This window comes from Salvelinus fontinalis, chromosome 40 (assembly GCF_029448725.1).
Source record: "Salvelinus fontinalis isolate EN_2023a chromosome 40, ASM2944872v1, whole genome shotgun sequence".
NCBI lineage: Eukaryota > Metazoa > Chordata > Actinopteri > Salmoniformes > Salmonidae > Salvelinus > Salvelinus fontinalis.
Window position 1 is genome coordinate 16675154 of NC_074704.1, and position 121120 is coordinate 16796273.

The following is a 121120-nucleotide window of genomic DNA, read 5'->3' on the forward strand; positions in this document are numbered from 1 at the left end:
GTCAGATCATTGTTACTTCCCTGAGGTTGTGTCGTGTGTCTGGGCTCTTTCTCTCGGCGCCCTTGTGTGGATTATCTTCTGGGCTCCTTCCTACCCATCCGGACACATTCCCCTGGATTTCTCAGCACGCTATCATCGGTATATGCGCCATAGTTCCTGGGTCGGATTCCGTCTGAGTACAGTCTGTCTGTCCTGTTGCTGCTGTAAACTGTATTTCATTAAACCATCGTTGCTTGCATCTTGCATCCGCCTCTGTGTTGTCACAGAATGATCTGACCTGATCATGGATGCAGCGAGTTCAACGAGTCTGACCGAATTCATTTCCCGCAGTATCACGAGAATGGATCAACAAGAGGAGAACATCTCCAGCACAGGTCGGGCAGTACAAGCCCTTGTGACGCAGGTATCCCAGCTGACCCAACAATTACAACATCTGAGGGGTCTCGCTGCGCCACCTACACCGGCAGTCCACCCCCCCCGCCAGAGCCGGATTCCCAGCTAGAGCCACGGCTACCGACACCAGAGGGTTATTCAGGTGATCCTGACTATTGCAGAGCTTTTCTTACGAGATGTTCCATGCATTTCTCATTGCAGCCACGGACCTTCAACAGTGAACAGTCTAAGGTAGCATTCGTACTCACACTGCTATCAGGCAAAGCGGCTCTTTGGGGAACGGCGGTGTGGGCGAACCAGGACCCATGCTGCACCTCTTTTCAGACACTCTCCGAGGAGATGAGAAGGGTCTTCGATCGTGCCGTGGCGGGTAGGGAGGCGGCCCGACTACTCGCTGACCTTCGCCAAGGAGACCGTTCAGTATCGGAATACTCCATCCAATTCCGCACTCTGGCCGCAGAGTGTCAGTGGAACGAGGAGGCGCAGTGGGACATGTTCCTGCATGGGCTGGGGGACCGGATCCAGAAGGAGATCTATGTTCTGGACCTTCCCGGGAGTTTAAATGAACTAGTGGAACTAGCCTTGAGGGTCGACGCTCGTCTGAGTCGTATTGGCCGCCGAGCATGCCCTAACAGACCGTATAACGACACGGAGGGCTGGCATGCCTGCGGCGGGAACACGGCCAGTTCAGCCTCCGCTCACGAACCCATGCAGCTGGGGAGAGCTCGCCTCTCCCGGGAAGAGAGGGAGAGGCGGAGATCCCAAGGACTCTGTCTCTACTGTGGTAGAGCGGGCCACTTTATCCACTCCTGCCCGGTAAAAGATCAGGCCCGGTAGTAAGTATGAGGCTACTATCGGGTGGTGTCACCACAGAGAAGACCTCATCATCTACTCTCCTTCCGGTAAGACTAAGATGGGCCACCCACACGCACGACACCCAAGCCTTACTGGACTCAGGAGCAGAGGGTAATTTTATGGACTTCAAGCTCGCTCACAAACTCCAGATTCCTATCACCTCACTCACGCACAAGATATCCGTCAACGCTCTCAATGGTCAAGAACTCCCCAACATTTCTCACACCACTGAACCTATCACACTCATCACTTCTGGCAATCACACTGAGACACTATCATTTCTACTCATGGACTCACCCCTTGCACCATTAGTTCTCGGCCACCCTTGGCTCACCCAACACAACCCCAGAGTTGACTGGGGTCATAACTCTATATCCATGTGGAGTAACAAGTGTCTTGAGTCCTGTTTAGTGTCTGCTTGTTCATCTGTGTCTGATTCTGTGTTTCTAGAGGAGGCAGTGGATTTGTCTAACGTGCCCGTTGAATACCTCGACCTGAAGGAGGTGTTCAGCAAGTCCCGTGCTGCTTCTCTTCCTCCGCATCTCCCCTATGACTGTGCAATAGAATTATTGCCAGGTGAGTCTCCGCCTAAAGGCAAGTTATATTCACTCTCTGTTCCTGAGAGGGAGGCTATGGAGAGATACATCTCTGATTCTCTGGCCTCTGGATTCATTCGTCCTTCCTCTTCTCCAGCGGGGGCGGGGTTTTTCTTTGTGGGGAAGAAGGACGGATCTCTGCGTCCTTGCATTGATTACCGTGGGTTGAATAACATCACAGTGAAGAATACCTATCCCTTACCGTTGATGTCCTCAGCCTTTGAAAGGTTACAGGGAGCATCCGTGTTCACTAAGTTGGATTTACGTAATGCATATCATTTGGTTCGCATAAGGAGGGGGGATGAATGGAAGACCGCGTTTAACACCCCCAGAGGGCACTTCGAATATTTGGTCATGCCTTTTGGGCTATCCAACTCCCCAGCGGTTTTCCAGGCACTCGTCAATGACGTGCTGAGAGATATGATTGATCAGTTCATATATGTTTACCTGGATGACATACTGATTTTTTCTTCTTCTCTCCAGGAACACGTTCAGCACGTCAGACGAGTGCTTCAGAGGTTGTTGGAGAATGGACTTTTTGTCAAGGCGGAGAAATGCATTTTTCATGCACAATCCGTTCCATTCCTAGGTTACATCGTCTCGACTGAAGGTATTCACATGGATCCTGACAAGGTTAAGGCTGTGGTGGATTGGCCAAGCCCAGATTCCCGTAAGGCTCTACAGAGGTTTCTGGGATTCGCCAATTTCTACCGGCGTTTCGTTCGCAACTTTAGCCAGATAGTCGCTTCTCTTACCGCCTTAACCTCCCCCAGAGTGACGTTCAGGTGGTCCGATACAGCCGAGGCTGCATTCGCCAAACTCAAGAGTCGCTTTGTTTCGGCCCCCATCCTCATAGCTCCCGATCCCTCGCGTCAGTTCGTGGTGGAGGTGGACGCTTCAGAGGTGGGGGTAGGTGCGGTACTTTCCCAACGTTCCTCTTCTGACGACAAGATGCACCCTTGCGCGTTTCTGTCCCATCGGTTATCACCTGCGGAACGCAACTACGACATTGGCAACAGAGAGTTGTTGGCAGTGAAGTTAGCACTGGAGGAGTGGCGCCATTGGTTAGAGGGTTCGGGGGTACCTTTTATAGTTTGGACCGATCACAAGAATTTGGAATATATCAGAACCGCCAAGCGACTCAACTCCAGGCAGGCGCGGTGGGCACTCTTTTTCGGACGTTTTGACTTCTCTCTCTCGTATCGCCCGGGTTCCAAGAATGTCAAACCCGATTCCCTTTCTCGCATTTTTGACCATTCCGAACGCCCATCCACTCCCGAGTGCATCCTACCCGGGACCCTAGTGGTCTCCACACTCACATGGGAGGTTGAATCGAGGGTCAAAACGGCCTTAGAAGGGGTAAAGCCTCCGCCCGGTTGCCCGCCTAATCGGTTGTTTGTGCCGGAGGGGTGTCGGTCCGATGTTATTCGGTGGGGGCATTGTTCCAACGTAGCGTGTCATCCAGGAGTCAGCCGCACTAGCTTTTTGGTTAAGCAACGCTTTTGGTGGCCACTGATGGCTCGTGACATTCACAGTTTTGTCTTGGCTTGCTCGGTTTGTGCCACTGGGAAGACTTCTAATCGACCTCCAGATGGGTTACTCCAACCGCTGTCGGTCCCTTCGAGACCCTGGTCCCACATCGCGCTAGATTTTGTTACCGCCCTCCCGCCCTCCCAGGGCAAGACGGTTGTTTTGACCGTGGTGGACCGGTTCTCGAAGGCGGCTCATTTTATTCCCTTGCCTAAATTACCATCTGCCAAGGAGACAGCGGTAACTGTCGTGGATCACGTCTTTCGCTTACATGGCCTGCCGATGGACGTAGTTTCTGACAGGGGGCCCCAATTTGTGTCCAAGTTTTGGCAAGAGTTTTGTAGGTTACTGGGAGCGAGTGTCAGTCTGTCTTCAGGGTTTCATCCCCAGAGCAACGGTCAAACGGAGAGGGCCAACCAAGATTTGGAGAGAGTGTTGCGATGTTTGGTTTCTAAGAATCCCTCTTCCTGGAGTCAACAACTCTCTATGGTTGAGTACGCTCACAATTCGTTGCCAGTGGCAGCCACGGGTCTCTCTCCGTTTGAGTGTAGTTTAGGTTACCAGCCACCTATCTTTCCCAGTACGGAGTTCGAGGTCACTGTGCCCTCCGCTCACGCTTTCATCCAGAGGTGCCGTCACGCATGGAGCAGAGCCCGTGAGACTCTTCTCCGGGTGGGGGCGTGCACCAAGGCTAAGGCCGATCGCCGCCGGTCGAAGCCTCCGGTATATGTCGTTGGCCAAGGAGTGTGGCTTTCTACTAAGAACATTCCACTCCGATCCGTTTCGAACAAGCTTGCCCCCAAATTTATCGGCCCGTTTAACCTGTCTAGGATCAGCGTGGCGCTAGCGGCACACCCCCCCCCCCCCACTGAAAAACCAGTGCCGCGAAATTCAAAAAAAATATTTTTTTAAAATATTTAACTTTCACACATTAAAGTCCAATACAGCTAATGAAAGACACAGATCTTGTGAATCCAGTCAACTTGTCCGATTTTTAAAATGTTTTACAGGGAAGACACAATATGTAAAGATGTACATCTATTACCTAAAAACACATTAGCATAATCCACCATCTTTTATTTGTCCACCAACACCAGTAGCCATCACCAATTCGACTAAACTAAGATATTTATAGCCCCTAACCAACAAAAAAACTCATCAGATGACAGTCTGATAACATATTTATGGTATGGGATAGGTTTTGTTAGAAAAAAGTGCATATTTCAGGTAGATTGCATAGGTTACAATTGCACCCACCGTCACAAATGGAATAGAAAAACTACTTAGAGCAACGTGTTTACCTACTTACTAATCATCAAACATTTCGTAAAAATACACAGCATACACGAATCGAAAGACACAGATCCTGTGAATACAGACAATATTTCAGATTTTCTAAGTGTCTTACAGCGAAAACACAATAAATCGTTATATTAGCTTAGCACATAGCAATTAGCAGCCCAGCATTGATTCTAGCCAAAGTGAGCGATAAAAGTCAACATCGCCAAAAGATATTAATTTTTTCACTAACCTTCTCAGAATTCTTCCGATGACACTCCTGTAACATCACATTACAACATGCATATACAGTTTGATCGAAAATGTTTATATTTAGCCACCAAAATCATGGTTAGACAATGTGAAATGTAGACAAGCTGGTAAAGAAAAAGTCCTTGCGCCACTTAGACAGTGATCTACTCTTATACATAAATACTCATAAACGTGACTAAAAAATATAGGGTGGACAGGGATTGATAGACAATTTAATTCTTAATACAATTGCGTTATTACATTTTTTTATTTATCCTTACTTTTCAATACAGTTTGCGCCAAGCGAAGCTACGTCAAAAAACATGGCGTCCTAAGCCACTAAAATGTTTCGACAAACACGATTTATCATAATAAAAATGTCCTACCTTGAGCTGTTCTTCCATCAGTATCTTGGGCAAAGGATCCTTTCTTGGGAGGAATCGTCTTTTGGTGGAAAGCTGTCCTCTTGCCATGTGAAAATGCCAACTGCGTTCGGGATGAACTGAAAGCGTGCCCACCTATTCACAGCGTTAAAGAAATAAATGTCCCAAAATCGCACTAAACGGATATAAATTGCTATAAAACGCTTTAAATTAACTACCTTATGATGTTTTTAACTCCTATAACGAGTGAAAAGATGACCGGAGAAATATAACAGGCTAAACTAACGCTTGGAACAGGAGCGGGTCGGTGTCCAGCACGCGCGTTACGCAGCAAGGAAAGACTTGCTAGCTACAGGGTTTTTTGATTTGTAGGGCCTGTGAACGCGCAATCGACCCCATTGGAATCGTCATCACGTAAAGGCATCCAGGGGAAGACGTAAGAAGTGTCCGTATAGTCATAGCAATATCAGTGCCGTTTTAACTGACTTCAGAAGAGTGGCCAACATTTCTGAAATCTGAATCCATGTCAGGGAAATTGCTGTAGAATGGGCTCTGTTCCACTTAGAGACAAAATTTCAACTCCTATAGAAACTATAGACTGTTTTCTATCCAATAATAATAATAATATGCATATTGTACGATCAAGGATTTTGTGGGAAGCCGTTTCAAAAATTAGCCAGATTAGCATAAATAGTCTAAACAGCGCCCCCATCCCCAACAGGTTAAAGTCACCAGGATCATTAGTCCGGTGGCGGTCCGGCTCAAGCTTCCTCCGGCGTATAGGAGAATTCATCCTACCTTTCATGTGTCTAAAATAAAACCTGTGTTTCAGGCACGCATTAACCCGCCGGTCCCGGTTCCCCCGCCGCCACGACTTGTTGATGGGGAACCCACCTTTTCTGTCAATCGTATTTTGGACTCTAGAAGGAGGGGACGCGGAATCCAGTACCTGGTGGACTGGGAGGGTTACGGTCCGGAGGAGAGAAGTTGGGTACCTGCTAGGGACATTCTGGATCACTCCCTTATCGATGATTTCAATCGACAGGTAAATTCGCCTGGGAACGCCAAGAGGCGTTCCTAGGGGGGGGGGGTATAGTCACGGTTCATGAATCCACTGCCTCCCTCTCTCTCTCTCTTTCTCTTTTTCTCTCTCTCTCTCTCTCTCTCTCTCTCTCTCTCTCTCCCGTGTTTGTGTGGGCGTGGTTCCCAATCTCGGCCTGATTGTCTGCGCCAGCTGGAATCACTTATCTTCTCTTTATATGTTCTGTAACCAGTGTTTCTTTTTGTCAGATCATTGTTACTTCCCTGAGTTTGTGTCGTGTGTCTGGGCTCTTTCTCTCGGCGCCCTTGTGTGGATTATCTTCTGGGCTCCTTCCTACCCATCCGGACACATTCCCCTGGATTTCTCAGCACGCTATCATCGGTATATGCGCCATAGTTCCTGGGTCGGATTCCGTCTGAGTACAGTCTGTCTGTCCTGTTGCTGCTGTAAACTGTATTTCATTAAACCATCGTTGCTTGCATCTTGCATCCGCCTCTGTGTTGTCACAGATATAGGACTCGTTTTACTGTGGATATAGATACTTTTGTACCTGTTTCCTCCAGCATCTTCACAAGGTCCTTTGCTGTTGTTCTGGGATTGATTTGCACTTTTCGCACCAAAGTACGTTCATCTCTAGGAAACAGAACGTGTATCCTTCCTGAGCGGTATGATGGCTGCGTGGTCCCATGGTGTTTATACTTGCATACTATTGTTTGTACAGATGAACATGGTACCTTCATGCGTTTGGAATTTGCTCCCAAGGATGAACCAGACTTGTGGAGGTCTGCAATTGTTTTTCGGAGGTCTTGGCTGATTTCTTTTGATTTTCCCATGATGTCAAGCAAAGAGGCACTGAGTTTGAAGGTAGGCCTTGAAATACATCCACAGGTACACCTCCAATTGACTCAAATGATGTCAATTAGCCTATCAGAAGCTTCTAAAGCCCTGACATCATTATCTGGAATTTTCCAAGCTGTTTAAAGGCACAGTCAACTTATTATATGTAAACTTCTGACCCACTGGAATTGTCATACAGTGAATTATTGTCACGCCCTGACCATAGAGAGCCCTCAGGGTTAGGTCAGAGCGTGACTAGGGGGTGTTCTAGTTTTGATATTTCTATGTTGGTGTGAGTATGGTTCCCAATTGGAGGCAGCTGATTATTGTTGCCTCTAATTGCGGATCATACTTGTGGTCCTTTTCCCACCTGAGTTTGTCGGATAATGTTATGTTTTCAGTTAGTGCCTTAGTGCGCTCTTTACTGGATGTTCGTAGATTCTTTGTTGTTTTTGTTAACCTGTCTAGGATCAGCGTGGCGCTAGCGGCACATCCCCCCCCCCCCACTGAAAAACCAGTGCCGCGAAATTCAAAAAAAATTTTTTTTTTAAATATTTAACTTTCACACATTAACCTGTTGGGGATGGGGGCGCTGTTTAGACTATTTATGCTAATTGGGTAATTTTTGAAACGGCTTCCCACAAAATCCTTGATCGTACAATATGCATATTATTATTATTATTGGATAGAAAACAGTCTATAGTTTCTATAGGAGTTGAAATTTTGTCTCTAAGTGGAACAGAGCCCATTCTACAGCAATTTCCCTGACATGGATTCAGATTTCAGAAATGTTGGCCACTGTTCTGAAGTCAGTTAAAACGGCACTGATATTGCTATGACTATACGGACACTTCTTACGTCTTCCCCTGGATGCCTTTACGTGATGACGATTCCAATGGGGTCGATTGCGCGTTCACAGGCCCTACAAATGAAAAAACCCTGAAGCTAGTCATTCTTTTGGAGCTGCGTCATGCGCCTAGAGGACACCGGCCCGCTCCTGTTCCAAGCATTAGTGAAGGGGGTAATATTACTCGGGTCATGTTTCTACTCGTTATGGGAGTTAAAAACATCATAAGGTAGTTAATTTAAAGCGTTTTATAGCAATTTATATCCGTTTAGTGCGATTTTGGGACATTTATTTTTGCAACGATGTGAATAGTTGGGCACGCTTTTCAGTTCATCCCGAACGCAGTTGACATTTCCACATGGCAAGAGGACAGCTTTCCACCAAAAGACGATTTCTCCCAAGAAAGGATCCTTTGCCCAAGATACTGATGGAAGAACAGCTCAAGGTAGGACATTTTTATTATGATAAATCGTGTTTCTGTCGAAACATTTTAGTGGCTTAGGACGCCGTGTTTTTTGACGTAGCTTCGCTTGGCGCAAACTGTATTGAAAAGTAAGGATAAATTAAAAAATGTTATTCCGCAATTGTATTAAGAATTAAATTGTCTATCAATCCCTGTCCACCCTATATTTTTTAGTCACGTTTATGAGTATTTATGTATAAGAGTAGATCACTGTCTAAGTGGCGCAAGGACTTTTTCTGACCAGCTTGTCTACATTTCACATTGTCTAACCATGATTTTGGTGGCAAAATATAAACATTTGCGATCAAACTCTATATGGATTGTGTAATATGATGTTACAGGAGTGTCATCGGAAGAATTCTGAGAAGGTTAGTGAAAAAATTAATATCTTTTGGCGATGTTGACTTTTATCGCTCACTTTGGCTAGAATCAATGCTGGGCTGCTATGTGCTATGTGCTACGCTAATATAACGATTTATTGTGTTTTCGCTGTAAGACACTTAGAAAATCTGAAATATTGTCTGTATTCACAGGATCTGTGTCTTTCGATTCGTGTATGCTGTGTATTTTTACGAAATGTTTGATGATTAGTAAGTAGGTAAACACGTTGCTCTAAGTAGTTTTTCTATTCCATTTGTGACGGTGGGTGCAATTGTAACCTATGCCATCTACCTGAAATATGCACTTTTTTCTAACAAAACCTATCCCATACCATAAATATGTTATCAGACTGTCATCTGATGAGTTTTTTTGTTGGTTAGGGGCTATAAATATCTTAGTTTAGTCGAATTGGTGATGGCTACTGGTGTTGGTGGACAAATAAAAGATGGTGGATTATGCTAATGTGTTTTTAGGTAATAGATGTACATCTTTACATATTGTGTCTTCCCTGTAAAACATTTTAAAAATCGGACAAGTTGACTGGATTCACAAGATCTGTGTCTTTCATTAGCTGTATTGGACTTTAAGTTTCACTTTGTATTAAAGTATGTGGAAATATTTGTATAATATTTTAACTCCGTAAAGGGTAGCTCTAGCAGGGCAGAAATTTGACGAACAGACTTGATGGAAAGGTGCCATCCTATGACGGTGCCACATTGAAAGTCACTGAGCTCTTTAATAAGGCCATTCAACTGCCAATGTTTGTCTATGGAGATCACATGGCTGTGTGTTCGATGTTATACACCTGTCGGGTGTGGCTGAAATAGCCAAATCCACTCATTTGGAAGGTTGTCCACATACTTTTGTATATATAGCGTATCTGAGCATACATTTGCACCATATTCAGTAATGGGCTGAAAAGCAAACATCGTCATATTTAATCCAAAGCATTTCTCTGTTATTTCTGTCAAAAAAATTGCAGCATAGCAAATCCAGAGCTCCAATCACACCTGTTTTCTGTAAAGATGCAAACATAAGCCAATCTTTGCTAAAAAAAAAAGAATAACTTTTACAGAAAATAAGTTACACACCCTCAAATCCCCCTGCCAGAAATGTTTATCATGGACGATGGATGCGATGGTTGCAGATTGGGTCGTCAGCGGCGCCGGTCCCCCGCAGTCCATGGTGGTAGTGTTGGTCTGTGGTCCACTCCAAACTGTAAATGCATGAATCAAAATTGTGTCGATATTGCATGAACATATTGTCATTTCACATAACCATACACGAGGTAATGGAGCTGCTCTACCTGCTCCATTCATGATGAGAAAACGAACTGAAAAAAGGTAACGTAAACTCACCCCATTCTGTACAAATGTGCGCAACCGCGACATTCAGACAAGGCTGCAAAGAAAACGAATGGGACTGTAACGACTGTGTTGACTTCAAAATCTGGGGTGTGTACTACTACGTTAATCGACATGGTAATGGCTCTATAGTATTGGAAAAAAGTTGAAAAAACGGACCCTCCGTTACATCGTGACGTGTCATGCCGTAACGTACAGCACGTATAAAGCAACTATTTCTGTCTTACAATCTCTCTCCACCAGGTGTAGAACTTTTCTCATCATTTAATTAAAAACAAGAAATGGACAGTGACGGGGTAAAGGGGGATACCTAGTCATTTTTTGCATCATCACTGCAAGCGATCATGACTCTCAAAAGCCACTGTTTACTTCTGAAGATCACTTTAGCACCGCCCTAAAAACCCGATTCGACACAAATAGGTATGTAATGACACATTATATAAACTCTTTATAGTGTTTTATTTACATTTTAGTGGCGATAAGGTGATAAAGTTGGACAGAGCGAGTGAAAAAAAGCTGTTTCCCCACACGACATCTCTCCTTCTCACTATCACGCATTAGTTTTGCTTCCCCACCCGCCATTTTTAAAAAGACCCGACGGAGCTCATTGCCTTCTTGAATCATGCAGATACGGGCAGCGTGGAGGTCTCATAATGGATTTTGTTGGAAAGGGGAAAAATTGTGCTTTACAATGGTATTGACATTACAGTTGATCTGGAAGTGTTACGTTTTTTGGGCGCTAAAATAATGTCAATTGTACGGACTAAGGCGATGTACAAAAGTCAGCGAGTTTATGTTAGCTATCTTAAATTAACCAGTAATACAAAATACGCCCAAACGTTTTAAAACGTTAGCTGTCAGCTTGAGGCTTGATAGGGGGTAAAAAAACTGAAGGGGAGTAACTTGTTATTCCTTAGTTAGATAGGTTATCAGTTAGCTTTTACCCCCTATAAAGCCTAGCTTTCTGGCCAGCCCTACTGACTGCTGGCCAAATTAGCTAACATTCTTGATTCTAGTTAACGTTACTAAGACAAATAAAACATCTCAAATTAGCTACTCACTTTAGCGTTGACTTCTTTGAAGTAACGTTATTTTCTACACAGCTTCTCACTTCTTTGTTTCTCCAGTTGTCAGTTCGACCACACACTATTTATAAACTCATTTGTGGCGCCCAAATTCAAAAATGACAGTTGGAACTCAGCAGAAAATAAGTGATTATTAGTGCTAGGCTACCAGATACAGGGCTTTTAGCTTGCAGTTTGCGAGTGCCCATGCAGATTGCATACAAAAAGTAAGCTAGTGTCTGAAACAATTATATGGATGTAATATTTGTCCAATTATTGAACATGTCCTGAAAACTCAAATAACTCAAACATTATTTAGCATATCTAAAAGCATATCAAGAACCTGATTATGGACCTCAGTCAGGAGCATATGCATTGTATTGAGAAAACATACTAAGTAGGCCTACTGTCAGTATTTGTCATCATATAGAGAAATTGAGATGTCCACATAGGCCTACATCAGGATATCTAATGAGTCAATATCCGGCCCTACCATGTATGATATCCTGGAAGGAATCTCAAAATGATTTGTGCATGAAAGAAATATATGGATTTCACATTTGACAAATGATTGAGCATGTGCTGAAATCTCAGAAATAGTCCTTATTTTCAGCATATCGAAAAACATATCAAGATCCGGATATTGAACTCAGCCAGGGGAAGCATATCTGGAATCAATGTAGCTTATTATCTTGAATGTGCTGAGAAACACACAGTTATGCGATGTATTCAGTCTGTACACGTCAACATGAAGAGAGAAAATAGGATGTCACATATCTCAGGATGTGAATATGTCCATATTCGGCCATAGGAAATGTCCATGTGTGATGTTCAGAGTAATCCCAATATGATATAAGTCTAAAAGACACATCTGGGTTCAGAATTTGTCAGGATATGGTGCAAATCCACAAAACTCCAAATATGCATTGGAAATGGCCTGTATTCTCTAGAATATGAAAAACGTGTCATGTAAAGATATTCCTTAATATGGACCCTTTTCGCCCAGTGTCTGTGTTGCTCCCTGTCTACCTCCTGTTTACTTCCCTGGTTTGAAGCTGTTACGGGAACAAGAGCAGTATGATTCAGCATTGCAAGACTTGCACAATCAATGACCAGACTGATTCCTGCTAGCACATAACATTCTGATAACCATATTTTACAACTTTTACAACCATATCTTACAACTTGGTTGTCCGATGGTTATTTTACATACAACCTTCACACAACTTTCTGGGAATGGTGCAGGATAGTTACTTGGCTTTGGAACATTTTCAGCACATTTAAGGAACTTCACACAAAAAAACATATTTTTTCTTGGTATTTCATTACTTTACCAGAATGTTTTCTGAACGTTCAAACAGGGTTACATGACGAAAGAGGGGTAAAAAAAATATTTTTTAACTTTGTGGATGGGTATAATTTTTATGTATAAAATGTATAATAGTAATATTTAAAATTAATAAATCAGGTAAGTTTGTATACGTTTATTTAAATTCGCATCGGCTGCTTCTGGGGGGATTCTGGTAAGATGCCGGCAAAGTCGTCTGAATTGCGGTAGATGGAAATGGCCCGATGTACTTGGGCCGATTCTGGGCAATCATTCATTTTGATTCTAGGCAGAGTCCGACACCCGATTCCGAACCAATTCAATCAGTTCCGGCCTCCCGGAAGATGGCCGCATCTGGGTCGATTCCTCATTGCTAGCTGGGATGTATGTGCTAGTTGTTAAAATACTTGTTTTTATGGAAAAGATGTTTGAAAATGGTATTTCGTTTTTAAATGACATTGTCACTTGGAATGTTAGAGTTGTGAATTTTTCAATTTTTTTATTTTAATTAAATTAAAATTAAAATTTATTTTTTATTTTATTAAGTAACATGCAAAACATAAACAGAACAGCCAGAGGGATTCCACAAAGAAATAAGTGAAGAAAAAAAGATATATACAAATCCACATTTTATCAATTCAAATACAGACATGTAGTGTCACTTGTGCTTCCTGTCCGGCCCCTTTCTGGCCTCCGGCCTCTGATGGCGCATACCTGTCACCATTGTTACGCGCATCTGCGCATCATCACTCACCTTGACTCCATCACTTCCCTAATTACCTTCGCTATATCTGTCACTCCCTTTGGTTCCTTCCCCAGGCGTTCTTGTTACTGTGTCATGTCTGTGCGTTGTCCGTGTTTCTTATTTTGTATTAGGTTGGGTTTATTTATTGAAACAATCACTCCCTGAACTTGCTTCCCGACTCTCAGCGCACATCATTACATCACATCATTACATTACATTACAAATCAGATAAAACAATTAAGGAAAGGGGCTTTTTCTTCTTACATTTTAATTTGTATATGAAAATTTTTCCTAAAAAACTAGAGATTTATGACATACTCACGTTCAATTGTGGAGTCAGTGTAGTAAAATAATATGTCAAACTTAGATATTTCAATGGTTGTATGCATTTTGTTGCCAAGATTTAGTTTTACATCAGTCCAGAACACTTCACTATATAAACAATGACAGAATAAGTGTTCAATAGATTCAGTTTCTAGTTCACAAAAACTGCATTCACTGGTAACATCAGGTATATAATTAGAAATCAAGCTATTACACGGATAGAATCTATGGATCATCTTAAAGGAGATCTCCTTTACTTTATTGGTCACCATAAATTTGTGTGGAGTGAGCCAAGCAGTTACATCAAACGATGAAGTCCAACAAAATATCGCAAAGGAAATAGACTTCCTGTAGAAGATATCCCTTAATAAACTATTGTTGAATTTATTATCTAGGTAACCGATGCCATTTACCTGGATATCGCTTACAATAGGAGATATTACAAAATATGCATTATTCTGAAGTAAAGATTTTATCCCACTAGGTATAGCTTTTATAACAGTGTCATATTCCTTGCTTGAAACCTCAAAGGTGTATCTTTCCATAAATTATCTCCACGTAAATAGATTCCCACTAATACTAACTAATTGGCTGACAAGGACAATGTTTTTCTAGAACCAGTTACGGTAAAATAACATCAAGTTTCTATGCACATTAAAGCCTGCTTGTGAAAAGCTGCCAATTTCACAGGAAGTTTACCCACAATATACGGACATTGTACTAAAATATTAAGCCCTCCGAGTTTCTGAAAAACAAAATGAGGTATAATATTCCAGAAACTGAGGATTTTTTATGTACCTTTTAACCCAGTTGACTTTTGATATCTGATTGAAGAGAGTGAAGTCTAAGACATTTACAGTGCCTTGCGAAAGTATTCACCCCCTTGGCATTTTTCCTATTTTGTTGCCTTACAACCTGGAATTCAAATCGATTTTTGGGGGCTTTTATCATTTGATTTACACAACATGCCTACCACTTTGAAGATGCAAAATAAAAAACTGAAAACTTGAGCGTGTATAACTATTCACCCCCCGGTGTCAATACTTTGTAGAGACACCTTTTGCAGCAAGTACAGCTGCAAGTCTCTTGGGATATGTCTCTATAAGCTTGGCACATCTAGCCACCGGGATTTTTGCCCATTCTTCAAGGCAAAACTGCTCCAGCTCCTTCAAGTTGGATGGGGTCCGCTGGTGTACAGCAATCTTTAAGTCATAGCACAGATTCTCAATTGGATTGAGGTCTGGGCTTTGACTTGGCCATTCTAATACATTTAAATGTTTCCCCTTAAACCACTCGAGTGTTGTTTTAGCAGTGTGCTTAGGGTCATTGTCCTGCTGGAAGGTGAACCTCCGTCCCAGTCTCAAATATCTGGAAGACTGAAACAGGTTTCCCTCAAGAATATCCCTGCATTTAGCGCCATCCATCATTCCTTCAATTCCGGCCAGTTTCCCAGTCCCTGCTGATGAAAAACGGATGGTGTTCTCGAGGTGATGAGAGGTGTTTGGTTTGTGCCAGACATAGCATTTTCCTTGGTGGCCAAAAAGCAGCGTTATTGCAGATACTCCAATCTCCGCTGTGGAGCTTTGCAGCTCCTTCAGAGTTATCTTTGGTCTCTTTGTTGCCTCTCTGATTAATGCCCTCCTTGCCAGGTCCGCGAGTTTTGGTGGGCAGCCCTCTCTTGGCAAGTTTGTTGTGGTGTCAAATTCTTTCCATTTTTTAATAATGGATTTAATGGTGCTCTCTGGGATGTTCAAAGTTTCTGATATTTTTTATAATCCAACCCTGATCTTTACTTCTCCTGTTTGGAGAGCTCCTTGGTCTTCATGGTGCCGCTTGCTTGGTGGTGCACCTTGCTTAGTGGTGTTGCAGACTCTGCGGCCTTTCAGAACAGGTGTATATATACTGAGATCATGTGACAGATCATGTGACACTTGGTGGACTTTATTTAATTCATTATGTGACTTCTGAAGGTAATTGGTTGCATCAGATTCTATTTAGGGGCTTCATAGCAAAGGGGTGAATACATATGCACTTACCACTTTTCCGTTTTACATTCTTTTACATTTTTTGAAACAAGTAATTTTTGTTCATTTCACTTCACCAATTTGGACTGTTTTGTGTATGTCTATTACATGAAATCCAAATAAAAAATCAATTTAAATTACAGATTGTAATGCAACAAAATATGAAACATGCCAAGGGGGGTGAATACTTTTGCAATACACTGTAGACCGCCATCACAAACCCTGTTGGTGATAACATCTATTTTTATCTTATGTGGCTTGTTTTTCCATATGAAGTTGTACAATAGCCTATCTAAGGTACAGCAAGTGGATTTGGAAATGTCAATAGATGAAACAAGCTAGGATGCATGAGATAGCCCCTCAGCCTTGGAAAATAGCACCCTTCCTCAAAGACTTGAATCCCTCCCTAACCTTGAGATTTTTTGTGGTCTTTACACCGAGGTAAGTTACAGTATCTTTTCAGAGATGTTACAATCTGCTGGATTGACAGCTCCTTTCAGAACAAACATCTCACATTTGGAAAGATTTAATAACAAACCTGAGATCTTGGAGAACTGCTTCACAAAATCCAAAACTAATCTAGCTTGTGACACTTTTTTTTTTTTAAGTGAGGTGTTGTAGTTGTGTATTTCATGGAGTTATCAGAATTGCTCAATGAAAGATTCAAGATTTCGTGCTTCTCAGCTAAAATTATTGTACAGAATTCTTGCCAACAAAATGATTGTACAGAATTCTTGCCACCAACAAAATGTTGAATATTTGAGGGCATACAATCATCGCAGCTTTGCAGATTTTGTTGTGAGGATACAGATTAAATTGACCATTTGTTTTGGTATTGCCCTCAGGTAGCCTGTTTCTGTTCTCAGGTTCAGGAATGGCTGAAAAAGCATAATGTTAATATAACATTTAACCTAGAAATAGCATTGTTGGGAGATCTGAAGAGACCTGGTCAGTCGATTACTAATATACTAATACTCTTAGTAAAAGTGTTTATCTTCAACTGGCAATCTGTGGATCCTATTTGATTAGATAGATTCAAATTGTATGTTAAACATCACAGCATAGTGATGGCCAGCAGAGATAGGTGGGATGGGCTGAGGGAAGCTGAGGGTTGGGACAGAATAACGGTCAAAGATAAAAGTCAAAAAATAAGGTCAAAATAAAACAAAAAGTATGTTTGAATGACACTGAGGGGCAACGTGGTTACAGCTAATGCCGGTTTTCCTGAGGCTGATGCCGCCCATGTGTTTGTACACATGCATATGCACACAATTTAATTGAAACGCACATACATGGACACACACAGACATACACACATGTAAATAGTGCCATACATACAGTCAAACATATTTGAATTTGATTTAATTTCATTAATTTCATTTGAGCCTTCGGGGAATTGGTGGGCTGGTGGCCTGTCAGTAGGGAGCTTGGGCCGTTGGCTTATAGGTTGCTGGTTCGGGTTTCTGTTTTGACCTTGTGGGAGATCTGTCGACGTGCCCTTGAGCAGGTCATTGACCCTGTTGCTTCTGTGTGTCGCTCTGAATGGGAGTCTGTTAGATGACTGAATGTAATGTAATGTACTGCAAGTAGATTGTATGTTTTAATATTCAATAAAAAATATATAAATATAATAAATAATTGTTCTAGGTACGTTCTCCAACTGGTTTGATGTTGGGAATGTTTTCAAATAGTAATTCAGCACAATGGTTTCTAAGGGTTTCCTCATTGTTTTATTTAAAGTAATGTTCTCAAATTGTTCCGAGAAACGTTAAGAAAACGTTCCATCAAAACCACATGAAAACTGTTCCTTCGAAACGGAAATATCACATTTACATAAGTATTCAGACCCTTTGTTCAGTACTTTGTTGAAGCACCTGTGGCAGCAATTACAGCCTCGAGTCTCCTTGGGTATGACACTGCAAGCTTGGCACACCTGTATTTGGGGAGTTTCTGCCATTCTTCTCTGCAGATCCTCTCAAGCTCTGTCAGGTTGGATTGGGAGCGTCACTGCACAGCGATTTGCAGGTCTTTCCAGAGATGTTCGTTCGGCTTCTAGTCTGGGCTCTGGCTGGTCCACTCAAGGACATTCAGAGACTTGTCCTGAAACCACTCCTGCATTGTCTTGGTTGTATGCTTAGGGTCGTTGTCCTGTTGGAAGGTGAACCTTCGTCCCAGTCTGAGGTCTTGAGCGCGCTGGAGTAGGTTTTCATCAAGGATCTCTCTGTACTTTGCTCCGTTCATCTTTCCCTCGATCCTGATTAGTCTCCCAGTCGCTGCCGCTGAAAAACATCACCGCATGATGCTGCCACCACCATATTTCACCGTAAGGATGGTGCCAGGTTTCCTCCAAATGTAACGCTTGGCATTCAGTCCAAAGAGTTCAATCTTGGTTTCATCAGACCAGATCATTTTGTTTCTCATGGTCTTTAAGGTGCCTTTTGGCAAACTCCAAGTGGGCTATCATGTAACTTTTACTGAGGAGTGGCTTTCGTCTGGCAACTCTACCACAAAGGCTTGATTGGTGGAGTGCTGCAGAGATGGTTGTCATTCTGGAAGGTTCTCCCATCTCCACAGAGGAATTCTAGAGCTCTGTCAGAGTGACCATCGGGTTCTTTGTCACCTCCCTGATCAAGGCCCTTCTCCTCCGATTGCTCCATTTGTCCGGGCAGCCAGCTCTAGGAAGAGTCTTGGTGGTTCCAAACGTTTTCAATTTAAGAATGACGGAGGCCACTGTGTTCTTGGGGACATTCAATGCTGCAGAAATGTTTTGGTACCCTTCCCCAGATCTGTGCCTCAACACAATCCTGTGTTCGGAGCTCTACAGACAATTCTTTCGACTTCATGGCTTGGTTTTTGCTCTGACATGCATTGTCAACGGTGGGACCTTAAATAGACAGGCATGTGCCTTTCCAAATCATGTCCAATCAATTGAATTTACCACAGGTGGACTCCAATGAAGTTGCCAAAACATCTCAAGGATAATCAATGGAAACAGGACGCACCTGAGCTCAATTTCAAGTCTCATATCAAAGGGTTTGAATAATTATGTAAATAAGGTATTTCTGTTTTTTATTTGTATTACATTTGCAAACATTTCTAAAAACCTGTTTTTGCTTTGTCATTATGGGGTATTGTGTGTTGATTGATGTGGAAAAACATTAATTTAATCAATTTTAGAATAAGGCTGTAACGTAACAAAATGTGGGGAAAAGTCAAGGGATCTGAATACTTTCCGAATGCACTGTAGTAATAATTCAATTGGAAACAGTGTTACAGTTCACCCTTCCACTGCGGCTCCCGAGTGGTGCAGCAGTCTAAACTCTGCATCTCAATGCTAGAGACATTGGTTCGATTCCAGGCTGTATCACAACCAGCTGTGATTGGGAGTCCCATAGGGAGGCCCACAATTGGCCCAGCGTCGTCCGTGTTAGGGTTTGGCCGGGGTAAACTGTCATTGTATATAAGAATTTGTGCTTAACTGGCTTGCCTAGTTACATAAAGGTTCAATTTTTTTTAAATGTAAAAATCAATTGACCTTTAATTGCAAATCGTTCAACACCCCCATTGTCACAGCTTACAACACTCCCTCACTGACTAACAGGGCTAATGGGCTCCTGGTAATCAAGACAGATTCATGAATTCAAAGACAGACTGTGACCTTAATCTAAATTCATCAAATCTCAGAGATCAATTGCAACATGCTGCCCTGAAGTCAAGGACCACAAGTGTTTTTATTAATCATATAATATGCTACCCTCTGGAATCAAAAGTTTTTTCAAACCAAAAAATGAATTAATAAACCAGTCTAGCAAAATACAGCAAATTCAGGTACATGACAGATGCTAAATGACAATGCTACTTCTTTTTGTTTATAGTAGCCTAGCTAGTTACATTAGATTTTCTGTTTATTTTTTCCAATCAATCCCCTTACAGCATAGGGTGACAGTGACACGTTGGTAACCCCTCTCTAAGCAAGGTTATACTTAACATGTGTACCAGCAATAGCATCCTAATGTGGTCCTATTTTAAAGGCCCTTTTCCTCATTACCAGGGCCAGATATAGACATGTGGATTAAGGCCAGGTCAGGAATAGTGACTCCTGATGGATACTAATAGGATAACAGGCTAGCTGTTGGTCACACGGGTAATAGCCAGACAGGATAACACAGTCTAAAGTGAAATGATCTAATAGCCCAGAGGGAGGGTGGTGCTCAGAGTTCCTCCTGAATTCCACTTGTAGTCTAGAGAAACAGTCACCGGTAAGAAGCCTAGTTCTATAAACCTGGTCCCTGTACTAGACAGTATGTACTGATGCCAGCCAAGTCATCATGCTGTGTACGTGATTTAACCGAGTCATGTTGAATCACTGGAACCAAGCTTCCTGCCATCCAGGACCTCATACCAGGCGGTGTCAGAGGAAGGCCCTACAAATGGTCAAAGACTCCAGCCACCCTAGTCATTGACTGTTCTCTCTGCTACCGCACGGCAAGCGGCACCGGAGCGCCAAGTCTAGGTCCAAGAGGCTCCTAAACAGCTTCTACCCCCAAGCCATAAGACTCCTGAACTTCTAGTCAAATGGCTACCCAGACTATTTGCATTGTCCCCCCCCCCCCCCCCCCCTTTTACACCGCTGCTACTCTGTTGTCATCTATGCATGGTCACTTTAATAACTCTACCTACATGTACATACTACCTCAACTAACCGGTGCCCCCCCATGTTCACTCTGTATCGGTACCCCCCCTGTATATAATCTCGCTATTGTTATTTTACTGCTGCTCTTTAATTACATGTTACTTTTATTTCTTATTCTTATCCATACTTTTTAAAACTGCATTGTTGGTTAGGGGCTCGTAAGTAAGCATTTCACTGTAAGGTGTTGTACACCTCCACCTGTTGTATTCGGCGCATGTTACTAATACGATTTGATTTGATTTGAAGGTCTTTTCTACAGTAATTGGGCACACACAGATCTGAGACCAGGCTAAAGTTAGGTTTCATAATAAACAGGCTCATACAGGACATAACACTTGTTTGACCTTATCATCACGATCTATTGAATAGTTAATCACCATTTAATGCATTATTTCTAACCAAGTTGGTGAACCTACAGAACTGAACTGAAGGCTCTATTGACTGTCACTGTGGTGCCATCTGTTGGTAACCAGGATAATAACACTGTCAATAGTGTAGAGCGTCTGTAGATACATGAGAGAGTTAGTCATATTTCATGGTCATTTCAATGCAGTCAAATCGGGAGATTAATTATGATTCCAGTACAAGATTAGAAAGGTTTTTTTTATTACCATTTTTGCATTGTAATTTTTATTCCCATGCTGAAGAGAAGTGAATTTCAGTTTTTCCAAGACGTGGTAGCCTAGTGACGGCAGGTAGCCTAGCGACGGCAGGTAGCCTTGCGGCGGCAGGTAGCCTAGTGACGGCAGGTAGTCTTGCAGCGGCAGGTAGCCTAGCGGTTAGAGAGTTGGGCCAGTAACCTGAAAGGTTGGTGGATCGAATCCCCGAGCTGACAAGGTAGAAATCTGTCGTTCTGCCCCTGAACAAAGCAGTTATCCACTGTTCCTAGGCTGTCATTGTAAATAAGAATGTGTTCTTAACTGACATGCCTGGATAAAAAAAAAAGTAAATAAAAAATTGGTTGTTAAATAACAAACATCATGAAAGCTCTTAGAGTTTATAAAACAAACCGCATTCACAGAAGTGCATTCTTACCTAGCATGTTCAAATTGCTTAGTGAGCTATACACCTTGTGTAATAAATAGTACGCTATACTAGGCACAGCACTGTAATAGTATTGAAGGGATTTGTCACTAGGTGGCAGTATTGTTAATCATTTCGCATTAACAGTTATTTCGGGCTAACCCATTCAGTTACCGCCCGTGATACAAGTCAGTATTCAACACCTATCCATCAGAAAGCATGACTTGATTCAAACACTGCATGTCTCAGAATCCTGCATATGGTATACAAATAAAATCCTTTTGACATCATTATGTGACATAACTGTGAAAAATCACTAACAGTAATCACTTAATAACAGGTAACACTAATCAGGTTACCTTTTTGAATGTATTATAAAAAACGATATAACCGGTTATAACACAAGCTTATGGAATCCTTGGCCATCTTATGTTGTATCACTTTTATAAAGACTGTATTTGTGCATATTTTATTCTAATAGCTGAATCTCTTACGTGTGTCCTGTTTTTTATTGCAATACTAAATACATGATGTATTCTATTGATACTGATACAATGTAAACCTCCATGGAATGTATAGAATTCACCTTTTCCACTTCTATGCTATATTTTCCCACCAGTACTTCACTGGTGACACTCTCCGTCTGTACTTCATGTGTAGTTCTTAATGCAGAACACCCTTCTATACACACACGCACACACACACACACTGAATCTCATTCACTCTCGTGTTCTCTCTCACACAAACACACACACACACACACACACACACACACACACTCTCCCCCTCTCCCTTCTTCCCTTCTAACTCTAAAGACCATAACCTAATTGATTCTCATTTTCATTATGTTCTCTCAGGGTCTCTCTCTCTCCATCTCCCAGTGAACAACAAAACCCGAGGAGACAGAACAGAACAGTCTGCCTCTCACACTGTGAGGATGACACGACCCTCCCCCTAAAGAGGAAGAAATAGAGGGTCTGCTTTGATGTCCCACCCCCGCAAAGCAAAGGTCAAAATAATAAATGTAGGTCCAATTGAAGGGTATGCAGGGGGGGGACAAAAGGCTCCAAAAGGGGGGCGAACGGTGTATTTTAGTCAGGCAGTCCCTCACAGTCCCTCACAGTGTACTAAAGGCATGATGAATTCATAGAATCAGGCATAACCAAAGACGGAGTAGCAGGGGTCCTCGCGGAGAGAATAGGGTTTTTTAACTGGGCAGACAGGCCTGGCTCCTGCATCCTACTCTTTTTGTAGGCCATCAGTCTTTCTTTCATCCCCTCTTTCTTTCTCTCGCTCTCTGTCTGTTTCTCCTTTGCTCGCTTAACCTCTCAGAGACACACTCTCTCTCTCTCTCACACACACACAAACACACATACACACACTCTCTGACACACACTCTCTGACACACACGAACAAATTATCTCACACGCATACAACAGACACCCTCTCTGTCACACACACAAACTCTCACACATAAAACACACACTCTTTCTGATACACACACTCATTCTCTCTCTCACACACACACTCTGATACACACATATTTTCGCTCACTCTCTCTTACAAACACACACACACACACACACAACAGATGCTCTCACACACACACACAACAGACACTCTTTCACACACACACACACACACACACACACAAACACATTCTCTCTCTGAAACGCACACATTCTCTCTCACTCGCTCTCTTACACACACGCACGCACACACACACACACACACACAGACACACAGAACGTGTTTTCCCTTTTTCATTTGTTTGGCTTCTGCATCACCTCGTCACCTCTATTGAAAGGCATAATTAGAGGCACTGATGAATCACAGAGCCATCCCATAGACAGGCCCCATCAGCTGCAGCAGCTGCTGCATGTCACATTGTGGCCATTGTGGTTCACAACAAGTCACTTTCGTTTATGTCAGTCTTTGAGGAACTAGGGACTATGTCATTTAAATATGAGCAAGTTTGGTGCAGGTAGTGTTTGATTGGATTAAAAAAGCATATTCATTTACATTTTCATTAAAACATTATTGTCAATGATTGAATGGTTGAATGATTTACTCAATCATACATATTAATGGTTTTATTTCATCTGTAGGCCTAGATATTGTTTTTCAACAAATATTGCATGACATATCTATATGAATATCACAAACTGATTTCGGGTATACCACACCAATTCGGTCTCAAAGTCAATATATACAATACTTTGTAGTTATTAAATGTGCATAGAACATTTTGTGGAATTCAATATAGTAGGCTAATACATTTTACTCATGTGAGAAGTAAATAAACTGCGTCAACATGTGTAAAACTGTTGATCTGACTGTGTGTGGCATACAGTAGGCATATGGACAGTGCTATGTTGGGACAATACAGCCTGACCTTTGATTTTTTTATTATAGGCCTACCCATCTAAAAACGTTCACCTTTACAGTAACATATCAGAGTTAATGTGTAAAATATTATTTCCCTTTGCTTTATTATTCCCAACATCTCCAGACACATTTAATATGAGGCGCATCATAGAGGCTCCAATTTCCTCTGGAGGATGCAACCAGCACCGAATTACATGCGCAATCCTGCTGTGAATCAGACATCACCACGGTAACCGAACGGTATTCACCATTCTCTGCTTTACCCGTAAACATCCGCGACGCAACCCTACCGATCGTCATCCTCGTACGCAGTAAGTCATTTTTCTCCCTTTGTTATAGCCTATGTGGAATTTATTGTCATCGTTTGTGTGGGCAATTTTATTGATACAGCTGCTTGCGCTTACGTGAATAAATCCGTAGCCTACGGTATCCTATAGTCTACATCGCAAATTACATGATTCGATTATCACAACAACAAAAACATTGCCTGATGTGAAAACGACATTGGTTGCTTATGTCTTTGTGTCTATTTGAGTATCAATAATGGCTGTATATTTCAAGCATATCGATACGGTTGAGAGCCCTCTCGATATTAATCGAATGCGTGAAAGGAGTAAGCTAAAATTCACAATGGTCTAAACAATGTCAAAGATGACATTGTCATTTGCGACAATGTATCGGTGTTCAAATTAGCCTTCATAACGAATTCTTGAATGTCAAGTTCTTCTTGAAATCCATTGCCCTTGCAGCCTATGCAAAGTGCATCTCGCGCAGTCTGTGCCATGACATGAGGTTATAGGTTATGTATGGTGCTTATCGAAACGTATGTTACCACATGACGTGTGATGTGAGATGAGTTTCACCAGTCATGTTTATGCCATTTCTCTGTCCTGTTTGTTTTCGGGATGTTTGCTACCTGGCCGTTGTGCTTATTAGTAGAATCTCTGCTGCAGCAAACGCAGCTTTTTCAATGCAGCAAGTTGAGATCAGATGCCTGATTAGTGAAACCTGAAGAAAAAAGTTAACAGGCCTAGATACTATTAGTTTATAGAATCATTATATTTTTTTTGATTTGTAAGACTATGTTTTATGTTGTGTTATGTGGTTTTAGCATTTATAAAGCATTAATTCACATCACCTCCTTATTGTACTTCCCAATCAAAATATTCAGAAAATATTGACCAAAAATATGATTAGAAAAGATTAAGGAAACTATACTGTTTGTCTGGTTATAATGCCATCCACATTCATCTAAACCTTGTTTCATTCCTTGCTGATGAGGGAACAGATTTGACAGCTCATTCTGATATAGCATCAATCAGTCATCGGAATCACCATGGCACCCACAACTCCCTCCTACAGCAGGCTGCAATCTACAGTCTGAAGATGGTGGGCTGTAGTTTTGTACAGACAACTACATTAGCCATTATAGCCACCCACTCACTCCACAGTGCAACAATAGCTAGGTTAATGGAACCTGGAGGAAGTGTGTGTGTGTGTGTGTGTGTGTGTGTGTGTGTGTGTGTGTGTGTGTGTGTGTGTGTGTGTGTGTGTGTGAGTGACAGAGAGAGAGAGAGTGTGTGTTTGTGTGTATGTTTTCGTGCTCGTCTGTGTTTCTGCCTGTACCTGTCTGTATGATTGAACCTGCGAGAAGCTGATCTTTGCCCCCTTGTTAGCATCATCATTATGAGTCATTCTCACAGCGGCACAGGATGGCGAGCTACAGAGAAGGGGGTGTTGCGTTTCACACGGCGTCAACGAGCTCAGTGGCTTTCTCACCTTGTGTTCCACATTCAGATGGTGCGCTGATCGAGGAGGAGGGGGAACAGCACAGTTAGACCAACACACACATAGGATATGAAGCAAACACACAGCGTGTGTTCCTGTGTGTAGCCCACGCAACGTCTTTACATGACTCACCTTGGAATTACAGCCAGTATGGACATAATAAACTCTATGCACATTGCCGACTGAAAGAGATACTGTAGGCCTACTTGTGGAAACGGACATAATGACGATGACACCTGGTTTGACACAAACCTCCCAGATAGTGCAGGACGAAGACAGTCGGGCATAAAATGGCAGCCATTTGAATGAAGCTCTCGCCATCATCATCATCATCATCATCATCATCATCATCATCATCATCATCATCATCATCATCATCACCACTATCGTTTTAACATCGTCTTCAACTTCAGCCACACAAGGAAACAGGGAGCAACGAAGTGGAATAAAACCAAGCTGCATTACCAAGTACCGTACCCGCTGCATAGTAAAGCCAAACCGAGTTGCGTTACCCAGCATCTAATCGTTCAGCACTGTTTGTATTGCGATCCAAATCGTCCAGACAGACAGTCATTGAGAAGTAGCTTGAACCCAACAGAGCTGTGTTACCCAGCATCTGATCCTCTTCTTTCCCCATTCAGATCGTTCAGGCAGGCAGACATGGTGAAGCTGGGCAGTAACCTGGCTGAGAAGCTGGATAAAGAACAGTCTATGGATGATGGCTTTGATAACATCCCCCTCATCACCCCTCTGGAGGTGAACCAGCTGAAACAGCCATACTTAGACAAGGTAACAATGTGTGTGTGTGTGTGTGTGTGTGTGTGCGTGCGTGCGTGCGGGGGGGGGGGGGGGGGGGGGGGGTGCACGCAGCAATTATTAAACATGTTCAGTACATCCTGTCTGTATATTACATTACACTACACGTCTGGACACACGTCAAGCCTACATCGTTTCTGAGCCTGCCATTGGTCCCTGTACTGTGCCTTGACCCAGCCTCCCTGTTATCCCAATGATTCAGAGTGCTGTGGCATCACCCCACACTATCTCAGAGCCTCTTAGATTACATAGTAGATCACACACACACACACACACACACACACACACACACACACACACACACACACACACACACACCCCTTACAGTTCTATTTAAGGCAGCAGCCCAGTTCCAACCCAGCGATCTGACTCGGAGAGCTCTGTGTGCCATGCCGCTGTTCATCCTCAGGTAATCGTGAAGACCACAACAGAGTATCAGCTGCAGCAGAAGAAAAAGAAGAAGTTCTACGTGCCGGGAATCAAGAAGCTGAATCTAAAACTGTACGACGAGGTATCAGAGAAGGTCAAGGTAAAGTCTTATCTAGGGGCCAGTAGTATGTTTACTGAAGTACTACTGGGAATGGTGATATTCATGGTCGTGTGTGTGTGTGTGTGTGTGTGTGTGTGTGTGTGTGTGTGTGTGTGTGTGTGTGTGTGTGTGTGTGTGTGTGTGTGTGTGTGTGTGTGTGTGTGTGTGTGTGTGTGTGTGTGTGTGTGTGTGTGTGTGTGTGTGTTCCAGCTCACAGGTTTGATCCTCATCACCTTTGGGTTCCTGGCTTGTCTTGTCCTGCTGGTCATGTACAAGGCTCTGTGGTACGATCAACTTACCTGCCCAGAGGGCTTCGTTCTCAAGGTAGGCATCGCTAACACACACACACACCTTCTATCCGAACGGCTTACATCCCGAGGGCAAGGTAGACTACTGAAAGCATCATCATCACACACACACATAAACACACACTGCCTCCTATCCCAGTCAGACAGTCCTAGAGGTTTTTATAGATTTTTTATTTAACCTTTTTTTAACTAGGCAAGTCAAGAACAAATTCTTATTTACAATGACAGCCTACACCGGCCAAATCTGGACGACGCTGGGCCAATTGTGCGCCGCCCTATTGGACTCCCGATCACAGCTGGTTGTGACACAGCCTGGAATCAAACCAGGGTGTCTGTAGTGACGCCTCTAGCACTGAGATGCAGTACCTTAGACCGCTGCGCCACTCGGGGTTACATTCATTAAAATCACAGACAAGAAGCAGAGGTTGTTTCACTAGCGTTCTCTCACAGAGACCAACAGAGGACTATTATTTAAGTTCTTATAATCGCCTTCACAAACATAATTATCATCCAGTCCCAATGACTTACTAATACACCCTCTCCTATAGTCCGTACTTACTGTACACCTCATCTAGTACTCATACAACATCTAGTACTTGACAACATATTTTCCCACCAGAGACTTCTAAGGGATTCTCTCCCACTCTTTCTGTCTCTTCACTCTGGGAACATAAACTCATTGTCTCCTTAGGACACCTCCCAGGCATCGTGTGCTCAGGCAACGCTCCCCGCCTGTTACTCTCTATAAAGGCCCCCTGTCTTGAAAGAGCGAGAGGGAGGCAAGGCTTTTTGGTCAGGCAGTAGATTAGGACGCCCGTGAATCAGAGAGGGGCCTTTCATTAAGGCTGAGCGTGACTAAACTGTGATTAAAGGCTGAAGACGAGATGAGGGAGATGGGCAACGGGGCCTTCCCGGCAAAGGCTTTTGATGTAGACGGGTACAGTGTAGCTCGCAGCGTTTTTCCACGGCTGATGTGTTGTTGGAGACATGAAAAGGGGCAGGAAATAGGAGAGTCAAACGGAGGGTGTCGTGGCGTTGTCTTCTGTTTAGCAGAGCGTAGGCAGCCAGGGTTCTTGTGAGAGGTCATTTCCCACAATACTGGTGGGAGGTCAGGTAGTCTGTCAAGAAGCCTTGGATTTCCCTCAGCTTCTCCTGTCAGAGCTTCGCAAATTGGAGTTGGAGTACCTTTCATTTATCTAAGGATGGCAACTCAGGTGTCATATCTAATGAGACGAAGCTAGCACATCTAAGTCTGAATATGAAAAATGATTTCCCTGAAAGAACCTTACTCATGCTCGCCCACGCTGTGGAATAAGACGCTGTATGACTCACTTGTAATAAGTAGTTTCAGTGAAGGGTAAGGCAGTAACATGTGACTTGCACTCATCATTTGCCGAGTCCTACCACAACCCATTATGATGACCAGAATCCCTGCTGTCCCTAACCATAAATAGAGGCAACAGTATCATACATCATCACTTTGCACACCCTCTTCACTGACGCTTCTGCCTTCTGGCTCCTGTCTCTTACAGGGTTGGGGATCACTTTCTATTCACTCAATTCAGGAAGTGATTTTAAAATGGAAAGTTCTTCACATCCTGAAGTAAATAATAAAATTGACAACAACCATCCTCTCTCCTCTTCCCCATGCAGCACAAGCACTGCACCCCAGCAGCAGTCCTGGAGCCCTGGTACTACACAGAGCAGCAGCAGCAGGAGGACCCAGGCGTGTCCCCCCGCTCCAGCAGTCTCTACACCGCCCTGGGTCACCTCAACCAGGACAAGAGGACCGCCGCCGGCGGCATCATCCCCGAGCTGCCCCCGTCACCATGGTTCCCCGTCATCAACGCCCTGAAGCAAGCCGAGAGGGCCAAAGAGGAGGAAAGTCGTTCGAAGGAGTGAGGGATGGAGGGATTTCCAGAGGGAAAGGGTTTAGGAAGGGGTGATAAAGGTAGAAGGGAATATGGGATTTCCAAAAGGAAGAGTTAGGAAGAGGGGATGGAGATGGAGATGGGGGGGGGGAAGTGTTGTTTACTTGGTGGAGTTGACTATGAGGTATTGTGGGTAACGCTCCAAATGTCTGTTTAGGTGGCAGCGAACGTGACTCATTTGCAGTAAAAATGTATCTCCCTATGACGTTATCAGTGAGGACCACCGCCTTGTGTTATGTGTGTGCCTGTGCGAGCGAGAAAGAGAGAGAGAGAGAGAGGTGAGAGATGTGCGTGTGAGAAGCGTTGGAGAACTGAACATAACAAGATTCCCTGAAATTCTCACTAGATTGTCCTTATCAGACTAACATGTTTTGAGAGTATAATTAGTAATGTGGTCTGACAAGGTTTAGTGTTTTTACATTTAGATGGAACTAGACATGTTTTTTGTAGATTTTTACATTCACAGTACTGAAATAAAACGTTTTGTTCTATTCAGGAAGCACACAGCCCACATTCATTTAGAAACCTGATTGTAAAAACCGTATTTATCATGCCTTTTTTTCTCAGTAGATTTCCCAGCAACTATGAACAATTTGTGTATGAGGACTTTGGTACAATTGGGTACGAGGAACTTGTATATTTTCGGGTGGAAGATAGTCAAATGGGTTGATGTCATTTCAATTCAGATGATTTTGAATGTAGTAGACTAGCAGCTGTACAGGTGGGATTCATGTTTCAGAATTCATATTTTAACAGAACAATAACTACCTAGATTATCTGTATCTTTGTGTTTTCTAGTATTTATTTAATTACCTATTTCTTAAGAGCTTCATTTTTTTTCTTAAGCAATTTATTTGACATTTGTTTGATTTGGGTGAAAAGCTAGAAGGATTTCTTTTGGGATTTTTTAAATAGTGAATAAAATGCAATTCAATTCACATCAAGTTTGCATTAATCCTAATTCATCATAACAACTGGCAGTATTTTCACCATGGATCAGATTGTAAATATGAATGTGATACTGTCATTATGTCACCACCAGCGGTAATAAACCTTGTTCTGTTCTGAGTGCCAAACATTTATGTCAGACCCATCTGCTCTGATGTCATCAATAAAGTGTTAAGCTTTCTCATTCATAATCTGGGACTTGTTGAGTTGGCTTTATTACTGCTTGTATGTACTTTCAATGCACAATAGCAATGCTCTATTTGTACAGTTTCAGTATCTATTTACCTGGAATTTCCAAATTCTTTCTGTTAACTTTAAAAAAGAACAAAAGCAAGTAAAAGTACACTTTATTTCAGTCCTAAAAATAAATAAAGGGAGAACCAAAAGGAGTCCGTTATTTCACTGTCCATTATTCAGAGATGACTGGTATGCACAGAATGCTAAACATGACTTGCTTCTTTTCTTCAAACCTCAGCTTAGCTATTCAGAGCTGAGCCATATCCTCTCTCTCTCTCTCTCTCTCTCTCTCTCTCTCTCTCTCTCTCTCTCTCTCTCTCTCTCTCTCTCTCTCTCTCTCTCTCTCTCTCTCTCTCTCTCTCTCTCTCTCTCTCTCTCTCTCTCTCTCTCTCTCTCTCTCTCTCTCTCTCTCTCTCTCTCTTGCTCTCTCTTGCTCTCTTGCTCTCTCGCTCTTGCTCTCTCGCTCTCTCGCTCTTGCTCTCTAGCTATCACTCTCTCACTCTCTATTTCTGTCAGGGACTCTGCTGTGAGGCTGTCTGCATCTCATTTACACTCACATATTTTCACACCATTGCACTAAGCCCGGAGATGTGTGTGGATTTATGTGTGTTTTATGTGTGCACGTCCTGTCTCCACTGTGTGTGTGTATGGGCAGGCTCATGTGTGTGTTTGAGGACGCCTATGTGCACATGCACCTACTGCATGTGTGTGTGTGTGTCCCCAGCCACGCTTGTTAATGAAATTGACATTACGCCCAGTTTAGACTGTGATGGGAGTTTTTTCTCTCCCCCTCCACATGCAGTTGCTGAGTGACAAACTTTGTCCGCTTGGCCTAGGGCATGGAACAACATAAAGTGTTAAAAAGTATTTAATAGGCCATTTCCAGACCCCATGCTTAGTCAAAGCATAGCATCTTATGCCAAGAAGGCTTGGATTTGGGGCTGGGGGAAAATCAAATAAAATCTGCTGGGTAGTCACGTAAAGGCCTCCAGTCCTGTTACCCTCGCTTTACAACATCAACAGATCTCCACAGTAAAATAGCAGGTTGGCTTTTAATTTGTTCTGACTGTTTGGAGGCTCCACATTCCCCAGTAGATTGCGAGGAGTCATTGCCAAAAGTTATTTATGCTCATTTAGTGTATAACGTTCGCCATAATCAAATTCCTCTGGGGTTTTTCTGATGTCACAAATAACGGAGGAGAATGTGAGAGAGAGGGGGACTTGGAGTGATGTAACTAATGTTTTCTCTCTCTCTTTTCATTGTTCTGTTTCATGTTTTATTTGGCTAGGTGATTACTCTCTCTCTTAGCTGCTGATAAGTAGGGAGGTGTGATTTTAAGTATGTAAAAAAAAAGTATGAAAAAAGTGAGAAAGTTGGAGAGGTAGGAGAGAAGGAAGACAGAGCCCAAAACAAGGATAAGAAAGGAGGGAGATAGAGAGAGATAAATAAAGAAGAGAGGAGAGAGATAAATAAAGAAGAGAGGAGAGAGATAAATAAGGAAGGGAGGAGAGAGACAGTGGACAGGAGAGGGGAGAGAGACAGTGGACAGGAGAGGGGAGAGAGACAGTGGACAGGAGAGGGGAGAGAGACAGTGGACAGGAGAGAGGAGAGAGACAGTGGACAGGAGAGGGGAGAGAGACAGTGGACAGGAGAGGGGAGAGAGACAGTAGAGAGGAGAGGAGAAAGATAAATAAAGAAGAGAGGAGAGAGATAAATAAAGAAGAGAGGAGAGAGATAAATAAAGAAGAGAGGAGAGAGATAAATAAGGAAGAGAGGAGAGAGACAGTGGACAGGAGAGGGGAGAGAGACAGTGGACAGGAGAGGGGAGAGAGACAGTGGACAGGAGAGGGGAGAGAGACAGTGGACAGGAGAGGGGAGAGAGACAGTGGACAGGAGAGGGGAGAGAGACAGTAGAGAGGAGAGGAGAAAGATAAATAAAGAAGAGAGGAGAGAGATAAATAAAGAAGAGAGGAGAGAGATAAATAAGGAAGAGAGGAGAGAGACAGTGGACAGGAGAGGGGAGAGAGACAGTAGAGAGGAGAGGAGAAAGATAAATAAAGAAGAGAGGAGAGAGATAAATAAAGAAGAGAGGAGAGAGATAAATAAAGAAGAGAGGAGAGAGATAAATAAGGAAGAGAGGAGAGAGACAGTGGACAGGAGAGAGACAGTAGAGAGGAGAGAGAGAGTGAACAGGAGAGGGGAGAGAGACAGTAGAGAGGAGAGAGACAGTGGACAGGAGAGGGGAGAGAGACAGTAGAGAGGAGAGAGACAGTGGACAGGAGAGGGGAGAGAGACAGTAGAGAGGAGAGACAGTGGACAGGAGAGGGGAGAGAGACGGTAGAGAGGAGAGGAGAGAGAGACGGTGGACAGGAGAGGAGAGAGAGACAGTGGAGAGGAGAGGAGAGAGAGACAGTGGAAAGGAGAGGGGAGAGAGAGACAGTGGAGAGGAGAGGGGAGAGAGACAGTGGAGAGGAGAGGAGAGAGAGACAGAGGAGAGGAGAGAGAGACAGTGGAGAGGAGAGGAGAGGAGAGAGAGACAGTGGAGAGGAGAGGAGAGAGAGACAGTGGAGAGGAGAGGAGAGAGAGACAGTGGAGAGGAGAGGAGAGAGAGACAGTGGAGAGGAGAGGAGAGAGAGACAGTGGACAGGAGATGAGAGAGAGACAGTGGAAAGGAGAGGGGAGAGAGAGACAGTGGACAGGAGAGGTTAGAGAGACAGTGGAGAGGAGAGGAGAGAGAGACAGTGGACAGGAGAGGAGAGAGAGAGACAGTGGACAGGAGAGGGGAGAGAGACAGTGGACAGGACAGGAGAGAGAGACAGTGGACAGGAGAGGAGAGAGAGAGACAGTGGACAGGAGAGAAGAGAGAGAGAGACAGTGGACAGGAGAGGAGAGAGAGAGACAGTGGACAGGAGAGAAGAGAGAGAGAGACAGTGGACAGGAGAGGAGAGAGAGAGAGACAGTGGACAGGAGAGGGGAGAGAGAGACAGTGGACAGGAGAGGAGAGAGAGAGAGAGAGACAGTGGACAGGAGAGGAGAGAGAGAGACAGTGGACAGGAGAGGAGAGAGAGACAGTGGACAGGAGAGAGGAGAGAGAGACTTTGGACAGGAGAGCAGACGAGAGGCAGCTCAGTCTCGGGGGGGGGGCGGGATCGGGGTTCGCCCTGTGTCTGTATGTGTTGTTGTGTGTCACAGTGGGTTCTCTCTACACTGGCGCCAGATGGGAATGTCTCCTTAACCAGAGTCAGTGCAACGACATATCCTCCACACACACACACACACACACACACACACACACACACACACACACACACACACACACACACACACACACACACACACACACTCACACACACACACACACACACCCTCCCCATACCGACCTGGCTTTGATGATAGAAACACTATACATGCAGAACGATCACTGTGTCTTGGTCTTCTATGGTGGTATCAAGGGGACTTTATCATAACTTATCACAACGGTTTATTTCCACAATATTGTTATCTAGTTGAAGAAAATAAAGAGGGTACAATGACATAATGAGGAGGAGTAAACTTCTGTAATTTGGGATCTGAAATGAGTTAGGGCCTATGGGCCCTGGTCCAAAGCAGTGCACTACATAGGATATCGGTTGCCATTTCATTCAGACATAGATGTAGTGTTACAGTGGGAGTTTAGGAGGTACGTTGCCCCCTAGGGGTTGTATCCAGGGGTTGCGGAGAGGAATTCACTCAGGCAGAGTTCTGGTTGTCACTAGTTGCCACAGCCACAAAGTCAACAATTGCTATATTATACAAAATCATGAAGTCAAAAATGAGCTTTTTGGACTTGATTTAAGGTTAGGGTTAGGGTTAGGGTTAGGCATGAGGTTAGCAATGTTGTTAGGATTAAGGTCAGGGTTAGGTTTAAAATAAGATTTTAAGAAGAGAAAGGGTTGAAATAGGCAGGGTTTAGCCATTTGTGGCTGTGGTAACTACAAACGACCCAGAGTTCTCTCGCTGCATTCTCTTCCTGATATATTCAATTTGACCTTTGACTTATAGTGACAGACAGTGTTCTCAGTACACCTGTATTTCATCACAGACAAGTTTTGATGGTGACATTTGATTTAACTCATTGTGATATACGATATATTTGAAAGTACCTTGAAGTCATTGGCCATGTCCCAATACCCGAAAATAGAACATTTTATAGTATGTGAAATTTGGAAAATTGAGTATGCTTTAAACACCAGGATGTCATACTAATTTCGCCTTTTATTATTTTACCAAGTCAGTTTAGAACAATTCCTATTGTTGACAGCCTAACCCGGACGACGCTTGGCCAATTGTGCGCCGCCCTATAGGACTCCCAATCACAGCCGGATGTGATACAGCCTGGAGTCAAACCAGAGACTGTAGTAACGCCTCTTGCACTGAGACGCAGTGCCTTAGACCACTGCACCACTTGTTTTCATCTAGTAGAATTGGCTGCATGCTATTGAGGAAGAGAATCGTCTTTTCAGATCCAGGCGTGTTTGACAGCAGCTGATAATCATCTGATAATGAGATAAGGCTGCTGTCTCAAAATTAACGAATGGCGGGAAACGACACAATTGAGCATCAGATGAGGCAATGTCAGTACAGCTGAGTCTAGTATGGTGATATTTGTTCCTCACTGAATACATTTTTACTAAACAGTACGTACTAAATAGTATGTAGCACAATACGTATGTCATTTTTGTAAGTAGTAGGACAGATTTCAGACCAGAGACTCCCTCCTTTTAACCTGGTTGTTTACAGTCAGGAGCTACAATGAGAGAGAATAGATTCATTTCAGTCGTCTAACTCGCAGTCGGATCAACAAGATGGCTGCCCTTTAAAATGACTCAACAGCCATGAAATGACTCATTAGTTTGATATCCTGCCGTGAGATACCCTAATGCCACGACGTCTGGCGTGTAAGCAATTATCTAGACCTACGGAGAGGTAGCTCGATAGGCCCAAAGCTGCGGCCCATACATGGCATCAAAGCATCAAAGACGACAACAAAAACCCACATTTTGCTTTTGTTCCGTTCATTTTGGAGTAGAAATATTATCATTAGTCATAGACCAAATCATTTTACGACATCCTGTGATTAAGCTTTGGACTAATAGGCTAATGAGACAAATGGAGGTAGAATGGAGAGGAGTTGGCTCCCATTACCAATGGCATCTCAGGGAGAAGCTGAGACACACACACACTCTTTCTTTCTCTCATACACACACACACAGGCTGGTTTGATTTAGGTCCTGCGGTCTCCACCAACTCGGTGAAGCCACAGACTCTCTCTCTCTCAGACGAGAAAGAGAGAGAGAGAAAGAAAGAGAGAGAGACAGAGAGAGAGAAGAGCAGAATGAACCCCCAGTTAGGTCAGCCCAACCATGGGCTGCCTGCCTGCGTCTGCAAAGCTTCAAGCCCCAACCATCCAAATTGGCTTTAATCTGTGTTTTGCTTTGCCCATTATCAGCCTGCGGAGCTGCATGGCAAACAGGAATGAATGGGGCTTCAGTCGGGTTTGGATAGTTTGGTTGAGGGGAAGGCCATGACATGATTAATGTTGATCTATTGATTCCACGACTTGGCGAGCTTTAGCGGTAATACGGGATAAATTATCGACTTACATCCCGGCAGACGTTTTACTCGTTGGTGAACAATAAAAGTGTGATGCAGCAGAAATTCGATAGGGCTGTTAGACTATTAGCAACCCTCCTCAGGTGAAGACAACCTCTACTGTAACAGATTATACATAAACATATCTAATATTATGGATGTAGCACAGAAGGCTATAGAGATCTATAAACACATGTATCAAACATATGTAATCAAATAGAAGCAAATAGAAGATAGCTTGATAGGCTGTCTAGAACTATGACATCAAATAAACCCGACATATTTAATGGAGCTCTATGGGACATCTAGAACTATACAATCAAAGGAACCACACAGGAACCATATTTAATATAGCAAGACAGCTCTATAAGTTATAGATAAACAGAACAAACTATTTCAATGTAGCCCTATAGACAGATAACATCAACCGCAGCAACCATATTTCATAGGCGAAGATCTATGTTATATATCTACCACATCAAACAGAGCATATTTAATGGAGCTCTCTAGGCTATCTAGATCTTTGACATCAAACCCCAGGTTTATGTTCAGGCTTTAAGAAGGCTTACTATCCACATTAAAACAAGCTGTCTGATCTGATCTGTATAAACAAACACGGTCTCCAGTCAGGTAATACAAGGGGACTCTATTTACCCATAATGAAAGTCATCTCTGAGGACCCCCGAGGACTTCGGAGGGGTCCTAAGGCTCTTTGATTCAGCAGAGCACCCCTCTGTGAGCGGCGGGCCCGGTAAGTCCCTGCTGGGACCGCCAGAAATACACCATGGTGTGGGACCCCAGGAGGGGCCACGGAGGGGCACTGCGTGTTTACCTGCCGAGCGGACCAGACCGTATCCTGCCACAGAACCCTACCAGGATTGGGTTAGAACTGACGAGAAGAAGCTACAGCGCTGCGGTAGCATTGAATAGCTCAGGACTCAGGAGTTCAAAGTCCGTGCCTTTTGCTTATTGGGGGAAAGTTGAATTTCACTGCTTGCCTCCCTCATCTATTCCATGGATGATGCTCACAGTAGATCATAAGTAATTCTCCCATCATTTAGTGAAGATGATGAGAGTGTCCCTATGGATTTGGTCTGGTATTCCCAGGTTTCTGGTTTTGGTTATAAGATAATGCGCTGGAATGCTGGAGTCGATTCTTAGAGTAACGACAGCCGTAAAATGTATAGTATCACATCAAATAAAAATACAATAGATATTTATGGGTGTATCTGACCTTGGAAGCTATGGCAATAGAGGGGTGGTCATTGGAATTGCGCAGACAGACAGACGTACTGCCAGGTTGCAGTTGTAAATGAGAACTTGTTCTCAACTAGCTTACCTGGTTAAATAAAGGGGAAATAAAACAAATTGAAAAATAAAACCCCACACACAAAATAAAAGGACTGATTGTCCAATAGTGGCCTATCATTCTTGGTGACAAGTTTTCACCCCTAAATTAATTTGATGGTGGTCACAACCCAAGGGGGGGAGGGAGAGAGAGAGAGAGAGAGAGAGAGAGAGAGAGAGAGAGACAGAGAGAGAGAGAGAGAGAGAGAGAGAGAGAGAGAGAGAGAGAGAGAGAGAGAGAGAGAGAGAGAGAGAGAGAGAGAGAGAGAGAGAGAGAGAGAGAGAGAGAGAGAGAGAGAGAGAGAGAGAGAGAGAGAGAGAAACTAAGTGAAGACAATTAAACATCTAAATGATGAACAACTGTCAACAAATAATGTCAGTCGCTCATAAAACTGCGCAGCGACCCCACTGGCCGTAAGTTCGGCTTTTCGGGGTTGAGGAAGGAAGCCAAGAATAAATTGTCTGTCTGTAGTCATTTAAATTGAACATTTAGCTGTGATTTATGTGTAGAAGAATAGTATTATGAGCAAACATTTTCCAAGTGCAACAGCTTGCAGCAATTTCCCATTATATGGGGAGAAAACCGCTGAAAGAAATATTTGACTGTGTTCCATAATGAAATGGATATATTTATACATTTATACAATTGACTCAAAGGCTTGTTACGAATGCTGGCTTTAGCTGAACCATGAACCTCAGTGTTCAGTAAACATTTTTATAAACGCTACAGGGCTCAGAATGAAAGTTATTACAGCCAGTATATTCCCTCAGGGCCAGGGGAATCATTTGATCCGTATAGATATTAAATATTAAGACAAGGAGGAGACTCTACAGTTTTCTTCTGTGTGTAAATGAACTGGAAAGAGTGAAATGGACTATTTAATGAACAAATCTGTTTTCATCATACATAATGCAAGACTAATTCTTTGGTTGTTAGCTCGTTTTTCCACAGGGAGGAGGCGACCGTTCTATAGTGTCTTGTTTTGTTTACTCTGTGTACTCACATACTAGCTCATCACAACTATGACATGCATCACGCAGTGATTGCAATGTAAAATGGATTCCTTGAAAATCTAAAATCCACATTGGGCCCACAATTATCAATTATTTTGTAAGGATAATCTCCTTGAGAGACCATCATGTCTATATTGTTTAATATTGTGTAAATATTATATTCGTATTGTGTAATACTTATAATGTGCTGAGAGGACCACCAGACAGTTAACACACTGAACTGAGAGGACCACCAGACAGTCAACACACTGAATTGAGAGGACCACCAGACAGTTAACACACTGAATTGAGAGGACCACCAGACAGTTAACACACTGAACTGAGAGGACCACCAGACAGTTAACACACTGAACTGAGAGGACCAACAGACAGTCAACACACTGAACTGAGAGGACCAACAGACAGTCAACACACTGAACTGAGAGGACCACCAGGCAGTTAACACACTGAACTGAGATGACCACCAGACAGTTAACACTCTGAACTGAGAGGACCACCAGACAGTTAACACTCTGAACTGAGAGGACCACCAGACAGTTAACACACTGAACTGAGAGGACCACCAGACAGTTAACACACTGAACTGAGAGGACCACCAGACAGTAAACACAATGAACTGAGAGGACCACCAGACAGTTAACACACTGAACTGAGAGGACCACCAGACAGTTAACACACTGAACTGAGAGGACCACCAGACAGTTAACACACTGAACTGAGAGGACCACCAGACAGTTAACACAATGAACTGAGAGGACCACCAGACAGTTAACACACTGAACTGAGAGGACCACCAGACAGTTAACACACTGAACTGAGAGGACCAACAGACAGTCAACACACTGAACTGAGAGGACCACCAGACAGTTAACACACTGAACTGAGATGACCACCAGACAGTTAACACTCTGAACTGAGAGGACCACCAGACAGTTAACACTCTGAACTGAGAGGACCACCAGACAGTTAACACACTGAACTGAGAGGACCACCAGACAGTTAACACACTGAACTGAGAGGACCACCAGACAGTTAACACACTGAACTGAGAGGACCACCAGACAGTTAACACACTGAACTGAGAGGACTCACCCAGACAGTTAACACACTGAACTGAGAGGACCACCAGACAGTTAACACACTGAACTGAGAGGACCACCAGACAGTTAACACACTGAACTGAGAGGACCACCAGACAGTTAACACACTGAACTGAGAGGACCACCAGACAGTTAGCACACGGTAACTGAGAGGGACCACCAGACAGTTAACACACTGAACTAAGAGGACCACCAGACAGTTAGCACACTGAACTGAGAGGTCCACCAGACAGTTAACACACTGAACTAAGAGGACCACCAGACAGTTAGCACACTGAACTGAGAGGACCACCAGACAGTTAACACACTGAACTGAGAGGACCACCAGACAGTTAACACACTGAACTGAGAGGACCACCAGACGGTTAGCACACTGAACTGGGAGGACCACCAGACAGTTAACACACTGAACTGAGAGGTCCACCAGACAGTTAACACACTGAACTGAGAGGACCACCAGACAGTTAACACACTGAACTGAGAGGACCACCAGACAGTTAACACACTGAACTGAGAGGACCACCAGACAGTTAACACACTGAACTGAGAGGACCACCAGACAGTTAACACACTGAACTGAGAGGACCACCAGACAGTTAACACACTGAACTGAGAGGACCACCAGACAGTTAACACACTGAACTGAGAGGACCACCAGACAGTTAACACACTGAACTGAGAGGACCACCAGACAGTTAGCACACTGAACTGAGAGGACCACCAGACAGTTAACACACTGAACTGAGAGGACCACCAGACAGTTAACACACTGAACTGAGAGGACCACCAGACAGTTAACACACTGAACTGAGAGGACCACCAGACAGTTAACACACTGAACTGAGAGGACCACCAGACAGTTAACACACTGAACTGAGAGGACCACCAGACAGTTAACACACTGAACTGAGAGGACCACCAGACAGTTAACACACTGAACTGAGAGGACCACCAGACAGTTAACACACTGAACTGAGAGGACCACCAGACAGTTAACACACTGAACTGAGAGGACCACCAGACAGTTAGCACACTGAACTGAGAGGTCCACCAGACAGTTAACACACTGAACTGAGAGGACCACCAGACAGTCAACACACTGAACTGAGAGGACCACCAGACAGTTAACACACTGAACTGAGAGGACCACCAGACAGTTAACACACTGAACTGAGAGGTCCACCAGACAGTTAACACACTGAACTGAGAGGACCACCAGACAGTTAACACACTGAACTGAGAGGACCACCAGACAGTTAACACACTGAACTGAGAGGACCACCAGACAGTTAACACACTGAACTGAGAGGTCCACCAGACAGTTAACACACTGAACTGAGAGGACCACCAGACAGTTAACACACTGAACTGAGAGGACCACCAGACAGTTAACACACTGAACTGAGAGGACCACCAGACAGTTAACACACTGAACTGAGAGGACCACCAGACAGTTAACACACTGAACTGAGAGGACCACCAGACAGTTAACACACTGAACTAAGAGGACCACCAGACAGTTAACACTCTGAACTGAGAGGACCACCAGACAGTTAGCACACTGAACTGAGAGGACCACCAGACAGTTAACACACTGAACTGAGAGGACCACCAGACAGTCAACACACTGAACTGAGAGGACCACCAGACAGTTAGCACACTGAACTGAGAGGACCACCAGACAGTTAACACACTGAACTGAGAGGTCCACCAGACAGTTAGCACACTGAACTGAGAGGACCACCAGACAGTTAACACACTGAACTGAGAGGACCACCAGACAGTTAACACACTGAACTGAGAGGACCACCAGACAGTTAACACACTGAACTGAGAGGACCACCAGACAGTTAACACACTGAACTGAGAGGACCACCAGACAGTTAACACACTGAACTGAGAGAGACAGTTAACACACTGAACTGAGAGAGATAGTTAACACACTGAACTGAGAGGACCACCAGACAGTTAGCACACTGAACTGAGAGGACCACCAGACAGTTAACACACTGAACTGAGAGGACCACCAGACAGTTAACACACTGAACTGAGAGGACCACCAGACAGTTAACACACTGAACTGAGAGGACCACCAGACAGTTAACACTCTGAACTGAGAGGACCACCAGACAGTTAACACTCTGAACTGAGAGGACCACCAGACAGTTAACACTCTGAACTGAGAGGACCACCAGACAGTTAACACTCTGAACTGAGAGGACCACCAGACAGTTAGCACACTGAAGTGAGAGGACCACCAGACAGTTAACACACTGAACTGAGAGGACCACCAGACAGTTAGCACACTGAACTGAGAGGACCACCAGACAGTTAACACACTGAACTGAGAGGACCACCAGACAGTTAACACACTGAACTGAGAGGACCACCAGACAGTTAACACACTGAACTGAGAGGACCACCAGACAGTTAACACACTGAACTGAGAGGACCACCAGACAGTTAACACACTGAACTGAGAGGACCACCAGACAGTTAACACACTGAACTGAGAGAGACAGTTAACACACTGAACTGAGAGAGACAGTTAACACACTGAACTGAGAGGACCACCAGACACTAAACCCCTTCATTATCCTCAACTTGTGTAGCCGGCGGACTGTGACTGCATACAAGCACTTTAATTAATGTCACCGAAAAAAAATTTTTAATGACTTACAAATGGGGACTGTGCCCATACATACACACATCAACACACACACACACATACTGTACATCCACAGGCACACATATACACACACAAGTACACACAAACACAATGTGCTATGCCATTCATTTACAGTCTGATTGAGACCTACTGGTATATGGGAACAAATACAGCAAATTCTTAGACCAAATTAGAGGGTGTTGAGAGTGTCGTGACTACAGATACATGTGTGTTACCCTGTGGTCTTCCTCCCCTCTTCCCCCCATCCTCCCCACCTCCCTAATTTAGCCTTTTTCTAATCGATGCCAAATGGCACTTTTTCCAGTGTTTTTCAGAGAGAGAGAGAGAGAGAGAGAGAGAGAGAGAGAGAGAGAGAGAGAGAGAGAGAGAGAGAGAGAGAGAGAGGGAGAGAGGAGAGAGAGAGAGAGAGAGAGAGAGAGAGAGAGAGAGAGAGAGAGAGAGAGAGAGAGAGAGAGAGAGAGAGAGAGAGAGAGAGAGAGAGAGAGAGAGAGAGAGAGAGAGAGAGAGAGAGGAAGGAAGTCGCTGTTTTTCATTTTCATTTTTTTACAACTCGCGTCACATTTTATCCCCCACAAACAAACTCATACAATTACTAGTGCTTTCATGTACCACAGACTGAGGGGATAGGGTGCAATTGCTTATAATTAAAAGGTATTTGTTTGGGGGAAGCAGAGGTGGGAGGTCCTCACAATAAGTTATGGATGTGTACGTACAGTATGACTTTGTGACAGATTATGAGTCACAATAGACGAGATAATAAATCACCATTTAAAAAATAAAAATAAATCATTTATGGAGGTTAAGAACCAATTCTTATTTACGATGACGGCCTACCCCGGCCAAACCCTCCCTTAACCCGGACTACGCTGGGCCAATTGTGCTCTACCTTATGAGACTCCTGATCACGGCCGGTTGTGTTACACCCCAGGATCAAACCAGGGTCTGTAGTGATGCCTTAGACCGCTGCGCCACTCGGGAGTACCACCAGACAAATGACAGGGACAGAAATTCAATTAGGCATTTTAAAGATTTAAAGGATTATGAGGACTTAAAATACCAAACAGTTTCATGCAATTCAAATTACTATCAATGTGTATTCACTCTATTAAAAAAAAGACTTTGGAAGGGAAATGCATTTTGACATTCTTAAGAGTATACCATTGTATTATAAGGACCTTTTTTGACATTATGAGGATTAAAAAAAGACAACGATGTTTCATCAATATACAGTATATATTCCAAGTTCATAATAATACTTAATCAAAAGTTTATTTGGCCCTAGAAACCCTGGTCGACTGTTAAGGTGTTTGTGTGAGCGTCTGAACTGAACACCCTTTGCTGTACCTTTAATCTCTCATTTACACCTAATAACACAGTAAAAGAATTCCACACTTAACCCAGCATATGCTAGTCATTATTAATTTGTGTATTTAGTTGCCGCCATTTAGGTAATAGCAGAGAAAGGAGAACAGTAAAACCGTTTACGTTCGATACCCAAGGCCTTACAATTAAAATTTACCATGTGTTTGTTTTTCAATAGTTCTTTCGTTTTGGCTGATGCAATCTGTTGGCACGATGAAACCAAGGCATGAAGCTGATTTAATTTGACTACAAGATAAACAAAGCTTCATGGACTTTAATTTGAAGAAGAAGAAAACATTCTCGATTTGATTGCTGGATTTTTCGGGATGATCGGATGATCAGTTTCTTGAGCACATCTGAGTCCACATATTTTTGCGAGGAAGTAAGTGACGTAGGCACTGTAATTGGGAATACAGTCCAACTGCCTTTTTTTGTCTGGAGAAAACGGATAAATTCGTGATTTTCCCTTGTTATAGTTTTCATTATAATCTACATGGACCCCATTGACTCTCATGAATTCAATGTGATCTGACCAGGTAAAAAACGTCTGGCCCTACTTTACTTCTCTACAGTGCATTTACACTCTATTCAATACAATTCAATACAGGGCAATTCAATGGCTGAACAAATATGAATGAATATATATATGAAATCTACTCCATCTCTCCTGCAGTCTCGGACTAGAACAGTGCTCCTATTGCTTCCATCTCTCTGCTCATCTGACATCAAAAAAGGGGTCAATTCTTCTCTCAACTCCCGGGCAGTGGAGTCGTTTAGTCTGATGGATGAGGCCAATTCTCCATAGAGATCCTCACTGCAGACGAACACAATCAAATAAATGGAAAGAGGGAAGAAAAGAAAAAAGAAAGGAAAGAAGAGTGGGCCAGGAGGATTAACTTAATATGACCACTAGCTCATGTCAAGGAAGGGCGCTCTTTTGTTTTGTTCCTCCCACTCTCTCTCTCTCTCTCTCTCTCTCTCTCTCTCTCTCTCTCTCTCTCTCTCTCTCTCTCTCTCGCTCTCTCGCTCTCTCTCTCGCTTGCTCCCTCTTCTCTCCCACCCTCTATCTCCCCTCTCTATCCTCCCTCCATCTCTCTCTCTCTCTCTCTCTCTCTCTCTCTCTCTCTCTCTCTCTCTCTCTCTCTCTCTCTCTCTCTCTCTCTCTCTCACTCGCTCTCCCTTCTCTCCCACCCTCTATCTCCCCTCTCTATCCTCCCTCCATCTCCCCCCCCCCCCCCCTTCTCTCCATCTCTCCCTCCATTGTGTGTGTGGGTATATCAGCCACAGCTCCTGTCATTTGGCCTGACTCGGCAGAAAGCCGTCTGGGTCACAAAGTCAGCTGGCACCAGAGCTAATGGGGAAGGTTTGTTACGGGGGGCCCTCTCCTCTCGGCCCGGGCCGGGGCACAGCAGCCGACAATGGCCAGCGTCTCTGAAACCCGGGCCGCGTGATGACAGGTCGATCGGCGGGGGACAATGTGCTGTAATTTGTGAGGGCCTTGCCGGAGAGGTGGATGATGGGTAATTAAGAGGAAGACAGTGAGAGACACCACAGAGGCTCGGAGCGGCTCGATGACAGACGGGTCAGGTGATTGGCTGTTTGTGAGTTAGTAGGGGGGCCCTGGCATCTCCGGCTTGGCTCTTCTCTCTCTCCTCTCCTCTCTCTGTCTGTCTCCCTCATCCCCGGTTAAAACAAGCCTGTTGGACAAGCAAAAACAAGGGCCTTTGAGTACAGCTCAATGGTAGCTGGATGTTGGGGAGGTTCAGTTAGAGTGGTGGGGGCTGCTGTTTATGGGGGGACAGGGACAAGTACTGTAGCTGTGTGTTCCATAGCATATGAGGTATAAAGGCTTACCTGTACTGTCATTAGATGGTTAGGGGAGAACGAGATTGGTTGTCACACTTTTTACTCTTGTGTGTATTTCTCAGCACCAGTATATAATACAACACTATTTTCAATATTAGGTGAAAGAACAAGGTCTTATGATCCTCATATCTCATTCCAACATGGAGTTATAAGCCATCACAACCAGCCCCATCGCAAGGTGGGATTTCATACATTATGGGGTTGGATGTGACAGTGTTTGTTATTAGCTTATTCATTTTGGAACAGGAAATGAAGCAATAAAGTATACCGTTTTAGAAATAGCCTTTCCTTGATTGAGCGATATTCCCCCCAAAATCTGCATTTAATACCATGAGAAGAACATATGACATTTTAAGTAAACGTGTGTGTGTATGCGGGTGTGTGACAGAAAGAAATATGTGTGGGAGAGAGGCAACGATGGTTATTTAGCATAACGTTTTCTACAGGTTTCCTCGTGGTTCTATTTAAAGTCAAGTTCTCAGAACGTTCAGAGAACATTAAGAAACAACGTTCTTCTGTGGGGATTTCAGTACTTCAGCATAACGTTTTCTGCAGCTTTCTTCATGGTTCAATTTCAAATAAGCTTATCAGAACATGAAGAAAACGTTCCATAAAAATCACAATACATTTTTTATGTGGGGGAGGCTTTAATATTGCTTTAATATCAGCTTTAAAATTGCAGATATATTGTGGCTTCCATCAATAGAATTGTCTGCATTATTTCCAATCCCCCAAATATTTTTGGGTATATACAGTTGAAGTCGGAAGTTCACATACACCTTAGCCAAATACATTTAAACTCAGTTTTTCACAATTCCTGACATTTAATCCTAGTAAAAATTCCCTTTCATAGGTCAGTTAGGATCACCACTTTATTTTAAGAATGTGAAATAGTGGAGAGAATGATTTATCCCAGCTTTTATTTCTTTCATCACAATCCCAGTGGGTCAGAAGTTTACACAGACTCAATTAGTACTTGGTAGCATTGCCTTTAAATTGTTTAACTTGGGTCAAACGTTTCAGGTAGCCTTCCACAAGCTTCCCACAATAAGTTGGGTGAATTTTGGCCCATTCCTCCTGACAGAGCTGGTGTAACTGAGTCAGGTTTGTAGGCCTCCTTGCTCGCACACGCTTTTTCAGTTCTGCCCACAAACTTTCTATAGGATTGAGGTAGGGCTTTGTGATGGCCACTCCAATACCTTGACTTTGTTGTCCTTAAGCCATTTTGTCACAACTTTGAAGTATGCTTGGGGTCATTGTCCATATGGAAGATCCATTTGCCACTAAGCTTTAACTTCCTGACTGATGTCTTGAGATGTTGCTTCAATATATCCACATCATTTTCCTTTCTCGTGATGCCATCTATTTTGTGAAGTGCACCATTCCCTCCTGCATTAAAGCACCCCCACAACATGATGCTGCGTACGTTCATCTCTAGAAGACAGAGCGCGTCTCCTTCCTGAGCGGTATGACGTCTGCGTGGTCCCATGGTGTTTATACTTGCATACTATTGTTTGTACAGATGAATGTGGTACCTTCAGGAGTTTGGAAATTGCCCCCAAGGATGAACCAGACCTGTGGAGGTACTACTACATACATACTACATACATTTTACGGACAGAGTATATTTTACAATAGTTATGATTTGTTCGTTTTTAGTTTCATCTTTCAGCTCTTTTCAACTCCTCCCATCTATCTCTGAACACTATCCAGTTTTTATTTTCAACTGTGTGATGTTTCACAAAAGTTCTGAACCTTTCTATTCTCATAGATTCTACGTATTGTAAATTAAATATAAAAACGTTTGCTAAGAGTATTATTATATTATTGATCGATTGACTATGACTTTTTAAATCCCCCAGCAGTGCTATTTGCAGTTAGCTCCAGGTAAATGTTGAAATTCTTCAGCCATTCCTGAACCTCCTACCAAAAACAAGCTCCAGTGCATTCAGAAATTATTCAGACCCCTTGACTTTTTCCACATTTTGTTACGTTCCAGCCGTATTCTAAAATTGATAAAATAGTTTTTTTCCTCATCAATCTACACACAATACCCAATAATGACAATCCAATAATGACCATTTTAAAAACTGAAATATCACATTTACATAAAATGATTCAGATCCTTTACTCATTACTTTGTTAAAGCACCTTTGGCAGCGATTACAGCCTCAAGTCTTATTGGGTATGACGCTACAAGCTTGGCACACCTGTATTTGGGGAGTTTCTCCCATTCTTCCCTGCAGATCCTCTCAAGCTCTGTCCAGTTGGATGGAGAGTCTTGCTGCACAGCTGTATTCAGGTCTCTCCAGAGATGTTCGATCGGCTTCAAGTCTGGGCTCTGGCTGGGCCACTCAATGACATTCAGAGCCTTGTCCCAAACCACTCCTGTGTTGTCTTTCCTGTGTGCTTAGGGTCATTGTCTTGTTGGAAGGTGAACCTTCATCCCAGTCGGAGGTCCTGAGCACTCTGGAGCAGGTTATCATCAAGGAGCTCTCTGTACTTTGGTCCGTTCATCTTGCCCTCGATCCTGACTAGTCTCCCAGTCCCTGCCACTGAAAAACATCCCCACAGCATGATGCTGCCACCACCATGCTTCATCATAGGGATGGTGCCAGGTTTCCTCCAGATGTGAGACTTGGCATTCAGGCCAAAGAGTTCACACTTGGTTTCATCAGACAAGATCATCTTGTTTCTCATGGTCAGAGTCCTTTAGGTGCATTTTGGCAAACTCCAAGCGGGCTGTCATGGGTTGTTTACTGTGGAGTGGCTTCCGTCTGGTCACCCTACCATAAAGGCCTCATTGGTGGAGTGCTGCAGAGATGGTTGTCCTTCTGGAAGGTTGTCCCATTTCCATAGAGGAACTCTAGTGCTCTGTCAGAGTGACCATCGGGTTCTTGGAACTTGAAGCTCTCAACCTGTTCCACCACAGCCCGTCGATGAGAATGGGTGCGTGCTCAGTCCTCCTTTTCCTGTAGTCCACATTGATCTCCATTGTCTTGATCACGCTGAGGGAGAGGTTGTTGTCCTGGCACCACACGGCCAGGTCTCTGACCTCCTCCCTATTGTCTGTCTCGTCGTTGTCAGTGATCAGGCCTTCCACTGTTGTGTTGTCGATAAACTTAATGATGGTGTTGGAGTCGTGCCTGGCCATGCAGTCATGTGTGAACAGGGAGTACAGGAGGGGACTGAGCACACACCCCTGAGGGGCCCCCGTGTTGAGGATCAGCGTGGCAGATGTGTTGTTACCTACCCTTACCACCTGGGGGCGGCCCGTCAGATAGTCTAGGATCCAGTTGCAGAGGGAGGTGTTCAGTCCCAGGGTCATAAGGTGCATATGGTGTATATTTAAAGAACTTCAATCTTTAAGGCCCAGTGCAGTCAAAAAAATTATGTTGCCCTTTGCTAAGAAGCTATTTTTGTTAAATTTTGACATTTTTAATTTAAAACAATCACAGAAAATAGATAAAATGTCTGCATTGGACTAGTAGCCAATGCACGTTGGTGGCTGTTCAGTAATACGCTGTAAATGACGTCAGAGCTCAGGCTCTGTATGGGTTTTGACTGCTTGCCGTTCTGAGCATAGAGATCATAAATGTTAACACTGTATATGACTTTATGATGTGGAAATGTGAAGTGCAAAAGCAGTAGTAATTATAATTGTTAACGTCTTATCTTTCAAAATACATCAAGTCCTCTTAATTTCCAGCATTTCCCTAACTCATACAACACCGCGCGCGACAAGAAGTTGCCCCCATCCCTCCCGCTAATTGGGCAACTTTTGCGCATTTGTTGTTGTCTGATTAAGGGAAATGGTGTAAATTAAAAGGACTTGATGTATTTTGAAAGATGAGACGTATACAGTATCTACATTTACGATCGCTATGTTTGATGTACAGTTACAAGGTGACATGGCGTCATATCCTGGGTTGTTCTGAGCAGAATGAGCCTGTTTGTTTATTGTGAAGAACATTTGCATCGGAACACGCACTTGAATGCAGACATGACTCCTTTTCTATGCTCACCAAAATTACGATCTGATTTTCTGAATTGCCCTGTGAAAGCCTAACACTGTAAGATCATATTCTATAACTTAGATAGTCATGTTGGCAATAGAACACGCTTTCAAATTATGCCCACCTGACCCAGATTGCGATTTATACCGTTTTTGGATTGCATAAACAACAACAGTAATTGTGTGACGGCGATGATGCAGTATTGTGTTCCAAACACAACAACTACAAGTGTGCTTGCTCTAGTTCCTCAATGTTACAGCTAAAGTAGGAGAGCAAAAAAAAAACGTATAGTTGACGAATCTTCTTTGAGTCATAAAAGTGCATAGAAATTACTTAGGAACTGTGCACACTTTAGAGAGGTGTGTGGCCACTTGGAGACGCCAGTTAGTCCTCTCACTCAAATCGTTTACATTTGTTTGTCTTATGTTGCACCTACACCACATTTTCCAGGAATATTCTTATCATGTTACTGAATGTGCCCAGAGTATTTGTTATCAACAAATGCAGAGAAAATCACAGTAAATGTAAAATGCACATAAAATTAACAGCGTAATGTTTGGATTCAGTCTTGTGTCAGGTGAAATGTTGTGTGCTCACCTTTGGTCTCATCATTTTCACATTATCTCCAAACTGTTCCCTTTCAATTGCTACCATGGTTATGCATGTGCTTTTCATATTTCCTCTGTAAGAAGCATTTCAATTTAGTCCTATCCATATAGGCCAATTCCCACAAGTGTAAAGGGTTAAAGTACTTGGGAAAAAATGCTCGCAAACCTTTGCGTTTAAATTTATCGGTCTCCTCATTAGTATATGGTACCAAACCACAGAACGTGGAATACACAAGGTTTGGCCTCCAGCTACAGTACATTCCTATGGAACATCAAACCCATAGCTTTATCAGACTGCCTGGAGCTAAGAGCAGGACATCTTTCCCTTACATCTCCCTGACAGTCTCTAAATCAAAACTCCCAGCTCCCGGGACCATTAAATAACCTCGCTGGAGTCGCTGACTAATTGATAACGTTACAATCTGAAACATTTTCAGAGGAGGGCCTTAATTGAAAACATTGGGGAGGAAGACAGGATTATGTCTGAGGAGACTGACGTGAGAGAGAGAGGGAAAGGAGGAGGGCGGAGGAGGTGGGGGGAGGTAGCCTTCGTCTTTGGAGTCTTTGATCTCAGTACTTGTCTGCCATGCTGTTTTCCTTCAAGGCTTCCTGGCTTGTTTCAGTAGACACCGGGCCCAGGCCCCACTCTGGGGGAATAGGATCGCTAATGGATCACTTTAGGGAGGCCTATTCTTTATGGCCAGCCTAAGTGTTATCATCTGGGGTTAAAGACACTGACCGCAAAGCAGAGGAGAAAGCTGCTGGCTGGGCTGGAGTTTTTCTGACGGAGTGGAGAGCGGAGAGAGGAGATAACCTTCTCTTGGGGATTACAGTAGAAGGGCCTTTGGGGTGTGTTGTGTGTTGTATGTGTGTATGTGTGTGTGTATGTGTGTGTGTGCGTATGCTTGTGTGTGAAAATGGTCTTGATCTTTCTGCGGGGCGTCCTACATGGGAAAAACACTCTGGAGTCTGACGTTCCCATCCAGAATCTGCCATTCCATTAGAATCCATTTATCAGTCAGTTGCACAAGAGAGAGTCAGGGAGTCAGGCGGCAATAGATTCCAGAGGTTAAGGGTGACCCTGGCCCTTTGCCTTAAAGAGTTAAAGGGGTTTATCTATCCACAGGACCTGTCATTGCCTGACTGGCTGAAATGAGTAGCAGTCCATCAGATAAGCTGCCGAGGAAGAAAGAAACATGTCTCTTAAAACGATCATTATCTGACTGTGTTTTTCTGTTTAACGAGTGCACAGAAGGTGTGATTGACAAGCAGGAGGCTCTTTAATTGGATGTGATATATTCCATCATTAGGTTAATTGCCAGGTGGTTTTGATTATTTAGAAGTGTAAATCTCACCTGAAAATCAAATTCAATCATTTAATTTGACAAATGTCTTCTTTTTCTCACATATGAATGGCAGTTAAAATCATAACTGTTAAGAGTGCAATGAATGAATACACACTCCCTCCACTTAGCCTATGACGAAAGAGACTCTACTACTGCTTCTATAGTTCAGCAATATGACATATTTAGATATTTGTTTCCTTGCCCTTAAACAAGTAGAAAGTGTGGATTTGTCACTCAATAAACTGCTTTCAAGGTAAGCAAAATATATAAATACATAATTTCACTGAACTGTTCCTTTAATACATAACAAGTAATCAATCAGAAAGTGAGTAATTTGGCACCGAGATGACTCCAATGCCTGTGGTACATACAGGAATATATCACTTAAAGGGGGAACCTGTCGTAAAATAGCCAATAACATGTGTTTCAAATTGCCCGTTGGTAATAGATTGGTTTACTAGAGGTGGCTAGTTATCGGCCCGGTGGCATTTCACACACATACACACACGCAGACACACACAGATGCCCCCAACACACACACACACACACACACACACACACACACACACACACACACACTTCCCTGTGTTGATAAAGCACCAGGGAATTCTAAGTCAATTAGTTTGCCACACCAAAATTCCTGCAGTCAGGCTGGCCAATTAAATCTCAGAATTCCCAGTCATGGTTTAGGGCTCTTCCTGTTGACTTCCTGGTTAGGGTTAGCTGTAGTTATTTCCAGATCACAGCACCTCTACACTGTGTGTGATGGTAAAACGGTATTTTATATTTAGAGACTGGCATGATGATGGTAATTGGATTAGAACAAATCTACACTGTTAGATGAATGTAGAATGTAGAAAATATGCAACGGGCAGGGAAACATTCATTAAAACTATTGCAATAAATGTTTGTGTAAGCATAACATCTTATTTCAGTTTGGTATCATTTTTCCGTCACTGTTCCGCATGCTTAAGCCACTGACCTATTATCATTCTGTTTGTTGGTTTCAGCTCTACAATTACGACCAAGAATTCCACTTTGCCGAAACAAAGTTGCTTGGTTTCTTTATATTCACTTTCACAAAAAATGTGTTCATTGTTTTAAGTCGCAAACTTTTATTATGAGCTCTTTTGTTCTCGGTCGGAGTTGCAAATTGTTGTTTTGCTGTGACGTTACGCAAACGGAGCATAACAGTAACCATCACTCCACAATGGAGATTCAACTTGAGAGGGAAAGAGCTGAGAGCTCTGGAGATCAGAACACACCTGAATCATATGGTGTGTGTGTGTGTGTGTGTGTGTGTGTGTGTGTGTGTGTGTGGGTGTGTGTGTGTGTGTGTGTGTGTGTGTGTGTGTGTGTGTGTGTGTGTGTGTGTGTGTGTGTGTGTGTGTGTGTGTGTGTGTGTGTGTGTGTGTGTGTGTGTGTGTGTGTGTGTGTGTGTGCGTGTGCGTGTGCGTGTGAATGTAATGTACAGATGTGTGTTTGATGACTACACTCTTAGAAAAAAAAGTGCTATCTGCCCTTTTGGTTCTAGGAACAACCCTTTTGAGTTCCATTTAGAACCCATTACAAAGAGGGTTCTACATGGAACCCAAAAGAGTTCTACCTGGAACCAAAATGGTTTTAGCTGGAATCAAAAAGTGTTATCCTTTGGGGACAGTCGAAAATCCCTTTTGGAACCCCTTTTTTAAGAGTGTACAGGTATCTCTAAATCTGCAATCTTTTAGACATTCAGAAACAAATTCAGATTCAAAAGTGGATGATTATGATGATCAAAGACCATAAGATCTGTGTTTTTTCTTTTACATGCCTTTTTAGAATATTCAGTATTCCACATTTTAAGGTACAGTACTATAGAAGGAAACTTTGTCCCATGACTAAACTGTTGCATGCAATACTTTTTAATTACATCTGACCTTCACCGAAATATGGTCTTGATCTAACATCACAAAGACTTTAAAAGGACATTACAGTATGTGGTTATTTTGATGTTTTACCTCTTATCATTATATATCCTCTTCTAAGCTTGTGTGATCCAGACATTGCTTGTGGTGCTTGTTAAACCATTGTGGATAACAAACAAAACGTCCCCGCCGTGATGAACACAAAGGGACAGGGGAGCACTACCACTCAGCCTACCACAGCACTCTCTTTGTCTCCTCGGGGGCGGGTTACTTACAAAGCTGAATTTCCCCATGACTGAAGTTTAAGTTAACTAAACATTTTTTTGATCCCGCTGAATTTGTGGCTGTGTGCAATCCCTTTAACGAGCTCCATCTTTGACCTTGGTTGTATGTTTCCCGAGATGTCATGTCTTGTAACTCACCAAAATACTTCAATGTCCAGATGATTTAACATTAAAGAGGAAGGATCGAGAAGACGGCTCACCTCCAGGGAGCTAATAATACTGCCTAAAAAATGAATTGTAAACGCTAAATACATCCTACAGATCAGTAGAGAACATCCAGAGCAACTTCTTTACAGTAACTTAGACTGTCCGTGGTTTTAGACCTAAAATATGGAGTCATATACCTGTCATAGGATGTGAAGAGAAATGTCATCATCAATAATCAATAATCATCAATCATTTAAAAAAAATACATATACTCACATCCATACAAAAACCTTATGAAATTACTTACAAAGGCCCATATTTCTAGATTGTCTTCATAGGTTTCCCATCAAGCATAAAGAACAGGAGTTCCCTGTAAAAGCTGGAGTTTCACTGTCTCTTGCTTTTCCCTGGTCTTTAGTAAAAGGGATTCTATAAAACACATTGTTTACATTGGCCCAAACCACAGTTGTGTTAGAGGGGGTTTCCTACTTGTAACTTTCCTTTTTCCCTCTGTCTTTCTGACTGTAAATTTGTACAGTATGTTTCCAGTAAAAACAACATGAATTATGCTCTTCTCCTTCACTTCAGATCTGAGAGGAAGAAAACAGAGCAGAGAGCAAGACTTGGCCCGAGACATACAGTTCAGAGACAGGCTTGCCACGCCATTGTTTGTTGCTCTCACAGACCTGTAATCAGATTTCTGGAGGTTTTGGAAAGCCATCGCCAGGATAATTCTTTAAAGACTTCACTTCACCAGTTCGTCCTCAAAGGCACAATGATGTCCAGTAAAACAATATCGAGACTCTTTCTCAAACTCACATCCTGCTGTAATCGTATATTTTTTTAAAGGAAATATATTCCATACAAATATTTGTATGCACTGTTAGAATTTATTTAAATATTATTTTGAATACAGTTATGTCCCTTGCTAAATCAGTTCGTTTTTGTCAAATTGCTCGAGGCTGGTTGAAGGTTTTGTCCGGGTTTTAAAGTTGTGGTTGGGGTTGAGAAACCCTGTTTGAATTAGTGTGATGGAACACATGTGTCCGCGTCCTTATCGGAACCGACATCTTCTACTGATGGCCTTTGAAATAACTGGCTCCACCGGGTAATTGGACTTGAAAGAGCTGATTCTCCCAGGGTGCCGTTTTGCATACTGTCGGGCCATCCGGAGCCAGGCCGCGTGGCTCTGCTGCTGACACCCGGCCGTGTCTGGAGACTTGTTATAAAAGAGAAACATACGCACGCATACACAAACACACACACACAGACAGATATACACACACACACAGATAGTTGACACTCGTCAGTGTCCAGAGACTTGTTCTAAGTGGTCGTGTACACAGCCCGGCAACACCCCAGGGGAAGATATGGATCTCTGGAGTGGGACCCTCTGTCTCATTCATTAGTGGCTACAGACCATACACACAAAGTCAACGACATAACACACCACAGAATTATATGAATGCCATGGATGTTCTCTACCACTCCGGACAAAACCCGTGTTAGACCCGCAAGTGAAAAACAAGTGTCGATGTCCTAATATGTCTACCACATCTACAACAGATGTCTCGAAGGACTTATTGACATATCATCACACCTTAAGAGTTAGCTAACAGGCCATTCTCAGCCAGACATAGCCCCAGTCTCATTACGTCTCATTACATACAGTTTGTTTCTCAATTAAACATATATAAAAAAAAATAAAAAGCCCACGTAATGATCTCTTTAGACAAGCAAATTGCCATGGTAATATAACGTTCTTTAATTAGACTTTATTAGAGACTTCTGGTCGGGTTTGAGTCGTTTTATTTTTAGCGTCTTTTTACAACAGAACAGACAAGCCCACGTAGCACTGAGAGGACTAGGTGTAGACTCGTAAGTGTCTCATAACTAGCCAATAAATCCATTTGCGTCATTTGAGAGTTGGTTTGCTCTGATGAAGGGTTAAATTGCCCCCGACATCATGATGCGATTTGGGTTGGTTTTTATCACCGTTTTAGCAGTTACAGTGCGGCTGTCCGATTTCCTGCAACAAAAGTGTGTAGTGCCATTAATGCAGTAATTTCACACAGCAGGCCTCCATTTGGGCATACATGCGATCTGGTAGAAACGCACTCAGACACACAATGCAGAAATAGACACACACACAAAACCTTGGTTAATGTCCTCGGTCATCTTACCTTGTTGGGGTTGTGTTTTACGCCACTTACATTATTTGACCATCATGGTTGAGTAAAACAACAGAAATACAACAGATGGCACACACAAGACTAGAGAGTGTGTGTGTGTGTGTGTGTGTGTGTGTGTGTGTGTGTGTGTGTGTGTGTGTGTGTGTGTGTGTGTGTGTGTGTGTGTGTGTGTGTGTGTGTGTGTGTGTGTGTGTGTGTGTGTGTGTGTGTGTGTGTGTGTGTGTGTGTGTGTGTGTGTGTGTGTGTTTGTATACACTTGCACATACATAGATGTGTCTGTGCATATCAACCATAACGTCATCTGACACAAATATTACACACCATACCCTTAGACATTTGTATATGAAACATATTAACCGTCCCCTAAGGTTTCCTAAATGGGAAAACCTTTAGACGTGGAAGGTTCCATTCTAGTTCAAGGTCACCAATGAGTCGGCAGAACTTCCGGTCAGACCACTAGGGATGTACAGTGGCGTCACGGCGGTAAGTCTGCTACTGTGTCTTCTTTACACACACACACACACACGCATAAGTGGTTCCACCATGATTCTCTCCATTCTCTCATGCAGCACATACTCGCATAGTCGGAATCCCAAATGGCTCCCTATTCCCTATACAGGCCATGGTCAAAAGTAGTGCACTATGTAGGGAATAGGGTGCCATTTGGGACACATCCTCTGTCTTTCTCTGTGGACTACCACATACTTATAGTAATATGTATTTTTAAGTACCACAAACCATATGTAGATGCAATGTGGGAGCTAAACTCCACAGCTCAACCATCTTGGCTGCTTAGGCTTATTCGACTGAGTCCCAATATACAAGTCAAACAAGTAATGTGAGCAAGCACCATGCCGACCGTCGATATTGAAAATAAAATAGTGCTCTCCTAAGAAAACCTGAAAAACTCCTGTCCCGGCACTTTAAACCTTAAAGGGTGTCTTATATAAACTGTGCAGGACCGGACTGACTGATATCTGATCAACTAGATCAATATTATTGGCTTTTATAGTCCACTGAAAACATAGCCCAAAGGTATGTCGTTTGGCAGAGAGAAGCTCATGATATGTCTAAGAATTGTTACCAGCTGGCGTGACTGCGGGGAACGCTTCTCTCTTAAAAACCTCAAAGTCAAAATAGTATAAGTTCAAATGCAGCATTCATAACCAGGTTGGCTTTAACGGCCGGCCGTCCACATTGATTTGGCTCCCCTTCGCAATGGCAACTTTAAAGGGGAACTACGCTTTTTTGAAGTTGTATTTTTTCTACTTTTCCTTGGAAAGGAACTGCGCAATTTTCAATTTGGATTATTATTTTATGATTAACTTTTCAGCAGTCTTCTTGAATATATGGTGTGTAAGCTAGTCCTGGTAGGCTATTCTGTTTGTATAAGAAAATGTCTGCTCCTGTCCTTGACTGTCATTTTTAACTCTTTTTAGGGATTTTGGGGACCCCACCCTGGTAATAGTTACACAGTTTTAGTAGTACACAGTTTTACTCAGGTTATTACCTTATTATGAGATTACAACGTCAGTGTAGTTAGTTTAGACAATTACTGTGAGAATGTGGTAGTTTTAAATGGCCTCTCTGTGTAGTTTGCTAGTTCTATCTTCTTTCGCCTATATCCTGTTTACACTATAGACCAAAGGAAGAGCATTTTACCTCAAATCAAATGCATTATCCCCACTCTGGCAATACACATTGGGAATCGCATAGGGCGGCTCACAATTGGCACAGCGTCGTACGGGTCAGGGTTTGGCCAGGGAAGGCCATCATTGTAAATAAGAATTTGTTCTTAACTGACTTGCCTAGTTAAATAAAAGTTCAATAAAAAATAAACATTGATACCGGTAGATAGGAACCACCGGTGGAAAAGTTGCTGCGGCTGCCTGGTAATCGACCAATCCGGTCCAAGGAATCCTTTTCTCTCACTGTGTGCCCTGAGGTCTAGATGGCCTGTCATAAGAAACATGAGTCCCCTCTGTAGCAGTGTGAACCGCGGGGGGGTGGGAGGGAGATGTGTGTGGGGGCTGTTTTCTCAATGCCTCCTTGACCTGTAGCTATTGATGGGGGGGGGGGGGTGACTTTAGCTGTGACTGCGCCTCACCACATACAAACATTTTCAGGGACACCTCCGACCGACATCCTCGCACCCCTCCCTCTCATCCTCCTCTCCTCCTCCTCCCGGCGGCGCCGCAGTGTGAGAGACGAGAGGAGAAAAGCTGTTGTTAATAAAAAAGTGTTTCAAAATAATAAAAAGAGGATGAAAAGGAGAGGTGAAATTGAGCGGGCACTGGCTGTGTTATTCCATCACCGTATGGGAGCTGGCCTCTCGCGGTGTGTGTGTATGTGTGTGTGTGTGCCTGCGTGTGTATCCGATGCTCTCGAGCCGACGGGGGCCCAATGGGGGGGCTGAGGGGTCCAAGGATCACTGACCATTTCTGGCCCCGGGGCACGGCAAATGATTTGCCTCTCTGAGGCTTCAAAGGGGAGCAATTACACTTAAGTAACTAAATGAATAGATAGCCCAGCTAGGAGGCAGTTTGGGGAAACAGTGAAGCCCTTTGAGGGGAAGAAGAAGAGAGAGGCACCACACCTCTGGAGTAATGTGCAACAGCTCCCAGCTTGCATCACAGGGAGAAAGGAGAAGAAGGAGAAGTACGGGAGGAAAGAAAATAAAGTAATGCCACTGACTGAGAGAAGAAAAGAAGAGAAGAAACTGAAGGGAAGACGGAAAAGAGGAGGATGGTGCCAGCGTTTGGCGCCTGTCAAAAGGCAAAACAAAACAAATTCAGGCATGGCTTCGTACCTCCACCTCCGTGAGTTACATGTTTCTCGAGCGGCGGAACCTCCTTCATGAACTGAAGGCATTCCGAATGTCCCAATATACCATAGCAGCACATACGAAGTCAACTCAGCCCCCCCCAAATGAAAAGTCCCATTGAGCCCCATTGAGCGGACTGGAGAGGCTGTGAGGCTGCTTCTTTGGCAGGCTTAGCTCACCTGCAGAGAGGCCTCTATAGTCGTATAAAGAGGCTTAGCAGCTGCCAGGGCTGTAAGTCTATGGCACCTAGTGGGAGAGGAGAATAGGGAAATGTAGGCCCCCCTTTCAATGGCCCTCGCCACTTAGTAACAGAAGGCATGTGCCAAACTTGCAGAATGAGAATGAGGAGAATGAAAACGTTCCCTTTGGAGTTCACTAAATATCGGCAGTGGCAGCGACTCTCTTTCTTTGTTGTCAAAGTGAAGTCACTCTCTCTCTCTCACACACACACACTCTCTCTGTGTGTCTGTCTGTCTGTCTGTCTCTCTCATAATTTCTCTATGAATAAAAGGACAATGAATGAAGTCAATTCAGTCAAAGACCCCCAACCAAAACAGCAGAGATAAAGCAACAACACGAGAGAGAGAGAGAGAGAGAGAGAGAGAGAGAGAGAGAGAGAGAGAGAGAGAGAGAGAGAGAGAGAGAGAGAGAGAGAGAGAGAGAGAGAGAGAGAGAGAGAGAGAGAGAGAGAGAGAGAGAGAGAGAGACTAAGGGCCTGGGTCCCGAAGTGTGGAAGCCATCAATTACATAGCTAAAGCTACCAACCCAGCAGGACAGGGGCATTAGAATGCAGATATAGGCATGCAGGGCCATAGGGGTCCCATAGGCAGCAGATGCCTAGCGTAGCGGTCAAAAGAGCACCCAGGGGCATATAGTATAATGGTATAGAGGAGGCATATGCACTGTGAGGACTTTTCCCCTCTATTGACATTATAGAACTGAGGAAGAATAGGAAATTCAATGGAATGATGAGTGAAATAGTGAGTCAATAAAAGCTATAGGCTATATAAAGGTTATAATAAGTTATTGGTTTGCTCTGCATGGGGGGGTTGATCCATCCAATTCTGATATGCAATAGTATCGCAAAAACCTAATATGAGACTTTTCTTGACATATTAACACATACAGTAGCTAATGTCACTTTTCCTGACATATTATTGAATAGCTACCTGTAGTGCAGGAAGCACAGGCATTTCGCTACACTCGCAAGAACATCTGCTAACCATGTGACCAATAAAATGGGACTTGATTTGAGGTATTGCTATAACTGTATGAGTCTCCAAGAGCGCTTGACGCTGCAACAAGTCTGCTGTTCGATCAAGCCGATCCAGAAATCCAAAATATACAACAGCAATTCCTCCACCCTCCATGTCCCCCCTCCCTAACAGGATTGCTCCATACCCCCCCCCCCTCCGGCATCTCCCTATTCGAGCCGCTCAGCAAGCCTCTATCCCCTCCAGGCTCCTGGGCTCCAGGATTCCTCCTCCTTCCTACCACGGCTAATTTAGAAGGGCCTCCAGGCGATCTCTCTTCACAGTCAGAAAAGTGCAATTGTATTTTCCAGCTCATTAAGCAATAGCACAAAAAGAAGACCCCCCCATCCTACTTTCCTGTCCACCCTCTGTTCAGAGAGAGGGAGAGAAGGATGGAGGGAGGGAGGGCTAAATAAGTGCTAAGTTTGAGGAGAAAACGGAGAAAGAGAAAGAGATGGAGAGAAAGAGAGAGAGGGGGGAGAAGGAGAAATATGACTAAGTGAGCTGCTAAATTAAATGTGTGCACCTGTATCAGATTGTTTGTATTAGCTAGACACTCGGGAGGCATCTTCTTAAATTCTCGACTCCGCAGTCACAACCCACAATTCCCCCCTTCCTCTCTTCATCGCTCCATCTTTTCAAAGCCAATCCCACTGCTCACTTGGTTCCAGTGAGTCCCATTGAAAAGCAACCCATGATTGTTTATTGAAAGGGCCTTTTAACTCTGCCAGCCCATTTCATTGTTGGGGCTTTTTCATGGGGAGGACTTTGAAATTGTAATCTCAAGATGGCTCAAGAGCACACTATTTGTCCTGACCTTTACTGCTTGTAATAACATTATTAGTACTATAGTATCAAACAAGTGCAATACGGCAGGATCAAGGGCGATAGTGAAGAACCAATTGGGAACTCTTTAAATTGGAGATGTGGAGTGTGGTTTTTGAAAAGTCACAATGACACTGTGAATAATACACATGACCCTATGTGAAATATACACACGACCCTATGTGAAATATACACACGAGCCTATGTGAAATATACACACGACCCTATGTGAAATATACACACGAGCCTATGTGAAATATACACATGACCCTATGTGAAATATACACACGAGCCTATGTGAAATATACACACGACCCTATGTGAAATATACACATGACCCTATGTGAAATATACACATGACCCTATGTGAAATATACACACGACCCTATGTGAAATATATACACGACCCTATGTGAAATATACACACGACCCTATGTGAAATATACACACGACCCTATGTGAAATATACACACGAGCCTATGTGAAATATACACACGACCCTATGTGAAATATACACATGACCCTATGTGAAATATACACATGACCCTATGTGAAATATACACACGACCCTATGTGAAATATACACACGACCCTATGTGAAATATACACACGACCCTATGTGAAATATACACACGACCCTATGTGAAATATACACACGACCCTATGTGAAATATACACACGAGCCTATGTGAAATATACACACGACCCTATGTGAAATATACACATGACCCTATGTGAAGTATACACACGACCCTATGTGAAATATACAGACGATCCTATGTGGAATATACACACGACCCTATGTGAAATATACACACGACCCTATGTGAAATATACACACGACCCTATGTGAAATATACACACGACCCTATGTGAAATATACACACGACCCTATGTAAAATATATACACGACCCTATGTGAAATATACACACGACCCTATGTGAAATATACACACGACCCTATGTGAAATATACAGTTGGCCCTAGGGTAAAAAACATTGATCTGATCAAAATATCTCTACTATAGATACTCACTTAAAAGTGAACGAAATTGATTAAAACAACCGACCTTGCAAAAGGTGAAAAGGATGGGTTTAGTAATATTGATGACCTATCTGGCATGAAGTTTATCACGTATTGGTATAAAGTCTCATTCCGCTATTTTCTTTGAAAACATTACAAAAGGGGCATTTGTTTCAAGACACTGTAGCATCATATTATAAATAGCGTCATAGTCAGAATATGACCTATGGGAACATTACTCAACAGTGTCTACTATCTTTCTCGTGACAAGGGTTATCACAAAACTCATTTGGTGTCAGGGCATGAGACGTTCAATAAGAAAATTACAAAAATGACCTTTTTGAACATTTTTGATTCAAATCACACAATTTTTTAATTGCGATTATTCATTGGTTTGATAAGATGTTTAATTGGTGTATCTTTTTACTCATATAATATAACAACATAACATAATTAGAGAATATTTAGGTTTTCATTGATAAAAACAATCTCTATGAGGCTGTAAACAGCCATGAATATCCATCTGATATTCAGTGGAACCAGATGGGTTGGATATGCTGTCACAAGTTCTTTGGTCTGACAAAGTGTGACGACACACACATAACAAGGCTTCAGGATCAGGATAAAACAAACGCTGCTTTGATAACCTACTTATATCACCCAAACACACACACACACACACATACTTTGACCAAAACACACACTCGCGCAAACACACACCCAACACACACACCTTTTTTTCATATTTTACCTACAAAACCCCCAGAAGGACGGTTGCAACACATCTTTTTGATTCTACCCTTTTCTCACTCACAGCCCATATTTCAGCCAATCTGTTTTTATTATGTGAAAATAGCGTTTTTATATCATATACTGTATACTAAATTGCTGTAATTCATGCAATAGTTTCTGGTTTGGCCCCGGCTTGAAATGCCGGCCAAGAGTGAAGAGAAAATTGAGGCTGCTGCCTAGGGTTTTCTCAAATATAATGCATCACAACTTTGGCTAAGAAGATAGTAGGAGTTTGTGGTGACATTCTTTGGTTGCCTTTGTAACCTCAAAGTAGTCACACTAAGTTCTTTTGTCCCCTGTATTCCCAAACCTCGCTCGCCCACTCGCATTGTCTCCAGACTTTCCTCAAGAATGCTGATTTCTATGGCCGACGAACGCGGAGGTCAAATGAAAATGGTTAATTGCATTGTCACCTCTTGAGGTGTACCACTACCTTAGACGCTTTCTGTTGGCAACTGTGTGTAATGCCCTCCCTCTCTCTCTCAAGGCACGCTACAGAATCTGTTTTGTTTTGTGTAAAGGGCCGTTAGGATGGAATGACAAATGATAACCAGAAAGTAATTTCTTACATTAAAGACTCATCTTCATCATCAACATTCATATTTCAGTTATTATAGTGTTGTTATTCATTATAGTTCATGTGTAGTTGGAGTAGCAGTAGTACTGTTCTCATTGTTGTTGTACACTGCTAGATCAAATGGTGCTGTATAGAGCCTAAAATGATTCACTGGCTCATTTAATTTATGGTGCTCAAAAATGTCATAGAAGTAATGGTAGAAAAGACAGACAAGTCCAGTTCACTTTTGTGCATTCTGCAACACATTTCTCTTATTACCCAGCATGCATTCAGCGAACAGGACCAGTTCTCACTGACTGATGCCACTGTTGCTACAAGGAGGGAAGTGGCTTTGGCATAAAAATGTTAACCAGCATTTAACTGCAAGCTTGAAGCCAGTCTGATGTGGATAGATTCGACTTGTTAAGTCAAATGAAAGGTCAAGAGATTTTACACGGATACCCTGCAACCCAAGGCAATGCTATTTAAACCACTTTAATTTAAATGGGAGAGAGCTCTTGCCTGGTTTCCTGATGTTAGAGTTAAATGAAGATGGATGCAAATGAAGCAAGGCAAGGAACTTTTAAGATAAAATACACTCAAAATATTTTCTCATAGTTATGTGAAATGTATGAGGATGCCTCTCAATTCTGCTCACGTACCGTTTAAGCCATGCAGTTCTCGGTCCCTATCTCTGACACGTAATAAGAATTGATAAAACTGAAGACTAAGTAACTGGCTTTGGCAAATCCACCCCCAAAATCCCTCTCTAGTGTGTATTTAATTTTCATGATCAGAATCCACACCATTCTGGACGGCTGATTCTCCACTTCTCTCCTCATACAGACTCAGATACAGACTGTGAGAGCAGAGCGGTGAGAGAGTGGCGTGATTGGATGGCGATGGCCAACGAATGTGTCCCCTCGCCCCACCATCCTGTGCGGTGTCTGCAAGTGTGTCCATCTCACTCTGTTTCATTACCCATCAGCCATTGTGTTTCTGTCTCTTAAGCCCATCTCACACGTATTGGGTTCCAGTTGTCCCTCACTTTCTAAATGATCGGTTTGTTTGTCACTGTGCAGGGCCTCACCACGGCAAAGACACCCCTACAACAGGGAATTCACAGTTCACTGGTGGAGAGCTCAGCTCTGCACCTTTCACCCCGGGTTCCTTCTGACAGAGAATTTAGCTTTGCTGTACAGTGCACAATGCTTACGGCGGATGCGGTTGTAGTGATCAACTGCTTAGTGATCATATAGTCATCTAAGGATGTAATCACTGTCTACAGAGTGCACTGTATTAGATTGGAATTCCCAAATTCTCTGTCTGGTTCCAAGCTATACAGCTAAAGTACCTTCCTTGTCTAACACACAAATCCAACTGCGCATGAAATCTAATTTGATTTTGATTGTGTTTAATTACTTTTATGGGTTTCCTTAGTCATTATATAGGGTCAGGGGTCATTCCAACTGTCTGTGAGAGAAATAGGCCTAAGTCACGCTTTCATTCAGCAGTAAAAACCTATTAATTGAGCTAGGAGTTAGATTAGGGGTCATCTACTATATAGGTTTCCATACCACTCATTATGAACCTTATATAGATGATCTAACTTAGTCTTCTCACATTGTCTAAATTCGCTGCCCAAACTTGGCCCATGCTTTTACGAACAGGCTGAGTGGTTCCATCGAAGCATGAGAATATTGGAAAAGGCCCCATATGAGAGTCCTAAATGGCACTCTATTCCCTACGTGGAAGTAAAGCACTGCATAGGGAATAGGGTGCCATTTGTGACAGAGACAAAGTTTTCATTTCGGGTGCTGAAGGAAAGTGTTTCCCATCGAACGTGTCGACCTTGGGGGACAGATCTGCTTTCAAACTCGGTAATGACATCTGACACAGTTCACTCGCCTGCATGCTGTTACAGAAATTCATTTTGGGGATCTAGGAGAGAAGGGCTCTGAAAGTCTGAAACCGAAGACCCCGGCCGAACATCAGGGGGGAACGTTTTACTGTAACTTGGTGTAAATTCACGTGTAGATTTATTTATGGGTAGTACCTGTATCGGGTGAATCTCTGCATGGATTTGTGTTGCTCTATGATTCGCCTCTCATCCTCGTCTAGCACGACAGTTGGGAGATTAGATTGACTGAAGGGTACATGGTTGCTGGGATCTCAAACCTAAAACAGCTGGGCTGGGAGATTGTGGAGAGTGCCTGTTGAGTCAGAGAGAGAGGAGACAGAGAGGCAGATTGTTAGATATGAAAATGCAGGGGTGGACTCCCAAATTAGGGCTTGAATTTTTTTTAAATGATAAACTGTCACAGTGGTTCAGATATTGATAATGACAGACTTATTTGGGAGGAGTGTAAATGATTGTAACTATTCATTCAGGTATTTGAAATGTATTTGAATGATATGTGAGATTGGAAGCCTAGATATCCAGGCACTTTGAAATGACTCAAAAACTCTTAGGGTCATTTTCCCGAACTCAGATTAAGCCTAGTCCTGGATGAAATAACATTCTCAAATAACCTTCTCTTCAAAGAACCCCTTGTATACGGTTGCACCTACAACCCTCTATGAAGGGTTCTACCAAGAACCACTTTATCATCGAAAGGTTCTTCCTAGAACGTCTATGAAGGGTTCTACTGAGAACCCGTTTATCTTTGGACGGTTCTTCCTAGAACCCTCGATGAATGGTTCCACCGGCCGTAAAATTTTATTATTTATGACAATACATTACATATATCATAAGGCCTTTCTTTGAGGGCCTAGTTACTCCCAAACACAGTGGTGTTAGGAATCTCATGGTTTACAGGCCACATCAGGCCTTCAAGTCACATTATGCTTGCAAAGTGAGGTGTAATTCCTATTGGAATCCAGCCAGAGTTAGGATTTCCAACAAGTGGAATTGTTAATCACCTGCAACCTGCATTCAGAATGACTGCTAGGGTAGGGAAGATTGAATACTGAGACTACCAAAATCATCTAAACTGGAACAACCATCTCAGTAACGGGTGCAATAAATCCAACAGATTGGATGTTTAGAAAACTGTAAGGTATTTATCTTTGTGTAGCATAAAATGAATCAACCAATCAATGTACATGCAAAAACACAAATATTACAGTAAAACAAACAATTATGAAAATCTCCCTTCAACAGAGCATGCTGGGAAATATTATATATGGTTCTATGTAGAACCCTTCTTGCCTTCCAAAGAATCATCAAAAACTCCTTTCTTCCTTAGGATGTTAAAGGTTCTAGGTAGAACACTTTGCCTTACAAAGAACCCTTGTGTAAAAGCGAAGTCGTGCATCTCGCTCATCGCAATATCTGCAGTGCTGCTTGAGGCAACGTCATTTCGCTGAGTTAACCAATCAATCAATCTTTCCTGTCCTTGTGTAGCTTTGAGAAAAAGCCTGATTGCCCAAAGAACTACGTCAGTTTGGTAAGTTTTCCAACCATGACAGTCATGTGATTTGACCTAAGTCATATAAGGTCATAACCCAAATATTGTCAAATGAAGTGGACCAATTACACTTCATGTGTGACACAAGTTCATTTATAGTGTGACTTAAAGATCCACTCCGGGATCTTAAGCACAACAAATTCAAATCATATTGCACTAATTGGATTTGTAACATATCACACAAATTGCAAAAATCGTATGATATCATAAAAATTGCTACATTCGTAACATATCACACAAAATGGATGAGGTAGTACACCATTGGATGACGTAGCACACAAAAAACGGGGACCACTTTTGGCTCGTGAGCACCCCTTTCAAAACTAGTGGCTGAAATTATACAAAAAGTTTGAGAGTGCATCTTTAAGGAGTTAAGGACACATAAGGTCATAAACCAAATATGACTGACTGGCGGTCAAGTAATGTGAACCAATCACACGTGCCTTCTCATGAATGGCCAGATTCAAATATTGAATTATTCACCCTTTAATCCAACTAAGATGTAAATTGAAGTGTGAAGAGTAACAAAGACAATCCAGAGAGGGCTGAGTGGGTCTCCAGTGTATTGGAGTGACCGTGCACTCTCTCGCTCTCTCTAAGTGTCTTCCTTGCCAGAATATTAACCTAAGAGCGATGGGGCTAAGGCAATTCAATTAAGACAAACCCCCCACTTGTGGCCTACTAGGCGGCCATTTTGCACTTTACCAAGTCTTAATTGTGTATTTGATCCTGCTGATGACTGTTGGCAGTCAAACAGGCTTTCAGTGGGGTCCTGAGATAGGTGGGGTTGGCCATGCCAGGGAGGCCATCTTGGATTATATGGTGTTATTTACTATGGTATCATGTTGGGAGTGCAGAAGGGCAACGCTTTGGGATGATACACGTCATGAAAGATAGTTGACGTCAATGACACTGGGGCAAAGGGATGATTTTAGTGAAAGAGAATGTCTGAGAGAATCCTTATGTTACAACGCTCCTGAAGGAAATGAGAGACTAAACTTTAAGAGCTTATTTTGCGTGCTGGTGGCACTTCAATCAAAGGCATTAATGTTAAAATAATATGTGGTCACATAAGGCCTATGCTGCCACTTTAAAGTGCTACCAAATAATGTTTTGTGATAGGAGACAACTAGGTCACCACATATGAAATCAGGCCATGACACCACAGATATTCGAAACTGTCAAGTAAATGTTTTATTTTTTTTCATATATTTAAAGCATTTAAATAAAGCTGTTAATTGTCCCTTTTTAAATGTATGTTTTTTACTTTACTTTGTGGAAGGTATTTGATGGCAAATGCCAAATATTCCATATTTGCTATAAAGATTAACAGGCTTTATTTAAAAAATCGAAATCAATATTCATTGCATTGTCTTTTTTACCTGATCTTTTGTATTTTAGTTTTTACTCCTCATTGTTCATTTGACCATTTTAATTTCAATGTTGCTCGATGTGTATTATTTCTGTGGAAATATCATTTTCAAAAGCATTTTTGAAATACTGCCCCTCTTATCATCCGATCAAGTTGTTTGTTCTCTTCTTCCAAAAAGTGAAACAGGCTAACCGTCTTTAATGTCAGTGGTTGTGCCTCATTCCTGCAGCTATGCACTGGATTATGAAATATTTCGAGTACAATTGGTTAAGTGGAGTTAACCGTACCCTTTTCTCCCCGAGGTAGCTTCCTTTTTGATCCCGCCGAGGCTGGCGCCTTCCAAAACACAACTTGTCTGGCTTATTAAATAGTTTGACCTGAAGAAAAAACGCCTGTTGCTTCTCAACCGAGCCTATTGTAAACTTTAAAAAGTCCATGACAGCATTTAAATTGGCGTAATGCTGTGTGACCAACAGTCATAGCATATCGATTTATTTATTCAATATGTCTGTTCATAAATGTTTAGATGACTTTTAATATTCTAATGAGTTTCAATTTCTTTGTGTATTTCCATATTTTTTGTCCTTTCTCATATTTTATTTTAGCCTATTTAATACTTTAGAAGGATCCCGTTATAACCTTGCATTCTTCTGCATCTTATCACAGCGTTCTCGGGTGCGAAATTAATTAATTAAAAGGTTCCAATAAGTGCTCAACTAATGGATGTAAATACTCATGAGGCCTCCCCACTGGTTAATTGCGCTAAAATTGGTCTACTTTGTGTTCGGCGGAGACAAAAACCCCTTGAGCTATCAACGCACCAGCTCCGCACGGGGTCTGTATGATTAAAACTTCTTGTCGCTTTCAAAGGGTCTCTTGATGTCTCTTGGAAGGCAGAGGGCCAATGAGGACGGAGGAAAGGAGCGATGGGAACGTCACGAGGCCGAGTTGAGACGATGATTGGACGGCGCGGAGAGGGGAACAGTTACTGCCCTTTTATAGACGACCCCATCTAGTGAGTTGAGCTACTGGGCAATATTCTGACAGCGAGGACAGCACCAGACGCTATACTCTCGATCGCGATTCGATTTTCCTGAGCTGGCCAGGCGGAGGTGTATGGCCCCGTACCCCTTTGAGATGAATCCCGTTGGCCTACCGGGGTCTCCGTCCCACGATATTAAACTCCACCAGAAAGAAGTGTCGGATACGGAGTGTGAGGAACTTCAACCCAAAGATATGACAACCGACAAAGGATACAAAAGTAAGACGAGCAGTCTTCCATTCAGCGTCGAATCATTGATTTCCAAGAAAACAACCTGCAGGACTTACTATTCTTCTCCCTCCTCGGATTCGGGTCTCCTTCAACCGAAGCCTGTGGCGGCGGCGGTGCAGATCACGGAACAGTTTTCTCCAAGGACTTTTTACGTGGAGAGGAAAGTTTCCCCGGAAAGCTCGCAGAGCGTGTCGGACTGTCAGAATGACGACAATCAAGATTTTTGTGAGAAAGACCAGAGCACTTGGTTCCAGACAACATCTTTCTCGACTCCCCCTCGTAAGTCCCTGCTTCCAGAGTTATTGGCTGTCTAAATGTTGGTCAACTAATTAGGCCAACTATTCAATATTGTTTGTCTATTATAATAATAATAAAGTAGTAGTAGTCATGTTATTAGCAGTAGTATTATTTCTAGTTTTTCTATTATTAGTCTATTATTGATGTTATCGTATTTATGAGATCGTTATTACCTCACATAATAGATCGTCATCATAGATCGCCTACCTCACATATGTTGTCATCACTGTGGTCGTGCCTGTCTATCCAACAATCTATAGAATTTGCCTCGAAATGTCCCTATATCAGTCTAATAATACAATGTTATTTCAGAGTAGCCCGATCGGTCTAAACTGTGCACAATTGGACAACGCTCCTGTATGTTCCCGAAGTTTGTCATAGGCCTATTTTGGAATTGGGAAATTGGTAGGCCTATCCATTAAAAGTCACGGTGCAGGAATAAACCTTATGGCAATGTCCTTAAATGCATACCTTGTTTGGTGAGACTAATTATGACTAATTTATTGTCACATAGGCGCAGTGAAATGTGTTGTTTTAAAGGGTCAGCCGTTCTTGAGTTTTCCATTTGATAACAATAATTTTAATTTATTTGTCCCTCCAGGAAGCTTAAGTCCACCTCCATGTCCTTTAAGGAAACATAAAAACAACCGAAAACCTCGAACGCCCTTCACTACCTCCCAGCTGCTCGCTCTGGAAAGGAAGTTCCGACAAAAGCAGTACCTCTCCATTGCGGAGCGAGCCGAATTCTCCAACTCCCTCAATTTGACCGAGACCCAGGTCAAAATCTGGTTCCAAAACAGGAGGGCTAAAGCCAAGAGACTTCAGGAGGCCGAGTTGGAAAAGTACAAACTGGCGTCGAAACCCATGCTACCTGCCTTTGCTCTGCCTTTCCCCCTGGGAGCGCACATGGGCTCTCCATCTCTCTACGGACATTCTAACGCCTACCCCAGGCCCACTTTACCTGTTCCGGGACTCTTCGGTGGACCTGTCGCCTATGGAATGTATTATTTGTCTTGACTTAGATTGTGCATTTACATTTGAGATAAAATCATATGTCATTTATATATGTCTTCAAACATGGTTGCAACACTTAACTTTACCCCCTGTCTGGAACATGGATATATTTGTCCAGAAAGCCATCATTTCCCAGAAAGCCCATAGGCCTATATTTGTCTACACGACAGAGATCATTTTTAGATATATGTTGTATACGCTCATCAAAGTCAAATAGGCCAATACTTGTGGGACATGTTCTCATGCCTAGATATTCTTAGCCAAATGTTGGCCACATTGTTGATTGCAAGATAATTTTATATCAAAGGCCTGTAGGCCTTATTTTGTATATTTCTGATAGCGATTTCTGATAGTTGAGCAGTTATCAATGGCCAAGTTGTTAATGCACGTGAGGCCTTAAAACACAAACCGTTTGCCACTTGCAACTAACAGCGTGTGTAATTGATCACTAGACCCATACATTTTTGTATCCATTTCGATTATACACAAAGGGGGGCATTAACATTAAGTTTATGTAATTTAACAGGCCTAGACAACGTCAATATCCTCGTGCGTAATGTTTAGCCCAGTGCGCCATGCAACGAAAAAGTACTTAAAACAGCCTTATTGAAAGTGCCTTAAAATACCAACTAGGCCTATTTTGAGCTCTCGAAAAGCTTACTTGAACTGTAAAATGTCTGTAATTTGTTTCATTTGTTCAATATTGACGATTTTTTACATTCAATTGTCCGTGCATACAAAAATCATGACCAACAGAATTATGCATGTGTACATTTGCCGCATTTCTTTCCAGTTGCAAGCTCTGTAAATCCGGGTTCTTTTCATGGAGTGAAATATTACTTTAGAAAACAAATGTGCATAAACAATTTGTACTTTTTTTACTATGAGGCCTTAAGACCAATTACAAATGGGATATTTGTATGATAAAAAAAATGATTTTATTTTCAAGAAATATAAATAATATCATTGTAAATAATAGTGTTCACGTGTCCTGCAACTGATGGAAGAAGGCGCAGGAATATTGATATTTATTAAATATCTCTGTATCTGTACTGTGTACATACATGGTCTTATTTTAATTATTCACTCATACCTGTAAAAACTGAGCTCGGTAAATAAACATTATAATTTAAACTTCTGTTGAATTGCTTTTGTCTCGTCAATGAATACAGATTACACGTATTACACCACACGGTGAACATCAAGATTGAAAGGGAAAATTGTCTTGACAGGAACCAATGTAGGCCTACATTTTCTCCTAATTTTCTCTTCATTAGAAATGTAACAACAATTTCTAATTTCAAGGTTCAGTATTTAACCTCCATCTATTCTGAATAATAGTTGTATAGTTCGTTCATCTATGACGACTGGAATTGTATATTTCTGCAACAAAAACTGGCAAAGTTTTCTTGATACTTGCAATGTTTAAACGAACAATATCCTTAGGCTATATATGTTTATTAACAATTTAATAGTTGTGCGAATTAGCCCTACTTTGACAAGAAAAACTGAAATTATAGGCAAGACTAGACTTGTGCGGCTGTTGTAAAGTGAAGCTAAACGATAGTTGAAACGACCAATGACGTTTTGATGCTATGATTTGGTTTTATTAATCTCTATCATATTAAACACAAAAACAGTAGATTTCAACCAGTATTATTCAATTTATCTAGTCATTTCTTAATTCCACATGAACCGTTGTATCATCCATCACCAAGCGTTTCGTATAGGCCTACTCAAAAAGTGATGATGTGTCTTCATTTCTCCCCTGGTTGTTTAGGCTACAGTTTTGGAATGATATGGCATTTTTCACCACCAAGTAGCCTAGGGAGCTTTAGCGAAAGTGGGACGATGTTCAGTATTTTTTAAATATATTTTTTTAAATATGACAATCTCCAAGAAACCCGCCGTGATTTGAGTGATGCGCAAGGGTCCTCGTGTTGGAACCACTTCACACTCCAACACGGTAGTGGGCGATATACACTCTATTTGTTTCCCGACCAATGGATGCACCAAAGAAATAGAGCCACTTCCACAGTTGCGCAGTGTGGGTAAAAGCTTGGACGTAACGAGGTATTTTGTCAATTAAAGTATTGTAAATAAAACGTTTTGGTAGCCATGTCAGTTATGGAAATATTATACCATGCAACGTGTGCTTGTCCTGCACGGGCGTATAGTCGTTATTGTTACCCTTCCCACACGTAGGCGTTCGTCTGAAATCTCATGTGTTTTGCATTCCGACCTTGGCTGTAATGTTGGTGCTAACAACTTGCAAGGTTGTCAAACGTTTAGTTTGCAGAGTTAGCATTAAAAAAATGCAGTTCAGTTTTACATTAGTGCTTGTAATGATTAAACAGCGTTTTGCTCATCTGCAGAAGAAATGTAGAAGCATTGGCATGCTTGCATAATTCAAGACATGTGACTGTTTCAAGTGTCACCACATTGTTTCTTGACAGCAGGGCTGAAATGGCAGTTTAACAAAACCAATAGCAATACCCAACTGAATCCATCATGTGTCTTGGCATTTCTCCTGGGTAAAACCATTTGAATTCAATCACTTTTTGACAGCATCCCTTGATTTAAACAAAACTTTCCATACATGTTTGTCCATGGAAGACTCGGTCAGAAAGTGACTTTTTGGACCTGAATGCCAAACATTCAGGAGATAAAGGTGCTCAAAGTTGACTCATTTTGCTACCATACCATGAGACATCCATGTTTTCATCACTGGAAAATATAAACGGTTGAGTTTAATATCATTTAAAAGCTTGCAAACTGGGTTGACATTTTAACCTTCAAAACACCAGTCTCAACAGTCTCAATGTCAACAGTGAAGAGGCGACTCCAGGATGCTGGCCTTATAGGCAGAGTTCCTCTGTCCAGTGTCTGTGTTCTTTTGCCTATCTTAATCTTTAATTTTTATTGACCAGTCTGAGATATAGATTTTTCTTTGCAACTCTGCCTAGAAGGCCAGCATCAGTTTCTTGGCAATTTCTTGCATGGAATAGCTTTAATTTCTCAGAACAAAAATAGACTGACGAGTTTCAGAAGAAAGTTCTTTGTTTCTGGCCATTTTGCACCTGTAATCAAACCCACAAATGTTGATGCTCCAGATACTCAACTAGTCTAAAGGCCAGTTTTATTGCTTCTTTAATCAGGACAACAGTTTTCAGCTGTGCTAACATAATTGCAAAAGGGTTTTCTAATGTCAATTAGCCTTTTAAAATGATCAACTTGGTTTAGCTCACACAATGTGCCAGTGGAACACAGGATTGATGGTTGCTGATAATGGGCCTCTGTACGCCTATGTAGATATTCCATTTTAAAAAATCAGCCGTTCCCAGCTACAATAGTCATTTACAACATTAACCATGTCTACACTGTATATCTGATCAATTTGATGTTATTTTAATGGACAAAAATGTGCTTTTCTTTCAAACACAAGGACATTTCTAAGTGACCCCAAACTTTTGAACGATAGTGTACATGCACATATTACCTCAATTACCTCGAATAACATGTGCCCCCGCACATTGACTCTGTACAGGTACCACTTGTAGATAGTCTCGCTACTGTTATTTTACTGCCGCTCTTTAATTATTTGTTATTTAATTTTTTACTTAACACTTTTTTTTTTTTACGGCATTGTTGGTTTAAGGGGTGGTAAGTAAGCATTTCACTGTAAGGTTTCACCTGTTGTATTCGGCGCATGTGACAAATACAATTTCATTTGATTTGACTCTCATAGTCATCACACCAAAGCCAGTGTTGCCAATATCAGACCGCTGCGCAATAGGCGCATGTCTGGAAAAAGCTATTTCCTTATCACTGGTGCAGAGGAATGGAGTACCAAACCATATAATATCCATTCATACGCTAGGGAGTTTTAAGATAAACCTTGAGATATGGTTTATGGGCAAAATGCTTTAAAACTGCACAGGCTTAAAGAATATATAATTGTTTTCAGTAAACGTTACATGGTCATCTATTTTATTCATTTGACAGTTTCCTCCCTATTGATGAGACGTATTTTGTTTCCATGTTATAATCTTGGGTATATTTTGTTTTCATGTATTTTCATGAGAACCACAATGGAAATACGTTTTTAAACTGTTTGTCATCCTCAATGATTTTAATGGCATGGTGCTATATCTACATGTGTGGTTGTATTGTGTTTTAAAATGGTCAAATACATCAATGGGAAAATATGTATGGGCGGTTTCGTTCAAATCAAAAGGGGTACGGGCAAAAAGTCGAATGGATTTACCCTCCTTTGAAGATTGAGTAGTTTAGATCGAGAACATTGAGTTCTATTACTTCTCTGTAATGTCTATGCTGCTGCTACTCTTAGTTATTATCTATGCATAGCCACTTTAATAACTCTACCTACATGTACATATTACCTCAATTGACTCTGTATCGGTACCCCCTATATATAGCCCCGCTATTGTCATTTACTGCTGCTCTTTAATTATTTGTTATTCTTATCTCTTACCTTTTTTTTTTAGAAATTTTCTTAAAAACTGCATTGTTGGTTAAGAGCTTGTAAGTAAGCTTTTCACCTTAAGGTCTACACCTGTTGTATTCGGCGCATGTGACAAATAACATTTGATTTGATTTGAAGATGCGGTAGCGACGCCATCTCTGCCAAGTCAGTGGCACTCATTTACCAAATACAATCTTTGACAAAGAATATCAACTCCCGCAATGATAAACTTTATACATGATCTAATAGCAATACATTTAATTTAATAGCAATATTGGACCAATGAGGCAATGGTGACTGGCTTGTCCAGAAAATACTCCTAACCCTACCCATATGACTTGTAACTCACTGCTTCTGCTTCCTGAGCATCGATGGCACTGGAATAGTCAAGGCACTGAATTGTAGGGGGGAAAGCAACATCTAAATGAGTGCAGTTTTATCCAACGAACCAATCACATTAGCACATCACGTGTGCACATTGGCAAAACCTTATTTTCTGAAGGGTTCCATTTCCACCTTAGTACCATGAGAATGATAGAGGGCTCTACTTTGTATCTGTTCCATTATGGCATCTGTGAGCGCACTGGTAAACAAACTGAAAGGGGACATACTGCCACCTGGATGTGTTGTTTGAACAGGTATAAAGCCAAGGTTGGCGATTTACTGCCACCTGCAGATATGGAATGTTTGCTAATGAGTATAATTCATGGGCTGATTCCTCTTGATGACGCGGATGGAATTCTGTGAGCCTTCCTTAACCCATAGGATGTTCCACCCAGTTAACTACTTCAAGATGTTGAAAGTCCTCAATGGTGCTGCCCAGGCTAAAACAGGATTTTGAGCACTAGAGTCCTCTATCTATGGGCAGTGCATGGTCAGGAAAAACTCATAGCCCTAAATGTTAGGCATATTTGACTTTATTTGACTCTGTTTATTTCTGAAATGTGTGTCTGTCCAGGCATTTTGCTCTGAGGTAATGGTATCTTCTTCTCCCTCAGAATAGATGCCTACTTGGAGGCATCCAAGGCCCAGTATTCAACAGAGGTGACCATCCAATACATGCATAGAGTAGAAGACTCACTCACTTTCTCAGTCTCTCTGACACACACACACTCCAGTTTGCATATAGAGTGAGAGTCCATACTGTCCTCACTGCTCTCCCTGTCTTTTCAGCTGGATAAGTTCCACAACATGATCCCGTTCGACCAAATGACCATCGACATGTTCCCAGAGACCAAGCTAGACAAGGAGAAGCACCCGTACTGCCCACACAAATCCATTGCCGAGCTGTAATTTATCACTACTGGCCAGCCCGTAAGCCCATGGCAGACTTATCACCAGGCATATCAGGACCGAGTTTGGGAAACCCTCTCCTAACCTGCTGTGTAAGTCTACCTAACCTGTTATGAAAGGTCACTTCTGCTTGTCAAAACCGGCAGCCTGCTTTGAGAACAGTGTGAGTTTCACTAATGTGATACACATGTAAATTATATGTTCCAGGTAGAATATCCCAGATAATAAACGCTATGGTGTACTGACAAGTTAGCACCACTGGGTGGCAGTATATGCATGTACTTGGCTCCAGGTTGAATGTGGCACCTAGACTCACAGCACACTTTCCATACTTGCACAAATGTATGAAATTAGTATTGTGAATGATTTAAGTGTTTCTTGCTGAATGGATGTATGGATTACATTTTAGTCATTTAGCAGACACTCTTATCCAGAGTGACTTACAATTAGCATTCATTTTAAAATAGCTAGCGGGAAAAGAGAAGTGCCTTTTTGGGGAGTGGTGGTGGGGGGGGGGGGGGGGTTCAGACAGTTTCAAAAGTTGGACAGGGACTTCGCTGTGCTGACTTTAGGGGGGAAGCTTGTTCCACCATTGGGGTGCTAGGACAGAAGAGCTTTGACTGGGCTGAGCGGGAGGTGACCCCCCCGTAGGGATGGGATGGTCAAGAGACCAGATGTGGCAGAACGGAGTGCTCGGTTTGGGGTGTAGGGTTTGAGCATAGCCTGAAGGTAAAGGGGATGCAGTTCCCCTTGCTGCTCTGTAGGCAAGCATCAGGGTCTTGAAGATAATATGAGCTTCGACTGGAAGCCAGTGGAGTGTGCAGAGGAGTGGTGTGACATGGCAGAGCTTAGGAAGGTTGAACACCAGGCGGACTGCGGCATTCTGGATACATTTCAGGGGTTTGATGGCACAAGCGGGGAGCTCAGCCAAAGCAGAGTTGCAGTAGTCTAGATGGGAGATGACAAGTGCCTGGATTAGGACCTGCGCCGCTTCCTGTGTGAGGAAAGGTCGTACTCTATGGACGTTGTAGAGCATGAAACTGCAGGAACAAGTCACTTCTTTGATGTTTGCAGAGAACGACAGGGTGTTGTCCAGGGTCACGCCAAGGTTCTTTGCACTCTGGGAGGGGAACACTGTAGATTTGTCAACCGTGATGGAGAGGTCTTCAATCAATCAAGTTTATTTTATATAGCCCTTCGTACATCAGCTAATATCTCGAAGTGCTCTACAGAAACCCAGCCTAAAACCCCAAACAGCTCTCATAGTCATCACACCAAAGCCAGTGTTGCCAATATCAGACCGCTGCGCAATAGGCGCATGTCTGGAAAAAGCTATTTCCTTATCACTGGTGCAGAGGAATGGAGTACCAAACCATATAATATCCATTCATACGCTAGGGAGTTTTAAGATAAACCTTGAGATATGGTTTATGGGCAAAATGCTTTAAAACTGCACAGGCTTAAAGAATATATAATTGTTTTCAGTAAACGTTACATGGTCATCTATTTTATTCATTTGACAGTTTCCTCCCTATTGATGAGACGTATTTTGTTTCCATGTTATAATCTTGGGTATATTTTGTTTTCATGTATTTTCATGAGAACCACAATGGAAATACGTTTTTAAACTGTTTGTCATCCTCAATGATTTTAATGGCATGGTGCTATATCTACATGTGTGGTTGTATTGTGTTTTAAAATGGTCAAATACATCAATGGGAAAATATGTATGGGCGGTTTCGTTCAAATCAAAAGGGGTACGGGCAAAAAGTCGAATGGATTTACCCTCCTTTGAAGATTGAGTAGTTTAGATCGAGAACATTGAGTTCTATTACTTCTCTGTAATGTCTATGCTGCTGCTACTCTTAGTTATTATCTATGCATAGCCACTTTAATAACTCTACCTACATGTACATATTACCTCAATTGACTCTGTATCAGTACCCCCTATATATAGCCCCGCTATTGTCATTTACTGCTGCTCTTTAATTATTTGTTATTCTTATCTCTTACCTTTTTTTTTTAGAAATTTTCTTAAAAACTGCATTGTTGGTTAAGAGCTTGTAAGTAAGCTTTTCACCTTAAGGTCTACACCTGTTGTATTCGGCGCATGTGACAAATAACATTTGATTTGATTTGAAGATGCGGTAGCGACGCCATCTCTGCCAAGTCAGTGGCACTCATTTACCAAATACAATCTTTGACAAAGAATATCAACTCCCGCAATGATAAACTTTATACATGATCTAATAGCAATACATTTAATTTAATAGCAATATTGGACCAATGAGGCAATGGTGACTGGCTTGTCCAGAAAATACTCCTAACCCTACCCATATGACTTGTAACTCACTGCTTCTGCTTCCTGAGCATCGATGGCACTGGAATAGTCAAGGCACTGAATTGTAGGGGGGAAAGCAACATCTAAATGAGTGCAGTTTTATCCAACGAACCAATCACATTAGCACATCACGTGTGCACATTGGCAAAACCTTATTTTCTGAAGGGTTCCATTTCCACCTTAGTACCATGAGAATGATAGAGGGCTCTACTTTGTATCTGTTCCATTATGGCATCTGTGAGCGCACTGGTAAACAAACTGAAAGGGGACATACTGCCACCTGGATGTGTTGTTTGAACAGGTATAAAGCCAAGGTTGGCGATTTACTGCCACCTGCAGATATGGAATGTTTGCTAATGAGTATAATTCATGGGCTGATTCCTCTTGATGACGCGGATGGAATTCTGTGAGCCTTCCTTAACCCATAGGATGTTCCACCCAGTTAACTACTTCAAGATGTTGAAAGTCCTCAATGGTGCTGCCCAGGCTAAAACAGGATTTTGAGCACTAGAGTCCTCTATCTATGCGCAGTGCATGGTCAGGAAAAACTCATAGCCCTAAATGTTAGGCATATTTGACTTTATTTGACTCTGTTTATTTCTGAAATGTGTGTCTGTCCAGGCATTTTGCTCTGAGGTAATGGTATCTTCTTCTCCCTCAGAATAGATGCCTACTTGGAGGCATCCAAGGCCCAGTATTCAACAGAGGTGACCATCCAATACATGCATAGAGTAGAAGACTCACTCACTTTCTCAGTCTCTCTGACACACACACACTCCAGTTTGCATATAGAGTGAGAGTCCATACTGTCCTCACTGCTCTCCCTGTCTTTTCAGCTGGATAAGTTCCACAACATGATCCCGTTCGACCAAATGACCATCGACATGTTCCCAGAGACCAAGCTAGACAAGGAGAAGCACCCGTACTGCCCACACAAATCCATTGCCGAGCTGTAATTTATCACTACTGGCCAGCCCGTAAGCCCATGGCAGACTTATCACCAGGCATATCAGGACCGAGTTTGGGAAACCCTCTCCTAACCTGCTGTGTAAGTCTACCTAACCTGTTATGAAAGGTCACTTCTGCTTGTCAAAACCGGCAGCCTGCTTTGAGAACAGTGTGAGTTTCACTAATGTGATACACATGTAAATTATATGTTCCAGGTAGAATATCCCAGATAATAAACGCTATGGTGTACTGACAAGTTAGCACCACTGGGTGGCAGTATATGCATGTACTTGGCTCCAGGTTGAATGTGGCACCTAGACTCACAGCACACTTTCCATACTTGCACAAATGTATGAAATTAGTATTGTGAATGATTTAAGTGTTTCTTGCTGAATGGATGAATGGATTACATTTTAGTCATTTAGCAGACACTCTTATCCAGAGTGACTTACAATTAGCATTCATTTTAAAATAGCTAGCGGGAAAAGAGAAGTGCCTTTTTGGGGAGTGGTGGTGGGGGGGGGGGGGGGTTCAGACAGTTTCAAAAGTTGGACAGGGACTTCGCTGTGCTGACTTTAGGGGGGAAGCTTGTTCCACCATTGGGGTGCTAGGACAGAAGAGCTTTGACTGGGCTGAGCGGGAGGTGACCCCCCCGTAGGGATGGGATGGTCAAGAGACCAGATGTGGCAGAACGGAGTGCTCGGTTTGGGGTGTAGGGTTTGAGCATAGCCTGAAGGTAAAGGGGATGCAGTTCCCCTTGCTGCTCTGTAGGCAAGCATCAGGGTCTTGAAGATAATATGAGCTTCGACTGGAAGCCAGTGGAGTGTGCAGAGGAGTGGTGTGACATGGCAGAGCTTAGGAAGGTTGAACACCAGGCGGACTGCGGCATTCTGGATACATTTCAGGGGTTTGATGGCACAAGCGGGGAGCTCAGCCAAAGCAGAGTTGCAGTAGTCTAGATGGGAGATGACAAGTGCCTGGATTAGGACCTGCGCCGCTTCCTGTGTGAGGAAAGGTCGTACTCTATGGACGTTGTAGAGCATGAAACTGCAGGAACAAGTCACTTCTTTGATGTTTGCAGAGAACGACAGGGTGTTGTCCAGGGTCACGCCAAGGTTCTTTGCACTCTGGGAGGGGAACACTGTAGATTTGTCAACCGTGATGGAGAGGTCTTCAATCAATCAAGTTTATTTTATATAGCCCTTCGTACATCAGCTAATATCTCGAAGTGCTCTACAGAAACCCAGCCTAAAACCCCAAACAGCAAGCAATGCAGGTGTAGAAGCACGGTGGCTAGGAAAAACTCCCTAGAAAGGCCAAAACCTAGGAAGAAACCTAGAGAGGAACCAGGCTATGAGGGGTGGACAGTCCTCTTCTGGCTGTGCCGGGTGGAGATTATAACAGAACTATGCCAAGATGTTCAAAATGTTCATAAGTGACAAGCATGGTCAAATAATAATCATGAATAATTTTCAGTTGGCTTTTCATAGCCGATCATTAAGAGTTGAAAACAGCAGGTCTGGGACAGGTGGCGGTTCCATAACCGCAGGCAGAACAGTTGAAACTGGAATAGCAGCAAGGCCAGGCGGACTGGGGACAGCAAGGAGTCATCATGCCCGGTAGTCCTGACGTATGGTCCTAGGGCTCAGGTCCTCCGAGAGAGAGAAAGAAAGAGAGAAGGAGAGAATTAGAGAGAGCCAAGATTTTCAAAATGTTCATAAATGACAAGCATGGTCAAATAATAATCAGGAATAAAAGTCAGTTGGCTTTTCATAGCCGATCATTAAGAGTTGAAAGCAGCAGGTCTGGGACAGGTAGGGGTTCCATAAGCGCAGGTAGAGCAGTTGAAACTGGAACAGCAGCAAGGCCAGGTGGACTGGGGACAGCAAGGAGTCATCATGCCCGGTTTGCCGTGACGTATGGTCCTAGGGCTCAGGTTCTCAGAGAGAGAGAAAGAAAGAGAGAACGAGAGAATTAGAGAGAGCATACTTAAATTCACACAGGACACTGGATAAGACAGGAGAAGTACTCCAGGTATAACCAACTGACCCTAGCCCCCCGACACATAAACTACTGCAGCATAAATACTGGAGGCTGAGACAGGAGCGGTCAGGAGACACTGTGGCCCCATCCGAAGATACCCCCAGACAGGGCCAAACAGGAAGGATATAACCCCACCCACTTTGCCAAAGCACAGCCCCCGCACCACTAGAGGGATATCTTCAACCACCAACTTACGATCCTGAGACAAGGCCGAGTATAGCCCACAAAGATCTCCACCACAGCACAAACCAGTGGGGGGCGCCAACCCAGACAGGAAGATCACGTCAGTAACTCAACCCACTTAAGTGACGCACCCCTCCTAGGGACGGCATGAAAGAGCACCAGTAAACCAGTGACTCAGCACCTGTAATAGGGTTAGAGGCAGAGAATCCCAGTGGAGAGAGGGGAACCGGCCAGGCAGAGACAGCAAGGGCGGTTCGTTGCTCCAGAGCCTTTCCGTTCACCTTCACACTCCTGGGCCAGACTACACTCAATCATATGACCTACTGAAGAGATAAGTCTTCAGTAAAGACTTAAACGTTGAGACCGAGTCTGCGTCTCTCACATGGGTAGGCAGACTGTTCCATAAAAATGGAGATCTATAGGAGAAAGCCCTGCCTCCCGCTGTTTGCTTAGAAATTCTAGGGACACTTAGGAGGCCTGCGTCTTGTGACCGTAGCGTACGTATAGGTATGTACGGCAGGACCAACTCGGAAAGATAGGTAGGAGCAAGCCCATGTAACACTTTATAGGTTAACAGTAAAACCTTGAAATCAGCCCTTGCCTTAACAGGAAGCCAGTGTAGGGAAGCTAGCACTGGAGTAATATGATCAAATTTCTTGGTTCTAGTCAAGATTCTAGCAGCCGTATTTAGCACTAACTGAAGTTTATTTAGTGCTTTATCCGGGTAGCCGGAAAGTAGAGCATTGCAGTAGTCTAACCTAGAAGTAACAAATGCATGGATACATTTTTCTGCATCATGTTTGGACAGAAAATTTCAGATTTTTGCAATGTTACGTAGATGGAAAAAAGCTGTCCTTGAAACAGTCTTGATATGTTCGTCAAAAGAGAGATCAGGGTCAAGAGTAACGCCGAGGTCCTTCACAGTTTAATTTGAGACGACTTTACAACCATCAAGATTAATTGTCAGATTTAACAGAAGATCTCTTTGTTTCTTGGGACCTAGAACAAGCATCTCTGTTTTGTCCGAGTTTAAAAGTAGAACGTTTTCAGCCATCCACTTCCTTATGTCTGAAACACAGGCTTCTAGCGAGGGCAATTTTGGGGCTTCACCATGTTTCATTGAAATGTACAGCTGTGTGTCATCCGCATAGCAGTGAAAGTTAACATTATGTTTTCGAATAACATCCCCAAGAGGTAAAATATATAGTGAAAACAATAGTGGTCCTAAAACGGAACCTTGAGGAACACCGAAATGTACAGTTGATTTGTCAGAGGACAAACCATTCACAGAGACAAACTGATATCTTTCCGACAGGTAAGATCTAAACCAGGCCAGAACTTGTCCGTGTAGACCAATTTGGGTTTCCAGTCTCTCCAAAAGAATGAGGTGATCGATGGTGTCAAAGGCAGCACTAAGGTCTAGTAGCACGAGGACAGATGCAGAGTCTCGGTCTGACGCCATTAAAAGGTCATTTACCACCTTCACAAGTGCAGTCTCAGTGCTATGATGGGGTCTAAAACCAGACTGAAGCATTTCTTATACATTGTTTGTCTTCAGGAAGGCAGTGAGTTGCTGCGCAACAGCTTTTTCAAAAATTTTGGAGAGGAATGGAAGATTCGATATAGGCCGATAGTTTTTTATATTTTCCGGGTCAAGGTTTGGCTTTTTCAAGAGAGGCTTTATTACTACCACTTTTAGTGAGTTTGGTACACATCCGGTCGATAGAGAGCTGTTTATTATGTTCAGCATAGGAGGGCCAAGCACAGGAAGCAGCTCTTTCAGTAGTTTAGTAGGAATAGGATCCAGTATGCAGCTTGAAGGTTTAGAGGCCATGATTATTTTCATCATTGTGTCAAGAGATATAGTACTAAAACACTTAAGTGTCTCTCCTGATCCCAGGCCCTGGCAGAGCTGTGCAGATCCAGGACAGCTAAGCCCTGGAGGAATACGCAGATTCAAAGAGGAGTCCGTAATTTGCTTTCTAATGGTCGTGATCTTTTCCTCAAAGAAGTTCATGAATTTATTACTGCTGAAGTGAAAGCCATCCTCTCTTGGGGAATGCTGCTTTTTAGTTAGCTTTGCAACAGTATCAAAAATAAATTTTGGATTGTTCTTATTTTCCTCGATTAAGTTGGAAAAGTAGGATGATCGAGCAGCAGTGAGGGCTCTTCGGTACTGCACGGTACTGTCTTTCCAAGCTAGTCGGAAGACTTCCAGTTTGGTGTGGCGCCATTTCCGTTCCAATTTTCTGGAAGCTTGCTTCAAAGCTCGGGTATTTTCTGTATACCAGGGAGCTAGTTTCTTATGACAAATGTTTTTCGTTTTTAGGGGTGCAACTGCATCTAGGGTATTGTGCAAGGTTAAATTGAGTTCCTCCGTTAGGTGGTTAACTGATTTTTGTCCTCTGACGTCCTTGGGTAGGCAGAAGGAGTCTGGAAGGGCATCAAGGAATTTTTGTGTTGTCTGAGAATTTATAGCACGACTTTTGATGCTCCTTGGTTGGGGTCTGAGCAGATAATTTGTTGCGATTGCAAACGTAATAAAATGGTGGTCAGATAGTCCAGGATTATGTGGAAAAACATTAAGATCTACAACATTTATTCCATGGGACAAAACTAGGTCCAGAGTATGACTGTGGCAGTGAGTGTCGGTCCAGAGACATGTTGGACAAAACCCACTGAGTCAATGATGGCTCCGAAAGACTTTTGGAGTGGGTCTGTGGACTTATGAATATTAAAATCACCAAAAACTAGAATATGATCTGCTATGACTACAAGGTCTGATAGGAATTCAGGGAACTCAGAGAGGAACGCTGTATATGGCCCAGGAGGCCTGTAAACAGTAGCTATAAAAAGTGATTGAGTAGGCTGCATAGATTTCATGACTAGAAGCTCAAAAGACGAAAACGTCATTTTTTTTTTTGTAAATTGAAATTTGCTATCGTAAATGTTAGCAACACCTCCGCCTTTGCGGGATGCACGGGGGATATGGTCACTAGTGTAACCAGGAGGTGAGGCCTCATTTAACACAGTAAATTCATCAGGCTTAAGCCATGTTTCAGTCAGGCCAATCACATCAAGATTATGATCGGGCAAAGGAAAAGCAACTCCGTTTTGACGAGGTGGTGGGCCGACAAGGTGAGATGTCTGCCAGGCACACAGAGATGCGTGTCTCCACCTGGGTGTCAGAAGGGGGGAAGGAGAAGAGCAGTTGAGTGTCATCCGCATAGCAATGATAGGAGAGACCATGTGAGAACCGAGTAACTTGGTGTACATAGAAAAGAGGAGCGGGCCTAGCGTTTTGGATGTGGCTTTACCCTAATTATAGGGCCTTTAAACCATCACAATAGTGATTGAATCAATCATCCCTCATTCAATACTAAATACTGATGAGCACTGAGGAATATCATTATATTTTATAAATTGCTGCATTATCTTTTCTATCTAATATACATCTTGGTAGATGTCTGAAGATTTTGATAACATTTTTTTGTCATTTTTTATTTTAATATTATAATGATGCCACCTGTAGAAAGTGGGCAATGTCATGTACTACATACCCAGTTGATCAATATGTATTGTCATTAGTTTGTAGTCAGGATCCATCATAAATATTTTATTAGCAGCTAAAGTGAGTGTTCAGTTATCAAGATTAATTTACTAAATTCATGCATGATAAACTGTACAGTACATTTTTGGTTTGTTGTCTCTTGTTACTGGTTGTGTAATCGTCAGTCATATACACCTCGCCAATCACAGGTCTATTTGTAGCGTCCCCCTTCTCAACCTTGCAGTGCGACTGGCTACTTCTCTCATATGTGTATAAAGGTAGGCGGGCTATGTTGCAACATTCATTCCTGGATGCAGATTGGATTAGATATCCACAATTTCAGATTTGGATTGGCCTGCGGCTCATGTAGAATAAAAATAGGAGGAGTTATATTACAGATAATTTCCGCTATGTGTGTTATTTGACAGTACTGTAAAGCTTGACGAGAAACACGCAGTTCAGGTAAGGGTGTTTATCGTTTTAGTCACTTTACATGTCGATAAATATCATGACATTTCTAGTGAGAGGTCTGTCTAGCTGAATATATTTACATATGTATGCGTCTTTGTGGTAGAGATTGTGTCACCAAATGTCCAGATAGTGCGCGAGCTGTGCCGAGCATGTCAATCAATAAGCACTTTCCCTACTGAGGTCAAAAGACAGCATCTTTGCATTAACCAGATTCTGGTGGCTTTTCTGCACTAGCCAACTTGGTGAAATTCGAAAGCGACTGTATCTGTACATTACATTAGGTATTTTCTACGGCTGGTTGGTCTCATTGTAAACAACGATCTAACGTTAGCTGTTGGGTTGGCATTATCGGTCATCATATGCCAATGCTAACTAGAGGGGACCATAGATAACGGCTAGCTAGCGAGGTTTATGATGCTTGCCCGCTGTTTCAAAGCGTGTCAACTTAGCTAGCTACTGTAACTAGGCTACTGAATGTTGTGGTGTAGAGGCACACATTGTAACTGTTAACGTTAGCTATGTACCTAGCTAACTAGCTACAACATAATGAGATGACTTAATTGAGTACAAGTTTCTAATGGGCTTTCCAGAACATGTTTGGCCCTGTAGTACTGCTAAGGTAGACGAGTGCCTAGACACGAAATTAGAATCACTTCACCAGTTTCATTACCGTACTCTGCGCAAAAACATACCCACGGTTTGCGCAGGTCCGAGCTAGAATGCGGCTACGTTAGATTCAAAAGGGCGGATCAGGATATTAATGAGGGCTAGTAATACAACGCTACACGCCAGGGTTCCGAATTATGCAACAACTATTTTGACATAGAAACCCGAGCTGACCTATTGCCACACTGTCCTGCTACCGTTCACAACTGCACACTACTCATGAGCTACTAATTCATGTCACAAAGGCTATACTGTAGTTAACCTACACATTTGAAAACGGTAATATGGTTCATGCTAATTGATAGACTTTAGGGAGCAAAGGTCAAATTGTGCCATATGCGTATGTCTGGTTTCTGTTCTCTATGACCCTAGTTATTGCACATCATAGAAAGTTGGCTAAGTCAGAGTTCATGTACTTTCTGTCCATAGTCCCCACAGTAGTTTGTCTGTTCTCTAGGGTCTGACAGGCTGACCCAGTATAAACAACATGCTATAGGCTGTTGTTGGTGGTTAATCCCTGGCCCAGAATGGGCAGTGTACGTAAATAAAACAGGTTTGGTTGTGCTATTATTGCTTCTGGTGTGAGAGGGAGAGAAGGAGGAATGACGAGAGAGGGAAAGAGAGTTTGCACATGCCTGGGCCTAGGGACATCAACACTGGCAGCATTGTTTTATGAGGACAATGGGAATAGCCACCAAGCTATATGGAGGCGTTACTGGAGAGTGGGAGAGAGAGACAGCTGCTTCTGCTAGAGGAGATTTCTGTAACATTTTACCCTTTTCACTGACAGGGATCTTATTACTCTGTAATAATTCTGCTAGCCTAAGCCTTGTAGTAGTAGTAGTGTGCAATGAATTCAATAGTTAGCATAGGCCTACGTGTTACACAATAGGATATACATGGTGACAACACTTAATATTCACTGAGATGGCATGAAGGGACACGGCAACTCGCTCTTGGGATCATTGGACACTCAGTACTTTAAGTTTGCCTGATTGACTCTCTTTTGTCCTTCGAGAGCAAATTCTTTCCACGACAAAAGCCTAGCACTGCAACTGTGAGTGAGGGGCAGGGAAAATGTAATGATGAGCAAATGGAAACGTGTATATTTTCCTTTCTATATGATTACCCTGGGCCTCCTTGTTGTCTATACAGCACAGACCAACAGAGCATGTGATGTTTCCAGAGCCAGACAGTACTGCTTGGCTGGGTGGAATCATGGCTAGGCCTAGTTTACCATGGTATTTCATTAAAATGGGCATTTATTAACATAGGGATATTCAGTAGTTTGGGTACTTACAGTTTTGCTTCAGCAGTTGGTTAAATGAGTCAAGCACAAATTAATGGTGGAGGATGAGAGAGAGTAGTAGAGAGAATAGACCTTGATGCTACACATCCTGTTTCAGGTCTGTTTGTGACAGGCTATGCAATATGACAGTCCACTGTCAGCCACTCTCTCTGATTTGATTTCATCCAATGCAGCTCTTGTCCTCTGATTCCTAGACCATGATGTCATGGATTATCCCTTTAGCTGGGGTTCAAAAGTACATACAGAGTATTCGAAAAGTATTCAGACCCCTTCACTTTTCCACATTTTATTACGTTAGCCTTATTCTAAAATGGATTTTAAAAATGCTCAATTTACACACAATACCCCATAATGACAAAGCAAAAACAGGTTTAGAAATTAGTATTCAGACCCTTTACTCAGTACTTTGTTGAAGCCCTTGGCACCGATTACAGCCTTGAGTCTTCTTGGGTCTTCTTGAGTCTTCTTGGGTATGATGCTACAAGCTTGGAACACCTGTATTTGGCACACCTGTATTTTTGTTTCTCCCATTCTTCTCTGCAGATCCTCTGAAGTTCTGTTAGGTTGGATGGGGAGCGTTGGTGCACAGGCACAGCAATTTTCAGGTCTCTCCAAAGATGTTCGATCGGGTTCAAGTCTGGGTTCTGGCTGGGCCACTCAAGTACATTCACAGACTTGTCCCACAGCCACTCCCGCTTTGTGCTTAGGGTCGATGTCCTGTTGGAAGGTGAACCTTCGCCCCAGTCTGAGGTCTTGAGTCCCTGGAGCAGGTTATCATAAAGGATCTCTGTACTTTGCTCTGTTCATCTTTTCCTCGATCCCGACTAGTCTCCCAGTCCCTGCCGCTGAAAAACATCCCCAAAGCATGATGCTGCCATCACCATACTTCACCATAGGGATGGTGGCAGGTTTCTTCCAGACGTGACACTTGGCATTTAGGCCAAAAAGTTAAATCTTGGTTTCATCAGACCAGAGAACCTTGTTTCCCATGGTCAGAGTCCTTTAGGTGCCTTTTGGCAAACTCCAAGCAGGCTTTCATGTGCCTTTTACTGAGGAGTGACTTCCGTCTGGCCACTGTACCACAAAGGCTTGATCGGTAGAGTGCTGCAGAGATGGTTGTCCTTCTGGAAGGTTCTCCCATCTCCACAGAGGAATTCTGGAGCTCTTTCAGAGTGACCATCAAGTTCTTGGTCACCTCCCTGACTAAGGCCCTTCTCACCCGATTGCTCAGTTTGACCTCTTGGCTTGGTTTTTGCTCTGACATGTACTGTCATCTGTGGGACCTTTTTATATAGACAGGTGTGTGCCTTTCCAAATCATGTCCAATCAATTGAATTTACCACAGGTGGACTTCAATCAAGTTGTAGAAACATCTTAAGGATGATCAATGGAAACAGGATGTACCTGAGCTCAATTTTGAGTTTCATTGCATAGGGTCTGAATAAATATGTAAATAAGGTATTTCTGTATTTCATTTTTTTATACATTTGCACAAAAAAATGTTTTTTTTTTTCTTTCTGCTGTGTCATTATGAGGTATTGTGTGTAGATTGAGGATTTCTTAAAATTTGATCTATTTTAGAATAAAACTGTAACGTAACAAAATGTGGGAAAAGGGAAGGGGTCTGAATACTTTCCGAATGCACTGTGTGTAGCCTATAAAGACTTTGTTTGGGTTGCATACTTGCATTTGTTTATGTCAACAAATGGGTTAGGAGAGATGGTGGGGGGTCTGGAATGTCTGCTGTGATGTAGTGATAAATGGATGGAGTGGGAGGAAGAAAAGTAAAGAGGCGAGATGATGAAGGGAACAGATGGGGGTGGAGTTTCATTGGTCAGTGCTAGGCCTAAATCCCAGGAGTAATCAAATCAAATCAAAGTTTATTTGTCACGTGTGCCAAATACAACCGGTGTAGACTTTACAGTGAAATGCTTACTTACAGGCTGTAAAACAATAGTGCAAAAAAGTTATTAGGTGAACAATCGGTAAGTAAAGAAATAAAACAACAGTAACAAGACAGGCTATATACAGTAGCAAGGCTATAAAAGCAGCGAGGCTACATACAGGCACCGGTTAGTCAGGCTGATTGAGGTAGTATGTACATGTAGATATGGTTAAAGTGACTATGCATATATGATGAACAGAGAGTAGCAGTAGCGTAAAAGAGGGGGTGGTGGGTGGAGGGACACAATGCAGATAGCCTGGTTAGCCAATATGCAGGAGCACTGGTTGATCGGTCCAATTGAGGTAGTATGTACATGAATGTATAGTTAAAGTGACTGCATATATGATAAACAGAGTAGCAGCAGTGTAAAAAGAGGGGGGGGGGGCACACAATGCAAAAAGTCTGGGTAGCCATTTGATTACCTGTTCAGGAGTCTTACGACTTGGGGGTAAATACTGTTGAGAAGCCTTTTTGCCAAGCGGTAGTAGAGAGAACAGTATATGACTGGGGTGGGTGGGGTCTTTGACAATTCTTAGGGCCTTCCTCTGACACCGCCTGGTGTAGAGGTCCTGGATGGCAGGCAGCTTAGCCCCAGTGATGTACTGGGCCGTACGCACTACCCTCTGTAGTGCCTTGCGGTCAGAGGCCGAGCAATTGCCGTACCAGGCAGTGATGCAACCAGTCAGGATGCTCTCGATGTTGCAGCTGTAGAACCTTTTGAGGATCTCAGGACCCATGCCAAATCTTTTTAGTTTCCTGAGGGGGAATAGGTTTTGTCGTGCCCTCCTTCATGACTGTCTTGGTGTGTTTGAACCATTCTAGTTTGTTGTTGATGTGGACACCAAGGAACTTGAATAACCCAAATAGGGATGGGGGGGTAAACCCTCTTAGAGGACCAGCCCTCAGGGAGATGGTCATGGGAAGAGGGGGGTAGTAGTACCATGCCATCTGGGCACAGTAGGATTGTCTGTCTCTGGATCATGTGTTCCAAATGCCACTGTATTCCCTATATAGTGCACTACTTTTGACTAGGGCTCTGTTCCAAATTAGTGCACTGTGTAGGGAATAGGATGCCCTTTGGGATGTTGCCTGTGTGTCATTGGAGCACTGTTATTATCTCTCGGTTTGGGACTGGGAGAGGATCATGTTGCCAGTTTCAGTGGGGGAGGGGAACGGCTGGGGATTGGCTGAGAGGCTCTGCTGTTCATGCATAAACACATATACAGTATGTATCTATAAACAGCAGTACCTCTCAGAAACTTAGATAGGTGACTTTCCCAAAGTTCCCAGGTTTTCCAGAAATTCTGGTTGGAGTATTCTGGAATTCCTGCTTGTTGCCTCCTGATTCAGGGAATTTTCCAACCTGGGATTTCTGGAAAACCTGGACATTTTTAGGAAAGTAACCCAAATTTTGCAACCCTAAACCTGGACAACCTTTACAAAGAGCAAAGAGTCTTAAATACATACTAGATAGTATTTAGTACAGTTTTGTTAGTCCTTTGTAAAAGTCCAGGTTTCTCTTCCATGCTACTAAAAAGCTATTTGCTTTACTACTTGTGTGAGAGAGTGAGTGAGTGTGAGACGTCAACAGTAGCCTGCATGTCTAATGCCAACATCCTGTTTTGTCTCCTTAGAGGCCGTTGATGGACCAGCCTGGTGAAGAGGCGGGGTTAGAATGGGACAGAGCACCTCAGAACAAGAGGGCCAAGAACGTGCAGATGCCTCTCTGGAAGTAAGAACACACACAATCCTGTCCTCTACCACTTACTCTGGCCCCATTGACCTCACCAACTACTACAGTACCGCTCCCAGTGTGTGTGTGTGGGTGGGGATACCTAGTCGGTTGCACAACTGTATGAATTCAACCAAAATGTCTTCTGCAGTATGTACAGTATCCACCATCTGTCAGACCATAACCAACTTCTCATCAATAACTGCAGCTGAGTCCTTCTTTCTTTCGTCTCTTCTCCTGATCAATAAGCACTGACCGCCTTCCCACTCTAGCACAGTCACTAATTGGCTGAGAGCCAGAGTACTAAAAGCCCATTGGCCTTGCCCCATAGTTATACACTATCTGATTGGTTATGTGACTCAGCCATCCCCTTCTCTCTCTCTCACACACACACACACACACTTTCTATTGCAGCAACACTGTATATAAGCTTATCTCTGAGCTAGGATCTCCACTCCTTCAATGAGTCATATAGGGCCTAGTCTTAATCAGCGACGGGATTAGAACAGGGAAGGTCCTTTTGGCAGGACATCACTCAAGTTCTACGATATCCTCCTGGAGAGAAGTGTCCTATTGATTTAGAGTTAGAGAGACCTCAAAAGATAAGAAACTCTCACTGTAATTTCTCTGCTTTGGTCCTCAACTGTGTGGTTGTGTATGGCATAGGAGTTAGACATCTCTCTCTCTCTCACTCGTGACCACACACACACACACACACACACACACACACACACACACACACACACACACACACACACACACACACACACACACACACACACACACACACACACACACACACACACACACACACACACACAGAGCTGTGTACAGTACAGTAAACTGATCACAGCCAAATTGCATCATGTCTCAATGAGCTCTGTGTTATTGTCTGGTGCAGCAGAGTAAAGCAGCAGACAGTCACTGTTCCTATTGTTGGTCTCAGAGCCAGGCTGACATGGGCACAAGGCAACTCAATCCATATTGACAAGGCAATTAGGCTTACTGTATAATAATCATCATCATCATCATTAAAAGTATTGTTAGAGTTATGTTGTCCCATTTATTTCTATGGATCTTTTTGAGTTAAGCTGGGTAAGAAGGGACTGAGAGAAGGAGGGATAACCAAAGGAAAGAACAAGTGGGGTGGGGTGCTGACAAAAGAGGATGTTGATAAATAGTTAGGCCAAACTCAACACATTGGGTGACTGGATGTGTTTAAGATCCCACCTGGAAATTGTCATCCAGACCTGATTCAACCCAGATGAAACAATTTTACGTCATCATTCCTCCTTCTCTGACATTCTTTTCCCCGGGCATGGCGAATCCCAAGCCCTGAATTCCTTTATACGTCAGTTACTTAACTCAGTAACGCAACTTTCCCAGCTCTGGAAAAAGCTCCCTGTCTACGTAGTATATAGGCTATTTTATACGGTTGTTCACTTCTCTTTTTTGTCTGCCAACAGGAAGGTTTTAATAACATCAAGGCGTTTGTGGAGGAAGAGCTACAGACTAGCATGGTTAGTTCGTATGTTGTAGTCTGGTGTGCAGTGTTTCATTCCATGAAGCCGTTGTAATTACGTTCTAATCAGCTGCTGCACACCTCCCTCTCTCTTTGTCTCTCCACATCTCCCTCTGTCTGTCTCTCTACATCTCTGTCCCTCTGTCCATATCTGTCTCTGTCCATGTCGCTCCCTGTCCATGACTCTCTCTGTGTGTCTCTCTCTCTCTCTCTCACTCTCTCACTCTCTCTCTTTCTCTCTCTCTCTCTAGATGATGGGGATGGTGATTGGTGCGGGCATCGCCATAATCCTCATCGCCATCCTCATCTTCTTCATGCTGCGGAGGATCCAGCTCAGAAGTACGTGTCACTTTCTCTCTCCAATGCATTTTCTTCGATAACTATAAAATGAAATAAATGCTAGCTTCAGTTACACTAGCGATTGCCCTTCACTTACACCTAAGAGCTTTCTAGCGTTGTCCCCGAACCCCCCCCAAAATTGTCAGACTGAGTGTAAAAGTATGTGGACACCCCTTCAAATTAGTATATTCAGCTATTTCAGCAACACCCGTTGCTGACAGGTGTATAAAATCAAGTACACATCCATGTACTGTCCATAGACAAGCATTGGCAGAAGAATGTCCCATATTGAAGAGCTCAGTGACTTTCAATGTGGCACTATCATAGGATGCCACCTTTCCAACAAGTCAGTTAATCAAATGTGTACCCTGTTAGAGCTGCAGCGGTCAACTGTAAGTGCTGTTATTGTAAAGTGGAAACGTCTAGGAGCAACAACGGCTCAGCCGCGAAGTCGTAGGCCACACAAGCTCACAGAACGGGACCGGCAAGTGTTGTAGCACGTAAAAATTGTCTGTCCTCGGTTGCAACACTCACTACCGAGTTCAAAACTACTTCTGGAAGCAACGTCAGCACAAGAACTGCTCATCGGGAGCTTCATGAAATGGGTTTCCATGGCCGAGCAGCCGCACACAAACCTAAGATCACCATACTCAATGCTAACACGGAACCCAAACCGGCTGCACTCGTGCGCCATCGTGCATAAATGTATTTTGTCCCCCCACACCAAACGCGATCACGACACGCAGGTTAAAATATCAAAACAAACTGATCCAATTACATTGATCTGGGGACAGGTCGAAAAGCATTAAACATTTATCTCAATTTAGCTAGCTAGCTTGCACTTGCTAACTAATTTGACCTATTTAGCTAGCTTGCTGTTGCTAGCTAATTTGTCCTGGGATATAAACATTGAGTTGTTATTTTACCTGAAATGCACAAGGTCCTCTACTCCGACAATTAACTGTTTTAACTTCTCACAGACCTGCAAGCCCAGGAGGCCCCCAAGTATCGATTCCGCAAGAGGGACAAAGTCATGTTCTATGGGCGAAAGATCATGCGCAAGGTTAGTAGCTGTGGTGGGATGCATTTTGGGGTTTCTAGCAAAGTAAAATGGTACCCTTTTGTTCGACAATGCGTTTTTTTTGCCTTAGTTGACCTTTGACCTCTTGCTCTCACAGGTGTCCCAGTCCACCTCTTCCCTGGTGGGCACAGCCTCTTCCACACGCCCACGACTCAAAAAGAAGCAGAAAATGCTTAACATTGCCAAAAAGTGTGTGAACACGGTTTACCCTGTCTGCTCTACTCTAATTCATGATGCTAAAGAACTTAGTGACTACAGAGTAGAGAACAATAGTCTCTTATACATTTGTCCTCCCGCTCTCTCATCCTGCTCTCCATCCCTCCCCCTCTCCTCCCTCCAGGATTCTGCGTTTTAAGAAGGAGGTGCCCACCCTGGTAGCTAAGGAGCCTCCTCCCTCAGTGCTGGAGGCTGACCTTACAGAGTTTGACGTGGCCAACTCCCACCTGCCCTCCGAGGTGCTCTACATGCTCAAGAACGTCCGGTACGTAGGGACTTCTCCGAGTTTGTGTATGTAGAGTGTACTCTCTGTGTGTGTTAAGATGTTGTGGAGTCCTTATCTATATGGAGGAGACGTGTGTGTGTTCGAGTATCAAACCACTATGTATCATGGGTAAATTGTGACTGACTGATCTTCAAATAATATTGAGTAGTTATTAATGATGCAAGGTGATACGTAGGTCAGTCAGTCACTTTCTTTGTGTGTAGTAATCTCTCCATCTCTATCCCCTCGCTGCAGTGTGCTGGGCCACTTTGAGAAGCCTCTGTTCCTGGAGCTGTGTAAACACATGGTGTTCCTGCAGTTCCAACAGGGAGAGTACGTCTTCAGACCGGGCCAGCCTGACAGCAGCATCTACGTGGTGCAGGACGGAAAACTAGAACTGTGCCTTACTGGAATGGTGAGGGAGAGTGTGTGTGTGTATGGGTGTGTCTGTGCCTTCTGTACAATTGAGCCTCCATCCATGCTAACGAGTAAACAGGAACTCAGTTCAGGGGCTTACAGTTCTCTAACAATTAACTCTCTTGTAGGTCATTAAAAAATGATTAGCACCTATTAGTGTTTGACTCAGATTATCCCAATATGGAGGAAAAGGATCAAATGGAATGATCTCTGAATTTAGAAAGTTATGGCCACAATAAACTTGCATTTGGGCAAAGATTGGAATGACTTAACATGAACAGAATGTTTTCAAGGTAACTGTCAATTGTACTGTTTGCCTGTTTTTGTCTTTGTTCATTTGTTATGACATACTCTGTTTTACCCCTGTGTGTTTTTAGGACGGCAAGGACGGTGTGGTGAAGGAGGTGTACCCCGGAGACAGTGTCCACAGCCTCCTCAGCATCCTGGATGTCATCACCGTAAGACACGCCCACTTCCTGTCCCGCATTCCACACTCCCTAAATCACCATGCACGTGCCGTTTCATGTTTGAGTCACCCTTTTGTCTGTCCCTATCACGTTTCAGTCAGAACTTTGAACTTAGTCAAGGAACAAGTCAGGGAAATCTAGCTTTGAATCGTAGCCTCCAAAGTTGAATCATATCAAAGTCATGATGATTTCGCAATTTAATGTTATATCATGAAGCACTATGATATGACAAGTGTGGCTTATGTGCGCTTTTACTCTTGGTGGGATTTTTTTCTTCTATAAGTATACAATGAACTATTAAACACATGACCCTTTTAGAGTCAAGAGGATTTGGTAGCTAGCATGTAACTCCTATATTTAGACTTGGGAAAACTACCTGACACAAACATCCCGGAGCCCTTGCTTTACGACTGAGAAAAGGAAGTGGAAAACGTCTCTAAAGCAATGGTTTCTGCTGGTGGGTTCTGCTAGCTCCCTCTTCTTGGCTTGTGACTATAAACATTTTGTTGAGTAGTTCAGTTTTTTGTTAGTGCGTGGGTCACAGGGACATTAAAAAAATAAAATAAGGCTTCCCCTAGTCACTGCAATGGCCGGGGTAGGCCGTCATTGTAAAATATGAATTTGTTCTTAACTGACTTGCCTAGTTAAATAAATAGGACAGTGCTGATAGAGCCTTGTCGTTGTGTTTGTTTCAGGTACACCTAGCTAGCATGTGAAACCACTCTCAACACAAACTTCCCCTTCCTTTACTGCTGAAAATAGGAACTTGTAAAATGTCTCAAGTCTGTAAAGTTACTAATATTGAATTACAGTATATTCTGAGAGCGTGTGTGTGTGAACCTTATCACTGTGTGTGTGTTTCAGGGACACCAGAAGCCGTACAGGACGGTGTCGGCGCGGGCGGCTGAGGTGTCCACCGTACTGCGTCTACCTGTTGAGGCCTTCCTCTCCATCTTCGAGAAGTACCCTGAGAGCCTGGTGCGGGTTGTCCAGGTAAGCTGCAGTGTGTGTGTGTGTTTGTCACCAGGTGTGGACGTGTGTTTTTCTCTTGATGTTTACGGGACCTTTTCCTCCCTCTGTCTTCTCATGCAGATCATCATGGTTCGTCTCCAAAGAGTAACCGTTCTGGCGCTGCACAACTACCTAGGGCTCACCAACGAGCTCTTTAGCCACGTGAGTCAAGCTCCACACACACACACACACACTCACACTCTCTCACACACACACACACACACACACAGCGCCACGATTCATCATACCACCCAGATTCTCAAACATACACACACCCACACATGGACATTCTGTTTGTTACTTCATCTACCAGGAATGCTACTTCATTAGCTGAAGCTACATCAGACATGCTGTTTTCATTACGATTGAGTCATTCAACGCTAACGCTACCGCTAATCACTTTTCAATGCTGACCTGGTAATTATAGCGATGCTAATTCAACGCTAGCCTGTCTTCTTTGACCCTAACCTCTTCTCTCTCTCTCCCCCCCATGCCCCTCCCCTCCCTATAGGAGATGCAGCTCCTGCGCCTGCTGCCCCTGTCCCCCCACCCCGTGCCCCGCACCAGCCCCCAGCGCCACGGCAAGCGTTTCGGTAGCCTGACCGTGCCCGTGGAGGACCGCGAGGCCGCCGTGAAGGACGCACCAGATCCTGGGAAGGATGGAGCCACAGTCCCACCAACCCTCAGCAGGACCATCTCCATGCCTGTAGACATCGCCGGTGAGTAACTCTTTCTGTCGGTCTCTCGATCCCTCTCTCTGTCCTCTTCCGTTCTTTTCTCTCTGTCCGTATGGTAACATCAGCATTCTTAGTATGTAACTTCAGCTCTGTGGCTTCAGTCCAGTTTTTACTGCATGTTACTGACCTGACTTGACTCTTGACATTTGACATTAGTGTGCTTTATGTTCCTAGTATGTAACTTACCTCTGTTGCTTCTCAGACTGTTGACTGTGGCATTTACACGTGTTTGTGTTAACATGATTTCTGTGGTGTATGTGTGTGTGTGTGTGTGGTGTCTACACACAGGCATGCAGAAGAATCTGCGGTCGGATTTCGACATGGCCTACGAGAGGGGACGGATCTCAGTTTCCGCTGAGGACGGCAACACACCACCCACCTATTCACGGGTCAGTATATACGCCTGCTCACACACACACACACACACACACACACACACACACACACACACACACACACACACACACACACACACACACACACACACACACACATCTCAGAATATGTATTTACATTTTAAATAAAATCAAAACAGATTTTTTTTAGTAATTCAACACTGTCTATTCACTAACAGTCATCCTAGTGCACAAAAATACACATTTGCACTTCAAAGTAGACCACTAACTCTTGTCTTTGTACGTCACAGATCTGCACTTCAAAGTAGACCAGGCACAGTGTACTGTAATTGACATTCATGTCCCTCCATGTTTTCTGTTCCTATCCCAGGACCAGCGGGAGAGGAGGGTGACCGTAGACGAGGTGCCGTCGGGGGTGTACCTTTACCCCGAGGAGGAGGGGGGTCCGGACAACCAGTTCTCACCAGGACCAGGACCCGTCCCCGGTCGCCCCAGCCCTGCCCTGTTCGAGGAGGCCCTGAAGGAGCTCCTCAAACTCATGAGGATAGAGGTTAATACTAACTGATGCTTAGTAACCTTAGTACATGGTCAGTAGATGGTTGCTATCTATGCAACCATGACTCTAGTACCAATATAATCATGTGGCATTTACCTGATTATTGTGTTAAACTGTCACCAAGTTACTTTGTCCTTTGGGCTAATGTACCATGTCTAGACAAGTTCAAGTTCAACCAGCACTTTCTCCCTCTGACTCCTTTTATCTAAAATTATTACAGTTCCATTTCACAATCTACTGTTATGGTTGGAACCGAGCATCTGAAATGTACGATATCGAAAGTTCTGTCTCCGTCAGTATATTTGCCAACCCTCTTGATTTGCAGCCCAGGAGAGCAAAAGGGGAATCCAGACGTTGTTTCACCACCAAGAGCGTTTCCTCATTCCCTCCCTCTATCGCTGTCTCACTCTTTCTTTCTCTCATTCTGTTCTTTTTCCTACTTCTGCCAGGACCCCGCTCTGCTGAATGGGAGAGTGACTCTGCACCACGCCAAGGCAGGAACTGTGCTGGCTAGACAAGGAGACCAGGTACTTTTCTGAGGCTTGGAGAGATGTCCTCTCCTCTGTTTTGAATGCAGGTTGACGTTTGTCATGAATCTTGCCATGGAGACAGAACTGAGCGATTTCCGCTAGGTGGGCCAGCTGCAAAGTCAAAATTGTCTACATCCTCATGACAATACATGCCAACCTGACTGATTAATCCCCTAATTCTATGAGGGAGAAGTCTTCAAAACATTATAGATTTTTGATATTGCAGATTCCTATCATCCCTTCATGTTTTCCTTGACATCTTTCCCCTCCAAATCCCTCTCTTTCCCATACACTTTATTCTCCCCTCCCCAGCTCCTTACTCCCTCCTCTACTCTCCTCTCTTCAACCCCTCTAAACACACAAAAACAAAACAAGAGACCTGAAATCTGAACTCCCTCTTCTCCTCTCAGGATGTGAGTCTCCACTTCGTCCTGTCCGGCTGTCTCCACGTGTACCAGCGGATGATCGGCAAGCAGGATGCGGTGTGTCTGTTTGTCACCCAGCCGGGTGAGATGGTGGGCCAGCTGGCCGTGTTGACTGGGGAACCCCTCATCTTCACCATCAAGGCCAACAGAGACTGCACCTTCCTCAAGATCTCCAAGTCTGACTTCTACGAGTGGGTGTCTAGTAGAGACCAGACTAGAGAGAGACTAAAGCAGGGGGGTAGGCAAGCCTGGTCTCGTAGCGCCGCAGGCACTTCCTGTTTTTGATTTAACCGACCTGGAAGACCAGCTGTGTCGAATTTAGGCGCTGAACTGATCAATTAGCTCAGTTGGTCAGGTGTGGTGCCTAGTTGGAGCAACATCCTGCTGTACCCGTGGCACTACAGGGACTGGGTTACCTACCCCTGTACTAAACCCTTCTGTGTGAAAGGGGTATAGTTCACAGTCTGGGCATTAAGCTGGAACATTCAGTTTAAGCCTAACTCGGGTTTAGAAGTAGAGGAATGCAGGTTGTTGAATGATTACATGAAATTTAAATATACCAGTAGTCACTGACTGTTGACTATTAAACCATCTGTTACAAGTAGGTTGGCTTCAGTTCCAAACATGCATTTCTCGTTCTATGTCACAACTGTCTTACTGTTGATAAGATGCTGGTTATTACTATCTATTTGGTCATGGTAGAAAAGACTGAAGTGGTTCGAAAGTGGCATACACTTCTCCTAAATCACGTTTTGTTTATCAGTTCCTGTGATATATAAGTATAGTGACTGCCTCACCCCTGAGATACTGTCTGTGTGTTTTTCCTGATCTGGTGTGCTCTGTGCTGCCCCCTGTCTTTAGGATCATGAGAGAACAGCCCAGTGTGGTTCTGAGTGCAGCCCACACCGTAGCCATCCGCATGTCCCCCTTCGTCAGACAGATGGACTTCGCCATAGACTGGATGGCTGTGGAGGCTGGCAGAGCCCTCTATAGGTATCTGGACAAATCTTCTCTCCTGACAGTATTTTTAATTTGACCAGAAAATCTGTATTAGTGTGTTTGTTCTTATTACAAGCAGGCACATTTTTCTGAAAGACAATATCACCTATCTGAAGGTATTTTTCTTTGACATGTTTCAAACTCTAGCCTTGCACAGACACGCTCAAATGTACACTGTCCTGAAACCAAACAACTCTTTTTTGGGGTGGGATCTGATGAAAACCGAAGTGACTGTTCTCCACCTCCTCTCGTCCTATCTCCAGGCAGGATGACCAGTCGGACTGCACCTACATAGTTCTGAACGGACGTCTGCGTTCTGTTATACGTAAAGCTAACGGGAAGAAGGAGCTGGTAGGAGAGTACGGTCGAGGAGACCTCATAGGAGTGGTGAGACTTTGGCCCATTTCTACAGCTGTCATCGTTCTGGTCTTTCATGTAAAGGCAGAATATGTTGTTACTATATTAGTTTATAAAGCTAATATTCAGAATAAAGTCAACCTATTTCATTTATATTAGACCTGTGTGTGTGTATAGTGTATATTTGGGTTGTATTAGATCATTGGGGACACTATACCTTTTTAAATCCCATGATTTTGGAGCTCTTACTATCATCTCCTCCTGTTTTCCCCAGGTTGAGGCTCTGACCCGACAGCCCAGAGCCACTACGGTCCACGCGGTCAGAGACACAGAGCTGGTCAAGCTACCAGAGGGAACGCTCAACAACATCAAGAGGAGGTACCCACAGGTGGTCACCAGGTTGATCCACCTGCTGGGACAGAAAATCCTGGGGAACCTGCAACAGGCCCGCGGACCATTCTCAGGTGAGTGTGTGTGTGAGACACACCCACAAGTACACAGGCATGTAATGTATGCATACACACACTTGCCCTCTTTGTCCTCTAGATAAAGCCATGTATTACACTCTCTCTCTCTCTCTCACCCCGTACTTCTCCAGGTTCTGCCCTCGGCCTGTCCAGCGTAGCGTCCAGCCCTGACGTCACCAACCCGGCCAGTAACCTGTCCACTGTGGCCGTACTGCCCATCTGTGACGAGGTGCCAATCAACGCCTTCAACCTGGAGCTCAGCCACGCCCTCAGCGCCATAGGTACACACCTCTAGAGACTAGCATAGCAACTGTCAATCAAACCTTACTATGACTTGAACGTCTTGTTTCATATTAGTCAATAGTGATTACATCTGCCTAATGCGAGTAGATTCTGTGGACAATAAGGTTGTTCTATTCTGTTCCTTAACTAAATTGTTACATTGAGCGACCGTGATATTCAATTTTATATACATAAATTGTTCTCTCGGAAATATTAAACATTTGTCCTTGATGTGTAGGACCTACCCTGCTACTGACCAGTGACATCATCAGAGAGCGACTGGGGGCCTCCGCTCTGGATAGGTCCGTTTTTATCCTCTCTTCTTCCTCTCTTCCTCTGCAGTATCCATATCAGTTGGTTGTTCTTCACTCTCGTTCTCCCCTCGTAACAGTATCCATGAGTACCGTCTGTCTGGCTGGCTGGCCCAGCAGGAGGACATCAACAGGATAGTCCTGTACCAGACAGACAGCAGTATGACCCCCTGGACTCAGCGCTGCATCAGACAGGCTGACTGCATCCTCATCGTGGGCCTGGGTGAACAGGAACCTGCGCTGGGACAGGTAGGAGGGACGGGGTGAAGAGCTGGAGGTTGATTTGGATGGGGCTCAATTGGAAGATGGGTTGCTAGTGTTTGGAGGATTGGTTGACCTATGAAGCTACTCTACTTACAAGCTGCCTAGTTACATTTATTTGTTCAATTTAAAACTTTCATTGTGAAATTATACATGAACCTCATATTTCAGCTTATTTGTAGAGATATTTTTTTTTAAAGCAGTCTAGTTATGACTGCATCTTATCCTCAGTACTGTATTTAACCATGCCTCTCTCTCTCTAGTTAGAGCAGATGTTGGAGAACACCGCGGTGAGGGCCCTGAAACAGCTGGTGCTGCTCCATAAAGAGGACGGGTCGGGGCCCTCCAGGACCGTAGAGTGGCTCAACATGAGGAGCTGGTGCTCTGGACACCTCCACCTCCGCTGCCCCCGCCGGGTCTTCTCACGACGCAGCCCCTCAAAACTGGTGCGACTCCCTGGGGAGATGCCATGACTTCTTTGTTTCTTTTTTTACTTTCTCTCTTTCTAACTTTCGTTTTTTTATTTTTTATTCATTCATCACACACCGACCTTTGCCCACATCTGATTGTGTTCCTCCATTAAATGGAGGATGAGGACAGTTGTAAAGAGAGCTCTGACGATGTGGTAAGAGAGGAGGCTAGTCTGTTTTATATATACTTTAATAGCCTGTTGAGCATGTCCTCTTCATCCAATCAAAACATTTGTTTTATCTTGCACGGAGTGACGGCTCAAAATGAAGCACTTTGCTGTTCTACGAGTAGCATGAGTTTTGGTTTTCATGAGAAATAACATAGTGCTTTAGCAACAAAAGCTTTGGGAAACCCAGCCCAGGTCGTTTTGGGGAAATTATCCATTGACAAGCTTACCAACCACTTACAGCGCTTTGGTGGATAGCAACTGTCGCTAACCAGGCCCAAGTCTGAATTGTTGGACAAGCTCTCGTTTCAAGCGCATGGAAGCCTACAAATTGCTCAGATTATCATCTGAAATCGACGTGTGTGTGTGTGTGTGTGTGTGTGTGTGTGTGTGTGTGTGTGTGTGCGCAGAGGGAGGTGTATGAGAAGGTGTTTGAGAAGACAGCGGACAGACACAGTGATTTCTCTCGGCTGGCCCGGGTACTGACTGGGAACAGCATCGCTCTGGTGCTGGGAGGAGGAGGTGCCAGGTCAGTGGACTTAGTTTTGATAGGAACACCTCTCTTTTGTGCTAGACTCTCTTTTGTAGATGATCAAGTAGTACGTGCTTTACTCCACACAATCGACATCATCAAATGCATGTTTTCAATGACAGTCATGGGACCACAGCTCTTTGCATGAGAAGTCCTGTCTTCTGTTGATTATTATCAAGATTTCTTGTAACATGAATGTCCTTCAGTGTATCTGTAGTCTCGAATTAGTCAAGTTCTTTCAGATCTTTTCAAATGAATGAAAGAAGTGGAAGAAATGCAGTCCTCAAACAGTGAATTTCCTACTCTCTCTGATTGGTTGTTGTCTCTGTCACTCTTGCAGAGGCTGCTCCCACGTGGGAGTGATCAAGGCCATGGAGGAGGCAGGGATTCCCATCGATATCGTGGGCGGGACGTCCATCGGGTCGTTCATCGGGGCGCTGTACGCCGAGGAGAGGAGTGCGGTGCGCACCAAGCAGAGAGCCCGAGAGTGGTCCAAGGTCTGATCCTCCCTCCGCTATACCATCATGCACTTCTCTTGTTCCTAAATCTGACCTTTTGGCACATTCCTTTGTCAGGTGACATGTAGTGTATTAGAGGGAATCAGTTTGAGCATGGCGAGACACAGAATCACTCGTGTTGATCACATAATGAGTGGTCATGTGGGACGCAAGGTGATTCTGTGCGGTTCCGACTGAAATGTTGATCTCAGACACGCTCATTATTAACCTCCTTCCCTCCCTCCCTACAGGCGATGAACTCCGTATTCAAAACCATTCTTGACCTGACCTATCCCATCACCTCAATGTTCACCGGCGCCGCCTTCAACACCAGCATCTCCAAAGTGTTCCAGGACAAGCAGGCTGAGGTGAGAGGTCACATTGTCTGTCAGTGCTACTAGAGATGTCTGTCTGTGAAGGAAACTGGGCCACGTTCAGTAGGCAAACCTTGTGAACAGTTGCAGATAGAAATGTCTTGAATAGAGCTGACGTTGATACCTACTCCACATTTTGGAGAGGCATATTTGTTCTACATAATATATATCCTTCTGAATGTTCCTTATTCCAATTCATATGGAATGTGTGGTCTATGTAACCATCAGGACCTGTGGTTGCCCTACTTCAACGTGACTACTGACATCACGGCGTCCGCCATGCGTGTGCACCAAGACGGTGAGTGACAGGCAGCTAACCGCTGGCCCCTCCCTCTCTCTGCTCTATCGCTGTTTAGAAATGGACGACTAGATTTTGAAGTTGTCTTGACCGCACTATAGAAGTAATTGTCCTACTTCTGCAGGATTTTGAGTAGAAATTGGATAGCTGTTAGGATAACTCTTAAGCAGTCTCACATACACACACACACACACAAGTTAGATATGTATTTCATTTAGATATATACTCCATATGTAACACTATTTAACTCAATCCACTCACGCTGGTACGGTCCAATATGACCGAGAACTAACGTGGGATTGACATGATCATTCATTCCTTATGTCATTCGGCGTTTGATAACAGCTAGATAATTTAGATTAGAACGTACTGATTTTACTGAATCAGAGTATGGGTTATGGGACTAAAATCCCAGCCCTTAATTGTACATTTACATTTTAGTCATTTAGCAGACGCTCTTATCCAGAGCGACTTACAGTTAGTGCATTCATCTTAAGATAGCTAGGTGGTGTTATAATTTGGCGTTTTAGATAAATTGGTTAGGTTCTGCATGTGTTTCAGCTGTATAATACTAATAGGGAGGTCATACAGCTGGTATGCTAGAGCAAAATCCTCTTTTCCCTGCTTGTTTAATATGTTCCTCCATTGACTGACTGACTGACACTTAATATATGGATTGTTTATGTGTGTGATGACTGACTGAGTGAGAAATGCACTGCCACTAACTGTAGCTAGAATAGTCCTAGAGGCTGGGGGTACGACCCCTGCTGACCTCTTGGGGTCATAGGCCACACCTTTTGGCTTGTGGAAGGAAACCTACCCCCCCCCAAATCCAGTGTTAGTACATGCTGCATGCATTCGTTATCACCGGTAATGTCCACTGGTTTGTAAGAGCAAAGGCATTTAAAGAAAGTAATCTATGTTATTTATGTACTGATTTTAGGCCACATAGGCAAATGTAGCAATTGAGTCCTCCTTGATCCTGGATTTGGGGTGTCATAAGGTTGTGGGGTCCTCCAGTTATATCTTCGATGCCTGTCTGCACTTGGCATGTTTACTAACGGCGAGAGCAAAGCTTTACGACACTCTCTCTCTTTACCGACCACCTTCCTCCTCCCTAGTGTGATGTCACTTCCTGTTGACGCAGCCTAGTACACTCCCACTGCTCATCTCTATTACTCTCTTTCTCAGGTTATTCCTCCTACCTTTCTCCCATCTGTTTTATGTTTAAAACGTGTCTTTTAAAACAACACCAAACAAACCATGCGACTTGCCTAATGTTCATTTGCTCATATGGGGACACTTTCATCATCTGCTGTATATAGGCTTACTATTAGCCTGGTCCCAGATCTGTTTTGCCATCTTACCATCTCCTATGGTCATTGTTGGGAAAATGGCACAAACAGATCTGGGGCCAGGCTAGTGTACTATAGATGTAGTGTGCTAGTCGCTGAACCTTCCACCCTTGTCCGCGTCAACAAGTAGGATCCAGAACACTCTTCATTTGCTTTACCCCTCCGCACCCTAACGCCTCTCCGTCCATCCCTCCCTCGCTTCCCATAGTTTCTCCCAATGTGCTTTCATACAGCTCAAATTTCCATTACTGGAGGCTTACACACAGGAATAGAGTGAAGTTGCCCCTAGACCCTGATCTTGGGTCAGTTATGTATTTCCCCCAATAATGGTTAAGTTTAGTATTGGGGGAGGGGAAGCTGATCCTAGATCTGTACCTAGAGAACTTCAACCGTAGCATACACCACACATGGCCAGAGCGCAATGTCTGAAGCTCCGAGTAAGTGGGCCATTTTTTTAACACCAACCTCAGGGTTTTCCAACATAGGAAGTTACACCGTTGGCTCATTCGTAACACAAGGACTTTCTGTGTTCGTGGTGGCACTATTTGATTAATGCAACACCCCATGTTTCCATAAGCCAACCAATGAATGTTAGTCTCTTCGACATTGTGTAAATGTAGCATCATTTAGTCTTTTTTATATATTTATGTTACGCTAGTCGCAAGACCTGTAGCTTAATTTCAAGATGGTGGCTTTTAGAGTATGGTCATAGCCATCAAGTTTATAGATCCTGCGTTGTGTGTGTGTGTGTGCTAGCTAATTCTCCCTGGCTTGTAGATGGATCTTCCTTTTGATCTTTTTCTAACTCTTACTTCTCTCTTTCACTGGTCTCCTCCCTCTCTCTCGCTCTCTCGATCCCTTTCTCTGAGAATGTTGGTGCATTTTGTAGTAATTTTCTTGTTTGTTGTCGGCTGCTATCTATCTAACCAAGCTAATACGCTCTTACGCTCTAAACAAAACACCAAACAGGACGACTGTGGCTGTTGATAGCCTGGGATAGAGTAGAAATACACTGAGTGTACAAAACATTAGGAACACCTTTTGCCTTTAGAACAGCCTCAATTTGTCGAGTCATGGACTCTACAAGTGTTGAAAGCGTTCCGCAGGGACGTAGGCCCAGGTTGACTCCATTGCTTACCTTAGTTGTGTCAAGTTGGCTGAATGTCCTTTGAGTGGTGGACAATTCGTGATACTCATGGGAAACTGTTGAGCGTGAAACCCAGCAGCGTTTCAGTTCTTGACACAAACCGGTGCGCCTGGCACCTGCTCCCATACCCCGTTCAAAGGCACTTACATATTTGTTTTTGTCTTGCCCGTTGGCACACATACACAATCCATGTCTCAACTGTCTCAAGGCTTAAAAATCCTTCTCTAACTTGTCTCCTTCCCTTCATCTTCATTGATTGAAGTGGATTTAACAAGTGACATCAATAAGGGATCATAGCTGTCACCTGGTCAGTCTATGTCCTGGAAAGAGCAGGTGTTCTTAATGTCTTGTGCGCACTCAGTGTATGTAGGTCTCCATTTTCCAATGATGTTTCTGAACTAATACATGGTTACGGTGTTCATGGCTCCTTTTGAGTGGTTTAGGAGAGTAAATGGATGACACCATTTGAACTATTAGTTTGAAATTCAGTGTAATATTAATGCTGTGACGCTATTTAGTTATTTTCTATCTGTATTGAAAAAATTTAATTGTCATCTACAATCCTGTCTGTGCTATCTGTTTTACTTCTAGAACTGGCCTCTCTGGTTATTTACTTCTAGAACTGGCCTCTCTGGTTATTTACTTCTAGAACTGGCCTCTGGTTATTTACTTCTAGAACTGGCCTCTCTGGTTATTTACTTCTAGAACTGGCCTCTCTGGTTATTTACTTCTAGAACTGGCCTCTGGTTATTTACTTCTAGAACTGGCCTCTCTGGTTATTTACTTCTAGAACTGGCCTCTCTGGTTATTTACTTCTAGAACTGGCCTCTCTGGTTATTTACTTCTAGAACTGGCCTCTCTGGTTATTTACTTCTAGAACTGGCCTCTCTGGTTATTTACTTCTAGAACTGGCCTCTCTGGTTATTTACTTCTAGAACTGGCCTCTCTGGTTATTTACTTCTAGAACTGGCCTCTCTGGTTATTTACTTCTAGAACTGGCCTCTCTGGTTATTTACTTCTAGAACTGGCCTCTCTGGTTATTTACTTCTAGAACTGGCCTCTCTGGTTATTTACTTCTAGAACTGGCCTCTCTGGTTATTTACTTCTAGAACTGGCCTCTCTGGTTATTTACTTCTAGAAACATTGCGTTATGTTACCTGGCCATGTTCACTGAGGGTTTTATACTGTATACGTCAGATACAATTTCAGGTCGTTTTACGTTTTTAGATTGTATACGTCGAGAGCTCTGGACATGTTTTGCCCCTTTTGTCTCCTGCTCTTTTCTGTCCCTCACTCTCTCTATATATCTGGCCATCTTTAGCTCTGTCTTGCTCCTAGGTTTTACAAAATTACAGAAACTTTCCAAAGTTCTCAGGTTTTTCAGAAATCCCAGTTGGAGGATTCCCAGAATCAACTGGAAATTCTTCAACTGGAATTTCCCCAACAAATACGGGAACTTTGGGAACGTTTCTGACAATTTGGAACCCTAATCTCTCCTCTCTCCTTTGTCTCACTCTTTATCTCTCTTTCTCTCTCTCTGGCTCTGCCTCTCTCTCTGTCTGTGTGTGACGTGGGGCTATTTGTCCATGTTTGATGTCCCTTCTCCATCTTTCATTCTGACAGGCTCGCTGTGGCGCTATGTTAGAGCGAGTGCCTCCTACACCCCCTATTTACCTCCCCTCTGCGACCCCAAGGATGGCCACCTGCTTGTGGATGGTTGCTATGTTAACAATGTCCCAGGTCAGAGTTCAAAGTTCAAACCCCGACCCGTCTCAACCCCAAAAGGAGTTGTAGAAGTTGCTCCTGACCACTGATACAGGGTCATATTATTTTCACCCACCTGATGGTTAATGTTAGGATTGGGGTTATGTCAATTGATCCCAGATCTGGGGTTAGGGGCAACTTCTACCTTAAGCTCCTTGAAACACAGACAATCAACCACTCCCTCCCCCCCACGTTCCGTCTCACCTTAACCCCACCTGACCAGTCGGACATTGGGAACCCATGGTTTGGAAGGAAAGTTAGGCTAATACAGTGTATATTTCGGTATGTGAGTGGAGGGGATGTAATGTTTCGCTCCCCTACACCCAGAACCACCCATTCTTAACACCAATACTTCTCTATTCAATTTGGCTTCAATAGTTCACACTCATACACACGTCAGTTACGAATTGGCTTTGTCCCGCCCCCCAGTGTCAATAAGCCCCTCCCCATTCCTCCGGATTGGCAGTGAGGCTTTGCTCATGCAGGTACATATCCATGGGTCAGACAGAGAGGTGCATGATGGTCCTGCTTTTGGTGCCCCGCCCCCTCCCTGTTTTTGGTTCTCCTTGCTGCTCCACTTCATCTCCCAAGTTCTCCTGCACTTGGCTGGTATACTACACACCAAGTGTACACTCACTTGCCTGATTTTTCCTGAGCATGGCACACAGGCTTTTTCCTAAGGCCTTTCCACGCAGCTTACTGCTTGTCGTTTTCCACTTTCTAAAGCTTGGGTCTCAGTCACTCGTTTGTCAGTGTAGGTCCATAGGTTATAGCTTTTTGCGTATCGACCTAGCTATAGGAACACAACATGTAGCGTTCTCTTCAGGGTTTGAAGCTGATCCTATGGTGTCGGGAAATAAATGTTTTGTGTTGAGGTCAGAGAAGATCACCATATAGGCTATTTCATGTTTGTTTTTTAAATTGTGGTCTGTAGTCGTTTTTTCTGTGTCCATTTGTTTGTCCGTTCGTCCATCGCTTGATCCCATGTCGTCATACCGACCAGTGCTTATGAATGGCTTCTGTCAACCATTTGCACCCCCCCCCAGCAGCTACACCTCCCCCTGTCCATGTATGTGCATGTGTCTGTGTACTGTACGCATCTATATATTTACTCTTTACATATATATTGATGACAGTGTTGCTGATGCTACCTGTTTCCCTTTAGCTTTTTCTAGCGAGATGCCAAAAGTGTTCTGGATCCTACCAATGCCCATAGCCGAACATACAGTTCCATCACTCTTGTCAGTGAAAGGCTTGATTGAAGCCTCAAATTAAAAGTGGGGTGAGAATGGTGACTGTGCGTTTTGTTAGTACTTCTAAGTCCAGAATTAGTTCAGTTCAATGATTCCACACTGAAATTCTTCAGTCTCGTATGTCCCCTTCAAACTCCACACACAGCCGCATCCTGCTCTTCCTCTGGTGCTCCTTCTCCTTCCAATCCATGCAGCGCCCAGCCTCCCCCTGCCCTCTGCTGGTCCGGAGTGGTATTACAGGACCACAGCTTTGGGCAGTGCTGGCTGGTTGCCCCTAACATGTTCGCTAGTGTCTGAGAGATCTCCATATGCTGTGATCAGACTACCAACCTCCAGTGCTCTTTGTGTCTAGTTGGGGAGTCAGGGAACTGAAGGTTTAAAAAGGTTCCTCTTAACTAAAATCACCAAAAATACAGGTTTCTTCCCCCTTTTTGTATGTTTTCACCAAGTGCTGTAAAACACACTACTTTTTATAAATGGTTCTAAAAGCAAAAGCTTCACTTTGGCTCGATAACCTTTCACAAGGGTTAACTCACAAGGAGCATAAGGTTGTGGTTGGGGACAGAGTCTGGAGATCGAACCAACCCTTGATACTCTGTGGCTGAACCCATACCCCTGTACCATGTGCCTAGACCTGACACACACACACTCAGGTCTCTGTGCATGGTAAGGTGGTTCAGGGAATGCAGAAGCAATTTGAGAGGTTGGGCAGCACCACATTCACATCTTGTGGCTAACCCCTTGGCGGTTACCCACCTCTGGGTTAACCAATTGGGATTGCATCCCTTTGGTTTGGGGTCGTGGTCTGCTGCCAAAACGCATGACTAACCTGAGAAGTTATGCCAACATTATTGAGATGTTATCCCCTCCCTCCCCCTGGGTGTGGCTCACAGGGTCACTGTGGCGCTATGTGAGGGCGAGCATGACCCTCTCAGGGTACCTGCCGCCCCTCTGCGACCCCAAAGATGGCAACTTGCTTATGGACGGGGGCTACATCAACAACCTGCCAGGCAAGTAGATGGGGAGGAGAACAGGAAAGAGGGTGGAGAGAAGGGGTAGTAGGACATTTTCAGAGTTATTTTAGTTGGAGGGGGGGGTATTCAGAGATCATCCATGGGTAGGGGCTGTCATTGACAATGGTGGAGATGACAGTTTGACAGAATTCAGTTGCTTTTTCTACCATCTGAGCAGTGGGAAGGAGCGTTCAAATCATTTCCATTGTCAAAATGTTCAAATTTAATTTGCCAACAATCTTTTCAAAATATAGCCATAGAGGCAATTGACTGAGGGGAAAACAAATATGTAAATGAACCCCGTAGTGTATTTGAAATTGGTCTGTAACATGCTTTCAGCTCAGGATCAATCTTTCCTATCAGATGGGAGAAAATACAACACAGAGCGTCAAGTGTGTTAGTGATGGTGGGCACTGGTGGTACAAAGTATCCCATTGTCCAGTATCCACAAGCTTTTTAAATCGGCACTAAATCAACAGAGAATGCTATGTGTCTGTCAGTCAGGCTTCCTGGTGTCTTACTGGCTGAGAACATCTAAAGGGGCAGGACATATACCGTATTCCTCAAATTATTGGAGTGTAGATAGAGTTGTGATTTAGGCAACTTTAAAAACGATATAGCTTTCTCAATTCCATAAAACAAAACAATAGCCCATGCTTCTAAATCAGTGACTTACTAGACACCAGTCGGCTCTGACAGTACATTCCCTTCCAGTATGAAGACGACACGCAGTATCAGGCCCCTCAACAAACTGGTATTCAATAGGATGTTACCAACTTGGGAGTTCTACCAAATGGATGTATTGACTGCCTGTTGCATTCCAACTGGAAAAAAAGACAACTTGAAAAAAAAAATAATAATCTGCATGCTACTCAAATGTCTATCTCTTCTACTATGCTACTGTTATCTCCTCTTGGAAGTCGGCATTGTAGCGTGCAGAAGAAAAATAATGAAACACAAAACCATGTTTCACAAACCTGATGAAGTTGAACATCATCCTTCTCTATTTTGGGGGATTTAGGTTCATTTAGATGTGGAATCTCCTTGTGGTTTGTGCCACATGGTTGGGTGGCTTCGAGGTTTACGATACGTGTGATTATTTGATGTTTTGGGTGGACACACCTACAGAGTTGGACCCAGTGTCTATCGGGCTAAAGCAATGACTAGTCTCACATTCTAATAGGCAGAAGAGGCGCAATGCCATAGTAACCATCTAGTGTTTATGATGGATTTAGATAGCTAGTACCCATAGACCTAACGCTAATGATATAAGTTTAAACTCTTCCAAATTTAGGCTTGGTTCATTTTTTACATTTTTGTCATTTAGCAGACGCTGTTATCCAGAGCAACTTACAGGAGAAATTAGGGTTAAGTGCCTTGCTCAAGGACACATTGACTGATTTTTCTCTGGCTCGGGGATTCGAACTGGCGACCTTTGGGTTACTAGACCAACACTAAACCGCTAGGCTGCCTGCCAGTTCCTTGAACACATTGGGTCAACACTGTGGAGTGGACTGGTGAGACCTGCACCCTTCACAGGGTACTTGGTCTCAAACCCTCTCTGGGACTCGCACCATAAACACACACACCAAGGCTGCATTATCAACAATACAGGAGGGAACAAAAAGTGGAGATAAGCATTCACCCAAACATTGGGACCATCAAAAAAAATGTAGAGGTGTAGTAGGGCGATATGAGTAGATGCATTGTATAAAACTGGAAATGAAATGAAGTTTGTTGGGATTTTCCAGTTGGTGATAATCCAGCCAATTGGGATGTCTGTTTCTGGTGGAGTGAGTTTGAATATGTAATAAAGTATATGAAGGACAATGTTCCTATTAGGAGATAACCACAATAACCCCAGACTGGGTTTTCCTTATTGTCCCTGCTGCCGCCTCGTGTACGTCTGTGTGTGTGTGTGTCACAACGTGACGTCCCACAGCGGACATCGCGAGGAACATGGGCGCCAAGACTGTCATCGCCATCGACGTAGGTAGCCAGGACGAGACGGACCTCTGTAACTACGGCGACAGCCTGTCGGGCTGGTGGTTGCTGTGGAAACGGATCAACCCCTGGGCAGAGAAAGTGAAGGTATGATGATCAACGCAGATGACCCTACACACCGACACGAGCACACGCACACATTCTCACACCCTATCGTCTATACCCACCCAGGTTCCAGACATGGCAGAGATCCAGTCCAGGCTGGCCTATGTGTCGTGTGTACGTCAGCTGGAAGTGGTTAAGAAGAGTGCCTACTGCGAGTATATCAGACCACCCATCGACCGCTTCAAGACAATGGACTTCGGCAAGTTTGATGAGATCTACGTGAGTTCCACAATTCCTTCTCAACACCTGTCTCGTCTCCTTATGCAGGCTCTGGGATATGTTCAAAATGTATTTACATTCATGACCACTTTTTTTATGTGGTTGTTAGAGAAAATAAAATGTTAGATAACAGCTAACATTAAGTTTAGTAAAATACAGTCTCCTGTTCATAGCTAACAAATCACAAGGTAAAAGAACATATTTGTAGCTAGGTCTCCACCAGACTCTATTGCTACAGTAGCTTGTTACTGTACCACATGGTCTGTTACCCCAGGCTAACCTGTCCTCTCTGTCAGGATGTGGGCTACCAGCACGGCAAGCTGCTCTTCACCGGCTGGGCCCGTGGTGACATCATCGACAACATGCTCAAGGACCACCGCTCGGCAGACTACAACGACAGCAAGACCAAGACGGACGTGAGTCTCACACACACACACAAGCACACACACACACACACACACACACACACACACACGTCACAAACCTTACATTCACCATCTTTACATTATGACATTCTCCTAACATAATATTTACCTAACGTTATTATAACATTCCCATGACATTCTCTTGTTTTAAGCTGTGTTCGTTATTACATTTTACACAAATTCTAACATTCTCGTTAACATAATGACATTATCTTGTTTGTATTCCAGTCCTGTACGTGTACAGGGTCAGACTTCACTGACCTGGCTGAGATAGTGTCCAGGATTGAGCCGGTCCAGACCTACGTCGATCCCGACGCTGATGCTGCTGAGGGTAAGAGGCTATTATAAAGTGGAAAATGTACCGAAGTCTGGTCGAGCAGTAACTCTACTGCCAACGTCGATAAGGGTTTGAGCATTTCCCCTTCCTCTCTGTTTCCCTCTTTACCATGTCCTGACTCTTTCAAGTGTCCTGCAATAAAATAATAATCACCGCTCCAGAGCCAGTGTCCATGAAGCCTGTCAGAGCAGGATTGCTGATCTAGAATCAGGTTTGCCTTTTAGATCATAATGAATAAGATTTATATGGAAAGATCCTAGATCAGCACTCCTACTCTGAGACTATTTGTGAATACGGGCCCTGGACACCTTTAAAAAAATATTGAATGTATCTTTACTTAAATTGTAGCTCCTTTACGATAGAATATACATGGAGAGTGACACTATATATACAAAAGTATGTGGACACCTCCTCAAATTAGTGGATTCGGCTATTTCAGCCAGACCCGTTGCTGACAGGTGTATAACATCTCCAGACCAACATTGGCAGTAGAATGTCCTTACTGAAGAGCTCAGTGACTTTCAACGTGGCACCGTCATAGGATGCCACCTTTCCAACAAGTCAGTTCATGCTAGATCTGCCCCGGTCAACTGTAAGTGCTGTTATTGTGAAGTGGAAACATCTAAGCGCAACAACGGCTCAGCTGCGAGGTGGTAGGCCACACCAGCTCACAGAACGGGACCGCCGAGGGCTGAAGCGCGTAAAAATGTCTGTCCTCAGTTGCAACACTTACGACGAGTTCTAAACTGCCTCCGGAAGCAACGTCAGCACAAGAACTGTTCGTTGGGAGCTTCATGAAATGGGTTTCCATAGCCTAGCAGCCGCACACAAGCCTAAGATCACCATGCGCAACGCCAGACATTGGCTGGAGTGGTGAAAAGGCGTTCTCTGGAGTGAATCACGCTTCACCATTTATTTATTTTATTTCACCTACTATCTGGCAGTCTGACATACGAATTTGGTTTTTGCGTATGCCAGGAGAATGCTACCTGCCCAAATGCATAGTGTCAACTGTAAAGTTTAGTTGAGGAGGAATAATGGTCTGGGGCTGTTTTAGCCCCCTTTTTTAGTTCCAGAGAAGGGAAATCTTAATGCTACAGCATACAATGACATTCTAGACGATTCTGCGCTTCCAACTTTGGGGCAACAGTCTGGGGAAGACCCTTTCCTGTTTATGCATGACAAAGCCCCCGTGCACAAAGTGAGGTCCATACAGAAATGATTTGTTGAGATCAGTGTGGAATAACTTGACTGGCCTGCACAGAGCCCTGACCTCAACCCCATCGAACACCTTTGGGATGAATTGGAATGCCGACTGCAAGCCAGGCCTAATCGCCCAACATCAGTGCCCGACCTCACTAATGTTCTTGTGGCTGAATGGAAGCAAATCCCCACAGCAATGTTCCAACATCTAGTGGAGGCTGTTATAGCAGCAAAGAGGGGAGGGGGCACAACTCCATATTAATGCCATGATTTTTGAATGAGATCTTTGACAAGCAGGTGTCCACATACTTTTTGTCATGTAGTGCATCACATGGCAATCTTCAGTCTTGTTGCTTGTGCTACAGTATGGCTGGTCTCTTTCATAGTGCATAACTGTGTCTGTGTGTCCCACAGCGGGGGACGAGTCGGACTGCCTGACGGAGTATGAGGAGGATGGGATGGACACGGTGAGAGAAGAGGAGGAGGAGGAGGAGGAAGAAGAGGAGGAGGAGGAAGAGGGGGAACAGGAACTCGATGACCTCTCCCCCGGAGAGTGGGGCCAGAACGGAATCTTCCAGGCGGTATGTGTAACAGACATCATAGACTCTCACTCACACACCCTACTGTTAGTAGTGACTGTCTGTGTTTTGTTCCTCTAGGATGAGGAGAAGTCAGTCCGCCAGCGGAGGAAAACAGAAGGTGACTCCAACACCTACTCCGAGCTCTCCGACTGCTGACAGGAGGAGAGGAAAAATGAGAAAGAGATAGACTTTGGGTCTAAGAACTATGAGGAAGGGAGGAAAGGAGAGATAAGAGTCAGGCTCTGGGTCCAAAAACTAAGAGGAGGTGGAGGATGAGAGTTGGATGTCGGGCACTTTCTGCAGCTACTGTAGCTTAAATACTTATTTTTCCCAACCCTAATCTACTACGCTTGATTCTAATAATTAGCTGGTTTATCAAATAAATCAGGATAGTTACATCAAGGGTTGAAAACCTACAGGAGAGTTCTCCAGGAACAGTGTTGGAGAGCCCCGCTAACCCCCTGACCCTTAACCCGTAAGCCCTTGGACCACTGGTGCCCAGTGTGATTTGGACCATGAATGGATCCTCTCTAATCTGAAGATGGACTCAACTGGGACCCCACCACTCTGTTTCCCTCCCACCACTCCACTCCTGCCAAAGCTGAACTACTTTTATCGGGGTGACTAAAGGGTGTCCCTCATACCACAGGGAACACATTAGTACTTGGTTGAAGTTAAACACCTAGTCTCTTTAAGCTTTCCGCTCCAATGCTTTGGCTCTATTCAGACTGACTGTCTGCATGTCCTGTCTGTCCATAATCAGGAGAGGTTCTCATTGATGGTACACTGTTCTCTGTTAAGACACAGATGGGTATTACGTGGATGGAAGTTGGAGAGAGGTGTGTGTGTGTATGTGTGTCATTACGATGTATTTACTAGTAGTAGTATTAAAGGCTGATAATGAAAGAGGTGCAAAACCGCTGCTGCGCACAAACGGTAGAAAGACGGATGTATACTGAACAAAAATATAAACACAATATGCAACAATTTAAACAGTTTTACTGAGTTCATATAAGGAAATCTGCCAATTAAAATACATTAGGCCCTAATCTATGGATTTCACATGACTGGGCAGGTGAGCAGCCTTTGCTGGGCCTGGGAGGGCATAGGTCCACCCACTGGGGGGCCAGGACCAGCCAATCAGAATAAGTTCTTTGCCACAAAAGGGCTTTATTACAAACAGAAATACTCCTTAGTTTCACCAGCTGTCCGGCTGGCTGGTCTCAGACGGTCCCGCAGGTGAAGAAGCCGGGTGTTCAGGTCCTTGACTGGCGTGGTCTGCGGTTGTGAGGCCGGTTGGACGTACTGCCAAATTCACAAACACAGCGTTGGAGGTGGCTTATGGTACAGAAATGAACATTTAAATTATCTGGCAACAGCTCTGGTGGAAATTCCTGCAGTCAACATGCCAATTGCACACTCCCTCAAAACGTGAGACATCTGTGGCATTGTGTTTTGTAATAAAACTGCACATTTTAGTGGCCTTTTATTGTCCCCAGCACAAGGTGCACCTGTGTAATGAGCCTGCTTTTTAATCTGCTTCTTGATATGTCACACCTATCAGGTGGATGGATTGTTTTGGCAAAGGAGAAATGCTCACTAAAATAGATTTTAAACCAATTTTTGCACAAAATTTGAGAAGCTTTTTGTGCATATTAAGAATGTCTGGGATATTTTGTTTCAGCTCATGAAACATGGGACCAACACTTTACATGTTGCATTTTATACTTTTGTTCGGTGTACATTATTGGATGTTGAAGTAGGGAGATGAAAATGTGTAGAGGAGAGGTGTGTGTCAATGGTTTCCACCATGCTTGCTACTACTGTATTCTGCTTGTTCCAAGCAGAGGATAACAATGCCTTTTTAACCTGAATTTAACCATTTAAAAACGATGGAGGGGAGACTTTGCCAATGGACCTTTTAGTATAGAAAACCCCCTCCCTACTTGCCTAATGCTTGCATGGGGTCCCGTGTACTCCCTAACCAACGAGTGTCAAACTCAGTCCACGGAGGGCCAAGTGTCTGTGGGTTTTCACTCCTTCCTTTTACTTTATGAATTAAGGTCACTAATTAGTAAAGAACTCCCTTCACTTGGTTGTCTAGGTCTTAATTGAAAGGAAAAACCAAAAACCTGCAGAAACTAGGCCGTCCATGGATTGAGTTTGACACCCCTGCCCTCAAATGGTCACAGAATAATTTAGTCTAATCTTAGTAATAACTATATATACATGATACATATTTTACACCTGTTAATACTCAGAAATATGTAAATAATAAATAATTTCTATGTCAATGTTTTTCTGCTGCAAAACTTGGACTCTTCGCCTGAGAGATGTCCTTCCTAAATCCATTCAAATGTGCACTGAATGTTTTTTTTTTGCCAATTTAATTTATTTGTTTTGTTTTACCACTGGCTTTTTTAAAATAGCCTTTTTTTATCACTGAACAAAAAAGGAGAAAAAAAATCCTAATGGAGAATTCTAATTACAGACATGAATAATGAAATGTACTGTCCTTTCTTATTAGCTTGGGTTTTGCTATTTTGCACTGATGAATATAAAGAATAATTCCTTGGTTGGAAAGGAGATTTGTTTTATTTGCATCTTCCTTAAGATGCCCTATGGAGACAGGATTGTATGGGATGTCATTTCAATTTAAAGAAATGTTAAAATGCATACTGAATAATAAATCTAAATTATAATGCAAACATTTGTTTTTATTTTATAACAGGTAGAGGAGAGGATTTCTCCTGTAACTTTACTTTTACTGTACCTGTAGTTTCTGAAGTTGTCCACAGGAGGGAGCCCTGTTCATTCAACGTGATGAGAACCCCAACACTACTCTACTGAATCATCATAGTTTGCCAGAGCCACACCTCCCTCTCTCTACACAGCAGAGGTGGATGTGCAGAAACACGTCCAGAAGCGGCTTCCAAATCATCCATGCACCCTCTCACTCCACCCCAGCCTCAGCTCCACATCCCTGGGTGCAGCATCTGCAGTTCCCCCTCAGTGAAATTACTCAACCACATTACATGACTGGACATGACCATTCCTTCCAATAAGTCTTTGGATGCTTGTGAAAGTGATATAATGTGTGTGTGACTTCACTCTTAATATCCTGTTAGTCAATTTTGTACGACCACAGTGCGTGGTATGATGTAACATCCTGTCAGGTTAGAAAGTGTCATGGGACTGTTCATGTCATTGGCTTTAACATCCCATGTAGAGGTATTAGTGCAGTAGGACTACACATAACAATACAATGAAAGCCTCCAGAGAGAGAGATCACACACACACACACACACAAATAATACTGTGAAGTGAACTACTGTATGACAGACAAATTCCTCCTTACATTTAACCTGTAAATCTGGTTGGTTTTTATCAAGATGCCTGGTGTTAATCTCAGGTGATCTAACTGCATAATAGCACTCCCCTGCAGTTGAACAAAATTGCTTCTACCTGTGACTGCAGATACCATATGTAATTAATAAGTATATACCATATGTTCATGTGTCAGTGGTGGCTGGTGACTCTTTCAAATCAAATTGTATTAGTCACATGCACCGAATACAACAGGTGTAGACCTTACAGTGAAATGCTTACTTATGAGCCCCTAACCATTGCAGTTTCAATAAAATATGGATAAGAATAAGAAATAAAAGTAACATGTAATTAAAGAGCAGCAGTAAAATAACAATAGCGAGATTATATTCAGGGGGGGTACCGATACAGAGTGAACATGCGGGGGCACCGGTTAGTTGAGGTAGTATGTACATGTAGGTAGAGTTATTAAAGTGACTATGTATAGATGACAACTGAGAGTAGCAGCGGTGTAAAAGGGGGGGGGGGGGACGACGACAATGCAAATAGTCTGGGTAGCCATTTGACTAGAAGTTCAGCAGTCTTATGACTTGGGGGTAGAAGCTGTTTAGAAGCCTCTTGGACCTAGACTTGGTGCTCCGGTACCACTTGCCGTGCGGTAGCAGAGAGAACCGTCTATGACTAGGGGGACTGGAGTCTTTGGCAATTTTTGGGGCCTTCCTCTGACACCACCTGGTATAGAGATCCTGGATGGCAGGAAGCTTGGCCCTGGTGATGTACTGGGCCATTCGCACTACCCTCTACCTTTCTCCAGCTCTCTTTCACTTTAGTGTCAACTGTTGCAACACGCTGTAGCCTATCTGTTCATCTTTGATGCCAGGCTGATTGAAGGAGAGGGGGATGGGGTAATAACAGGGTTGTAAAAGTAACTTGACACCACAGAACAAACACAATGAACCACACCTCCCTACCACTCTCTTTCTCACTTGTTCTCTGGCCCTCTTTGACTATATTAGATAGAGAAGTCACAAAAACACCTACATTGGGGAACTGAGAATGTGGAAGATAGACAGTATCTCCTTCTGAATGGTTGAAACAGATTGGTACATGTTTGTTTTTGTGGATTAGTGAATCATGCTTGGGGATAGTTTTCATACTTTTACCTGCTGAATCTTTTTTGTGTGCTTTTTAACCAGATCGGTTTGTGAGGCACATATCATCTTAGCTGGCTGTCTGTCATTGCCTGTGTTTACACAGGCAGCCCAATTCAGATTTTTTTTCTCACTAATTAGTCTTTTGACCAATCTGATCGGAAAATATCTGATGGGAAACAAACTGATGTGATTGGTCAAAATACCAATTTAGTGGAAAAAATAGAATTAGGCTGCCTGTGTAAACACAGCCTTTGACGTTTGTTCTTCTCTCATGGTGTGATGAAAAGTGGTCACAAGTGTGACGAATGCCCTATTATTACTGTGCAAGCACTGGCCCACATGCTTCTAATTGAGTCTTTGTTAACTGATTCGTTGAAACATGTGATTGGCTGGTTTCCCCCTGTCTCTTCATAACGCTTGTTCAGTTTGTTTGAGGTGTGGCTACTTATGGGGAAGCGACGGTTAGTGAAGGTTGTGGCAGAGTGCCTTTGAGGCCTTGGTTTTGCAAAGAGAAGTATGATTTGAGGAATGATGATCTGAGTTAAAGATTAAATGCATTCCCTGCACAGAAACCTGTTTGTGTTTGTTTTGATTGTTTTGTGTTATATCCTCCCTTCATTTTGTTGTGCTAAAGTAGAGCAGAGATACTGTATATATGACAAGATGGTCTTGTCTCTGGGCTAACAATGGGGGGAGTCCAAAAAGCGGGAAGGCAGGTGGTCTGCTTATTGTGGACCGAGTTTGACGGGAGTTTACC

The 121120-nt window shown here is 43.4% G+C and overlaps 3 protein-coding genes and 2 long non-coding RNA genes across 9 annotated transcripts; 4 read left to right on the forward strand and 1 right to left on the reverse strand.

Annotated features, from left to right (window-relative positions):
• Positions 1 to 9969: 9969 nt before the first annotated feature.
• Positions 9970 to 69444, reverse strand: LOC129839420 (uncharacterized). The gene is made up of 3 exons (XR_008757018.1): positions 69318 to 69444; positions 65203 to 65359; positions 9970 to 10073 (listed from the first exon to the last, which is right to left on the reverse strand). It is a non-coding gene; the product is annotated as an uncharacterized LOC129839420 (long non-coding RNA).
• LOC129839418 (neuronal vesicle trafficking-associated protein 1-like) lies at positions 23966 to 30518 on the forward strand. Its single transcript, XM_055906855.1, has 5 exons — positions 23966 to 24120; positions 26239 to 26386; positions 26823 to 26942; positions 27153 to 27266; positions 28904 to 30518. Exons 2-5 carry the CDS (start codon positions 26258 to 26260, stop codon positions 29150 to 29152), a joined length of 612 nt encoding a protein of 203 aa, XP_055762830.1. The 5' UTR covers positions 23966 to 24120; positions 26239 to 26257; the 3' UTR covers positions 29153 to 30518.
• Positions 68992 to 71710, forward strand: LOC129839417 (homeobox protein MSH-C-like). The gene is made up of 2 exons (XM_055906854.1): positions 68992 to 69540; positions 70160 to 71710. The coding sequence occupies exons 1-2, from the start codon at positions 69105 to 69107 to the stop codon at positions 70573 to 70575; spliced, it is 852 nt and encodes a 283-aa protein (XP_055762829.1). The 5' UTR covers positions 68992 to 69104; the 3' UTR covers positions 70576 to 71710.
• A 907-nt stretch (positions 71711 to 72617) lies between these two features.
• Positions 72618 to 76490, forward strand: LOC129839787 (uncharacterized). The gene is made up of 3 exons (XR_008757098.1): positions 72618 to 72645; positions 76057 to 76102; positions 76232 to 76490. It is a non-coding gene; the product is annotated as an uncharacterized LOC129839787 (long non-coding RNA).
• Positions 76491 to 85714: 9224 nt separating this feature from the next.
• LOC129839675 (patatin-like phospholipase domain-containing protein 6) lies at positions 85715 to 118590 on the forward strand. 5 transcript variants are annotated; one of them, XM_055907223.1, is made up of 35 exons: positions 85715 to 85878; positions 91442 to 91539; positions 93006 to 93059; positions 93313 to 93400; positions 94381 to 94463; positions 94579 to 94670; positions 94822 to 94962; positions 95218 to 95377; positions 95757 to 95837; positions 96711 to 96839; positions 96939 to 97019; positions 97369 to 97576; positions 97883 to 97983; positions 98321 to 98500; positions 98956 to 99033; positions 99447 to 99652; positions 100323 to 100454; positions 100724 to 100847; positions 101092 to 101281; positions 101416 to 101565; positions 101805 to 101868; positions 101958 to 102126; positions 102402 to 102584; positions 103186 to 103304; positions 103648 to 103804; positions 104056 to 104172; positions 104407 to 104476; positions 108602 to 108718; positions 110889 to 111005; positions 112951 to 113099; positions 113184 to 113336; positions 113633 to 113752; positions 113990 to 114092; positions 115716 to 115882; positions 115961 to 118590. In XM_055907223.1, exons 2-35 carry the CDS (start codon positions 91483 to 91485, stop codon positions 116036 to 116038), a joined length of 4218 nt encoding a protein of 1405 aa, XP_055763198.1. In that variant the 5' UTR covers positions 85715 to 85878; positions 91442 to 91482; the 3' UTR covers positions 116039 to 118590. The 5 variants fall into 5 exon arrangements, with proteins under 5 accessions (XP_055763198.1, XP_055763201.1, XP_055763200.1 ...); XM_055907224.1 differs by lacking the exon at positions 85715 to 85878 and adding an exon at positions 87334 to 87610; XM_055907226.1 differs by lacking the exon at positions 110889 to 111005 and having other exon boundaries at positions 85716 to 85878.
• Positions 118591 to 121120: the final 2530 nt, after the last annotated feature.

Excerpts from the sequence above, each read along its gene's own strand:
- LOC129839417 (XM_055906854.1), top strand. The coding sequence starts at position 69,105 with ATGGCCCCGTACCCCTTTGAGATGAATCCCGTTGGCCTACCGGGGTCT. Across the intron at positions 69,541-70,159 it reads ATCTTTCTCGACTCCCCCTC|GAAGCTTAAGTCCACCTCCA; the intron begins GTAAGTCCCTGC and ends TTGTCCCTCCAG.
- LOC129839418 (XM_055906855.1), top strand. The coding sequence starts at position 26,258 with ATGGTGAAGCTGGGCAGTAACCTGGCTGAGAAGCTGGATAAAGAACAG. Across the intron at positions 26,387-26,822 it reads AACAGCCATACTTAGACAAG|GTAATCGTGAAGACCACAAC; the intron begins GTAACAATGTGT and ends GTTCATCCTCAG. Across the intron at positions 27,267-28,903 it reads CAGAGGGCTTCGTTCTCAAG|CACAAGCACTGCACCCCAGC; the intron begins GTAGGCATCGCT and ends TTCCCCATGCAG.
- LOC129839675 (XM_055907223.1), top strand. The coding sequence starts at position 91,483 with ATGGGACAGAGCACCTCAGAACAAGAGGGCCAAGAACGTGCAGATGCC. Across the intron at positions 98,501-98,955 it reads TCAAACTCATGAGGATAGAG|GACCCCGCTCTGCTGAATGG; the intron begins GTTAATACTAAC and ends TACTTCTGCCAG. Across the intron at positions 113,100-113,183 it reads CCTGGGCAGAGAAAGTGAAG|GTTCCAGACATGGCAGAGAT; the intron begins GTATGATGATCA and ends ATACCCACCCAG.